The following is a 144179-nucleotide window of genomic DNA, read 5'->3' on the forward strand; positions in this document are numbered from 1 at the left end:
CTGGCACACTCCAGCCCTTTTGTCACTGAGGTCAGTCATCAGGTGCATGGCCTACTCATTTAGTCTTGGTGTACCAGGTGTGAGCAGGTCACCCTAAGTCGGAGGTCCAGAGATGGCTGACATCATGGACAAAAGTTCATCTTCAAGTGACTATCTTTATTAACAAGTTCACTCTTTCATCATCCATGATCAGATAAACTAATTCTCTTTACCAAAGCTTCACTTTGTTAAGGGTGAAGGCTACGATATGTAGGAGTTTGAATGAATCTTCTTGCTGAAATAACACGATAGTCCTGCTTCCCAATTAAAAAAAACCTATTTTTGCTAATTATAGCTTTCGTCACTCATTACCTTTTATATACCAATAACTTATGTTTTATCGTGCTTGAACAATCTTTCATATTTGTTCTGCATTGTACACTTACACTTTATTGAGCTACATCATTTACTCTGCTAATATAAAGTGGTTTGAATTAAATAAAACTTACATGTGTTAAGGATATTCTATACCCTTTACAATTCCACTGTTTTATATTGTTCTAAGTGTCAACAAAAAAAACAAACTATAAACAAGTGTAAGTTACACAACTTTCTCAAAATATATAACAATAGTATTACTTCTGAATTAGTATATTCAATATGAAACAACTTTGATGGTTTAAATGGTCTCAGCAGAAATGATGTTCACAAAAGGTTTCCATTGTAACGTACTAATTTCTTAAGTAAACTCCATACTCTACAGAATTCACCCATGGGTTTGAGATATTTTAACTAAATGTTCATTTTGATGTGAAAATAAATATAGTGGACAGAACATTTATTTGAACAACAAACAGAAAGTGAGTGTGGATGATTGCACACTATAAATATGATGTTAGAAAAACATGTAGGTTCAAGAAATCTTGATAGAAACCTTACAACCTAAGCACTTTCTAAAGGTGGACTTTTTGTAGGCAAACTGGGAGTGGTGGTGTAGTTGAACGAGTGATATATACAGAGAAAGTTTAGTGATATAATAAGGGTCATCCAGTTTTCCAGGAAATGTTTATTTATCTGTGTGCTATTGTAAGCATCTCATTTCTGGTACAATATAGTTAATTGTGACAGTAAGCGTCTCATTTCTGGTACAATATAAATAATGATGACAGTAAGCGTCTCATTTCTGGTACAATATAGTTAATGGTGACAGTAAGCGTCTCATTTCTGGTACAATATAGTTAATGGTGACAGTAAGCATCTCATTTCTGGTACAATATTGTTAATGGTGACAGTAAGCGTCTCATTTCTGGTACAATATAGTTAATGGTGACAGTAAGTGTCTCATTTCTGGTACAATATTGTTAATGGTGACAGTAAGCGTATCATTTCTGGTACAATATAGTTAATGGTGACAGTAAGCGTCTCATTTCTGGTACAATATAGTTAATGGTGACAGTAAGTGTCTCATTTCTGGTACAATATTGTTAATGGTGACAGTAAGCGTCTCATTTCTGGTACAATATAGTTAATGGTGACAGTAAGCGTCTCATTTCTGGTACAATATAGTTAATGGTGACAGTAAGCGTCTCATTTCTGGTACAATATAGTTAATGGTGACAGTAAGCGTCTCATTTCTGGTACAATATAGTTAATGGTGACAGTAAGCGTCTCATTTCTGGTACAATATAGTTAATGGTGACAGTAAGCGTCTCATTTCTGGTACAATATAGTTAATGGTGACAGTAAGCGTCTCATTTCTGGTACAATATAGTTAATGGTGACAGTAAGCGTCTCATTTCTAGTACAATATAGTTAATGCATATGAAAAGGTGTAAGGGATATTTTAATTCAAGTTAAATGGCCAAATATAAGTCTGTTTGTTTTTGAACTTCATGCAAAGCTACTCGACATGACCCTCAGAGTCGAACACCTTAAACCACCTGGCCATGCCGGACCAGAGTAGAAGGGAGATGTTTTTCGTTGTTAAGAGGAGTGTTTTTATGTATGTCCTATATACTGGTTATTGAATGTTTTAAGCTGTATAGTTTTATTGAATGGACGACAATCATTTTTGGGTTGGATGTAATTAATTCTATTTTCTGTAAACAAAGTTATATTGTAGATTTATACAACCTGCACTCAGACAAAGGGTTGTAAGGTTGCTATTTCATTTCTATGCAGACTATAAATCACATTCACTTCTTCCTAACTTGACTCCCAACAGGTCAGCAACAAGTGTACAGCCTTACTTATAAAGCTAAAATTCAGAGTTTGATTCTCAGCAGTGGACATAAACAATACACTAACACAGACTTTCCAATGTGTTTTTAGCATTGTAATTTTCTTAGTTGACAATTATAATATCACAACAGTAAACACGAAGACATTTTCCTAACCCTACTTTTGTCTTGGTCTTCACTTCTTGGTTTAGTATTTTCACATTGTTATTTGCTTCTGCTTCAACTTTTGTACCATTTTCCTTTTTCTACTCACATTCTAGGACTTATCAACTCTTTTCTTATGTTTAACTTTGGTTTTCACACATATGAACTTTTATAATACAATTCACTTCTTCCATTTTCAGGTCATGTCCTATGTTTTTACTATTATGATTCTCTTTTTAATCCACATTTAAGATTTCTATCATATTCTGATTCCTTATGACAATGCTTGTATTTAATATTCATTCTTCTGTCTCGTCATTACAGGTTACTATTCAGTTATTTCACTTATGTCAACTGAACAGTGCCAGAAAATCGTCGATTGGTCGTTTAGTTGAAATTTTAGAAGTGAAAAAAAATCTACCTGGAACTTATTCACATCAAATAATATAAAATAAATGTTTAATTATGTACAATAAACAAAGATGTCAAGTAATGTGAGGTGTCCAACTCAGATATTGTACAACAGCCCTGTAGTCAAGATTAAGTTAGAAAGTTTGATTTTAATTATGAGATCGAAAACCACATTTATGGAACTTGTTTTCTTAATTTACGATAACAAATCTAAAACTATCTGTCCCTAATTATTAACTACTGACCAAACGAGAGGAAACCTTTTAGTAGCTCCATACCACCTACACTAAGGGTTTGACTGTCACATTTATAATGCAAAATAGACTAAAGTGCAAGGGATATTTTGTGAAATCACATGGATTTGATCCTGGCTAACAAGCCACAAAATTCAGAGCTCTACAACAAGATTGACCAATGCCCTCTTTAGTTCAAAGATTCAGACAAAGCTCTTGTGGACACAAGTGTTGCTGACCATCTGTTCTTCACCCTTTCATGGCCAGGTGGTTAAGGCACTAAACTCATAATCTGAGGATTGCAAGTTTGAATCCCTGTCACACGAAACATGTTCGCCCTTTCAGCCATGGAGGCACTAAAATATGATGGTCAATGCCACTGTTCATTGATAAAAGAGTGGCTCAAAAGTAGGTGGTGGGTGGTGATGACTAGCTGCTTTCCACTGCTAAATTAGGGATGACTAGCATAGACATCCCTTGTGTAGCTTTGCATGAAATTCAAACCAAACCAAATCTTCACCATTTCAACAGTTCAAAACCGAGAACAACTAAACCTGAAGACAGAGGTCCCTGACTTGATTCTTCATACTGTGTATTAGATGAAACAATTACTATAATTTCAGTTCTTATAATTAGAGTTAAAAAACAGTATTAGTTTGGTACAAGTAATAATTTACTTGTGATTTACCAGATTATCTGTATTATACATGTTGCAATAATAGTTGAAACTAATAACATCATTAACAAATCGTGGGAGTTTCTCAAAATGACTGAAAGTACAATAGGACAGACTGAAGAGAGTTATCAAAAGTACAAAACAAAGTGCATCAGGTTTTCTCAAAAAAATAAAGTAAAATGGGTGACATTTTCCTGTGTCTTCTTTCAAAATGACTAAAAGTACAATAGAGAAGGTTTTGAAAAGAGACTTTCTTTACATAACTAAAAGTACAATAGAGAAGGTTTTGAAGAGAGACTTTCTTCACATAACTAAAAGTACAACAGAGAAGGTTTTGAACAGAGACTTTCTTCCCATAACTAAAAGTACAATAGAGAAGGTTTTGAAGAGAGACTTTCTTAACATAACTAAAAGTACAATAGAGAAGGTTTTGAACAGAGACTTTCTTAACATAACTAAAAGTACAATAGAGAAGGTTTTGAACAGAGATTTTCTCCACATAACTAAAAGTACAATAGAGAAGGTTTTGAAGAGAGACTTTCTCAACATAACTAAAAGTACAATAGAGAAGGTTTTGAAGAGAGACTTTCTCAACATAACTAAAAGTACAAGAGAGAAGGTTTTGAAGAGAGACTTTCTCAACATAACTAAAAGTACAATAGAGAAGGTTTTGAAGAGAGACTTTCTCAACATAACTAAAAGTACAATAGAGAAGGTTTTGAAGAGAGACTTTCTTAACATAACTAAAAGTACAATAGAGAAGGTTTTGAACAGAGACTTTCTTAACATAACTAAAAGTACAATAGAGAAGGTTTTGAACAGAGACTTTCTTAACATAACTAAAAGTACAATAGAGAAGGTTTTGAAGATAGACTTTCTCAACATAACTAAAAGTACAATAGAGAAGGTTTTGAACAGACTTTCTCAACATAACTAAAAGTACAACAGAGAAGGTTTTGAAGAGAGACTTTCTTAACATAAATAAAAGTACAATAGAGAAGGTTTTGAAGAGAGACTTTCTTCACATAACTAAAAGTACAACAGAGAAGGTTTTGAAGAGAGACTTTCTCAACATAACTAAAAGTACAATAGAGAAGGTTTTGAACAGACTTTCTTAACATAACTAAAAGTACAATAGAGAAGGTTTTGAAGAGAGACTTTCTTCACATAACTAAAAGTACAATAGAGAAGGTTTTGAAAAGAGACTTTCTTAACATAACTGAAAGTACAACAGAGAAGGTTTTGAAGAGAGACTTTCTCAACATAACTAAAAGTACAACAGAGAAGGTTTTGAAGAGAGACTTTCTCAACATAACTAAAAGTACAACAGAGAAGGTTTTGAACAGAGACTTTCTTCACATAACTAAAAGTACAATGGAAAAGGTTTTGAAGAGAGACATTCTTCATATAACTGAAAGTACAACAGAGAAGGTTTTGAACAGACTTTCTTAACATAACTAAAAGTACAATAGAGAAGGTTTTGAAGAGAGACTTTCTTTACATAACTAAAAGTACAATAGAGAAGGTTTTGAAGAGAGACTTTCTCAACAAAACTAAAAGTACAATAGAGAAGGTTTTGAAGAGAGACTTTCTCAACATAACTAAAAGTACAATAGAGAAGGTTTTGAAGAGAGACTTTCTTCACATAACTGAAAGTACAACAGAGAAGGTTTTGAAGAGAGACTTTCTCAACATAACTAAAAGTACAATAGAGAAGGTTTTGAACAGAGACTTTCTCAACATAACTAAAAGTACAATAGAGAAGGTTTTGAAGAGAGACTTTCTTAACATAACTAAAAGTACAATAGAGAAGGTTTTGAACAGAGACTTTCTCAACATAACTAAAAGTACAACAGAGAAGGTTTTGAAGAGAGACTTTCTCAACATAACTAAAAGTACAACAGAGAAGGTTTTGAAGAGAGACTTTCTCAACATAACTAAAAGTACAACAGAGAAGGTTTTGAACAGAGACTTTCTTCACATAACTAAAAGTACAATGGAAAAGGTTTTGAAGAGAGACATTCTTCATATAACTGAAAGTACAACAGAGAAGGTTTTGAACAGACTTTCTTAACATAACTAAAAGTACAATAGAGAAGGTTTTGAAGAGAGACTTTCTTTACATAACTAAAAGTACAATAGAGAAGGTTTTGAAGAGAGACTTTCTCAACAAAACTAAAAGTACAATAGAGAAGGTTTTGAAGAGAGACTTTCTCAACATAACTAAAAGTACAATAGAGAAGGTTTTGAAAGAGACTTTCTTCACATAACTAAAAGTACAACAGAGAAGGTTTTGAAGAGACTTTCTCAACATAACTAAAGTACAATAGAGAAGGTTTTGAACAGAGACTTTCTCAACATAACTAAAAGTACAATAGAGAAGGTTTTGAAGAGAGACTTTCTTAACATAACTAAAAGTACAATAGAGAAGGTTTTGAACAGAGACTTTCTCAACATAACTAAAAGTACAACAGAGAAGGTTTTGAACAGAGACTTTCTCAACATAACTAAAAGTACAACAGAGAAGGTTTTGAAGAGAGACTTTCTCAACATAACTAAAAGTACAATAGAGAAGGTTTTGAAGAGAGACTTTCTCAACATAACTAAAAGTACAATAGAGAAGGTTTTGAACAGAGACTTTCTCAACATAACTAAAAGTACAACAGAGAAGGTTTTGAAGAGAGACTTTCTCAACATAACTAAAAGTACAATAGAGAAGGTTTTGAAGAGAGACTTTCTCAACATAACTAAAAGTACAATAGAGAAGGTTTTGAACAGAGACTTTCTCAACATAAATAAAAGTACAATAGAGAAGGTTTTGAACAGAGACTTTCTCAACATAACTAAAAGTACAATAGAGAAGGTTTTGAAGAGAGACTTTCTTAACATAACTAAAAGTACAATAGAGAAGGTTTTGAAGAGAGACTTTCTCAACATAACTAAAAGTACAACAGAGAAGGTTTTGAAGAGAGACTTTCTTCACATAACTGAAAGTACAACAGAGAAGGTTTTGAACAGACTTTCTTAACATAACTAAAAGTACAATAGAGAAGGTTTTGAAGAGAGACTTTCTTAACATAACTAAAAGTACAACAGAGAAGGTTTTGAAGAGACTTTCTCAACATAACTAAAAGTACAACAGAGAAGATTTTGAAGAGAGACTTTCTCAACATAACTAAAAGTACAACAGAGAAGGTTTTGAAGAGAGACTTTCTTCACATAACTGAAAGTACAACAGAGAAGGTTTTGAACAGACTTTCTTAACATAACTAAAAGTACAATAGAGAAGGTTTTGAAGAGAGACTTTCTCAACATAACTAAAAGTACAACAGAGAAGGTTTTGAAGAGAGACTTTCTTCACATAACTGAAAGTACAACAGAGAAGGTTTTGAACAGACTTTCTTAACATAACTAAAAGTACAATAGAGAAGGTTTTTAAGAGAGACTTTCTCAACATAACTAAAAGTACAATAGAGAAGGTTTGAAGAGAGACTTTCTTCACATAACTGAAAGTACAACAGAGAAGGTTTTGAACAGACTTTCTTAACATAACTAAAAGTACAATAGAGAAGGTTTTGAAGAGAGACTTTTTCAACATAACTAAAAGTACAATAGAGAAGGTTTTGAACAGAGACTTTCTCAACATAACTAAAAGTACAATAGAGAAGGTTTTGAAGAGAGACTTTCTTAACATAACTAAAAGTACAACAGAGAAGGTTTTGAAGAGAGACTTTCTCAACATAACTAAAAGTACAATAGAGAAGGTTTTGAAGAGAGACTTTCTTCACATAACTAAAAGTACAACAGAGAAGGTTTTGAAGAGAGACTTTCTTCACATAACTAAAAGTACAATAGAGAAGGTTTTGAAGAGAGACTTTCTCAACATAACTAAAAGTACAATAGAGAAGGTTTTGAAGAGAGACTTTCTTAACATAACTAAAAGTACAACAGAGAAGGTTTTGAAGAGAGACTTTCTCAACATAACTAAAAGTACAATGGAGGAGGTTTTGAAGAGAGACTTTCTCAACATAACTAAAAGTACAACAGAGAAGGTTTTAAACAGACTTTCTCAACATAACTAAAAGTACAACAGAGAAGGTTTTGAAGAGAGACTTTCTTTACATAACTAAAAGTACAATAGAGAAGGTTTTGAAGAGAGACTTTCTTCACATAACTAAAAGTACAACAGAGAAGGTTTTGAACAGAGACTTTCTTAACATAACTAAAAGTACAATAGAGAAGGTTTTGAAGAGAGACTTTCTTAACATAACTAAAAGTACAATAGAGAAGGTTTTGAACAGAGACTTTCTTAACATAACTAAAAGTACAATAGAGAAGGTTTTGAACAGAGATTTTCTCAACATAACTAAAAGTACAACAGAGAAGGTTTTGAAGAGAGACTTTCTCAACATAACTAAAAGTACAATAGAGAAGGTTTTGAAGAGAGACTTTCTCAACATAACTAAAAGTACAATAGAGAAGGTTTTGAAGAGAGACTTTCTCAACATAACTAAAAGTACAATAGAGAAGGTTTTGAAGAGAGACTTTCTCAACATAACTAAAAGTACAATAGAGAAGGTTTTGAACAGAGATTTTCTCAACATAACTAAAAGTACAACAGAGAAGGTTTTGAAGAGAGACTTTCTCAACATAACTAAAGTACAATAGAGAAGGTTTTGAAGAGAGACTTTCTCAACATAACTACAAAGAAGGTTTTGAAAGAGACAATAACTAAAAGAGAAGGTTTTGAACAGACTTTCTCAACATAACTAAAAGTACAACAGAGAAGGTTTTGAAGAGAGACTTTCTTAACATAACTAAAAGTACAATAGAGAAGGTTTTGAAGAGAGACTTTCTTCACATAACTAAAAGTACAATAGAGAAGGTTTTGAACAGACTTTCTTAACATAACTAAAAGTACAATAGAGAAGGTTTTGAACAGACTTTCTTAACATAACTAAAAGTACAATAGAGAAGGTTTTGAAGAGAGACTTTCTTCACATAACTAAAAGTACAATAGAGAAGGTTTTGAAGAGAGACTTTCTTAACATAACTGAAAGTACAACAGAGAAGGTTTTGAACAGACTTTCTCAACATAACTAAAAGTACAACAGAGAAGGTTTTGAACAGAGACTTTCACAACATAACTAAAAGTACAACAGAGAAGGTTTTGAACAGAGACTTTCTCAACATAACTAAAAGTACAACAGAGAAGGTTTTGAACAGAGACTTTCTTTACATAACTAAAAGTACAATAGAGAAGGTTTTGAACAGACTTTCTCAACATAACTAAAAGTACAACAGAGAAGGTTTTGAAGAGAGACTTTCTCAACATAACTAAAAGTACAACAAAGAAGGTTTTGAACAGAGACTTTCTCAACATAACTAAAAGTACAACAGAGAAGGTTTTGAACAGACTTTCTCAACATAACTGAAAGTACAACAGAGAAGGTTTTGAAGAGAGACTTTCTTCACATACCTAAAAGTACAATAGAGAAGGTTTTGAAGAGAGACTTTCTTCACATAACTAAAAGTACAATAGAGAAGGTTTTGAAGAGAGACTTTCTTAACATAACTGAAAGTACAACAGAGAAGGTTTTGAACAGACTTTCTCAACATAACTAAAAGTACAACAAAGAAGGTTTTGAACAGAGACTTTCTCAACATAACTAAAAGTACAACAGAGAAGGTTTTGAACAGAGACTTTCTCAACATAACTAAAAGTACAACAGAGAAGGTTTTGAACAGAGACTTTCTTTACATAACTAAAAGTACAATAGAGAAGGTTTTGAACAGACTTTCTCAACATAACTAAAAGTACAACAGAGAAGGTTTTGAAGAGAGACTTTCTTAACATAACTAAAAGTACAATAGAGAAAGTTCTGAAGAGAGACTTTCTTAACATAACTGAAAGTACAACAGAGAAGATTTTGAACAGACTTTCTTAACATAACTAAAAGTACAATAGAGAAGGTTTTGAACAGAGACTTTCTCAACATAACTAAAAGTACAATAGAGAAGGTTTTGAAGAGAGACTTTCTCAACATAACTAAAAGTACAACAAAGAAGGTTTTGAAGAGAGACTTTCTTTACATAACTGAAAGTACAACAGAGAAGGTTTTGAAGAGAGACTTTCTCAACATAACTAAAAGTACAATAGAGAAGGTTTTGAAGAGAGACTTTCTCAACATAACTATAAGTACAATAGAGAAGGTTTTGAAGAGACTTTCTTTACATAACTGAAAGTACAACAGAGAAGGTTTTGAACAGAGACTTTCTCAACATAACTAAAAGTACAATAGAGAAGGTTTTGAACAGACTTTCTCAACATAACTAAAAGTACAACAGAGAAGGTTTTGAAGAGAGACTTTCTTAACATAACTAAAAGTACAATAGAGAAGGTTTTGAAGAGAGACTTTCTTCACATAACTAAAAGTACAATAGAGAAGGTTTTGAACAGACTTTCTTAACATAACTAAAAGTACAATAGAGAAGGTTTTGAACAGACTTTCTTAACATAACTAAAAGTACAATAGAGAAGGTTTTGAAGAGAGACTTTCTTCACATAACTAAAAGTACAATAGAGAAGGTTTTGAAGAGAGACTTTCTTAACATAACTAAAAGTACAACAGAGAAGGTTTTGAACAGACTTTCTCAACATAACTAAAAGTACAACAGAGAAGGTTTTGAACAGAGACTTTCACAACATAACTAAAAGTACAACAGAGAAGGTTTTGAACAGAGACTTTCTCAACATAACTAAAAGTACAACAGAGAAGGTTTTGAACAGAGACTTTCTTTACATAACTAAAAGTACAATAGAGAAGGTTTTGAAGAGACTTTCTCAACATAACTAAAAGTACAACAGAGAAGGTTTTGAAGAGAGACTTTCTCAACATAACTAAAAGTACAACAAAGAAGGTTTTGAACAGAGACTTTCTCAACATAACTAAAAGTACAACAGAGAAGGTTTTGAACAGACTTTCTCAACATAACTGAAAGTACAACAGAGAAGGTTTTGAAGAGAGACTTTCTTCACATACCTAAAAGTACAATAGAGAAGGTTTTGAAGAGAGACTTTCTTCACATAACTAAAAGTACAATAGAGAAGGTTTTGAAGAGAGACTTTCTTAACATAACTGAAAGTACAACAGAGAAGGTTTTGAACAGACTTTCTCAACATAACTAAAAGTACAACAGAGAAGGTTTTGAACAGAGACTTTCTCAACATAACTAAAAGTACAACAGAGAAGGTTTTGAACAGAGACTTTCTCAACATAACTAAAAGTACAACAGAGAAGGTTTGAACAGAGACTTTCTTTACATAACTAAAAGTACAATAGAGAAGGTTTTGAACAGACTTTCTCAACATAACTAAAAGTACAACAGAGAAGGTTTTGAAGAGAGACTTTCTTAACATAACTAAAAGTACAATAGAGAAGGTTTTGAAGAGAGACTTTCTTAACATAACTAAAAGTACAACAGAGAAGATTTTGAACAGACTTTCTTAACATAACTAAAAGTACAATAGAGAAGGTTTTGAACAGAGACTTTCTCAACATAACTAAAAGTACAATAGAGAAGGTTTTGAAGAGAGACTTTCTCAACATAACTAAAAGTACAACAAAGAAGGTTTTGAAGAGAGACTTTCTTTACATAACTAAAAGTACAACAGAGAAGGTTTTGAAGAGAGACTTTCTCAACATAACTAAAAGTACAATAGAGAAGGTTTTGAAGAGAGACTTTCTCAACATAACTATAAGTACAATAGAGAAGGTTTTGAAGAGACTTTCTTTACATAACTGAAAGTACAACAGAGAAGGTTTTGAACAGAGACTTTCTCAACATAACTAAAAGTACAATAGAGAAGGTTTTGAAGAGAGACTTTCTCAACATAACTAAAAGTACAATAGAGAAGGTTTTGAAGAGAGACTTTCTCAACATAACTAAAAGTACAACAGAGAAGGTTTTAAAGAGACTTTCTCAACATAACTAAAAGTACAACAGAGAAGGTTTTGAAGAGAGACTTTCTTTACATAACTAAAAGTACAATAGAGAAGGTTTTGAAGAGAGACTTTCTTCACATAACTAAAAGTACAACAGAGAAGGTTTTGAACAGAGACTTTCTTAACATAACTAAAAGTACAATTGAGAAGGTTTTGAAGAGAGACTTTCTTAACATAACTAAAAGTACAATAGAGAAGGTTTTGAACAGAGACTTTCTCAACATAACTAAAAGTACAATAGAGAAGGTTTTGAACAGACTTTCTCAACATAACTAAAAGTACAACAGAGAAGGTTTTGAAGAGAGACTTTCTTAACATAACTAAAAGTACAATAGAGAAGGTTTTGAAGAGAGACTTTCTCAACATAACTAAAAGTACAATAGAGAAGGTTTTGAACAGAGACTTTCTCAACATAACTAAAAGTACAATAGAGAAGGTTTTGAACAGACTTTCTCAACATAACTAAAAGTACAACAGAGAAGGTTTTGAACAGATTTTCTCAACATAACTAAAAGTACAACAGAGAAGGTTTTGAAGAGAGACTTTCTCAACATAACTAAAAGTACAATAGAGAAGGTTTTGAAGAGAGACTTTCTCAACATAACTAAAAGTACAATTAAGAAGGTTTTGAAGAGAGACTTTCTCAACATAACTAAAAGTACAATAGAGAAGGTTTTGAACAGAGATTTTCTCAACATAACTAAAAGTACAACAGAGAAGGTTTTGAAGAGAGACTTTCTCAACATAACTAAAAGTACAATAGAGAAGGTTTTGAAGAGAGACTTTCTTTACATAACTGAAAGTACAACAGAGAAGGTTTTGAAGAGAGACTTTCTCAACATAACTAAAAGTACAACAGAGAAGGTTTTGAAGAGAGACTTTCTTAACATAACTAAAAGTACAATAGAGAAGGTTTTGAAGAGAGACTTTCTTCACATAACTAAAAGTACAATAGAGAAGGTTTTGAACAGACTTTCTTAACATAACTAAAAGTACAATAGAGAAGGTTTTGAACAGACTTTCTTAACATAACTAAAAGTACAATAGAGAAGGTTTTGAAGAGAGACTTTCTTCACATAACTAAAAGTACAATAGAGAAGGTTTTGAAGAGAGACTTTCTTCACATAACTGAAAGTACAACAGAGAAGGTTTTGAACAGACTTTCTCAACATAACTAAAAGTACAACAGAGAAGGTTTTGAACAGAGACTTTCTCAACATAACTAAATGTACAACAGAGAAGGTTTTGAACAGAGACTTTCTCAACATAACTAAAAGTACAACAGAGAAGGTTTTGAACAGACTTTCTTAACATAACTAAAAGTACAATAGAGAAGGTTTTGAACAGAGACTTTCTCAACATAACTAAAAGTACAATAGAGAAGGTTTTGAACAGAGACTTTCTCAACATAACTAAAAGTACAACAAAGGTTTTGAACAGAGACTTTCTCAACATAACTAAAAGTACAACAGAGAAGGTTTTGAACAGACTTTCTCAACATAACTGAAAGTACAACAGAGAAGGTTTTGAAGAGAGACTTTCTCAACATAACTGAAAGTACAATAGAGAAGGTTTTGAAGAGAGACTTTCTCAACATAACTAAAAGTACAACAGAGAAGGTTTTGAACAGAGACTTTCTCAACATAACTAAAAGTACAACAGAGAAGGTTTTGAAGAGAGACTTTCTCAACATAACTAAAAGTACAATAGAGAAGGTTTTGAAGAGAGACTTTCTTTACATAACTGAAAGTACAACAGAGAAGGTTTTGAAGAGAGACTTTCTCAACATAACTAAAAGTACAATAGAGAAGGTTTTGAAGAGAGACTTTCTCAACATAACTATAAGTACAACAGAGAAGGTTTTGAAGAGAGACTTTCTTCACATAACTGAAAGTACAATAGAGAAGGTTTTGAACAGAGACTTTCTCAACATAACTAAAAGTACAATAGAGAAGGTTTTGAAGAGAGACTTTCTCAACATAACTAAAAGTACAACAGAGAAGGTTTTGAAGAGAGACTTTCTCAACATAACTAAAAGTACAACAGAGAAGGTTTTGAACAGAGACTTTCTCAACATAACTAAAAGTACAATAGAGAAGGTTTTGAAGAGAGACTTTCTTCACATAACTAAAAGTACAACAGAGAAGGTTTTGAACAGAGACTTTCTCAACATAACTAAAAGTACAACAGAGAAGGTTTTGAACAGAAACTTTCTCAACATAACTAAAAGTACAATAGAGAAGGTTTTGAAGAGAGACTTTCTTCACATAACTAAAAGTACAACAGAGAAGGTTTTGAAGAGAGACTTTCTTAACATAACTAAAAGTACAATAGAGAAGGTTTTGAACAGAGACTTTCTTAACATAACTAAAAGTACAATAGAGAAGGTTTTGAACAGAGATTTTCTCAACATAACTAAAAGTACAACAGAGAAGGTTTTGAAGAGAGACTTTCTCAACATAACTAAAAGTACAATAGAGAAGGTTTTGAAGAGAGACTTTCTCAACATAACTAAAAGTACAATAGAGAAGGTTTTGAACAGAGACTTTCTCAACATAACTAAAAGTACAATAGAGAAGGTTTTGAAGAGAGACTTTCTCAACATAACTAAAAGTACAATAGAGAAGGTTTTGAACAGAGACTTTCTCAACATAACTAAAAGTACAACAGAGAAGGTTTTGAAGAGAGACTTTCTCAACATAACTAAAAGTACAATAGAGAAGGTTTTGAAGAGAGACTTTCTCAACATAACTAAAAGTACAATAGAGAAGGTTTTGAACAGACTTTCTCAACATAACTAAAAGTACAACAGAGAAGGTTTTGAAGAGAGACTTTCTTAACATAACTAAAAGTACAATAGAGAAGGTTTTGAAGAGAGACTTTCTTCACATAACTAAAAGTACAATAGAGAAGGTTTTGAACAGACTTTCTTAACATAACTAAAAGTACAATAGAGAAGGTTTTGAACAGACTTTCTTAACATAACTAAAAGTACAATAGAGAAGGTTTTGAAGAGAGACTTTCTTCACATAACTAAAAGTACAATAGAGAAGGTTTTGAAGAGAGACTTTCTTAACATAACTGAAAGTACAACAGAGAAGGTTTTGAACAGACTTTCTCAACATAACTAAAAGTACAACAGAGAAGGTTTTGAACAGAGACTTTCTCAACATAACTAAAAGTACAACAGAGAAGGTTTTGAACAGAGACTTTCTCAACATAACTAAAAGTACAACAGAGAAGGTTTTGAACAGAGACTTTCTTTACATAACTAAAAGTACAATAGAGAAGGTTTTGAACAGACTTTCTCAACATAACTAAAAGTACAACAGAGAAGGTTTTGAAGAGAGACTTTCTTAACATAACTAAAAGTACAATAGAGAAAGTTCTGAAGAGAGACTTTCTTAACATAACTGAAAGTACAACAGAGAAGGTTTTGAACAGACTTTCTTAACATAACTAAAAGTACAATAGAGAAGGTTTTGAACAGAGACTTTCTCAACATAACTAAAAGTACAATAGAGAAGGTTTTGAAGAGAGACTTTCTCAACATAACTAAAAGTACAACAAAGAAGGTTTTGAACAGAGACTTTCTCAACATAACTAAAAGTACAACAGAGAAGGTTTTGAACAGACTTTCTCAACATAACTGAAAGTACAACAGAGAAGGTTTTGAAGAGAGACTTTCTTCACATACCTAAAAGTACAATAGAGAAGGTTTTGAAGAGAGACTTTCTTCACATAACTAAAAGTACAATAGAGAAGGTTTTGAAGAGAGACTTTCTTAACATAACTGAAAGTACAACAGAGAAGGTTTTGAACAGACTTTCTCAACATAACTAAAAGTACAACAGAGAAGGTTTTGAACAGAGACTTTCTCAACATAACTAAAAGTACAACAGAGAAGGTTTTGAACAGAGACTTTCTCAACATAACTAAAAGTACAACAGAGAAGGTTTTGAACAGAGACTTTCTTTACATAACTAAAAGTACAATAGAGAAGGTTTTGAACAGACTTTCTCAACATAACTAAAAGTACAACAGAGAAGGTTTTGAAGAGAGACTTTCTTAACATAACTAAAAGTACAATAGAGAAAGTTCTGAAGAGAGACTTTCTTAACATAACTGAAAGTACAACAGAGAAGATTTTGAACAGACTTTCTTAACATAACTAAAAGTACAATAGAGAAGGTTTTGAACAGAGACTTTCTCAACATAACTAAAAGTACAATAGAGAAGGTTTTGAAGAGAGACTTTCTCAACATAACTAAAAGTACAACAAAGAAGGTTTTGAAGAGAGACTTTCTTTACATAACTGAAAGTACAACAGAGAAGGTTTTGAAGAGAGACTTTCTCAACATAACTAAAAGTACAATAGAGAAGGTTTTGAAGAGAGACTTTCTCAACATAACTATAAGTACAATAGAGAAGGTTTTGAAGAGACTTTCTTTACATAACTGAAAGTACAACAGAGAAGGTTTTGAACAGAGACTTTCTCAACATAACTAAAAGTACAATAGAGAAGGTTTTGAAGAGAGACTTTCTCAACATAACTAAAAGTACAATGGAGGAGGTTTTGAAGAGAGACTTTCTCAACATAACTAAAAGTACAACAGAGAAGGTTTTAAACAGACTTTCTCAACATAACTAAAAGTACAACAGAGAAGGTTTTGAAGAGAGACTTTCTTTACATAACTAAAAGTACAATAGAGAAGGTTTTGAAGAGAGACTTTCTTCACATAACTAAAAGTACAACAGAGAAGGTTTTGAACAGAGACTTTCTTAACATAACTAAAAGTACAATTGAGAAGGTTTTGAAGAGAGACTTTCTTAACATAACTAAAAGTACAATAGAGAAGGTTTTGAACAGAGACTTTCTCAACATAACTAAAAGTACAATAGAGAAGGTTTTGAACAGACTTTCTCAACATAACTAAAAGTACAACAGAGAAGGTTTTGAAGAGAGACTTTCTTAACATAACTAAAAGTACAATAGAGAAGGTTTTGAAGAGAGACTTTCTCAACATAACTAAAAGTACAATAGAGAAGGTTTTGAACAGAGACTTTCTCAACATAACTAAAAGTACAATAGAGAAGGTTTTGAACAGACTTTCTCAACATAACTAAAAGTACAACAGAGAAGGTTTTGAACAGAGATTTTCTCAACATAACTAAAAGTACAACAGAGAAGGTTTTGAAGAGAGACTTTCTCAACATAACTAAAAGTACAATAGAGAAGGTTTTGAAGAGAGACTTTCTCAACATAACTAAAAGTACAATAGAGAAGGTTTTGAAGAGAGACTTTCTCAACATAACTAAAAGTACAATAGAGAAGGTTTTGAACAGAGATTTTCTCAACATAACTAAAAGTACAACAGAGAAGGTTTTGAAGAGAGACTTTCTCAACATAACTAAAAGTACAATAGAGAAGGTTTTGAAGAGAGACTTTCTTTACATAACTGAAAGTACAACAGAGAAGGTTTTGAAGAGAGACTTTCTTTACATAACTAAAAGTACAACAGAGAAGGTTTTGAAGAGAGACTTTCTCAACATAACTAAAAGTACAATAGAGAAGGTTTTGAAGAGAGACTTTCTTAACATAACTAAAAGTACAATAGAGAAGGTTTTGAACAGACTTTCTTAACATAACTAAAAGTACAATAGAGAAGGTTTTGAAGAGAGACTTTCTTCACATAACTAAAAGTACAATAGAGAAGGTTTTGAAGAGAGACTTTCTTCACATAACTGAAAGTACAACAGAGAAGGTTTTGAACAGACTTTCTCAACATAACTAAATGTACAACAGAGAAGGTTTTGAACAGAGACTTTCTCAACATAACTAAAAGTACAACAGAGAAGGTTTTGAACAGAGACTTTCTTTACATAACTAAAAGTACAATAGAGAAGGTTTTGAACAGACTTTCTCAACATAACTAAAAGTACAACAGAGAAGGTTTTGAAGAGAGACTTTCTTAACATAACTAAAAGTACAATAGAGAAAGTTCTGAAGAGAGACTTTCTTAACATAACTGAAAGTACAACAGAGAAGGTTTTGAACAGAGACTTTCTCAACATAACTAAAAGTACAATAGAGAAGGTTTTGAACAGAGACTTTCTCAACATAACTAAAAGTACAACAAAGGTTTTGAACAGAGACTTTCTCAACATAACTAAAAGTACAACAGAGAAGGTTTTGAACAGACTTTCTCAACATAACTGAAAGTACAACAGAGAAGGTTTTGAAGAGAGCCTTTCTTCACATACCTAAAAGTACAATAGAGAAGGTTTTGAAGAGAGACTTTCTCAACATAACTGAAAGTACAATAGAGAAGGTTTTGAAGAGAGACTTTCTCAACATAACTAAAAGTACAACAGAGAAGGTTTTGAACAGAGACTTTCTCAACATAACTAAAAGTACAACAGAGAAGGTTTTGAAGAGAGACTTTCTCAACATAACTAAAAGTACAATAGAGAAGGTTTTGAAGAGAGACTTTCTTTACATAACTGAAAGTACAACAGAGAAGGTTTTGAAGAGAGACTTTCTCAACATAACTAAAAGTACAATAGAGAAGGTTTTGAAGAGAGACTTTCTCAACATAACTATAAGTACAATAGAGAAGGTTTTGAAGAGAGACTTTCTTTACATAACTGAAAGTACAACAGAGAAGGTTTTGAACAGAGACTTTCTCAACATAACTAAAAGTACAATAGAGAAGGTTTTGAAGAGAGACTTTCTCAACATAACTAAAAGTACAACAGAGAAGGTTTTGAAGAGAGACTTTCTCAACATAACTAAAAGTACAACAGAGAAGGTTTTGAACAGAGACTTTCTCAACATAACTAAAAGTACAATAGAGAAGGTTTTGAAGAGAGACTTTCTTCACATAACTAAAAGTACAACAGAGAAGGTTTTGAACAGAGACTTTCTCAACATAACTAAAAGTACAATAGAGAAGGTTTTGAACAGAGACTTTCTCAACATAACTAAAAGTACAATAGAGAAGGTTTTGAAGAGAGACTTTCTTAACATAACTAAAAGTACAACAGAGAAGGTTTTGAAGAGAGACTTTCTCAACATAACTAAAAGTACAATAGAGAAGGTTTTGAAGAGAGACTTTCTTCACATAACTAAAAGTACAATAGAGAAGGTTTTGAAGAGAGACTTTCTTCACATAACTAAAAGTACAACAGAGAACGTTTTGAAGAGAGACTTTCTTAACATAACTAAAAGTACAATAGAGAAGGTTGTGAAGAGAGACTTTCTCAACATAACTAAAAGTACAATAGAGAAGGTTTTGAAGAGAGACTTTCTTAACATAACTAAAAGTACAATAGAGAAGGTTTTGAAGAGAGACTTTCTTAACATAACTAAAAGTACAACAGAGAAGGTTTTAAAAAGAGATTTTCTCATTTAAAGTAAAATACTTAACATTTTTAAGTAACAAAAATTTGTATCTGGAATTTTTAAACAACCTACATTAAACATTCCAGGTGAAAATTCTAATAATTTCACACACATCAAGCAAGTCACCTCTAGCATCTTTTAAGAAACTATTACTTTGTGACTGAACATAAATATCTATATAGATAAAAAGTCACAAACAACTTGTATGTTAAAGAACCAAATTCTACTTGACAAATTGACAAGAAACTCATAAATCACTATCAAATACAACTGAAACCACAGTGATTAGAATGCACTGATTCATCAAATGGATTAACCTTACTGTTAATATTAATTTCAGCCTTCATGCTAATAAAATCTCAAATGTGGGACCAGTGTAGAAGGCTTAACTGTCGAAAATCCATACAAGTGAACAATAGAAAACAATCTTTATAAATGTAAAAATGAATAACAGTGATAATACTGAAACCAAATATAATTTGGTGGTCCATCTTTTCCTTTTTTAACTATGTTAATATATCTTAATGGCCTATCTTTTCCTCTTTCCACTCTGTTAATATATGTTAGTAGCCCATCTCTACCTTCTTTCACTATGTTAATATATGTTAGTGGCCCATCTCTACCCTCTTTCACTATGTTAATATATCTTATTGGCCTATCTTTTCCTCTTTCCACTATGTTAATATATGTTAGTGGCCCATCTCTACCTTCTTTCACTATGCTAATATATGTTAGTAGCCCATCTCTATCCTCTTTCACTATGTTAATATATGTTAGTGGCCCATCTCTACCCTCTTTCCACTATGTTAATATATGTTAGTGGCCCATCTCTACCTTCTTTCACTATGTTAATATATGTTAGCGGCCCATCTCTATCCTCTTTCACTATGTTAATATATGTTAGTGGCCCATCTCTACCCTCTTTCCACTATGTTAATATATGTTAGTGGCCCATCTCTACCTTCTTTCACTATGTTAATATATGTTAGTGGCCCATCTCTATCCTCTTTCACTATGTTAATATATGTTAGTGGCCCATCTCTACCCTCTTTCACTATGTTAATATATGTTAGTGGCCCATCTCTACCCTCTTTCACTATGTTAATATATGTTAGTGGCCCATCTCTACCCCTCTTTCACTATGTTAATATATGTTAGTGGCCCATCTCTACCCTCTTTCACTATGTTAATATATGTTAGTGGCCCATCTCTACCCTCTTTCACTATGTTAATATATGTTAGTGGCCCATCTCTATCCTCTTTCACTATGTTAATATATGTTAGTGGCCCATCTCTACCCTCTTTCACTATGTTAATATATGTTAGTGGCCCATCTCTACCCTCTTTCACTATGTTAATATATGTTAGTGGCCCATCTCTACCTTCTTTCACTATGTTAATATATGTTAGTGGCCCATCTCTATCCTCTTTCACTATGTTAATATATGTTAGTGGCCCATCTCTACCCTCTTTCCACTATGTTAATATATGTTAGTGGCCCATCTCTACCTTCTTTCACTATGTTAATATATGTTAGTGGCCCATCTCTATCCTCTTTCACTATGTTAATATATGTTAGTGGCCCATCTCTACCTTCTTTCACTATGTTAATATATGTTAGTGGCCCATCTCTACCCTCTTTCACTATGTTAATATATGTTAGTGGCCCATCTCTACCCTCTTTCACTATGTTAATATATGTTAGTGGCCCATCTCTACCCTCTTTCACTATGTTAATATATGTTAGTGGCCCATCTCTATCCTCTTTCACTATGTTAATATATGTTAGTAGCCCATCTCTACCCTCTTTCACTATGTTAATATATGTTAGTGGCCCATCTCTACCCTCTTTCACTATGTTAATATATGTTAGTGGCCCATCTCTACCCTCTTTCACTATGTTAATATATGTTAGTGGCCCATCTCTATCCTCTTTCACTATGTTAATATATGTTAGTGGCCCATCTCTACCCTCTTTCCACTATGTTAATATATGTTAGTGGCCCATCTCTACCCTCTTTCACTATGTTAATATATGTTAGTAGCCCATCTCTATCCTCTTTCACTATGTTAATATATGTTAGTGGCCCATCTCTACCCTCTTTCCACTATGTTAATATATGTTAGTAGCCCATCTCTACCCTCTTTCACTATGTTAATATATGTTAGTGGCCCATCTCTATCCTCTTTCACTATGTTAATATATGTTAGTAGCCCATCTCTACCCTCTTTCACTATGTTAATATATGTTAGTGGCCCATCTCTATCCTCTTTCACTATGTTAATATATGTTAGTGGCCCATCTCTACCCTCTTTCACTATGTTAATATATGTTAGTGGCTCATCTCTACTCTCTTTCACTATGTTAATATATGTTAGTGGCTCTTTCCAATACATTAACTTATGGAAACATATTTTCTAACTTTCGGCTTAGTTATTACAAGTTCCAGTCTTTCCAAATATTACACTGGATCATTGACAAATTAAAAAACACTACTATTCATAAATAATAAACAACAAAGTTCCATTAAGGAAAGTCCATGTTTATTTCTTTTTCCTTGTGTCTACTACTATTATTTACTGTTTAGTATGAACACTATAGAATTTAAAGTAAGTTTTACCTGATCAAATGAAAATTTTCAAATTGAAATTCACAGAATCAACCATTTCATAAACAAATGACTGAGGGAAATACTAAATCTGAAGATAATACAGTGACTGGTTTTAGGAAATGTTCCGTATTTCACGGAAACTAGATATAAAAAAAAAAACTTTCATAATTGTATAACTGTTTTTAAATTCAATTTGAAAATATACACATTTCAAGCTCACAGCTAACCTAAACAAATGCATTTTATTTCAGCGACTAAGAGAGACTATGAAATCTAACTCATAATTCTCAAGAACTATTTTCCATGCTCGCCACAATACTTCATAACAGTTACATAAACATTTTATTCAAGCCTGCAGATATAAGACTGACTTCAAATATAAAGATTTCATATTTTTTTATTTGTTTTACAAATCCAGATCACTCCACAAATATAAGAAAATTCATTTAGTTAAAGCTACAATTTTTTTTTACATCTTAATAAAACTAAAGGCATTATGATACAGTCACAATGAATTTCAACAAAAACCACTGGTAATAATATACAAACATCAGCACTCACATCGGTAAAGCCAACATTAAGTTTACATATGTATATATGGGTGGGTGGTATGAAAACATCTGCATCTAGTCATTATGCAACTAACAGAGACAAAATTACAAACAACAGAAAACAGAAATACATAAAAATGAGTTTTTATAAATACAAAAGAAAATGAAATTAGCTTTTGAATTTCAAGTCTGTTTTCATTCAAGTAACTCTAAGTTGTAAAAACAAACAAATGGAAAAGATGGTTCATTCTCATATATAGCAACAATGAAAAGATTCTGCAAGTTTATCTTAAAAACAGGACATCTTGTGTTGGAGCTGCATTTAAAACAGTGTCTCAAGTGGAAGTTCTAATGGCAAATTATGCATTTTACATAAAACTAAAAAGGAACTATAACTGAAAAATGAATTCTGTTAACCATTAAAGAAAACTTTTGTGTCATGCTGGATAAATGTGAAATTTTCAATCAGATGGGATACCCACACCCCTTTTTTGTACTAACTAAATACAAATTACACATCTTCAGTTTCCATGTTTAACAAATTTAATTTGTCAGATTTACCATCTTCATCACACCCATATCTATAATTTCTTTTCCCAACAGATCTGAATGTGTTTTCTATAGAAGAAGAATCTTCATTTCCTGCTTCTTCAGCTTCCCCTTCATACTCATTCAAGTGATCCAGACTCACCAGGTGACCTGGATGACGACTACAAGAACCATCATCCTTCCGTCTCTTGTTACACTTTGTACTTGATGGTAACCCCACAACACATTCTGGCATAAGAAATTTTCCAGAAACACTGGAATTATTACACGTTTCCATAGTATCACTGACTGTATCACTCGTAGTGTTAGAATTCCCATAGCATGTGGTTTCATTAACATCATCTTTCTTCTTCAAACTTTTTGGAGGTCTATTGGCGGGCTTTTGAAAAATTATTTTCGCATTTACGTCTGCTACTGGTAATTTTTCGTTTTCTCCTTTGCTTTTTTCTTTTTTTAGTTGTTTTAAGAAGGACAATGCTACTTGTGAATTTGACTCGTCAGACATTTCAAATGATGATACATCAGTTAACGAATACTTAGTCCATTTTTCTGGATGTCTTTTAAAACCTGGCATGGTTTTATTATCAATTTTTCTCTTCTTAGGCGCAAATCCACGTGGTCTTACAAACTTATCATTAGGAGAAAATTCTACGTCTTCTAATGATTCCGGATCTGGTTTTAACCAGTTCCTACATTTACTGCTTTGCATAGTCTCCCATTCTCTGTGTTGTTTTTCTATTGGAGTTAACCCATCAAACACAGAGTTCAGTCTTGAACAGAACGATTCATTATTACCTTTCAATTTGAAGTCTTCACCATCCTGGCTTGAACCTTGTTGATTAGTCATTAGTAAAAGAATTGATAACAGCAATAAATTTACTTCAACGTGTTATTTACGCATAGCCTAAACGTAACGTTACCCATAAATTCAGTTCACTTTACAGGCAGAGGTGTCCTCTTACGGCAATTGCTTCTTTCCATATCAAAATTGTTTTTTTTTAATAAATAAAATTCATAAAATTTTAAAGGGACAAAAAAGAAACTAAATAGCCCATCGAGACTGTACTTTTCAACTCTCAAGTAGAACCACCTCTTACTACTCCTGTATTGAACCAATCTTTTCTTGAGCTCAGTAAATTTTTCTGCCTCTGCCACCCTTGAAGGCAGGTCATTCCGAAAGTCTTTTTTGTTTGTTTGTTTGTTTTGGAATTTCGCACAAAGCTACTCGAGGGCTATCTGTGCTAGCCGTCCCTAATTTAGTAGTGTAAGACTAGAGGGAAGGCAGCTAGTCATCACCACCCACCGCCAACTCTTGGGCGACTCTTTAACCAACGAATAGTGGGATTGACCGTCACATTATACGCCCCCACGGCTGGGAGGACGAGCATGTTTAGCGCGACGCGGGCGCGAACCCGCGACCCTCGGATTACGAGTCACACGCCTTATGCACTTGGCCATGCCAGGCAGCTCCCAAAGTCAACCACCCTGTTTGAAAAGTAATACTGCTTCAACTGCAAACGAGTCTTCCGCTGCCAAAATTTGAATTTATGACACATTGTCATAAACACAGACAAATTTGATGGATCTGTATTACCAATACCATGAATAACCTTAAACACCTCAATAAAATCCTCTCTGATCCTTCTCTTCTCAAGAGAAAGTAAGTTTAAAGATTTTAGTCTCTTTTCGTTAAACAATCCCATCATTGCAGGTAGCATTCTAGTATCTCTCCAACAATTCAATAATCCTCTTGAAGAAGGAAGCCCAAAACTGTACAAAGTACTTTAAATGAGACCTTACAAGGGTTTTGCCAAATTTACACGAATATTTATAACATTGAAACAAAATATATTAAAATAAGCGGTTCAAAAATTTTATAAGTAAAGGTCTTAAATTCCACAGTAATTAATTAAACGGCTTAATATATTTGTAAAAACGGCTGGTTTGGATTGAGAACTTTTTTTATCCCAAACCAGCCGTTTTTACATATATATTTTTCTCTATATGTGGTTTTCTCGTCATCACTGATTAAACGGCTTAATCTTGTAGAACCTTGAATTTGAATAGAAATTTCGTTAAAGAACTTTTTAAACATATTTAATATTCTTAACTAAGAATCTGCCAGCGCTATTTAATTTAATAATTTCTTCTTGGTATACATAAACTGTTAATAAAATAACGTTATTTTTTAGCATTTTGTTTAACAATTCGTGATAAAAGATACTGACTGACTTTTATAAACTGATTTATTGCGCCATTTTACTTACCTCTATAAGATTTATATCGATCTACAGTCGATATATGATATTGAAAATGCATTACGAAAATGTTGATGTGCATTATGATCATGGAGATGTCGTTTTCTAAACATGGAACTTCTGACAGGCAGACAGAATTTTTCAAAGCAAGTTCACTAACCAAAAGGCGTTAAACAACTGGTTAAAGATATCTGTTGCTGATTCACTTATTTAACAAACTCTTGAGTCCGTGATGACGAGAAAACCCACTTGTAGAAAAAAATATATAAGTTAAAACGACTGGTATGAGTTGAGAAAATTTTTATGTAGAGGAGCGAACAACGTTTTGACCTTCTTCGGTCATCGTCAGGTTCACAAAGAAAGAAAGAGGTAACTGATCGATAGCTGACCACATATTTGAAGGGGGTTGTGTAACTGAGTGTAGGAATGTAGAGGGTATGCTTAGATGTTTGATTATATTTATTAATATAGGTATAAAGGTGTTCCTTTGTATTGGTTTATTTTGGGCTTCTTTAGTTTTGCGTTTATGTTTGTTTCTTTATTTAATATTTGGGTGTTTTTCATGGTTATGTTGTGTTTGTTTGATTTGCAGTGTTCGAAAACGTGTGAAGGTGACTTTTTGTGTTCTTTGAATCTGGTTTCCATTTTTCTACTTGTTTCTCGAATATAGAAGTCGTGACAGTTATCACATTGTATTTTATAAATAATGTTGGTGTTGTGTTTGTCAGTGTAGATTTTACATAGTATAAACCTTAGTTTTGTGCCTGATTTTTGAATAAATTTGCTATTAAGTGGAATGTCATATTTTGTTACTAGTTTTTGCAAAATGTTGGTTATTTTTCTGTTGATGTCGGGAATATATGGTATTCAGCAGTATATGGTTTCGTGATTTTTTAATTTGTGGGATATATTTACCTTTGTTAGTTGATTTTGCTTTTTGTGTAGGTGTGTGCGTATAATGTTTTCCATGGTATGTGGAGGAAACTTATTGATGTTGATGAAGTATTATTTTATTTTGTCTGATTCGTCGTTAATTTTATCTAGTGAGCATAATTTTATGGCTGTGTTTATTTGGTTTCTTAGTATGTTGAGTTTTTGTTTTGTTTCATGTGATGAGTCCCGAGGAATGTATAGTCCAGTATGAGTGATTTTTCAGTGGATTTCTGTTTAAAATTGTGTATCGGTTCTTGTAATTTTGATGTTAAGAAATGATATTTGATCGCTTTCTTCTTGTTCACATGTGAAGTTAATGTTGAGATGTATGGAGTTAATGTGATTGAAAAAAATTAAGTATGTGTTCTGTAGATGTGAATCCCGACACGATTACTCGTTAACTAAAAGACTAATTTTTGTCCTAGTATTTGATGAGTAATCAGATAAAATGTACCTCTCTTGACTATAATGACTCTTCAAATATCACAAACCGTTTCTGTGTGTTTTATTCTTCAAGGAAATCGGAAAAGTTGAAGATGTGTTACTTCAAGGAGGTTTTGTTATCGGAGATCGATGTGTTGAAGCCTCTAGCAAACAACATCAAGCAAAAATGAACATTGGAATTTAAATGCATTCACTTCGTGAAACTATTTGACGCGGAAGAAAACTCTGTACAAGTGTGTAAAGTAGGAGAAACTCTGGACCGGAAACCTAATGTGAGATAAGAATATAAGAAAATTAACGAAAACTATAAAGACTAACAGACAAAAACTGATGAATGACATGGACCAGGATGACCTATTGCAACAAGAACAATGTAAACCATAAGTCTCAGCTGCAAACAGAAAGGTGCTTCTATAAGTAGTGCAAAGACCATTAGGATTTGACTGTTTGAAATGTGTCGTATGATGAGAATTCAATTCAACCTTGGAACCCTCGTATGCTACTTTCACTGTCTACGTTGCTGAAAATAAAGTAATGATTTTGGGTACATTTTCATAAGACAGACTATATTCCTTGGCTTACCTGAATGATTATATTACATCACGCAAATATTTAAACGTCCGTGGATACTACCCGTTAATTATCAAGGTAACACGACGATGCAGCCATCCGCTATATTACTTATGATTTGTTTTAAGAGCGTAAGTACAATCCTCATACGTTAATGATTTGAGAATATGTGAGGCGTACTGTTTAAGTAAGGTTAATACGGCTAAAACTCAAACATTATTACCCCAGGAACTGTTAGAATCTATGTCACGACAGTTCAGCTGACGATTAATGCACACAGTTGTCCAACACGCTATAAAAATAGAGTTTCTAATATTTGGCCAGTTAACGTATGAACCCAAACTAAATTAGACGTATATTTCATAGTATACATTGAAATAATATTTGGGTAAAAAAAAGTTCTAGACATTTATAAATGCATGTACATAAAGCTTTTAATTATTGTTATTTAAGTTTGTTTCTTTGAAGTTAAGCACAAAGCTATATAATGGGCTATCTGTGCTGCTTTTTTTTATTATATTAACAAAAATATTTTCTTTTTCTCTGTCATGGTCCTACGGAAGATCTCGGTGGCTAAGCGGTAAGTCTAAAAATTGGGTTTCGATACTCGAGGTGACCAGAGTATAAATAGTTCATTGTGTAGCTTTATATCTCAGGATGGCTGGAATGGGTATTAACACTTTTACTAGGCCCGGCATGCCCAAGCTTGTTAAGGCGTTCAACTCATAATCCGAGGGTCGCGGGTTCGAATCCCGGTCGCACCAAACATTCTCGCCCTCACAGCCGTGGGGGCGTAAAAATGTGAGAGTCAATCCCACTATTCGTTGGTAAAAGAGTAGCCCAAGAGTTGGCGGTGGGTGGTGATGACTAGCTGCCTTCCGTCTAGTCTTACACTGCTAAATTAGGGACGGCTAGCGTAGATAGCCCTCGAGTAGCATTGCGCAAACTTCAAAAACAACAAAACACTTTTACTATTAAAGCAAAAAACAACGTTTCGACCTTCTTAGATCATCTTCAGATTAACAAAAGGTTTTCTTTGCTTTATTAGTAAAGGTGTTAATACCCATACCAGCCATTCAGATATATTTTTATTTCAAGTGGGTTTCTCATAATCACGGATTGTGTAACTTTATGTTTAACAACAATAACAAAATACAGACAAATCTTTATGAGTGAAAAATAATTAAAATCAAAAGGTTAACATTTTGAAATTGATCGATTGATTTTATTTATCTCTTTACATAAGTATCTTGAATTTTAAACATATGTGAAAAATATTATTTTTCTTGTAATTTTAATAACTTTCGATAATTTGGACATTACAACTATCATCTCGTGAGTTTGCCCTCTATGAACGAGATTTGTACATGAGTGCGTAACTGAGACAATGTTCAACTGAAAAAACATTTTTTTAGTTAACGTAAACTACTTTCATTTAAAAAAAAATAGGTAGAAATAATAATTGATCTACTGTTTTCATCTTTTACATAAATTTATTTATTTGTTCATTAGACGTTCGTAATTGACCCGAATATACAATAACTATGAGTGGAGGCGTTTATGGCGGAGGTAAGTGATAGATTTTAAAATCAAAGTAAATAGAAGTACTGGGAGGCCTAACTTTTAAAAGGAAAGTTAAACTAATTAAAAATAACTAAATACTTAAAGTATTTTTAATACTGTTTTTCTGTTATTGTAGGTATATAATCTTTAGCAAAATAAATTGCTTCTTGAATTCAATATTTACTGATGTAATTCAGTAATTTTTAACACTTGTCATTATTAGTTGCTAACACTTAATTAGCGCTAATAATACCAACATTCAGTGTTAGTAACTAATAATGACAAGTGTTAAAAATTACTGAATTACGTCAGTAAATTCAGTCTCCAGATCTAAAGTCTGAAAGTGAGGTACATGACTTCATGAGGCGTGATCCAAGAATATTTTTTTGTATCCCAGTAATTGTTAGCATGTTTCTGTCTCACTCAGATGAATCACTCTTAAACTATTTCACCAATATATTTGTGCCCTTCACACAAAAAAAACAACTCTGTATTCGTTTCTTACTTGATATTGTATAATTCTTCTTATTTGTGACAATGAGATTTGTACGATGCCGAATTGTCTTTGATGTCTTTTCTATTTGAAGACAAGCCATCATATATAGTCATAAGTTTATCACTTCTGTCCACAGATGTACTTCTTTAAGTTCTTTACAGTACTTTCTACAGGATTTTCTTATGACCAACTGGTGTGCCATTGTGCTTGCATCCACACCTGCTACACTTGTAATACTTTGATCATTTTGTTATGATCCACAGTGGTACATCTGCAGACTTAGAACACTGTAAACCAGGTTTTGATGTCTGTGTTGGGCAGAGTGCAGATAGCCCATTGTGTAGTTTTGTGATTACTTTACATTTGCAGGTTAGCTTTGAATCTGACTTTGTTTCATCTAAACAAGAACAAATACTTATAGATTTTTACTTGTTGATTCCACAGTTCCTCAAAGGTTTTAAAAGAAGTTGGGAATGGTGAGTGTGCCACAGTTGATGTATTGTAACTTCCATGACTGTGTCTGAATTAGGGTAAACAAACCCAACTGTAAAAAAAAACAAAAATCATAACTTCTTTGGATGTTATTTATTTTGGACCTCTTAAATTCCTCATAAATTAACTCATTTTTTTTAGGAAAAAAAGACAGTGTTGGGTATAATTTTTAAAAGTATCCTTAGGTTTTGATGATGTTGAATTGGACATTTCATGGTAATACTATGTCAGTACATATGGACTGTTACCTATTTTCCACAAAATTCTTTTTTCATTTATATGGTTTTGAAGTAAATATTTGGACTCTGTTTTGAATCTGTCAGATCAAAATTCTGTCTACCTATTATTAAGTAAGGATATTACCTAAACTGCCTTGTAATCCTCAGTTTTTGGTAGCTAAACCTGCCTTGTAATCCTCAGTTTTTTGGTAGCTAGGGGTATTTTTATTCATTAAAACAAAAATCTATAAGGCAATCTGCTTTATTAATATGACCTACCTCACATAGTACTTGAAGAAACAAATAATTCAATGAAAAACATTACAATTATTACTGTATGTCTGAACAAGTAGGTTGTTGAGTCAGTTATACTGATGAGTGAATGACATTACTTCTTCACAAGAAATGTGAATTTATTTTTGCTTGTAGGGAAAATTGCCTTGCAGAACTAGAAGATTTTCCCAACCAATACATATAATAAGGAATGTTTAAGCTGGATAATTTTTTTTTTAACCCAGTGGGTATTCATTGACCATGTGAATAAACATATAACGTAATTTTAGAGTGAAAGTCATGGAAAGCGTCCAGTGTGTTGGTACATGTTTATCTGCCAGTTGTTTATATCGTGAAAAAGTACCCTCCACTTGCCTTCTATAAAAAAAAAAAATTATTGTACCTGCACAAACTGTCTAATCAAAATATTGCTATTATATTTGTTAAGCCAAAGCTACATAATGGACTGTTTTAAACTTGTGATTAGAAGGAAGTCATCTAAATGGCAGCACCTGCATCTACTGAACCTTTTTAATGAAATACTGACTAGTTGAAGACAGCTGTCTTACAACACTCATCACCAACTTCAAAATCCCCTCTTTTCATCTTGAACTGCTGACTAGGGATGGGTGGTTTGTTTTGGGATAGCTATAATTATTTATAAAGTTCACCAGCAAATACTACCAATCACACAGCTTTATTTCAAATTCAAAAAATGTCTTTTTTCACAAAATTTTAGTTATTGTATTGACATATTCAATACTTTTCCAAGGACCTAATGCCTAATACTAGACAGAAAGCAGTGATAAACCTTGGGAAAATAACAATAATACTTCATGAAACTTCATGTGTAATACTAGAGAAAAAGCAGTAATAGTCCTTGGGAAAGTGACCATAACACTTCATGAAACCTAATACAAGACAAAGTAGTGACAGTCCTTGGGAAAGTGACCATAACACTTCATGAAACCTAATACAAGACAAAGCAGTAATAGTCCTTGGGAAAGTGACCATAACACTTCATGAAACCTAATACAAGACAAAGTAGTGACAGTCCTTGGGAAAGTGACCATAACACTTCATGAAACCTAATACAAGACAAAGTAGCGACAGTCCTTGGGAAAGTGACCATAACACTTCATGAAACCTAATACAAGACAAAGTAGTGACAGTCCTTGGGAAAATAATAACTACTTCATGAAACCTAATGTCTAACACTAGAGAGAAAGCAGTAACAGCTCTTGGAAAAGTAACAACAACACTTCATGAAACCTGTCTAACACTAGACAAAGCAGTGACAGTCCTTGGGAAAGTGACCATAACACTTCATGAAACCTGTCTAACATTAAACAAAGCAGTGACAGTCTTTGGAAAAGTATCAATGATACCTCAAATGACTTTTTGAAAATGTTTGCAAAAATGTAAATTTTTGTGAAAGTTATAATGACTTCATATTTTGGGAAAATTTGCACATGGCTTGGTAGTAAGTGCTGAATTGACCATTAAATTACTATTTACAGTGATAGAATGGAAAATTCTATCTGGTATTTCTGGAAAAACTGGTATTTCCTTTAGATGGTTCCTTGAAACTGATTCCTAGTTAAAAAGATTTTAGAAGCTGTTCTTTAATATTTTATTTTCAAATGTTAATAAATAAAAAATCATTTTTAATGCTGAAGTACAGAGAATAACAGAATTAGGTTTAACTAGTTTGAATTGGATTATTAAAGCTAAGATTTTACACAACAATTATTATATTTAGATGCATTTGAAATTGATGCTTTGAGGTTGTGGAATGATATTGAAAAATATCAAGTGATTCAGTAATGATAATAAATGTGTATGTTTAAAAATATATATCTATATATTCTCAAGGAATTTTGTAAATATTGAATTTTTTCTCTTCCTACATTAGATGAGGTGGGAGCATTGGTGTTTGATGTGGGACACTACTCTTTTAGAGCAGGATACGCAGGAGAAGACTCACCAAAGGTAAGAGAGAATTTAGCTGTAAATGAATGATGAAACTATAAACAATCTCTGGATTCACAACTGTTACATTGTTTTGGTGTTAGAGACAAGTATGTTGAAATATTTCTGGTTTCATATTAATCTTATATCTAAATCTTTTACCAAATAGAAGAGATAGGAGGATTTTATTTCATGTTCTAGTTTTTCTATATTGGTAATTTCAGTTTTTAATTCATAAGAAATTCTAGATTTTGCACTTGGACATTACAAAACTCTTAACCAAATTGCATAGCTTTGAGGAGTCTTGTTTGTAAAAAGTACTAGTTGCATTGTTTTTTTTAATCTAATCCAAAGCATAAGTTTATATTTATTAATCAACTGTAATTTTCTAAATAAAATTATTTGTACTTTTTTCTTGCATGATTTTCCTTTTTTGCTAGTGGCTTTATTACTACAACCCTTTGATGTCAGCATAAAGTGTTTTTAAGCAGTTATTTATGATTTTATAAAAAGGAATGTGACTAGTTGGATGAACTAATGGATAATTTAGAAGACTTGAAACAAACCATAAACTAGATTTATTTTCTAGTTTATATGAGTGTTCTTTTCATTATTGAAAATCTTTGTGTGAAATTATATTGAAAGAAACAAAAACTTCCTTCAGTGAAATGAAATCAAGTAAGCCTAGACAGGCTTAACAAGTTAGATAAAGAAGGTACATGTATTGTGATTCAAGTAAGCCTAGACAGGCTTAACAAGTTAGATAAAGAAGGTACATGTATTGTGATTCAAGTAAGCCTAGACAGGCTTAACAAGTTAGATAAAGAAGGTACATGTATTGTGATTCAAGTAAGCCTAGACAGGCTTAACAAGTTAGATAAAGAAGGTATACGTATTCCGATGGTTTAACTTGATATTCATTGAATAACAGTTTAGTGTATTATTTCAAGCATCACAGATACACAAACTTAAACTAATGACCGACCAGTGTTTCAAGCCAATTGGTGTATGTATTAAACATTCTGTATTGGTTTTTATTTACTACTGTCTGATGTAAGTGAGTCAATTTGATTTTTTTAAACCTTACAGATATTTTGGAGAAATACTTTATGAAAGTTTATATAACAAGTAATAGTAACATTGGCTGTTTGTACTAGAAAATTCTATCAACTTAGAAAGCTGTAAAGTGTTCATTTAATTTGTGTACATTTACTTTGATTATTGAAGTGCAATATCCAATCATCCTTTTCAAGGCCGAAATTCCATCCATGGTGGGAGTGGTTGAAGAACAGCTAGATGCAATGGATGTGGATACAGGATCTCAACTGAGAGACATCACAACACAGAAGAAGTACATGATTGACACTACTAGCATCCACGTAGCAAGAAAAGGGATGGAAATGACCAGTTTCCTTAAGGATGGAATGAGTTTGTATTTTTAAGATAATATACAAGTGTCAGATAGAATTGGCTTATCTTCATCCCTAGCTTGAGAGTAGTAATACAGCTAGTTTTGTATTTTTTGGTATATATTAAATATAAAAGTTGGATTTTGTTCACACTTGCTATTTCTTTAAAGTGATTACATATAGTTTCAGTTTAACACTAGAACTGTCAAACAAAAAAAATATTTAAATGTTAAAAGAGAAATCATCAAATTAATGGCCTTGACAGTTCTGGAGTTAAATGTTGGAAGATATTACTTATGTTGTACTTAACACATTTGCTGCCATGCAGCCCACCAGTGAGTCAGAAATAACTTTTAGTTTTGGACCATATTACATACACACTGATAGTTATGTTTCAACACCAAATTTCTCATGTGACATGAGTTTGGGACATTGTGACTGGCCCTTTGTACCTTTTGAATTCTTAATTTTATATATGTGACAGTGAATATGTTATAATTCTTCAAAACAGTAGGAATATGGTTTGTGTAGAACCAGTTTTCTCTTTAACCCTTTGTTCACAGGTTTGGTTAAACTGAGTGATCCAGTATCTGTAAAGTTGGCCATAACCATTAGTGTACAGAAACGTGTAGTAAATATGTAGATCAGTCTAAATATATGTTATAAAAACATAACTCCTTTCAAACTTGTTTTTACAGTCTGTGTGTAACTATGAATATATGTTATAAAAACCTAACTCCTTTCAAACTTGTTTTTACAGTCTGTGTGTAACTATGAATATATGTTATAAAAACATAACTCCTTTCAAACTTGTTTTTACAGTCTGTGTGTAACTATGAATATATGTTATAAAAACCTAACTCCTTTCAAACTTGTTTTTACAGTCTGTGTATAACTATGAATATATGTTATAAAAACATAACTCCTTTCAAACTTGTTTTTACAGTCTGTGTGTAACTATGAATATATGTTATAAAAACCTAACTCCTTTCAAACTTGTTTTTACAGTCTGTGTGTAACTATGAATATATGTTATAAAAACCTAACTCCTTTCAAACTTGTTTTTACAGTCTGTGTGTAACTATGAATATATGTTATAAAAACCTAACTCCTTTCAAACTTGTTTTTACAGTCTGTGTGTAATTATTTACATTCTGTATACTTCATGCCTGTATCATAACTCTGATGTACTTCATATCTGTAGGTTGTAACTCTGATGTACTTCACATCTGTAGGTTGTAACTCTGATGTACTTCACATCTGTAGGTTGTAACTCTGATGTACTTCATATCTGTAGGTTGTGACTCATACATACTTTATAATTGTAGATGTTAACTCTGATGTACATATCTGTAGATTGTAACTCGTGTATACTTTATATTTATAGGTGTTAATTCTGATGTACTTCATACTGGTAGGTTGTAACTCAATATGCTGTTTACTTCTAATAACCACTGCTATAGAGTACATAGTAAACTAGTCAGATAACATTCATGTTTTGTGAGAATGACTACAAATTTTATTATTTAGTTGAAGACTGGGATATTTTTGAAAAAATGATGGACTATGTGTTCACTAGGCACATCAGATCAGCACCCCATGAACATCCAGTATTGATGTCTGAAGCACCGGTGAGTTGGTTCATTTTAATCACCCTGTGTGTTGTTTGTTTTGTACTCACTACCTTGTTTAATGTAGAGTAACATAAGAGAATGTTTGTTAAGGTTCTTGTTCAAGAACTGAAGCTGTGTATACTTTGTGTTCACCTAACTGAAGCTGTGTGTACTTTGTGTTCACCTAACTGAAGATGTGTATACTTTGTGTTCACCTAACTGAAGCTGTGTATACTTTGTGTTCACCTAACTGAAGCTGTGTATACTTTGTGTTCACCTAACTGAAGCTGTGTATACTTTGTGTTCACCTAACTGAAGCTGTGTATACTTTGTATTCACCTAACTGAAGCTGTGTATACTTTGTGTTCACCTAACTGAAGCTGTGTATACTTTGTGCTCACCTAACTGAAGCTGTGTATACTTTGTGCTCACCTAACTGAAGCTGTGTATACTTTGTGTTCACCTAACTGAAGCTGTGTATACTTTGTGCTCACCTAACTGAAGCTGTGTATACTTTGTATTCACCTGTTACACACTTTTTATTTTCTAGTGGAATGTTCGTGGAAAACGTGAAAGGCTGACAGAGCTCATGTTTGAGAAGTATAATATCCCTGCCTTCTTTCTGGTGAAAAATGCTGTTTTAGCAGCATTTGCTAATGGTCGATCCACAGGTATTATTGTAGACAGTGGTGCTAGCCAGACCTCTGCTGTTCCTGTTCATGATGGCTATGTCCTGACACAAGGTGTGAGATTAGACTATTTACAAGGCCTTAATCTAGTTTTAAAGAAGTGAAAATCTTTTTTTACAGTAATAAGTATGATGTTATATCATGGCATAACAGATTTTTAATCTTGTATTAGTGAAGCTGGTTTAGATTAATTCTATTAGCATAAGTAATGTACTACTTATAGTAGGAATGGGCCAGATGTGCAATATTTATTAAAATATCAGACTTCAGACATCAAGTAATTAAAACTTTATAAGCACTTTACACATGTTGTAGAGTAATAAATAAACCAAGTACAGAGCAACAAGCCATCAAAACACTCAAAATAAAAACAAACATTTCACAAAACCATAATTTTGTCAATTTGACTGAATCACTGATTAATGTTGTAAATATTCATGGTAACGAGAAACCCATTTGAAGTATATATGTATTCTCAAGACTGCTGGTATTGGGTTTTAAAACTTTAATAAAATAAAGTATGGAACAATGTTTCTACCATAGGTCATCTTCAGGTTAACAAAGAAAGTTTGCTACTCATGTGCTTGAATTATGCTACCTTGGCTAAAAGCATTTTTCTTAGTTTTATTTATAATCCTAATAACAATGACCATTCTATAACATTAAAAATGTGCTGCTAATACACTAGTTGCTGCATTCTCTGTGAGTTGCCAAGTATCGTGTGGGTGCATACAGCTGTATCACACCAGTTGCTGCTTTCTCTGTGAGTTGCCAAGTATTGTGTAGGTGCATACAGGTGTATCACACCAGTTGCTGCTTTCTCTGTGAGTTGCCAAGTATCGTGTAGGTGCATACAGCTGTATCACACCAGTTGCTGCTTTCTCTGTGAGTTGTCAAGTATCGTGTGGGTGCATACAGCTGTATCAGCTAAATAAAAAAAACGTAGATTCTCTAGATCTAGGTTTTAATCTTTGAAATTGGAATTTTTCTGTTCTGTACATCTGACTTAAGGGTTCTGCATTGGACAAAGCAATTCTGTTATAATAGTCAGTCCTGAAGCTGGTAGTCTGCTACATGAAAACAAATGCTACAACTGCCAAAGTGTGACATGGTAAAGGCTGAAGTGCTTTGAACTGAAAACAAGAACAATAAGTTGTATAATATACCTTTACTTGGTCTTCATACTAAATGTGACCCAGTTGCAGTTGAAATATTGCAGTTTTTAAAATATGTCTTTCAATTTTTAAAAGTCTTTATTCAAGTAAAGAAAACTTTACTGCAGGAATAGAGATAAGGTTGGAAAGAGTAATGGTGAAAGAAACCTTGCTCAGATGGAAGAAAAACTATAGCAAAGACGTAAGCAAAAGCCAGGAAATACTGAGGTAGCTTTACGAAAAGGTAGTGAAAGGATAGGCCTAGAGCCCAGTCACTGTTGAGACTTAGTACCAAGAAATACTATGAGACAAGAGTAAAATGTTTTTGAATAAAAATTAGCAAGTAGGTATGAGAGCACCAAAAAGTAAACAAACAGGGTAGGAATGGGCAGGATAACATTGCAAAACTTTGTTGTTTTTAACATGATTTAGCCACTGTTCTGCCCATCCCTACTTCATAGTTTACTTTGAACCAATTATAGACTTGAGTTTTATCAGTAGTTAATTCCTTCTAAATACTCAACGTATTTTAAAAATCGGTGGTTTTGATGTTCTTTTTAGCCCATCCCTCACCATTCAGATTTCTATAATGTGTCCCATAAGCAAAGTCTGACTATTGGACTTCTTATTTCACCTCCACCAACAAACATCCCCTTATGATGTTAGGGTCACATAATTTAATTACACATGTATTTTTGCTTGAGCTCACAGTAGATAAATTTAGTTATATACAAGTTACATTTTTAACAATTACCAATTTACAAAAAAACACCTGACTTAGGAATGATGACCACACCGGTTACACTCTGTTAAAATCACCAAGTGTTGTAGTGCTTATGCACTCATTCCCACCTTGTTTTATTAGTTTGTTTATAGATTTCCCATTTCTACTTCTTAACTGTATTATATATTAACAGAGTTTTAACACTTGTCAGTGTTATTACAATGTACTATCACACTCATCCAGTGTCTAATGATTTGTTAGTTAAGGCATCCTACACCATCAGACTTAGATGTTTCTTACTAGAAATGGGCCAGTAAAGATGTGTGTGGTGTAATTAACATCATTCTTATTATGATGTAATATTACGCTCATTGTATGTAATTTAAATTGTTTGTAAATATTTTGTGATGGGATATCACAAAAGAAAATGTTTAATTTCATTTCATGAAACGACTGTTTTAAATGTTACTTCAACATGGAAAACATGACTTTGTTACATTGAAAAATCAGTCAGTTGACAAAGATGTCCCTGACCCACCTTTATAAATATAATTAGAAGTTATTCCATTGTTATGCTGCCACCATATTTTATTTTAAGATCAGAAAGTTTTTTGTTTTTTTTTATTTATTTACATCTCTGGTTTTAAGTAGTAATGTAGACCTAAAACAAACATATTCAGTTGTAATGACTTATTGAATGTCATTCATTTTACACTGCTTAAGGGTGTTGTTAGTTAAGATAAAGTTTAGAAATACTTCACTGTCTTGGAAACATCTGTCTTTTCAATTGTTTATAGAAAGTTCAATACAGTGAAGTATTTATTGTTCTTATTATAATCCCAGATCAAATTAGTTCTTTTAAGACTTGGTTTGTTCCTATTTATAGCGATCGTGAAGTCTCCCTTAGCAGGTGACTTTATTACTATGCAGTGTAAACAGTATTTAGAAGATCAGGAGATTGAAATTATACCAGCTTACATGATAGCTGGAAAGGTTAGTTTGTGAAAATAATTATTGATTAGTAATATTTGGTATTGTACTACTGTTCTTATAGTTTGCTCTAAAATCTTCAAGCATGTTAAACTGTTAAAACTTCAACTCTGTGCACATGTTTGTAAAAAAGTTCAGTTGATTTGATATGAAAGTTTGTTATTGGATAACATTTGAAACCTTAAATGAATTAAACTCAGATTTGTATTGTTGTTGGTTTGAAAGTGCGAAGTTGTGACAACACTTTCATATGGAAGTAGAAATATTACAGTTGTATAACAACAATTTTCAGGAAGCAGTCAAGGAAGGAGAGCCCGCTAAATGGACAAGAAAGGTCAATATACCTGAAGTTACCAAGAGTTGGCACAACTATATGGTGAAGGTAGTACTGAAATATCTAAACAGATAGAGATGGTTACTAATAGTAATGGTAGCTGTTACTTTGAAACTTAATGTCAGGATAAGAGCTACTCTGATAGAGGTGGTTACTACTGGTAATGTTATCTGTTACTTCAAAATTTAATGTCAGGATAACAGCTACTCTGATAGAGATAATTACTACTGGTAATGTTACCCGTTACTGCAAAACTTAATGTCAGGATAAGAGCTACTCTGATAGAAATGGTTACTACTGGTAATGTTACCTGTTACTTTAAAACTTAATGTCAGGATAAGAGCTACTCTGATAGAAATGGTTACTACTGGTAATGTTACCTGTTACTTTAAAACTTAATGTCAGGATAAGAGCTACTCTGATAGAAATGGTTACTACTGGTAATGTTACCTGTTACTTTAAAACTTAATGTCAGGATAAGAGCTACTCTGATAGAAATGGTTACTACTGGTAATGTTACCCGTTACTGTAAAACTTAATGTCAGGATAAGAACTACTCTGATAGAGGTGGTTACTAATAGTAATGTTACCTGTTACTTTAAAACTTAATGTCAGGATAAGAGCTACTCTGATAGAAATGGTTACTACTGGTAATGTTACCCGTTACCTTAAAACTTAATGTCAGGATAAGAGCTACTCTGATAGAGGTGGTTACTACTGGTAATGTTACCCGTTACTTTAAAACTTAATGTCAGGATAAGAGCTATTCTGATAGAAATGGTTACTACTGGTAATGTTACCCGTTACTGTAAAACTTAATGTCAAGATAAGAACTACTCTGATAGAGGTGGTTACTAATAGTAATGTTACCTGTTACTGTAAAACTTAATGTCAGGATAAGAGCTTCTCTGACACAGGTGGATACTACCTGTTGGTACTTGCATAACAATGTCATAACTTTAAGGGTACTTGTATAACAATGATATAACTCTAAAGATATTTGTTCTTAGCAAAAATAATTTATTAAAATTTTATTACATTGTTTGGGAATTATAAATCCTCCTTTAAAGGTATTTTAATTTTTATTTCACCATATTCTTCTGTTGCAGGGAGTAATCCAGGACTTCCAGAGTTCTGTGCTCCAGATTTCTGACTCACCATATGATAAAGAGTAAGTAATTATAACCAATTAAGTAACTTCAGTATTTCACCTGCTTTAGATGTCAACTGAATCGACAGATATAATTTTTCTTTGGGGTGTGTAAGCTAACAGTTATTAGAACAGTTCTATAATAGACAACTTAATTTGTAATATTGTGTGTAAGCTAACGGTTATTGGAATAGCTCTGCAATAGACAATTTGTAATAAAGTGTGTAAACTAACAGTTATTGGAACAATACTACAATAGACAACTTAATTTGTAATAAGGTGTGTAAACTAACAGTTATTGGAATAATACTACAATAGACAACTTAATTTGTAATAAGGTGTGTAAACTAACAGTTATTGGAACAATACTACAATAGACAACTTAATTTGTAATAAGGTGTGTAAACTAACAGTTATTGGAACAATACTACAATAGATAACTTAATTTGTAATAAGGTGTGTAAGCTAACAGTTATTGGAACAAAACTACAATAGATAACTTAATTTGTAATAAGGTGTGTAAGCTAACAGTTATTGGAACAATACTACAGTAGACAACTTAATTTGTAATAAGGTGTGTAAGCTAACAGTTATTGGAACAATACTATAGTAGACAACTTAATTTGTAATAAGGTGTGTAAACTAACAGTTATTGGAACAATACTACAATAGACAACTTAATTTGTAGTAAGGTGTGTAAGCTAACAGTTATTGGAACAATACTACAATAGACAACTTAATTTGTAATAAGGTGTGTAAACTAACAGTTATTGGAACAATACTACAGTAGACAACTTAATTTGTAATAAGGTGCGTAAGCTAACAGTTTTTGGAACAATACTACAATAGACAACTTAATTTGTAAAAAGGTGTGTAGGGTAATATGCATAACAATAATAATAAATGTGTCTTCTGAACTGAGTGTCTGGGTAAAATACACAATTATTATTATTGAACTGAGTGTTTGGGTAATATATGTAATAATAAATGTGACTTCTGAACTTTGTGTCCTCATGGTGTAGATGGCTCTGTGTTGTGACTTCTGAAATCTAAGTCTGATTTTATTCTTACACTTTTCCACAGTACCGTATATCACACATTATTATTATGAAAAATCTAATAGTGATGATGTCAATTTGAAAATGTGGTTCTAGAGTACCAATAAGTCCTTGTGAGTTTTGCTTCGTTTTTATTATTTATATACAGTTGGTGACAAATTCAGTTTGGAAAATAAACTATCAAAGGAACAGTAATAATTATAGAACTAGGAGACACAAAAATAGATTAAGGAAAGGTAGCTGTCTTCTGCTAAATAAGGTGGTTGGCCTATGGAATGGGTTGTCTTCTGATGTTGGAGGCAGTAAGATTGAGTGAGTTTAAAAGAAAGCTTGATAGATATATGAATAAGGGCTAACTCTTAAATTGTTTTTATTTAATAGTTTGGCTTTGAGGATGGGACAACCATGATGGATGGACAGGTCCCTTGTTGCTAAGCTTCATGCAAAATATCTTTAAAACATCAATCAAGTTGAGACCAAGTGGTTATTTAAAATCAAACTTTCTGTCATCAAAATAGAAAATGTAAATCATATGAAAAAAATGTTTTTAATGTTTCTTTGAAACAGTTTCATAAAATTTTATAAATGTCACAGGCTGTAAAATAATATTATAAATTAAAATATATAGATTTTTTTTAAAAACAGAGTCTTCATATTTAGGAATTTGTTATGGTGTTTGATGTCATTCCTTTTGATAAGTGTGTAAGTGGGACAGATTGGGAATACCACATTGTCTCTAAGGTGTTATGGATTAGAGCATGTCGTTTCTGATAAAGAGCTACTGTTTTATGTGGGAAGTTTAAATGCATTCACTGTTTCTAGATTAAGAGACGTTTTCTTGTTGAAAGATTGAATTAACATGACTGATGTAAATGTTACAGTTTTTAATTTCTTGATTGTTAGTGTGCACACTTATAATTAAAGTAATAATTGAAATAGGTGTCCCAGAGGAAATTCCATCGTGTCAGAAACAAATGCTTAGTGGCACCAGATAGTGAATGCTGAAACTTAGTGTGTAAAGAGCTATTTCATGTTTATGAGATGGTAAAATAATGTAATAATCAGTGATGTCGAGAAAACCCACTTGTAGAGAAATATACCTGCAAAAACGGCTCGTTTGGGTCGAGAAAATATTTTACGTAGTAGAGCGAACAACGTTTCGACCTTCTTCGGTCATCGTCAGGTTCACATTCAGCTTTGTGTCAAGTTTCACCTGACGATGACCGATGAAGGTCGAAACGTTGTTCGCTCTTCTACGTAAAATATTTTCAGGTTCACAAAGCTGAATGTGAACCTGATGATGACCCAAGAAGGTCGAAATGTTGTTCGCTCTTCTACACAAAATATTTTCTCAACCCAAACGACCCGTTTTTGCATATAAAATAGTGTAATATTTTATGATGTAAAACACAGAATCTGACTTATAGGTTGCTCTTTGGTGGATGACAGTTAAAGATCTTGTTATTTATAGAATTTGATGAATTTGTGATCAATTTGTTGTCATAAATATTTGTAAAATCAACCTAGGGAACATCACACTGTTTTCTGTTTATTCCATAGCATACCTTTCACAAAGAGGTTCTAGATAGAGATTTTTTCAGGGGAGAGAATTTGATGTTAGTGGTAATTGTCAGTACTATCAGTTTAGTATGGGAATACTGATTATTTGGATATATTTAATTGGATTATATCTGTATTACAGAACTGTAGAGAACATGCCCACTGTTCATTATGAGCTTCCCCATGGATACAATCTAGATTTTTCATCAGAAAGATTCCAGGTTCCAGAAGCTCTTTTTGACCCGTCAAATATCAAAGTAAGTGTTGTTGTGAGTAGAAAATCTCCAGCATAAACATTGATTTACAGTGAAACTAGTGGAATATCTGTTTACACTGAATTGATTTAAAATTGGTTAGACATGTATGATAGTTGAAGACAAGACTTGTTTGTTGTCATTCTGTAAATGCATTGTTATCAGAAAGATGTGCTTGTACTTTATTTCATTACTGTTCAAACCTACAGTGAACACGATCCAGTATGAATTGATGAGAAACAAGTTTTGTGTTGAATGTAACCAAAAGATAGAGTGAACACATTAACCTTGAGGTACTGTATTAATAATAACACATTAACCTTGAGGTACTGTATTAATAATAACACATTAACCTTGAGGTACTGTATTAATAATAACACATTAACCTTGAGGTACTGTATTAATAATAACACATTAACCTTGAGGTACTGTGTTAATAATAACACATTAACCTTGAGGTACTGTGTTAATAATCTCAGCTTGGGCTTGGTCACCTCTTTGTACTCATTTCTTGTTTTGATACTACTTTAAATATAGTGTGTATATCCACAAACCTTTGTAGTTTTTAATATAGTGTGTATATCCACAAACCTTTGTAGTTTTTAATATAGTGTGTATATCCACAAACCTTTGCAGAATTTCGGTAAACATGTACATCTTTCACATATGTTATTGTAAAGTATTTTTAGTAAAATAAAATAAAACTTTTGTGTTATAACATACTGAGTCCTTGTGAAAAGTAGTGTTTATATACATTAAGACTAAAAATACCTTTCTTCTTCTCAAAAATCTCAAATTTTATTTGTGCAGTCTTAAAAACCTTTAGTGATGACTTATACAACTAAAACCAAAATTAAACCTATATAAAGGAACACCATAATACCTACACTAATTAATAACCTAATATCTAACTGTGACACCACCTAAAGTCCTTTACCTGTTTGTACTCTTGTCCCTAAGATGTGACAGTGAATAAAAAACTCTTTCTTTGTCAACCTGAAGAAGGTTGGAACATTATTTTCTGCTTTATTTTGGTAAACGTGTTAATACCCACACCAGCCGATCCGAGATAAAACCTTTTAATTACATTTTAAATGTTTGTTTAAAAAAACTTTATATTTTATCTGTTATTATCTCTAACTATATTCAAGGTTGTTAACTTCAACCATCCAATAAAATAAATCTAAAGTACCCTATTTTTACTTTCTAGAATGACTTCAGATTTTAATATGAAAGTGCTTTTGTCTATACTAGGTAGCTTTGAACTCATAACAGCATACACCTGTTTATACCTAAATTGTTTTAAATGACCTGAAACGATATTTACCTTTTATTTACTTTCATAATATTAAATAATCAATAAACATGAAAACGAATACACATTTCTTATGATGACTTAATCCTATTTTTATATACTAATGATAGTAATGAACTAAATAATTTTAATTTAATCAAATAATTCTCCAAAGAACATAAAATAATAACATGCAAAAAGCATATAATTTCCCCTGGCTACGACAGTTTCTGTGACTTTCAAGCTGTGTGACAAGAGCCATTACAAGTTTATCTAAGGTGGTAATTATCTTTCCATGGAAATGAAGATTGTACTAACAAAGAAATTGACAATTCTTAATCCAGAAAACAACAGTGTAATATCTCATATGATAGGTGAAAACTGTGGCTTTCTATTGGATATACATAATTAATTCAACGTAAGAGAGAACTGTTAGCAAATACTGAAACAGATGGGTGTGGCCACAGGGATATCATTTTCTACTTGATGGCTCTGTAACCAAACAAAATTGAAGGCTATAAAAATTATGATATGTCTGAACAATGACAATTTTATTTAAACTTCCCACATACTGGAGAAATAATGAATAAAATATAGAAGAGGGCATGTCTGGAGAAAAATGTCACATTTCTACACTAGGGGAGTTAAACTTCCCACATACTGGAGAAATGATGAATAAAATATAGAAGAGGGCATGTCTGGAGAAAAATGTCACATTTCTACACTAGGGGAGTTAAACTTCCCACATACTGGAGAAATGATGAATAAAATATAGAAGAGGGCATGTCTGGAGAAAAATGTCACATTTCTACACTAGGGGAGTTAAACTTCCCACATACTGGAGAAATGATGAATAAAATATAGAAGAGGGCATGTCTGGAGAAAAATGTCACATTTCTACACTAGGGGAGTTAAACTTCCCACATACTGGAGAAATGATGAATAAAATATAGAAGAGGGCATGTCTAGAGAAAAATGTCACATTTCTACACTAGGGGAGTTAAACTTCCCACATACTGGAGAAATGATGAATAAAGTAGAGAAGATGGCATGTCTAGAGAAAAATGTCACATTTCTACACTAGGGAAGTTAAACTTCCCACATACTGGAGAAATGATGAATAAAATATAGAAGAGGGCATGTCTAGAGAAAAATATCACATTTCTACACTAGGGAAGTTAAACTTCCCACATACTGGAGAAATGATGAATAAAATATAGAAGAGGGCATGTCTAGAGAAAATGTCACATTTCTACACTAGGGGAGTTAAACTTCCCACATACTGGAGAAATGATGAATAAAATATAGAAGAGGGCATGTCTAGAGAAAATGTCACATTTCTACACTAGGGAGTTAAACTTCCCACATACTGGAGAAATGATGAATAAAGTAGAGAAGATGGCATGTCTAGAGAAAAATGTCACATTTCTACACTAGGGAAGTTAAACTTCCCACATACTGGAGAAATGATGAATAAAATATAGAAGAGGGCATGTCTGGAGAAAAATGTCACATTTCTACACTAGGGGAGTTAAACTTCCCACATACTGGAGAAATGATGAATAAAATATAGAAGAGGGCATGTCTAGAGAAAAATGTCACATTTCTACACTAGGGGAGTTAAACTTCCCACATACTGGAGAAATTATGAATAAAGTAGCGAAGATGGCATGTCTAGAGAAAAATGTCACATTTCTACACTAGGGGAGTTAAACTTCCCACATACTGGAGAAATGATGAATAAAGTAGAGAAGATGGCATGTCTGGAGAAAAATGTCACATTTCTACACTAGGGAGTTAAACTTCCCACATACTGGAGAAATGATGAATAAAATATAGAAGAGGGCATGTCTAGAGAAAATGTCACATTTCTACACTAGGGAGTTAAACTTCCCACATACTGGAGAAATGATGAATAAAGTAGAGAAGATGGCATGTCTAGAGAAAAATGTCACATTTCTACACTAGGGAAGTTAAACTTCCCACATACTGGAGAAATGATGAATAAAATATAGAAGAGGGCATGTCTAGAGAAAAATGTCACATTTTTACACTAGGGGAGTTAAACTTCCCACATACTGGAGAAATGATGAATAAAATATAGAAGAGGGCATGTCTAGAGAAAAATGTCACATTTTTACACTAGGGGAGTTAAACTTCCCGCATACTGGAGAAATGATGAATAAAATATAGAAGAGGGCATGTCTAGAGAAAAATATCACATTTCTACACTAGGGAAGTTAAACTTCCCACATACTGGAGAATTGATGAATAAAGTATAGAAAAGGGCATGTCCAGAGAAAAATGTCACATTTCTACACCAGGGAAGTTAAACTTCCCACATACTGGAGAAATGAATAAAATATATAAGAGGGCATGTCTAGAGAAAAATCTCACATTTCTACACTGGGGGAAATTTAGGATTTTTTAGAAATATTTCTTACAAATTTAACAATGTAAGGTTTATATACTATTAAAATATGTATTATTAGCTATGATTTTATGCTTTTCTAATTGTTATAACATTAAAAATTACTTTAATAAACTTTTAAAACCTTGTGATGTGCAGTAAATGTTGCTGATGTAGATAGGGTTAAACTGGTTACTAACAAACAAACAGATTTTAATGCATTAAATTTAAGGCACTATATATAACACAAAATAAATCGTGTCTTCTCTATACATTGATATGGAACAAAATACAATACCTTTTACATTCTCCTGGATAATAATAAGTTACACACCATTTAAGTTTTTATGTTTCAGGTTATTGAAAGCAAGTTGAAAACAGGTTACCAAGTTGTTCACAGAGTTCTCCTTAAGTGGCTGTTGACTGGGATTACAGATTTTATTACTTTTACCCCCTAATTCTGTTTCTAAAAGATTTAAGCGTCTATAATTAATTTCCAAAATGTTTAGCAGATAGTAAACCTCTGAGTTTTATTGTACTGATGATGGTAGCAGAAAGAAGCCAATAGATTTAATAACAATGTTGATGTAGTACATATTTCAAAAGTCAGAAAATTAATCTTCAAACTTTAATTCTTTCTTTGTATAATAAATCGTCAGTGAGTCAATAAGTATTACAATATGAACTGTATAATAAATCATGAGTGAGTCAGTATAACAATATTTACTGTATTATAAATCATGAGAGAGTCAATAAGTGTTACAATATGAACTGTGTAATAAATCATGAGTGAGTCAATAAGTATTACAATGTGAACTGTATAATAAATCATGAGTGAGTCAATAAGTATTACAATATGAACTGTATAATAAATCATGAATGAGTCAATAAGTATTACAATATGAACTGTATAATAAATCAAGAGTGACTCAATAATTATCACAATGTGAACTGTTGTCCACCCTGTTGCTGATCTTTGTTTTTATATTTTAAGGGTGTTCCAGGAACAACAATGATGGGGGCAGCTCAGGTTGTCACAACTAGTGTAGGAATGTGTGACATTGATGTGCGACCTGTAAGTATTAGTAAACTAGTTAGAACTGATGTAACGTACATCAGTTATTACATAGTAACAAGGAGAAACAGTGATATAAAGCATCTGTAATATGTTGTAAACATGGTAAAATAAGAAAGGGTAGTGATATATAAACAGAGTAATTAGTCTTGTAAACAGCTTTTAAAACTTATGATTGTCTTGTGTACTAGGTAACAGTAAATGTGTAACTTACATTTGTGCTACATACTAGGTAATACTGAATTTGTAACTTACATTTGTGCTACATACTAGGTAATACTGAATTTGTAACTTATTTTTTTATTTTACAGAGCTTGTATGGAAGTGTTATTGTTACAGGAGGTAACTCGCTTCTTACTGGCTTTACCGATAGATTAAATCGAGACTTGTCGGCCAAAACGCCACCTGTAAGTATACAATGAAACTGAAAATTTATTGGTGAACTTGGTTTTCTTATTGGCTGGTAAACATTTTGTAAACTTGGTTTGACTGTCTGTCTCTGTTACTGTTTATTTAAAAATCATAAAATTAATTTTATATACCAGTTATATTGTTATTACTAATATTCTATAAAATATGCTTATTGTTGGTTTTTAACATTTAGATAGTTTCAAACTGAACATGTCATATTTGGACACATTAATGCTTCCACTTTTGTTAAATAGAGCATGAGATTAAAAGTGATCAGTGCCAATGGAACAGCAGAACGAAGATTTGGTGCTTGGATAGGTGGATCTATTCTGGCTTCACTGGTATGTATAAAATAATATTTTATCTCAGACTTACCTTAGCATTACACTAATATATTGAAATTCTCATATAACCTGTTATTCATTTAGACATCTGTGATGGAAGTTTTTACAGTTATAATTTTCTTGTCCAAAATTTCTTAACCTGACAGTCTAGTCCTTATGTAGACTTGAGAGGTTAATTTACATTTAACATTAAAGTCCATTCTGTTTCTATATGTCTATTTGTAATTGAGTTGGTCCATCTTATTGTATTTTTGATAGTACATTTGGACAGATGTGACGTTGTTTTCAGGGTACATTTGAACAGAGTGACGTTGTTTTCAGGGTACATTTGAACATGTGTGACGTTGTTTTCAGGGTGCATTTGAACATGTGTGATGTTTTCAGGGTACATTTGAACAGATGTGACGTTGTTTTCAGGGTACATTTGAACAGAGTGATGTTGTTTTCAGGGTACATTTGAACATGTGTGACGTTTTCAGGGTGCATTTGAACATGTGTGGTATTGTTTTTCAGGGTACTTTTCAACAGATGTGGATCTCCAAACAAGAATATGACGAGGGAGGAAAGTCTCAAGTGGAACGAAAGTGTCCCTGATGAGATTTCTATCATTTAATAAGTGTTCATTGCTGTTTGTGGATCCCATGACTCCTTATGTTGTATTTCTGAGTTATTTTTAATATCTTGAAAGAAGTAGTTAGTCCATCAGTCCAGTGCCTCAGTCTTTTGTAATTTCCTGTAAATAAAAGTCGATGTGTTTCCTTACTTTTTTTGTACAGGAATTCTCTTGTTTAAATTTTACAGGGAAAGTTTTTCTGAGTATTTAAATACTGTTATTAAATGATTAGCCCAAGAAAATAGAATGTAAATACAAATAATCATATTAAACAAATTATGTAGCTGAAATATTCGTCTTTTTTGGCTGGTAAGAAATTAAAACATACATTACATCATTATAACTTGATGTGACTACAGTTTGTTTGAAAGCAAGTGTCCAGTTCAACTTCTGTAAGTGTTAAACTTCACAAAACAAGTTACATTACACACTGTAATTTAGAACTATAGTTTTAATTATTAGATATAATGACCACAGTGAAAATATGTGGAGAGTGAAATGCTAAATTGTGACATCACGTTTTAACATAAATAACGATTATATGAAAACAATAAGATATTACAAAAAGAAATATTAAATAATGAAATTGAAACATAAAACGATTTCAGTGGCTATACGAGAGCAAACAAAGATGAAACCATTTGATGACGTAATTATTGTGAATGTAGTTACATTATGATAATTTTAGTTACAACCTTTATTGCTAGGTGTGTAGACATTCAGGTTAATGTTAGTCTGAATGTTACACACTCTTACATGTACTGCCACCTAGTGGAATAGAGTTCATTCTGCATAATATGGGAGTGGTATTAATAAATATAATTTCACCGAAGCTGCTCTAAACATCTGTTTTCTCCAGTAAATGTAATAGAAATGACTTTTAAGTAATTAAAAATTATGTATATGAATATTTCATATCTCTTAAATAAATTGTACAGTTTTTCTAATCAATGAAGTTTCATTAGGGTTCTTGTGCAATATGTAGTCTCGTATAATTAATTGAGAAAATGTTTCTGTAGTTTAATAATTTTAAGACTGGGTTATGACATACTTGTTAATTCTTTTTGTTTCCAGTTTCCATTCTGTAACTATGGTTATTAATTATGTTTACATCTGTAAACTTTTAAGATCACTCACAAAACAAAAATCTGACATCAGAAAAGTTGTACTTTCGTCACGTGTCACACTAATTATTATCGTATTAAGAATTCTGTGCATTGATCATTCAGAAATCGATTCTAACTTTCAGTTTCTTTCATGATAGTTGTTATCTTAGCAAAAGTTACTTTATGTTAATTCGATAGTGTCAACTTTTGAACTTCAATTAATACAATTTGTTTGTGCCGGTTATTGTTTGACAACATATATACGAGATAATTTCAGAACTGTAAACAAGTGTAGACAGAACAATGCAAACTTCAGCACCTGGAACGAAGAGGGAAAATAGATGACTTTCTTGTCAAATATTCATTACTTTAACGAAAAAAGTACCAATAGTGTCTACAGTACCAACATTGTCTACAGTACATACAGTGTTTACAGTACCAACATTGTCTACAGTACATACAGTGTTTATAGTTCATGCAGTGTCAATCTACAATGTCTACAGTACCTACAGTGTTTACAATTCATGCAGTGTCTACATTACCTACAATGTCTACAGTACATACAGTGTTTACAGTACCAACATTGTCTACAGTACATACAGTGTATATAGTTCATGCAGTGTCAATCTACAATGTCTACAGTGTTTACAATTCATGCAGTGTCTACATTACCTACAATGTTCACAGTACCAACAGTGTTTACAGTACCAACATTGTCTACAGTACATACAGTGTATATAGTTCATGCAGTGTCAATCTACAATGTCTACAGTACATACAGTGTTTACAATTCATGCAGTGTCTACATTACCTACAATGTCTACAGTACATACAGTGTTTACAGTACCAACATTGTCTACAGTACATACAGTGTTTACAGTACCAACATTGTCTACAGTACATACAGTGTATATAGTTCATGCAGTGTCAATCTACAATGTCTACAGTACATACAGTGTTTACAATTCATGCAGTGTCTACATTACCTACAATGTTTACAGTACCAACAGTGTTTATAGTTCGTGCAATGTCTACAGTACCTACAGTGTTTACAGTACCAAGTGTCTACAGTACTAACACTATTTACATTTCATACAGTGTTTACAGTACATACAGCTCTACAGTACCTACACATTTCAATATCTTGAACAGAGACAATGACAAATGACTTATTCAACATTCAATGAAATGAAACAAAGTTAAAATATTATAGTTTTAGTTCTAATATAACTTTAACCCTTTCAGTTGTTTATTAGTTTCATTAATTATTATAATAATAATATCATATTGTGGTTATATTTTAACTTAGGTAAGCCAACTCCTACTTGCTGAGATGCCATATGAGTTATGATTGTTATAATGTCTACAGTGTCTTCAGTCTTGTTTCATTGCCATATGGGTTAAGATTGTAATAATGTCTACAGTGTCTTCAGTTTTGTTTCATTGCCATATGGGTTAAGATTGTTATAATGTCTACAGTATCTTCAGTCTTGTTTCATTGCCATATGGGTTAAGATTGTTATAATGTCTACAGTGTCTTCAGTTTTGTTTCATTGCCATATGGGTTATGATTGGGTTATAATGTCTACAGTGACTTCAGTCTTGTTTCATTACGTTTTTCACGATTCGTATTTTTATTTCTCTTGTTATTCTTATCTTTTCATGAAAACATAAAGCTTCAGTATTTTGTTCAGATGTGAGAAGTATTGAATTATTTGGTAATAACATAAAAAACACAACAGAAGTCAAGGTCAGGATGATGTACAAGTTTCTTGTTTCCTAATTAGTTGATGAAACCAAGGAAGTCACAGTCGTGACTACTACTTGGTTCACTACATAAACTCTGAGTAACAATGGTATGTAAATTAAAACTTGGTACTTGGTTCACTACATAAACTCTGAGTAATTATTCTCAAAGTAATTTAGTATTAAATGTTTCTGATATTGGAGTATTTGTGCATGAAGTTGTTGTAGGTATGTTATAAATGATTGCATGTAGTGAGTTTTGTGTTATTTTTAGTTTCCCTTACACTAATGTTTGTGCTACTGATGTGGGTGTAGCCAGTTACAGGCCATATATATGTTTTGTAAATTTTAATATGTTGTTGGTTATTGATCCACTTATTTATACCAGTTAGACTCCATGCATGGTTTGTTCATTGCTAGGTTTTGGTTCTAATATTGTTTAAGTGGTTTGCGGAACATGAATACAGTTGCCCAAGAAATGTGCACTCTTAGGTTAACGAAATATATATAAATATATAATAATAAATATATATATATAATAAACAATAAAAAAATCAGCACCTAGAGTACCAACTGATGACCTCTAGGTCATTGCTCTTGTGTCACCACAGAGGTCAAAGAGTTATTTTGTAGTTTATATATTGGTCATAAAGCTCTTTATTATTAATTGTATTTCTTCTTCTTCATGTGTCAAATCTGCGGCAGACATCGACGACCATGGCATGAAATACTTCTCTGTTGTCAATTGTAATTGCTGTTGTATAATTTAAGCATCTTCACGTGGAAGTTGTTACATAATTAATGATATGGCTATTTAATAATTTTATTCTCAATTATTTATGAAATAATGGTTAATTAGGATATGAAAAATGACACTTTATTTGAATTTCGCGCAAAGCTACACGATGGCAATCTGCGCTACCAGTCCTTACGTTAGCACTGTAAAGGAAGGGAGCTAGTCTTGGGCTACTCTTTTACCAACGAATAGTAGTATTAACCTTTACTTATAACGCCCCCACGGCTGAAAGGAGGTACGTGTTTGGAGGGATGAGAATTCGAACTCACGACGCTTGGAGTAGAAGTCGAGTGCCTTAACCGCCTAACCATGCCGGGTCGGTTAGTTGGAACTTCCAGTATTAACAGATAAGAATTTAGTTATTTAGAATAATACACACCCATACATACAATAGAAGACAGATGATAGTAATAGCTTAGGAAGTGTTTATTTATTAACTTGGTAGTTGGCGTTAAGCATTATTTCATGGATGAAAATATATCCGCTTGTTTTTGATAAACTTTAGTTCTTTTTGTTGTTATAGTTAAAGAATATGGATTCTTAAACACTTTAGCGATGTCGTGAACACTGATTACAAATAAGGACAACGAGGTCTCGCGATCTAAGACGCATGCGCACTACTGGCTATGTTCTTTCCGTTTCATCGTTTTTTCAATTTTTGTAACACGTGTTCAAAAGTAGTGCTACTATAAATTAATTCAACGTTTATTACTAGTAATATAACTTCAATTCATAGTGCGAAGAAAATAAATTCTGCCTGTGATTTGGGAGTACGTAATTTAGTCGTTGCTACATAATAAGTCTGCTGTTTTAATATAATTTGTTTTTTAAGAAATTATGCCGAACATTTATCGTTTCTTGTTATTGAATTGCGGCGAATATGTGACTACAGAGTTTACTCTGTAGTCTGTAACTTATCTAGTTGAAGATACTGACAATATTATCATTGGTCACATTTGTTAGACGACTTTGTTACAGACAGTTTTCTGTTGAGATAGCTCAGCTCTATGTATAGTATAAGTACACAGCGTTATTTGTACTGTATATTTACAATACTTCAGTAGTTATTGTGCCAGTAGTACTATTACTACAGATTATATTGTAAAAGTGGAAAACCTAACGTTTTAATGTAAGTTGAATTTAAGCCAATAAATTATCTAGTTTGATTAATGTAAATAGTGTAAATATAAATATTTTATGTCAGTCCTATGAAATTTGAATCCAGAGTTAAGCATCAAAAATTGGATATAATTTGATATCTTCCACAATTATCTTATAGATGTTACATTTTTAAAATGTTTTAATGTATCTGCCATATTTTATTACACCAGAAGACCTGTATAAGTAATGAAACGTACTGAAGATGAAATATTCATAATTTGTTTTTTGTTAAATATTTTGATAAAATCAGTAACAGTAATGTGTGGAGAACTACCACACATTATTTGTGTTAAACTTAATTGAATTAACTTCAACTTTGTTTTGTAGATCTGACATTTAGTTTTTTAAATGATATGTTGTTTTTTGTGTAATAAGAGAGTGTCGAAAGAGAGAACATCACTTGTTAACTGTTAAAATGTTTTCATGTTTTATCTTCACTATTGGACAAGAACTTAAATAACATGAATATAACTGCTGGACAATTTAAGTCCATAAAACTATGAGAAGACAACAGATGTTCATATATCAAATTATAGTAGTCTGTTTAGGCCTAGACTCACTGTATCACAGTAATAACATGAGGATTCAGGGTCAAGTCAACATATAGTTATTAGCATTTTGATTAGTTATAGTGGAAAAAAACTAGTAAACTAGTTATCATACATTCTACCATCACCTGATATTTGTATTCATAGAGTGTATGCAAGTATAACACTCAAAGAGTAACGTGACCTTTATATAACAGTTGCATGATGTAGATTTAGCCTTTTCATGGCTCCTTCTCATCTGAAATAAGTTTTGTTCTCAGGAAGTAATGTGTGATTTTAGTCCATAGTTGTAAGGTGTATGAAAATATATTTAGTACTTTATTAAATAATATTCTCTCCTCAAAGGATAATTATTAGAACACGTACAATAAGTAGTGTAATGTAAATGTAATAGTGACCTGTAAGTATGGAATTAGAACATGTACAATAAGTAGTGTAATGTAAGTGTAATACCTGTAAGTATGGAATTAGAACACGTACAATAAGTAGTGTAATGTAAATGTAATACCTGTAAGTATGGAATTAGAACACGTACAATAAGTAGTGTAATGTAAATGTAATAGTGACCTGTAAGTATGGAATTAGAACACGTACAATAAGTAGTGTAATGTAAATGTAATACCTGTAAGTATGGAATTAGAACATGTACAATAAGTAGTGTAATGTAAATGTAATAGTGACCTGTAAGTATGGAATTAGAACACGTACAATAAGTAGTGTAATGTAAATGTAATACCTGTAAGTATGGAATTAGAACATGTACAATAAATAGTGTAATGTAAATGTAATACCTGTAAGTATGGAATTAGAACCGCATTACAATAAGTAGTGTAATGTAAATGTAATAATACCTGTAAGTATGGAATTAGAACACGCATTACAATAAGTAGTGTAATGTAAATGTAATACCTGTAAGTATGGAATTAGAACCGCATTACAATAAGTAGTGTAATGTAAATGTAATAGTGACCTGTAAGTATGGAATTAGAACACGTACAATAAGTAGTGTAATGTAAATGTAATACCTGTAAGTATGGAATTAGAACATGTACAATAAGTAGTGTAATGTAAATGTAATACCTGTAAGTATGGAATTAGAACACGTACAATAAGTAGTGTAATGTAAATGTAATACCTGTAAGTATGGAATTAGAACATGTACAATAAATAGTGTAATGTAATAGTGACCTGTAAGTATGGAATTAGAACACGTACAATAAGTAGTGTAATGTAAATGTAATACCTGTAAGTATGGAATTAGAACATGTACAATAAGTAGTGTAATGTAAATGTAATACCTGTAAGTATGGAATTAGAACATGTACAATAAGTAGTGTAATGTAATAGTGACCTGTAAGTATGGAATTAGAACACGTACAATAAGTAGTGTAATGTAAATGTAATAGTGACCTGTAAGTATGGAATTAGAACACGTACAATAAGTAGTGTAATGTAAATGTAATAGTGACCTGTAAGTATGGAATTAGAACATGTACAATAAATAGTGTAATGTAAATGTAATACCTGTAAGTATGGAATTAGAACATGTACAATAAGTAGTGTAATGTAATAGTGACCTGTAAGTATGGAATTAGAACACGTACAATAAGTAGTGTAATGTAAATGTAATAGTGACCTGTAAGTATGGAATTAGAACACGTACAATAAATAGTGTAATGTAAATGTAATAGTGACCTGTAAGTATGGAATTAGAACACGTATAATAAGTAGTGTAATTTAAATGTAATAGTGACCTGTAAGTATGGAATTAGAACACGTACAATAAATAGTGTAATGTAAATGTAATACCTGTAAGTATGGAATTAGAACACGTACAATAAGTAGTGTAATGTAAATGTAATAGTGACCTGTAAGTATGGAATTAGAACACGTACAATAAGTAGTGTAATGTAAATGTAATAGTGACCTGTAAGTATGTTATCTTTTTTTATGTTTTGAGTTATTTGAAATACACGAGTATGTGTATTGTTGCCCTCTTAATTTGTTGAACTTGGATGACAAGTTTTAATTAATAGTGTAAATATCTGTTGAATTATTGGTAGATTGTGTGAATCCTAGTTTCAAGTAATAATGTGAATATTTGATAAATTATTGGTAGATTGTGTGAATCCTAGTTTCAAGTAATAGTGTCTAAATATCTGTTGAATTATTGGTAGATTATGTGAATCGTAGTTTCAAGTAATAGTGTCTAAATATCTGTTGAATTATTGGTAGATTGTGTGAATCCTAGTTTCAAGTAATAGTGTGAATATTTGATAAATTATTGGTAGATTGTGTGAATCCTAGTTTCAAGTAATAGTGTCTAAATATCTGTTGAATTATTGGTAGATTGTGTGAATCCTAGTTTCAAGTAATAGTGTGAATATTTGATAAATTATTGGTAGATTGTTTGAATCGTGGCTTCATGTAATAGTGTGAATATTTGATAAATTATTGGTAGATTGTTTGAATGGTGGCTTCATGTAATAGTGTGAATATTTGATAAATTATTGGTAGATTGTTTGAATTGTAATTTCATGTAATAGTGTGAATATTTGATAAATTATTGGTAGATTGTTTGAACCTGAATTTCATGTAATTCTATGTAAAACATGATTAATTATTTGTAGGTTGGTTGAGTGTCATGGAACAGCAAGAAATTCGTTACTGCTCTCACTTTCTAGAGAGAAAGAGGAGGTTCTGTAAGATGAAAGCTCTTCCAGGTTTGTTAGTGTGTGGAGAACACTGCCCTCTAGAAGTTGAGGTATTGTGTGTAGATATTTACATGATCATGTTTAGGCTGTTTTTTTAATATCATTAATGTATAAAATTAACTTGTTTCCAACTTAAGTGGCTGAATTAATGTGTAATATGTTATAATGAACTGAACAGAACAAGTAAAGGTATAAGCAAGTGGGAACTCCAATTTAAAGTTAACAAAATAATAATAAAACTTATGGTTAGAATGGATTCAAGCACTTCATATAGAAATCGTAGTTTTATATCAAATCTACTAGAAAAAAATCAAAATTTGAATATCTTGGAAAAATTATATGTGACAGAAATAAGACTTTCCAGCTGAGTAATATTTAACATGTTAACTGCTGTGACCCTTGTTATTGTGTGACATGTTCTAATAAATGTTTTAGTGTAATATCATTGTGTTTTCAATTTACACAATAGCAATAATAACAAATCGGAAATCTGATATTTACATTTCTGCTGCATTTTCAATTCCCATGTGCATCATTACCGTGTAGAAATGAATACCAAATGTGGACAAGTGTGCTCTTCAGTGAATGTGTTGAGAAATTTCTAGACATGTGTGTGAGTTTGTGTGTTGAAAATGACAGTAAAATGTTTTTCATAATTTCCTGCAGGATTCTAATAAAGGAAGAAGGATCCAGTGTCCTCTTGATGGATCGCAGTAAGTTTAATCATGACAACTTTAACGAGGTTATTCACAAATCATGAACAGTAGAAACACTGTATGTTATTGTAATTCAGTTAAAACATTCTTCATCAGTATTACAGTTTTCATAAATGTAACCAAAGTTGTTACTTTATTTTCTGCTACAGTTGAACTCAGGAGTGGTATTTAAGAACTTGGTACGATGTCAAAATTTCATTTTCTTGTTCGTTATGTTAGATTTTTATTCAGTGTCTTAAAGTTTTTCTTCTTTCCTCTTCTTTTCATAAACTTGATGAAATTATTTTCCCATTGTAATTTAGAAATAATGTTTGTAATGTATTTATGTATGGAAATCTATTTTAGAAGGTTGTTATATTAATACTAAAACATTTCCTTCTAACTGAGGAAATAGTGACTCTATCCAACTTAATGACGTTTATTATGTGATTTAAGTTTGGTCATTTGCTCCTAATGGTTGCTATAATTATTCTGTTGATCCAGTTGATTTATTTTGTTTGGTGCTGGTGACCTTAGTAACTCTGTGCCAAAAACTCTAAATCCAATCCAGTCAAAAGGTATACAGAATATAAACTTGATAATATATGTTTGTGTTTAATAAATGTATAATGCATGTTACGGTATTATTCTAGTAGCTGAATATCTGAACGTTTTTTTCTAATAACTACTTATTTTTGTGCAGTACATGTTTTGCAACAAAGTTGGAAAGTCATTTGAAGAAATGTAATGCTAGGAAGAAAGAACTTCCTGTAAGTATAAAAAAGTTCTTTTTATAGTAAGTGTTAAAAGTTATAAAATTTTAATTTGTATGTTGTAGGACTTTAGTAATAACTGCTTGTAAATAGATTATTTTCTACCTATAAATTGTGTAAGGTGATAAGGTTTAAGTCCCAAAGTTTATTATTTAAATTATGGATCTGTAATGTGCTTCTGTTATTCACCTGCATTTAAGTACAGGTAGTTTTTAGAACAGCTTTCTACTAGGATAGGTTTATATATATGTGGAAGTGTTTTCTCTTGGAAAAATAAAGAGTTAGTGGGGATCTGGTTGAAGTGTTTAAGATTGTTAAGGGAGTTGATAGTGTTAATACATTGTTTTGTTTTGTACTTAATGGTGAGAATGTTAGGGCTAGGGGACAAAAATGTAAATTTTGATAGGAGAGGAATCATCTTCAACTAAGATAGTTTTCCTTGATAGATTGTTTAGTCAGAGTATTCATGATGAAACTTTGTATACTTGTGGCTCCACAACAGGCAGTTGTCAACCATTCTACAGAGTTTCAGAAGACAGGTTTAATTTACTGACAAGGTGACTGACCTCTGGAATGACTAATTTCACATGTAGTTATTCAAGGGAGTTTAACAAAAGACACTTGATAAACAGGGCTGGCCTTAGGGAGTTTAACAAAAGACACTTGATAAACAGGGCTGGCCTTAGGGAGGTTAACAAAAGACACTTGATAAACAGGGCTGGCCTTAGGGAGTTTAACAAAAGACACTTGATAAACAGGGCTGGCCTTAGGGAGTTTGGGGCCTGATTCCAAATTCTGAAGAGTAGGTTCTCAGGTTTGGATACTAGAAGAATACAGTTGACTTGGCCACTGAAGACTGGGACCTGAGGTGGCTGCCTCAGTGGCCTTACACTTAGGCCTTCCCTGTTGGTAGTGTTCTGAATGTTTTATTTACATTTTAGAGTTCAGTGTGGTGGATGGAATGGCCTAGATGGGTCAACATATCTCTTGTTGTCCTTTAACATCATCTTGAAGAGTGCAGCAAAACTGTGAAATTGCTCTCAACAAGTAGAAATGTCAGATGAATCTGTTCTTTAATGTGAAAACACTAAAGCAGTCAGTACATCTAAGGGCAAAAAATGTTGTTTTCAAAACATGAGTGCTTATGCTACATAGATAAAAATATGCGCCTAAAAATTATAATTTTCAATTGCTATATAAAATGTCTGTTACATGGTATGTATTTGTTTATTTTTAATGATTCTGAAGGTGTTAAAAGCTCTTTTTAAAATTTTAGGTGTATTGCAGTACAAATGTTAACTCAGGACATGCAAGTGAACTGGTCAATAAGGTAAAAATATTTGTGATCTTTTTGTTTTGGTTTTTAATCATTTTTCACATTTTCTAAGGTTTGAGCAAATTGTGCTTATTTAATTTTTCAAAAATGGTAAAATAGCAACCAAACGTTTTTTACATAACAGTTAGAAATATATAATATAATATAATATATAATCTACCTCTACTTGTTTGGTATAGTGGGAAGAGATTTAAAAAAATATATTGGTGTGCAGATGATACGTTTTTATGAAAGCTTTAATTAAGTTTCTTCATTTTAACAACCTTTCTGAGACTAAAACAGTTCAGTTGATAACTTGAAATAGACATGCTTTTATGTCAGTCTTGGATTATTTCCTGGATCCAGGACGATAATTATGGCTGGCAACCACGAGACCAAGACTTGGAGGTTTTCAGGTCAAGGCAAGGGAACTCCATTTATTTGCTTCATAAGAAAAATCTGAATATATAACAATTTTTGCAGGCATGTAGAAAAAGATTAGTAATAAAGTACAGGCAGCACTTTGTTGTCCAGATGTCCATGAATCCAGTGTGACCTATGTCTGGTGAATTATAATATGGCATGTATGTATTGGTACAAATGAAAGAGTTGTGTTTACTGATAGTGTCCGATATAAGGGATAATTTTTTTTTTTTTTTTTCTAAATACCATGAGCCCGTAGTGGTACTGAAACTGACACACAAGTGAAGTAAAACTACTGAAACTGACACACAAGTGAAGTAAAATTGATAATTAACCTTCGTACAACTTAGTTTTGTGAAAACTATAGTTTCTGTTAAAGTAATATCAATAAACAGTCAAATTATAGAAATTGTTATCAATATGAAGGATGACAAGTGAACAGAATTTGGAACATGGAAGTCCTCAAACCAATGATATCCAAGACTACATCCCTCAAAGTCAAGACGTGAGAAAATGTCTTCGAAGCTGACAACTAATCTCAAACACCCAAGACTGCTTTACACATAAAATATCATTTTTAAACATCATGCCTGAATTGTGATAATAACATAAAATATCATTTTTAAACATCATGCCTGAATTGTGATAATAACATAAAATATCATTTTTAAACATCATGCCTGAATTGTGATAATAATTAATTCAAGAATTTGCTTCTTAGAAAAGATTTTGTTCTAAAATTGGGGTTTTAGCAACAAGAGTATCGTTCTATATTGTTCAAAGTGTTCACACACAAAAAGAGTAAAATCCACATTTCTGAGTCACTTTTTGATTTGAGATTAGCAAGACTAGAAAAAAACAATATTATTCAAATAAATATTAGGAAACACTGGGTCCATATTTCAATCCACATCCATGTTCCAGAATACTGAATACTGTGTGTGTTTAGTTGTGTTAAACAAAGATGAACAATAAACACAGTCTGTATTTCTATCCACATCCATGTTCCAGAATACTGAATGCTGTGTGTGTTTAGTTGTGTTAAACAAAGATGAACAATAGACACAGTTTATGTTTCTAGTTGCACTTTGTTCCAGAATACTGAATGTTGTGTGTGTTTAGTTGTGTTAAACAAAGATGAACAACAGACACAGTTTATATTTCTTGTTGCACTTTGTTCCTGAATACTGAATGTTGTGTGTGTTTAGTTGTGTTAAACAAAGATGAACAACAGACACAGTTTATATTTCTAGTTGCACTTTGTTCCAGAATACTGAATGTTGTGTGTGTTTAGTTGTGTTAAACAAAGATGAACAACAGACACAGTTTATATTTCTAGTTGCACTTTGTTCCAGAATACTGAATGTTGTGCGTGTTTAGTTGTGTTAAACAAAGATGAACAATAGACACAGTTCATATTTCTAGTTGCACTTTGTTCCAGAATACTGAATGCTGTGTGTGTTTAGTTGTGTTAAACAAAGATGAACTATAGACACAGTTTATATTTCTAGTTGCACTTTGTTCCAGAATACTGAATCTTGTGTGTGTTCAGTTGTGTTAAACAAAGATGAACAATAGACACAGTTTATATTTCTAGTTGCACTTTGTTCCAGAATACTGAATGTGGTGTGTGTTTAGTTGTGTTAAACAAAGATGAACAATAAACACAGTTCATATTTCTAGTTGCACTTTGCTCCAGAATACTGAATGCTGTGTGTGTTTAGTTGTGTTAAACAAAGATCAACAATAAACACAGTTCATATTTCTAGTTGCACTTTGTTCCAGAATACTGAATGCTGTGTGTGTTTAGTTGTGTTAAACAAAGATGAACAATAGACACAGTTCATATTTCTAGTTGCACTTTGCTCCAGAATACTGAATGTTGTGTGTGTTTTGTTGTGTTAAACAAAGATGAACAACAGACACAGTTCATATTTCTAGTTGCACTTTGTTCCAGAATACTGAATGCTGTGTGTGTTTAGTTGTGTTAAACAAAGATGAACTATAGACACAGTTTATATTTCTAGTTGCACTTTGTTCCTGAATACTGAATGTTGTGTGTGTTTAGTTGTGTTAAACAAAGATGAACAATAAACACAGTTTATATTTCTAGTTGCACTTTGTTCCAGAATGCTGTGTGTGTTTAATTCTGGTTATTGTTTAGCTTAACAATCTGGATCTGTGGAGTTTATTATCAAAACAAATTTTTTTTCAAGTTGGCGTTATGCGTAAGTGTTATTTTTATACTTGACATACAAGTTGAAGTGTACGTACTTAGGTTTGTAATGTTAATAGTGTGTTTAAGATATCAACAAACTGTAGTTTCTGTGAGGTATGTGAAGTCTGTAGTGTAAATGCGTCGTAGGTTTGTAATGTTAATAGTGTGTTTAAGATATCAACAAACTGTAGTTTCTGTGAGGTATGTGAAGTCTGTAGTAATGCGTACTTAGATTTGTAATGTTAATAGTGTGTTTAAGATATTAACAAACTGTAGTTTCTGTGAGGTATGTGAAGTCTGTAGTGTACGTACTTAGATCTGTAATGTTAATAGTGTGTTTAAGATATTAACAAACTGTAGTTTCTGTGAGGTATGTGAAGTCTGTAGTGTGCGTACTTAGGTTTGTAATGTTAATAGTGTGTTTAAGATATCAACAAACTGTAGTTTCTTTGAGGTATGTGAAGTCTGTAGTGTACGTACTTAGGTCTGTAATGTTAATAGTGTGTTTAAGATATCAACAAACTGTAGTTTCTGTGAGGTATGTGAAGTCTGTAGTGTAATGCATTACTTAGGTTTGTAATGTAAATAGTGTGTTTAAGATATCAACAAACTGTAGTTTCTGTGAGATATGTGAAGTCTGTAGTGTACGTACTTAAGTCTGTAATGTTAATAGTGTGTTTAAGATATCAACAAACTGTAGTTTCTGTGAGGTATGTGAAGTCTGTAGTGTACGTACTTAGGTTTGTAATGTTAATAGTGTGTTTAAGATATCAACAAACTGTAGTTTCTGTGAGGTATGTGAAGTCTGTAGTGTACGTACGTAGGTCTGTAATGTTAATAGTGTGTTTAAGATATTAACAAACTGTAGTTTCTGTGAGGTATGTGAAGTCTGTAGTGTACGTACTTAGGTACGTATCAACAAACTGTAGTTTCTGTGAGGTATGTGAAGTCTGTAGTGTACGTACTTAGGTACGTAACATTAAACTGTAGTTTCTGTGAGGTATGTGAAGTCTGTAGTGTACGTACTTAGGTACGTATCAACAAACTGTAGTTTGTGTGAGGTATGTGAAGTCTGTGGTGTACGTACTTAGGTCTGTAATGTTAATAGTGTGTTTAAGATATCAACAAACTGTAGTTTCTGTGAGGTATGTGAAGTTTGTAGTGTTCGTACTTAGGTTTGTAATGTTAATAGTGTGTTTAAGATATTAACAAACTGTAGTTTCTGTGAGGTATGTGAAGTCTGTAGTGTACGTACTTAGGTCTGTAATGTTAATAGTGTGTTTAAGATATTAACAAATTGTAGTTTCTGTGAGGTATGTGAAGTCTGTAGTGTACGTACTTAGGTCTGTAATGTTAATAGTGTGTTTAATATATCAACAAACTAGTTTCTGTGAGGTATGTGAAGTCTGTATTGTGCGTACTTAGGTTTGTAATGTTAATAGTGTGTTTAAGATATCAACAAACTGTAGTTTCTGTGAGGTATGTGAAGTCTGTAGTGTACGTACTTAGGTTTGTAATGTTATTAGTGTGTTTTAGATATTAACAAACTGTAGTTTCTGTGAGGTATGTGAAGACTGTAGTGTACGTACTTAGGTCTGTAATGTTAATAGTGTGTTTAAGATATCAACAAACTGTAGTTTCTGTGAGGTATGTGAAGTCTGTAGTGTACGTACTTAGGTTTGTAATGTTAATAGTGTGTTTAAGATATGAACAAACTGTAGTTTCTGTGAGGTATGTGAAGTCTGTAGTGAACGTACTTAGGTTTGTAATGTTAATAGTGTGTTTAAGATATCAACAAACTAGTTTTTGTGAGGTATGTGAAGTCTGTAGTGTACGTACTTAGGTTTGTAATGTTAATAGTGTGTTTAAGATATCAACAAACTGTAGTTTCTGTGAGGTATGTGAAGTCTGTAGTGTACGTACTTAGGTATGTAATGTTAATAGTGTGTTTAAGATATCAACAAACTGTAGTTTCTGTGAGGTTTGTGAAGTCTGTAGTGTACGTACTTAGGTTTGTAATGTTAATAGTGTGTTTAAGATATCAACAAACTGTAGTTTCTGTGAGGTATGTGAAGTCTGTAGTGTAATTACTTAGGTCTGTAATGTTAATAGTGTGTTTAAGATATCAACAAACTGTAGTTTCTGTGAGGTATGTGAAGTCTGTAGTGTACGTACTTAGGTTTGTAATGTTAATAGGGTGTTTAAGATATCAACAAACTGTAGTTTCTGTGAGGTATGTGAAGACTGTAGTGTACGTACTTAGGTCTGTAATGTTAATAGTGTGTTTAAGATATCAACAAACTGTAGTTTCTGTGAGGTATGTGAAGTCTGTAGTGTACGTACTTAGGTCTGTAATGTTAATAGTGTGTTTAAGATATCAACAAACTGTAGTTTCTGTGAGGTATGTGAAGTCTGTAGTGTACGTACTTAGGTCTGTAATGTTAATAGTGTGTTTAAGATATCAACAAACTGTAGTTTCTGTGAGGTAGTATAAAAAACAACTGGCTACCACCACAACATTTTCTTGATTGACTTAGAGATATAAATATTATTTAAAATTTCTAGAGAATTTTACTTCTTCAAATGTTTATTATTTGAGAAAAGAGATGTTCTGTTCACCGAACTGGGATGATGATGTCATAGGTCATGATATTTAAGGTAAAAAAGGTTAAATTGTGTTTTCTTTTTATTCTGGAAAAAGATATCTTGTTGTTTGGTTTGAGTGATGAAGTGATTTCCCGAATTATAGCTGACCAGCATAATATTGATGTCTGTTTGAGAAAAGTATACCTAGATGTGAGATTGTTGTAAATACATTGAAAAGTAAGTTATGTCATGAAACTATAAAACATTGTATGTCATTATGATATGTGCATTGTGTTAGTGATATTATTATGTGATGTATTTGTGATGTATTGTGTAGTATATGTATGATGTTAGAAAGTTAAAAATACAATAAAATGTTTAATCTCACAAGAAACCTCTGTGAGATGTCTGATTACAGTATTCTAAATTGTAGTAACAGAATAGTGTGTCTATGGAACTAATCACTTATATAAAACATAATGAAGTAGTGTCTTTGTAGGACTAATCAGTTGTACAAAACATAATGGAGTATTGTGCTTTCAGGACTAATCGGTTTTACAAAACATAATGGTGTCGTGTATCTTTAGGACTAATCAGTTGTACTAAACATAATGAAGTAGCATGTCTGTAGGACTAATCAGTTGTACTAAAGATAATGAAGTAGAATGTCTGTAGGACTAATCAGTTGTACTAAAGATAATGAAGTAGCATGTCTGTAGGACTAATCAGTTGTACTAAACATAATGAAGTAGTGTGCTTTCAGGACTAATCGGTTTTACAAAACATAATGGTGTCGTGTATCTTTAGGACTAATCAGTTGTACTAAACATAATGAAGTAGCATGTCTGTAGGACTAATCAGTTGTACTAAACATAATGAAGTAGCATGTCTGTAGGACTAATCAGTTGTACTAAACATAATGAAGTAGTGTGTCTGTAAGACTAATCAGTTGTACTAAACATAATGAAGTAGTGTGTCTGTAAGACTAATCAGTTGTACTAAACATAATGAAGTAGTGTGTCTGTAAGACTAATCAGTTGTACTAAACATAATGAAGTAGTGTCTGTAAGACTAATCAGTTGTACTAAACATTATGAAGTAGTGTGTTTGTAAGACTAATCAGTTGTACTAAACATAATGAAGTAGTGTGTCTGTAGGACTAATCAGTTGTACTAAACATAATGAAGTAGCATGTCTGTAGGACTAATCAGTTGTACTAAACATAATGAAGTAGTGTGTCTGTAAGACTAATCAGTTGTACTAAACATAATGAAGTAGCATGTCTGTAGGACTAATCAGTTGTACTAAACATAATGAAGTAGTGTGTCTGTAAGACTAATCAGTTGTACTAAACATAATAAAGTAGTGTGTCTGTAAGACTAATCAGTTGTACTAAACATAATGAAGTAGTGTCTGTAGGACTAATCAGTTGTACTAAACATAATGAAGTAGTGTGTCTGTAGGACTAATCAGTTGTACTAAACATAATGAAGTAGCATGTCTGTAGGACTAATCAGTTGTACTAAACATAATGAAGTAGCGTGTCTGTAAGACTAATCAGTTGTACTAAACATAATGAAGTAGTGTGTCTGTAAGACTAATTAGTTGTACTAAACATAATGAAGTAGTGTCTGTAGGACTAATCAGTTGTACTAAACATAATGAAGTAGCATGTCTGTAGGACTAAACATTTGTACTAAACATAATGAAGTAGTGTCTGTAAGACTAATCAGTTGTACTAAACATAATGAAGTAGCATGTCTGTAAGACTAATCAGTTGTACTAAACATAATGAAGTAGCATGTCTGTAAGACTAATCAGTTGTACTAAACATAATGAAGTAGTGTCTGTAAGACTAATCAGTTGTACTAAACATAATGAAGTAGCATGTCTGTAGGACTAATCAGTTGTACTAAACATAATGAAGTAGCATGTCTGTAGGATTAATCAGTTGTACTAAACATAATGAAGTAGTGTGTCTGTAAGACTAATCAGTTGTACTAAACATAATGAAGTAGCGTGTCTGTAGGACTAATCAGTTGTACTAAACATAATGAAGTAGCGTGTCTGTAGGACTAATCAGTTGTACTAAACATAATGAAGTAGCGTGTCTGTAGGACTAATCAGTTGTACTAAACATAATGAAGTAGTGTGTCTGTAGGACTAATTAGTTGTACTAAACATAATGAAGTAGTGTGTCTGTAAGACTAATCAGTTGTACTAAACATAATGAAGTAGTGTGTCTGTAAGACTAATCAGTTGTACTAAACATAATGAAGTAGTGTGTCTGTAGGACTAATCAGTTGTACTAAACATAATGAAGTAGTGTGTCTGTAAGACTAATCAGTTGTACTAAACATAATGAAGTAGCGTGTCTGTAGGACTAATCAGTTGTACTAAACATAATGAAGTAGTGTCTGTAAGACTAATCAGTTGTACTAAACATAATGAAGTAGCATGTCTGTAAGACTAATCAGTTGTACTAAACATAATGAAGTAGTGTCTGTAAGACTAATCAGTTGTACTAAACATAATGAAGTAGCATGTCTGTAGGACTAATCAGTTGTACTAAACATAATGAAGTAGCATGTCTGTAGGACTAATCAGTTGTACTAAACATAATGAAGTAGTGCGTCTGTAGGACTAATCATTTGTACTAAACATAATGAAGTAGCGTGTCTGTAGGACTAATCAGTTGTACTAAACATAATGAAGTAGTGTCTGTAAGACTAATCAGTTGTACTAAACAATGAAGTAGCGTGTCTGTAGGACTAATCAGTTGTACTAAACATAATGAAGTAGCGTGTCTGTAGGACTAATCAGTTGTACTAAACATAATGAAGTAGTGTGTCTGTAAGACTAATCAGTTGTACTAAACATAATGAAGTAGTGTGTCTGCAGGACTAATCAGTTGTACTAAACATAATGAAGTAGTGTGTCTGTAAGACTAATCAGTTGTACTAAACATAATGAAGTAGTGTGTCTGTAAGACTAATCAGTTGTACTAAACATAATGAAGTAGTGTGTCTGTAAGACTAATCAGTTGTACTAAACATAATGAAGTAGTGTGTCTGCAGGACTAATCAGTTGTACTAAACATAATGAAGTAGTGTGTCTGTAAGACTAATCAGTTGTACTAAACATAATGAAGTAGTGTGTCTGTAAGACTAATCAGTTGTACTAAACATAATGAAGTAGTGTGTCTGTAAGACTAATCAGTTGTACTAAACATAATGAAGTAGTGTGTCTGCAGGACTAATCAGTTGTACTAAACATAATGAAGTAGTGTGTCTGTAAGACTAATCAGTTGTACTAAACATAATGAAGTAGTGTGTCTGTAAGACTAATCAGTTGTACTAAACATAATGAAGTAGTGTGTCTGTAGGACTAATCAGTTGTACTAAACATAATGAAGTAGTGTGTCTGTAGGACTAATCAGTTGTACTAAACATAATGAAGTAGTGTGTCTGTAAGACTAATCAGTTGTACTAAACATAATGAAGTAGTGTGTCTGTAAGACTAATCAGTTGTACTAAACATAATGAAGTAGTGTGTCTGTAGGACTAATCAGTTGTACTAAACATAATGAAGTAGTGTGTCTGTAGGACTAAACATTTGTACTAAACATAATGAAGTAGCATGTCTGTAGGACTAATCAGTTGTACTAAATATTATGAAGTAGTGTGTCTGTAGAACTAATCAGTTGTACTAAACATAATAAAGTAGTGTCTGTGGGACTAATCAGTTGTACAAAATGTAATGAAGTAGCATGTCTGTAGGACTAGTCATTTGTACTAAACATAATGAAGTAGCATGTCTGTAGGACTAATGATATGTACAAAACATAATGAAGTAGCATGTCTGTAGGACTAATCAGTTGTACTAAACATAATGAAGTAGTGTCTGTAGGACTAATCAGTTGTACTAAACATAATGAAGTAGCATGTCTGTAGGACTAATCAGTTGTACTAAACATAATGAAGTAGTGTCTGTAGGACTAATCAATTGTACAAAATGTAATGAAGTAGCATGTCTGTAGGACTAGTCATTTGTACTAAACATAATGAAGTAGTGTGTCTGTAGGACTAATGATATGTACAAAACATAATGAAGTAGTGTGTCTGTAAGACTAATCAGTTGTACCAAACATAATGAAGTAGTGTGTCTGTAGGACTAATCAATTGTACAAAATGTAATGAAGTAGTGTGTCTGTAGGACTAATGATATGTACAAAACATAATGAAGTAGCGTGTGTGTAGGACTAATGATATGTACTAAACATAATGAAGTAGTGTGTCTGTAGGACTAATGATGTGTACAAAACATAATGAAGTAGTGTGTCTGTAAGACTAATCAGTTGTACAAAACATAATGAAGTAGCATGTCTGTAAGACTAATCAGTTGTACTAAACATAATGAAGTAGTGTGTCTGTAAGACTAATCAGTTGTACTAAACATAATGAAGTAGCATGTCTGTAAGACTAATCAGTTGTACTAAACATAATGAAGTAGTGTGTCTGTAAGACTAATCAGTTGTACAAAACATAATGAAGTAGTGTGTCTGTAGGACTAAACATTTGTACTAAACATAATGAAGTAGCATGTCTGTAGGACTAATCAGTTGTACAAAACATAATGAAGTAGTGTGTCTGTAGGACTAATCAGTTGTACTAAACATAATGAAGTAGCATGTCTGTAGGACTAATCAGTTGTACTAAACATAATGAAGTAGTGTGTCTGTAAGACTAATCAGTTGTACTAAACATAATGAAGTAGTGTGTCTGTAGGACTAATCAGTTGTACTAAACATAATGAAGTAGTGTGTCTGTAGGACTAATCAGTTGTACAAAACATAATGGAGTAGTGTGTCTGTAAGACTAATCAGTTGTACTAAACATAATGAAGTAGCATGTCTGTAGGACTAATCAGTTGTACTAAACATAATGAAGTAGTGTGTCTGTAGGACTAATGATTTGTACTAAACATAATTTAGTTGTGAATCTGAGTTTTTTAAAAGAAGTTTAAAACAAGGAAATTATTTTAAAATTTACTGTTTTTTTAATCACAGTGTTGGGTAGTTTTAGGTGCTATATGTGAAGATACATGAAAACTCAAGTTTGATTTCCAAACACACAACCTAAGAATGAAATTAATTTTAGTTGACAAAAGATTCTAGTTGATGGTTTGAATATATTTACCTGTAAGATATTCAGCTGTTTCTACAAAGTAAGTTAATCACAGTTTATAGTGTGATACTAAAGTAGTTGAGAATATTCATAGAATTGTGCATTAAATTTGAAAAGCCAACATATTTATGGTGTATTTACAAATTTATAGATCTCTTGTTTTATGTAGGTGACAATTGCATCAGTTTCTGATGAAGAACTGATAGGACTATTAGAGAGAATAAGGTCTTCCTACAATGGTAAAATCATCTATCTCCAAATTTGATGTAAAAATGGAAAAATAATGATAAAAATGACTGAAATATATAAATATTTTAAATAAGTATATAATAGTAGTTTCTTTTACCATCTTTCTTATGGTTTTGAAAACTGACAGACCTGATTTTCAGCTCTTTTCTGAAAATAGTTACTCAGTACTATGAGTTTGTGTGTTCAACTAACGTCATTGTTTAGAAATGTTTACCTGATTGTTTATTCTATAAACCTTAAATATAAATACATACGCCTACATAACAAGAACACAAGGCTTCGATGGGTTTATTGTCTTGAAACCTTTGCATGTTTGATAGTAATTGCTGTGCACTGAATCTGAAAATAACCATTTTTATTCATCACATACAGATTTTTCACAAAATGTATGTACTTTTACATAAGTGAAATTGGGTCAAATTTTGTTATACTTTACATGTTGATAACCACAGGCTGTAGATTTCTTATACCAATAGTGGCATGAGTCTTATCAACTGTTTGAAAACCCAAACTTAACAAGCATAATAATAAAAATGTTCCTTGTAGTAAATGAAATAATAATTTCATCGAAGTAAGAGTGTTTTTTCTTCATGGTTTTTTAAAAAAAGTTTTATATGATAGAAAGAAAACGAATATTATTTTTCAAATTTGTGTAATTAAATTATTGAAATTGGTTGTTAAAACCAAAACATTTTTTTATAAAGTTTAAATTTGTGCAGGCCTGTGTTACTGTTTTAAAATTTATTAGAAGATTTACTTTAAAATAAGAATACCAAATTAACCTAACTGTTTACCTTTTAAACTGTGAAATAAATAGAAAAAAAATTAAAACAGTTAGTACCAGCTAATACAAAACAAGATACATTCTTTGTACCTATTGGCTTTCAGTTTTTCTAATTTGTTTTAAATTGATTCAATTTTTATTTCAGCCAATATTATTTGAACCATAATTTTATTATGCAATAGTTTAAGATTTTTTTTTTACCTGATAATTTGTAGTATGTATATGTAGTTATAAGAATATTTAATTTAAATTAATATTTAAATATTCATATTAATTCATGGTATAAAGCTGTGAGTAATATTAAATGTGTGATTTGTTACTTTATTCAAATGATTACAAGGCATTACTGTTTTAATTAATTCTTTATACATATGATCTGGGTGGTTAGAAAGCTAGTTTTGATATCTGATACACTGTAGAACAATCCATGTAGTGTGTAGGTGAAAAACTTTGTGAATGTACATAAGGGATCATGGTAAATGCATTCCACTGTGGTAAGTCATCATAACAGGAGAAGACCACTGGTAACATTAGTAAGTACAAGAGAGATGGGTTTAATTAGTGGAATTGTCACCTAGTGTTACTTTTAGAAACTACTAGAATGCATTTTACAGGTTACAAAATATTTGACTTGTATGTTTCACAATCTTGTCTAATGACATTGTAACCACTTTATATATGTATATATCCTCCAGTTTAATCAAAGCAGTTTAATGTGACTGAACAAGTATAGAAATCTTAGGCCTAAAGTGTTGTTAAACATTTTTGGATCACAATGAAATATGTTTCTGTATAAGAAATACTTAAGATAATGTACTTTGTATTTCTTAGTACAGTAAATACAAGTATAGCCGTCAGACTTATATAGAAGTATCATACGATCTGTAATTAACTTGATGGACTTTGTACATTGCATGTCCATCTGTTGAAACAGAGCTGGTGCCTCTGCCACAAAGTTGGTCGAAAGAAAGTGCAGTTTTTAAACAAGAACTCTTAAAACCAGAATACGGCCAAATGGCCCTAAAACACTTAAAACAACAAGCTGCTATTATGGGGCTGTTGGAGTCTTGTGGACTAGTCGAAAACAACACGTGTTTTGTGGAATTTGGTGCAGGAAGAGGTAAAGACAAGCTTTGTTACATTAAATATTTTATTCTAGTTTTGAGGGGCACAGCTGTTATATTACACATGATTGTACGAGTTTTATTGAGTTATATAGGAATAATTCTAAAATATAGACTTCTAAAACGTAGCATGCTTTTGATGTTGAACAAGATGTATATTTTAAACATCAAATTACACAAATTAACTGAATAAAAATTAAACGTTTTTATACCTTGTATCAATTGTACAACAAGTTCGTAAAGAGGAATCTGTGAACTTTTATTTCTTACATTAAAACTGTATTTAATTATGTGCTAGAGCAAACAGTTTATTTACTTTTATTGATTGCTGTCTGTTGTTAGGACAGCTGAGTTACTGGGCTGTTCAGGCAGTTCCAGACAAATCAACTTGCAGCTTCGTGTTAATTGATAAGGGTTCCCAACGACATAAGGTAAGAAGAATTAGGTTATGTATTTCTATCCTTGAAATTATTTACTTGTATATAAATACATACTTTACACTAAAATACAATGTTAGCCCAGAACTTTTCTTTCCACAAAATTTATATGTTGTTTGTAATTTAATGTTTCTTTTCCAATGTTCCATTTCAGAAACCAAGATAAATTCTCATCTGTTTTAGTACCAGTGCGAATGTGTTTTTGTACTACGAATAGTGAAAATAGTTTAGAGTGAGAATGTTTAGAAAAGCATTATTTTTGCTTGCTAGTGCAAGTACTTATTTTAATAGTCTTATATGATATTGTTAATTCATAACTTTTTAAAGTTTAATTTTTATGTGAGTGTTAAACTAATGGAGACTTAGTTTGTGATAATCAGAGGAGAATGGGTTCTATCCCAGATCTGAGTTATTTCATTTCAGTTAGGAGTTCTAGTCCAGGCCTAAGTTAGTTTATTTCTGTTATGGGTTGTATCCCAGATGTGTGTTAGTTTATTTCATTTGGGAGTTCTAGTCCAGGCCTAAGTTAGTTTATTTCTGTTATGGGTTGTATCCCAGATGTATGTTAGTTTATTTCAGTTGGGAGTTCTAGTCCAGTCCTAAGTTAGTTTATTTCAGTTTGGAGTTCTAGTCTAGGCCTAAGTTAGTTTTTTTCTGGTAGGGGTTGTATCCCAGACATGTGTTAGTTTATTTCAGTTTGGAGTTCTAGTCTAGGCCTAAGTTAGTTTTTTTTCTGGTAGGGGTTGTATCCCAGACATGTGTTAGTTTATTTCAGTTTGGAGTTCTAGTCCAGGCTTAAGTTAGTTTATTTCTGTTATGGGTTGTATCCCAGATGTGTGTTAGTTTATTTCACTTAGGAGTTCTAGTCCAGGCCTAAGTTAGTTTATTTCTGTTATGGGTTGTATCCCAGACATGTGTTAGTTTATTTCAGTTTGGAGTTCTAGTCCAGGCTTAAGTTAGTTTATTTCTGTTATGGGTTGTATCCCAGATGTGTGTTAGTTTATTTCACTTAGGAGTTCTAGTCCAGGCCTAAGTTAGTTTATTTCTGTTATGGGTTGTATCCCAGACATGTGTTAGTTTATTTCAGTTTGGAGTTCTAGTCCAGGCTTAAGTTAGTTTATTTCTGTTATGGGTTGTATCCCAGATGTGTGTTAGTTTATTTCACTTAGGAGTTCTAGTCCAGGCCTAAGTTAGTTTATTTCTGTTATGGGTTGTATCCCAGATGTGTGTTAGTTTATTTCATTTGGGAGTTCTAGTCCAGGCCTAAGTTAGTTTATTTCTGTTATGGGTTGTATCCCAGATGTATGTTAGTTTATTTCAGTTTGGAGTTCTAGTCTAGGCCTAAGTTAGTTTTTTTTCTGGTAGGGGTTGTATCCCAGACATGTGTTAGTTTATTTCAGTTTGGAGTTCTAGTCCAGGCTTAAGTTAGTTTATTTCTGTTATGGGTTGTATCCCAGATGTGTGTTAGTTTATTTCACTTAGGAGTTCTAGTCCAGGCCTAAGTTAGTTTATTTCTGTTATGGGTTGTATCCCAGATGTATGTTAGTTTATTTCAGTTTGGAGTTCTAGTCTAGGCCTAAGTTAGTTTATTTCTGTTATGGGTTGTATCCCAGACATGTGTTAGTTTATTTCAGTTTGGAGTTCTAGTCCAGGCTTAAGTTAGTTTATTTCTGTTATGGGTTGTATCCCAGATGTGTGTTAGTTTATTTCAGGTGGGGGTTTTAGTTCACATCAGAACTATTTTGATTTAATGGGTGTTTTAGCTAAGGGGAGGACTACTCTGGTTCTCAGGGTAGTGGTTCTTTCTATTTGATTTGATTACACTTTTGTTTATGTAATAATTGTAACTCTTGCATATAGACTGATCAAGTGGTTTAGCAATTCTTACAGTTTTTATACTCTTGTTACTAATGTTAGCTTGTGATTGGAACAAGTTACTTATTGACAATAAAATTAGTAACAAGTATAGGTAAGTAAATAAACAAAAATAAATTGTTCTTCTGGTTTTATTAGATACATTATTTCATCAGTTGGGGTCATTATAAATGACATTTTCAACTGTAAACATTATTATATCATATGGTGTGGCTAGCTTAGGAGATCTAAATTGAGCCTAAATAAATATATTAAGCATAAAAAATACACAAATTGTGTATAATAAAAGTGTAATAATAAACATTAAGGGTAATAAAATTAGATATCTTAATCTTAAACATTACTGTTAATAAAAGTGACATTAAAGAAAAAATACAGCTTAACTTACTTTGTGGAACATGCACTAGCTTTTGGTTTCAAGTATTGTCGCAGATGTAATGTTTGTTGAATAACATTAGTATAATCGTGCATTAGCAGAACTGTACACAAACCTCCCTGAAATCATATCATAACCATGAATTTAGGTTTAAATAAAAGTATTTAAAGTATATAATGTTATAAAGTCATACAGTGGCAATTTCACATGTGCTTCTAATGTTGACTTAGTAGCTACTAATTTTTTGTAAGATTTTTGTATTCAAACCTACCTTGTTCCTCTATTGTTTGACATATCTACATCATCATTGCTTGTTTCTTACTCATTCCATTCTTCTTTTAAACAAGCAATATTAATGAATGGCAGTTCCTATGAAGACATCAATTTTAACCTAGTGGATTGAATAATCTCCAAACACTGTATTACTTCTGAATTTGTCAAGTTAAGATGTAAAATTATGGTGCATGAGTCATCTAAGTAGCTTCAACTATAGGAGAGCTAACCCTACTAATGTCACAATTAGAATGATCAGCAGAACATGTGGCTGTTAGGCTACTCACCAGTTCTTTACTGTAGCAATGTGTTTTAGACAAAATGAAGGTCTTAATAGCTTTTGGAAACCTCAAAAACCAAAATTAAGTTTTTATAGAAGTTTCTTAGATTATTATCAGAATGATTTCAGAAGATGATGATAAATGTGTAATATGCATTAACTATTTCTTCCTCACCTATCTCTACATCCTAAACATTATTACAATACTTGTATTCATAATAATTACCATTATAAAATAACAATAACTGTATCCATAATAATTACCATTATAAAATAACAATAACTGTATCCATAATAATTACCATTATTAAATAACAATAACTGTATCCATAATGATTACCATTATTAAATAACAATAACTGTATCCATAATAATTACCATTATTAAATAACAATAACTGTATCCATAATGATTACCATTATAAAATAACAATACATGTATCCATAATAATTACCATTATAAAATAACAATAACTGTATCCATAATAATTACCATTATAAAATAACAATAATTGTATCCATAATAATTACCATTATTAAATAACAATAACTGTATCCATAATAATTACCATTATAAAATAACAATAACTGTATCCATAATGATTACCATTATTAAATAACAACTGTATCCATAATGATTACCATTATTAAATAACAGTAACTGTATCCATAATGATTACCATTATAAAATAATCCTACTTGTATCCCTGACTTGAATTTTATAAAATAAGTATCAACTGACCATCAGTGTTATTTGATACACAAATGACCACCGCTGGATTTCCATGCCATAAATTCTATCTTGTTACAATAGTTATTCCAGCTTAAGAAATTATCAGAAAAGATTGTTAACATGTTTTGACTATCTTCACAACTTACACAAATTGTATATTAATGTCACAAGTTTAAAATAAGTAAACCAATGAGCTGTCACTTCTCCATCAGAGTTGTTTGCAATTCCTCAACACAGCCTGGAGGTTAATCATGTGTTGCTAAGCAACTTCTTAGAGCATCTTGGGTTTTCACAGGTTCTAGTCCAGTGAGCGTGCTTGCCATTGCTTTCAGCTATTACTTTATTCTTCCAGGAAGTGATAATCAGAGTTTACCATCTTTGAAGAGGAAGCTTTGATGACAGCATATGTATAGGTAAACACTAATGGTTGTTAAATAGTTTCCTTATGTGCTAGTACCACATGTGTAATTAAAAGGCATTGGACCCTGGTCTCAGTCACTCTCCAGGTGTATACTGTGCCAACACAAATTTTGTATATTATTTATTCTTCAGGAAAGAAGGGCACACAGTGATCTTATGAAGCATCACAAGACTATTGGTTGATTGATAGACCCCTGGTTTCTTTGTATTGTTGTACATTTGGAGAAGACAAGCTATGTTTCAGTTAAGACAGTTTTATTTTGTTGTTAGGGTGACTCGGTTACCATTGCCAATAATTAAGGCCAATATTTCAGAAGTTTAAGAGGGGGTTAATGATTTTCTTAAAAGTAAAAGTTGGAGTGCATCGAGAGTGTTGAAGTAACAAATAATAATTTGTTCATGTCATGTTATACATTGTAAAGCACAATCCATCTGTGATGTTCTCTCACGTATCATTTTACTATTCTACATATCAACTAGCTGTGACTGAACCACACCACTGTCCATCTGGTGTAAGGGCCAGTTTTTACAAAAATGAATGTTAATCAGTTGAGAAGCTGAGTTTTGAGTCCATATTATCAAGTCTCGGTCATCTTGTAGGGCTGGTGAAAGTAGGCTTTGTGTCCAGTCTCTGGTCTCTAAACATCCTGCTGACTTTATAGAAATTTTGTTTCAGTGTTTGTCATTTTTCATCATCATCTAATCAACTCATCAGTATCAACGTCTTAATTAGTCACATCTGTTCACCCGCACTGCTGCTGTTCATGTTGGTAATTAATATTACACTGTGTTTTCTTCACTAATCAAGTCACTTCACTGGTTAATAACTGATATTACACAGTGTTTCCTTCACTAATAAAGTTACTTGACTGTTCATATTGGTAACTGATATTACATCATGTTTCCTTCACTAATAAAGTCACTTGACTGTTCATATTGGTAACTGATATTACACCGTGTTTCCTTCACTAATAATGTCATTTGACTGTTCATATTGGTAACTAATATTACACCATATTTCCTTCATTAATAAAGTTACTTGACTGTTCATATTGGTAACTAATAATTACACTGTTTCCTTCACTAACAAAGTCACTTGACTGTTCATATTGGTAACTAATATTACATTGTGTTTCCTTCACTAACAAAGTCACTTGACTCTTCATATTGATAACTGATATAACACAGTGTTTCCTTAACTAATAAAGTCATTTCACTGGTTAGTAACTGATATTACACAGTGTTTCCATCACAAATAATGCCACTTGACTGTTGATATTGGTAACTGATATAACACCATGTTTCCTTTACCAATATAGTCACTTGACTGTTCATATTGGAAACTAATATTACACCATGTTTCCTTTACCAATATAGTCACTTGACTGTTCATATTGGTAACTGATATTACATCATGTTTCCTTTACTAATAAAGCCACTTGACTGTTCATATTGGAAACTAATATTACACCATGTTTCCTTTACTAATAAAGTCACTTGACTGTTCATATTGGTAACTGATATTACACCATGTTTCCTTTACTAATAAAGTCACTTGACTGTTCATATTGGAAACTAATATTACACCATGTTTCCTTTACTAATAAAGTCACTTGACTGTTCATATTGGTAACTAATATTATACTATGTTTCCTTTCCTAATATAGTCACTTGACTGTTCAGATTGGTAACTGATATTACACACTGTTTCCTTCACTAATAAAGTAACTTGACAAGTCCAACTGTTTTACATGAAAATGAACTCACAGGGATTCTGACATGAGTAAGTTATCTGTAGGTATGTCTTGCTAGAATATGTTTCTTTACTTCTTTGAAAAATGTAATTTCATTATTTCACATATTAACTCTACAAGTGAACTTGGAGGTTTTCTAAAAATTTGCCTCCGGCAGATATAATGCTGTTAAGGAAATATCATAGTTTGTTTTTTGTATTAAGATAAAATACTTTTTTAAAGAGGGTTATGAATTTGTAATATAATATGAGGTTGCTATTCAACTTAAGCGATATGCATTTTGTGATAATAATTCAAATGTTTTTAGATGTAAATTCTACATATAATTAAATTTTCAAATGTGACAGGTTCTAGTAATGTCAACCAAGAGTTTGCCACTTAATGAATTTAATGTTTTATAAATCATTTGGATGTATACCTGAACAGGAAACAAATTATACTTTTTTTTATTTTAATTGATAAATAATCTACCAAATATGTTTTATTTTTTGTCTATAATTTGTGTTTAATGTAATATTGTGGTAAAAATGTGTTTTCCACCAGTTTGAAAACAGACTGAAAGGTGAAAATGAACCTAGGATTGAGAGAATTAGAATCGACATTCAAGACCTTGTATTAGGTACGCAGTTCTAATTATTTATTTGTTCTAAACATAAAGCTGCATGACAAAGAAATTCATACTTCTGTCTCAGATACTTTGTTTTCAATTAGTTTTTTTTTATAAAATACAATTTTTATTTCCAGGTAAAGTTCCCTGGGTAGCTAATCATGAGGGAAGAATTGTTGGAATAAGTAAACATCTATGTGGAGCTGCTACAGGTGAAACAATATTACGTTAAGTGTTGGTTTTATAATGATAGGTTTATGTAATGTGTTCTTAACACTGTTTACAGATAATGTTCAGTGACATTGTTTACATAGAATGTTCTTGTTCAGTAACATTGACATTGTTTACAGAGAATGTTCTTGTTCAGTAACATTGACATTGTTTACAGAGAATGTTCTTGTTCGGTGACATTGACATTGTTTACCGAGAATGTTCTTCTTCAGTAACATTGACATTGTTTACTGAGAATGTTCTTCTTCAGTAACATTAACATTGTTTACAGAGAATGTTCTTCTTCAGTAACATTGACATTGTTTACTGAGAATGTTCTTCTTCAGTAACATTGACATTGTTTACTGAGAATGTTCTTGTTCAGTAACATTGACATTGTTTACAGTGAATGTTCTTGTTCAGTAACATTGACATTGTTTACTGAGAATGTTCTTGTTCAGTAACATTGACATTGTTTACTGAGAATGTTCTTGTTCAGTAACATTGACATTGTTTACTGAGAATGTTCTTGTTCAGTAACATTGACATTGTTTACTGAGAATGTTCTTGTTCAGTAACATTGACATTGTTTACTGAGAATGTTCTTGTTCAGTAACATTGACATTGTTTACTGAGAATGTTCTTGTTCAGTAACATTGACATTGTTTACAGAGAATGTTCTTGTTCAGTAACATTGACATTGTTTACAGAGAATGTTCTTGTTCAGTAACATTGACATTGTTTACAGAGAATGTTCTTGTTCAGTAACATTGACATTGTTTACTGAGAATGTTCTTGTTCAGTAACATTGACATTGTTTACAGAGAATGTTCTTGTTCAGTAACATTGACATTGTTTACTGAGAATGTTCTTGTTCAGTAACATTGACATTGTTTACTGAGAATGTTCTTGTTCAGTAACATTGACATTGTTTACTGAGAATGTTCTTGTTCAGTAACATTGACATTGTTTACTGAGAATGTTCTTGTTCAGTAACATTGACATTGTTTACAGAGAATGTTCTTGTTCAGTAACATTGACATTGTTTACTGAGAATGTTCAGCAATATCGATACTTTTATTTGTAAAGTATTATGTGTGAGACGGAAGATAAAACAATCATAATTAAGGTTGTAAGTGAATTTTACATGATATGTGCTATGTTCTGTCACTTCTACTACAAGATATACATATCATCTGACAGTGATATGATATATTACTAAATTAATGTTTGTTATGAATAAAGGAGACATTTGTTGATATAACTGTATTGTTACATATAACTTATCCTAAGTCACCAAGTATATTAAAAAATGTGGCAACTATTCTGAAATTGCTTGTTTTTCACTACAAAGGTTGTCTGTCTGTTGTGCCCATAAGTATCAAAATGTGGTTTCTAACCTTACAAACCTTCAGGCTTAGCTACTGGGGAACTTTCAGATTTAGAGAAAGCTATGTGTGGTAGAAATGAAGTCACCTATTTTGTTACAAAGATGATATTGACGGAGAATACTGTGGTATGAGGAAGTAGTGTTTACAGAGCCTGCCACAGACAAGAGTAGCCAGAATGGACGAATCTTTTGACTGGCGTTATCACAAGACATCATTCTTCCATCTGGTTATGTGCATGACATCATCTACAGTACAAAGGTTAGCTTATCTCGGACAACACACGAACTGATTGCCGATGCAATAGCTTCTGTTATGTCTCACAGGCTGGCCAACATGTGGATGATAGCAAATGCCAACTGTATCTTGAGGACCATAAAGATAAAGAAAAAGAACTGTTAGGTGTGCTCTTTATGTACCACAAACCATAAGTTTGCTCACATTATTGTCTTGTTGTAGTCAAACGCATCATTTTTGGACATCGTGGGTAATAAGTAATTCTCATTTTTACTTCAAGAGGGTTTCATGTTATCAAGAATGTGTTGATATTGTGTTCTTTCAGATCTTTCTCTACGTTGCCTTGTTGAAAACTGTTTTGATCAGAAGAATGGAAGTTTGAAACAATGGTATGAAAAGTTTTTATTCAGAGATTATACGATGTAACTCCCTGACTTCTTTCCACACCTTTCCTGTATCAAAACGTAATTTTGACCTATGCTTGTGAAGTATCAATGACCTAATACCTATTAATAAAATGTGAAATAGTTGAATAGTATTTATATGTTTTGTCCTAAAGACAAGACAAGCTGTAAGTTAAAGTTTCTTTAAATGTTCTTACAGAGTTTCAGTAGGATCATTTTGTGCTGTTTTTAGATTATTGATAGAATGAAGTTCATCCATTTATTTATGACAGTGTGAACCAGTAACTGCTTTTTGATTATTTTTTTTTTTAAATAATTATTATGGTATAAATAACATTGTAGTTGTGACTAATACATTTTGACTTTTAATACATGGGAGAATCATGTTCACTTTGATAGATTGTTTAGGCAGAGTATTCGTGAAGAAACTTTGTAGAATGGACGGCAACTGCCTGTTATGGAGACACAAGTTTAGAGGCTGATGTTTTGAAAGTCTTCCACCTTTCGTTTTCAGGAAGACTTTCGAAACATTGCCATCTACATTGTGTCTCCACAACAGGCAGTTCCCGTCCATTCTACAAAGTTTCCACCATGTTCACTGTTGTCAAAAGGAATATTTAACAGACAAGTTTCTTGGTGTGAAATATTTATTAATGCAATATTATCTGATGTGTATACCTGCACAAAGCTTTCAACTGCTAACCCTACAAACTATTACAGCACACTTAGCAACAGATTAGGCCAAGTCTCTCTTAACTACTGTAATGAGATCCCACTTTAATTATTAAAAGTGTTCCTATTTGATGACTACTGGTGATTTATTTTTTGGTGGATTAAAAGTAGTTTAAGAATAAACCATGATTTATAGACCCTTGTTTTTCGACTGACATATCCTTAATTTCCTAAATAATTAGAGAACTTTATATCTTCTCTTGCATTATATCAGTTGTCAACCATTTAGTAATGCTCAGTTATTAATGGAGACTTGAATTTTAGTTCCCACCCCCTAGAATCAATCTACTGGGTGGCCCGTAAGTCCTTACCCATCCACATTGTGTCTAAACAACATTATAATACTAATGATGAGTTAAAGGCAGCTGTTACCACAGCATTTGGAACAGTAACCCCTGCTATGTTGAGGAAAATGTCTCACAGAACATGGAGTCGCATAATATTATGCAGCGAGAATGAGGAACAGCACACAGATACACTGGATACATAAGATATATGGATGGGTAGTGACTTACGGGCCACCCTGTACATTATTAAAATTAATCCTGTTGCTGGTCTTGCTGGTTATTTTGGTTTCTTTGACATATATATTCTGAATACTGTGTTTCTATAGTTCTTTTGAAACTTCTGGTGGTGTTAATTGAAACAATTAATTAAACTTTATTCTAGTGTCGAAGGACTTGTTCTGGCTCCCTGCTGTCACCATCGTTGTTCGTGGCAAAGCTATGTTGGTCAGTTGTTCCTTAAGTCGCATTCTTTCACACCACGAGACTTCCAACTCATGTGTGGTATTGCAAGTTGGGCAACTTGTGGTTCTTCACTACAAGGCAAGTTAATTATTTATACAAAGCTATCAGTTTTCTGTGACTGTACATTTTTCTCATTCAAGAAAACTGTATTGTTGATAACATATTTGTAATATCTGTATTTTGTTTATCAACATTGAAAGCAAATTTAAAGGAATTTATTTGCTTCATAAAATTCTGTTTTTTGAATAGCTTCTTTTGCCATAGTTAGATATAAAAAATTGTCTACTTCATGAAATGTAATGTGTTTCAGTTAAAATGTTTTTCCTTGAATCTGCTTTTTACATTAAACCACTTTGGCTATTTTTAAACCAAGTTTTAATAGTTTTTTATTGTCTGTTATTAATTAAAATGTTCTAATAATATTCAACTTTTTTCAGCACATTATTATCAAATAATTACAGAGATTCCAACCATTATGATTTTAGCGTAATCATTACGATTTTGGTGTATACATTACAAGCATACGCTCATACAGACAAATATTACGACTTGTTGCAACTCCTAAATTATTATATGTTATATTGGCCTATACAATAAAGTGATAAATTGTTCCCCCAGGGCTTGAAAGGGGTGAAAAGAAAATTTCTAGTGAGATACAAATAAATTTTGATAATAAATAAAAGACATAGTCCAAATGGCTACTTGTGATAATCATGTTTGTGCTTGAAATAATAAAAAATATTTGTATCTCCAACATCTACCAATAGTTTGAGTGCAGTGCTTCTCCTACTGGGTACGTGGGGGAATCCACAGTTATGTCATCAGTGCTTGTCAGCCAATCAGCGCTCGCGTAGATGGGTATTTCTTGTTTTCACAAGATGGAAAAAAAAAAAAGAGGCCTCGTTCATCAGATTGTCTTGTTTCTGGCAAATCTAAAAGGACTAAAACTGTGAATCAAAAATTTAGGAAAGAGTATAGTGCAAAATATCCGGTCATTGCATCAAAAGACAGTGACAGTCATGTGTTTTGTACAGTTTGTCACATCGATTTTTCTGTGGCGCATGACAGGATAAACGATTGTTACAGACATACAAAATCAGCATCTCACCAACAAAAGGCTGAGGTGAAGACAAAAGTGATGCAGATAACAACATTTATGAGTAAGAATTCAGAATATGAAACCATAAATGCAGAAGTGATGTTCACGCAATTTGTCATTGCTCATAATTTACCCCTAGCTGTAGCTGATTATGCAGGACATCTATTCAGAAAAATGTTCCCAGACTCTGATATAGTGAAAACATATTGCTGTGCTAGAACCAAAATTACAGCCATTGTACAAATGTTGGGTTGTGAAGATGACAAATGATTTCAAGCATACTTACTAACAGTGTTTACAGTTTAGCCACAGAGGGATCCACAGACATGGATGACTCAAAACTGTATCCAGTGGTTGTACAATATCTGTACGGGCTCTGTCTACAAATCATTATGCTCAGTCATTTGAAATAGTTGGCATCTCTGTAATTATCATCATATGTTCATATAATTGTTATATTCAGTATGAATTTCATCAGACATTTAGTGTATCGTGTGTAAGTTTTCTAGTTCATTCATGTCTTATATAAGTTCATATTTAAATGAATACCACTTATCCCTAATTGTGTTATACAGTTTGTGTAAGTAAATACCTTATCTTCTGTAGATGTCATAATTAATAGTTTTCCTTAATTTTAGTTAGTCGTAATAAAGGCTGCATGGAACATGCCAGACAAACAGAAAACAATGTTGAAAACCACCAGCAGAACAACAGGTAAATGTTCTGATAATATTTTCCTTTAGTACTTCTTGTATTGGAATTTAGGAAAGATTCATATCTTTGATGTTTTTGTGTGAGTTTATTATTGAATATCAAACATTTAGCTTATTAATGCAAACAATGAAAGAACTCGGAATAAAGCTGGTTATTACAGTTGCTTCTTAGTGAAGTCAGGAAACAAGTATAAATGTTTAAGTGGTCACAGATTATGTTGAAAATTTCATTCTGTTTTTCACACATAGTTTTATAAAATGCAGAATGTAAAATGAAATACTGTGAAGGTGAGTAATTTATAATTTTTAGTTTACATATTTCCTTAGGAAACCAATTTTGCTCCTATTAAAAATTTTCTTTCTGTGTGGTTCTAGATACATAAGACTTGACTTGAGTCCAAGCTACAGGGAAGAGGTGGGTCACCAGTGTAAGAGAATAATAGATTTTGGACGACTGTGTTATTTGAAGGAACATAACTTCTGTGTTGATATGGTGCAGTACGTGGAACCTTCTGTGTCACTGGAGAATATTGCTCTCGTGGCAAGGAAAGACAAACAGCAACTTCTAAGTTCTTGACAAGGTTGTTTTATAACAAACATTATATAACGTGCACAGTTTTTTAATAAACCCTTATTTTTTATTGTCTGGTGGGTTTGGTGTTTCGAGTAGCTGAGACACTGAATTTTTACTTCAACATCATGGAAATAGTATATACTTAAAACCACTGTATAATATCAGACACAGTGCTCACTGAAGAAATCTATTGTTAGAATTGCATTTTGTGTCTCTTTGGTGATTTGATAAAACTGCCATTGATTACTTGTCCAAGTTTGTTGCACTTGGCTCTAACCTGCACTGTGCAAGCATCTTTTGTGCACAAGGTACAGTAATTTACTTTCAGACAAGTACATGCTTCACATGGGTTCTACAGAATTGTTTGGGTATTTTTCTCTTCACATCATTCCATAATCAGTTGTCAAAACACCACACCTGGGCTCCATTCTCACAACCGAGACATTCGAGTAACCACCAAGGTGGACTTCATTGGTGTGGATATTTTAGCTTAGTTAACTTGCATCCAGCCACGTGCTATGGAACAGGAAACCTCACTGTTACTCTCCCATTGGACAGATGGTTCTTTTTCTTCATACCTATGGGATGAGTGCAACTGAGATACCATGAACATTGATTCATTGGCTTCTCCAGTTTTCTAACTCAGGACCATACTTCTATCTTTCGGGATGTTAAGCTGGGATATTACTAAGATATGGGTTCCTGTACCAACAGTCAGGAATTACAAAATCTGTGAATATTTTGGTTATTGTATGTACCTTTTGACTACAACTGTTCGTGTCCTGATTCTTATGTGTCATGTATAACTGCCTTTTGTCTATGACTGTTCGTGCCCTGATTCTTATGTGTCATGTATAAGTGCCTTTTGTCTATGACTGTTCGTGTCCTGATTCTTATGTGTCATGTATAACTGCCTTTTGTCTACCACTGTTCGTGTCATGTATAACTGCCTTTTGTCTACCACTGTTCGTGTCCTGATTCTTATGTGTCATGTATAACTGCCTTTTGTCTACAACTGTTCGTGTCCTGATTCTTATGTGTCATGTATAACTGCCTTTTGTCTACAACTGTTCATGTCCTGATTCTTATGTGTCATGTATAACTGCCTTTTGTCTATGACTGTTCGTGTCCTGATTCTTATGTGTCATGTATAACTGCCTTTTGTCTACCACTGTTCGTGTCCCGATTCTTATGTGTCATGTGTAACCTGTATCTGAATGTTTATTTTTTCATTGCTGCTACACATTCAGGCATAGTTAGTTTCAGATGTTAGTTGTTACCGTACACACGTGTCAGATGTTAGTTGTTCTTAGCGTACACAAGTGTCAAATGTTAGTTATTCTTACCGTACACAAGTGTCAGATGTTAGTTGTTGTTACCGTACACAAGTTTCAGATGTTAGTTGTTACCATACACAAGTTTCAGATGTTAGTTGTTGTTACCGTACACACGTGTCAGATGTTAGTTGTTGTTACCGTACACACGTGTCAGATGTTAGTTGTTGTTACCGTACACACGTGTCAGATGTTAGTTGTTGTTACCGTACACACGTGTCAGATGTTAGTTGTTGTTACCGTACGCACGTGTCAGATGTTAGTTGTTGTTACCGTACGCACGTGTCAGATGTTAGTTGTTGTTACCGTACGCACGTGTCAGATGTTAGTTGTTGTTACCGTACGCACGTGTCAGATGTTAGTTGTTGTTACCGTACACAAGTTTCAGATGTTAGTTGTTGTTACCGTACACAAGTTTCAGATGTTAGTTGTTGTTTACACACGTGTCAAATGTTAGTTGTTGTTACCGTACACACGTGTCAAATGTTAGTTGTTGTTACCGTACACACGTGTCAAATGCTAGTTGTTGGTACCGTACTCGCGTGTCAAATGTTAGTTGTTGGTACCGTACTCGCGTGTCAAATGTTAGTTGTTGGTACCGTACACGCGTGTCAAATGTTAGTTGTTGTTACCGTACACAAGTGTCAAATGTTACTTGTTGTTACCATTGTTCAACAAATGATTTTTATATATTTATTCAAACTGCTAAAGGATTGCAGTTCATGTTCTTGAGATGTCTACAAATTTATAAATCTTTACATAAATAAATAATATTTTAAATTGACGTCTATGACAAAATCTACTCTTTAATTAGTTCTTTCATTCAATAAATGTAATTTATTTAAACCTTATTTCCACCCAAAGATGGTAAAGTGAACAGAATATAAAATTAAAATAAGAAATGGTATAAAGTAGAAATTACGATCAGTAATAAAAACTGCAATGTCCAGATAAGACTGTTTGTTTCAACCAAAGACATGTCGGTTCATCTGATGTCAAATGTGGGGATTTAATCCAAGATTTTAGCGTTGTAAGACTAAACAAACGGTTGACCTAACCAGGAACGCAGGTTAAAGCATTCCAAACGTTTTATTCAATATTACGTACATATATTTTTTATATAAATGTAATCGTGTAGTTTCAACATGTTTAAATTTTACAAAACAATTGTTATTCTTAATGCACGTGACGGTTGGACAGAAACACATGGTGGGGTGAGGGAATAGCTAGGACTGAAAGAAAGCTCAAACTCTGCAAATTTGGTAGAAACTTCAGGTCATAGGGCAATCGTTGTCACGATGTCTCATTTGACAAAATCACACTACCCAACAGAACAGATTGTAGGTTTTTAATTTCTGGTGACACTTTAGAATAAAAAGAACATACGATGTTTCCAAACCAATGTTGACAATTGACATAACCAAAGTCAACGACACGCCATTTGGTCAGTTTATTTAGCGTATTCAAGAAATTTATATGGATATGGCGAAGTACAAGAAACGTAGATAAGGTCGCCGATACATGTCTACTGTTTATTTCTTTATATATCACATTTATGTTCCAACAGACGGGGAACTGAACCACTTATTGTGACTTAACATTCTTGTTTCACCAACTGATGTAACTAGAGTTAAAAACATATACAGGCAGATTAAATAATATATTTGATTTAAACATCTGAGAATCATTCACAGGACGTTGTGAAAGTGATGTTAACGTCGCCCTTGTTAAACCCACATGAAATAAATACTGTCAATCATAGATAAATATACACCACTTACTGTCAATCATAGATAAATATACACCACTAACTGTCAAACCAAGATAAATATACACTACTAACTGTCAAACCACGATAAATACACACCACTAACTATCAGACCAAGATAAATATACACCACTAACTGTCAATCATAGATAAATATACACCAATTACTGTCAATCATAGATAAATATACACCACTTACTGTCAATCATAGATAAATATACACCAATTACTGTCAATCATAGATAAATATACACCAATTACTGTCAATCATAGATAAATATACACCAATTACTGTCAATCATAGATAAATATACACCACTTACTGTCAATCATAGATAAATATACACCACATACTGTCAATCATAGATAAATATACACCAATTACTGTCAATCATAGATAAATATACACCAATTACTGTCAATCATAGATAAATATACACCAATTACTGTCAATCATAGATAAATATACACCACTTACTGTCAATCATAGATAAATATACACCAATTACTGTCAATCATAGATAAATGTACACCACATACTGTCAATCATATATAAATGTACACCACTTACTGTCAATCATAGATAAATATACACCACTTACTGTCAATCATAGATAAATATACACCACTTACTGTCAATCATAGATAAATATACACCACTTACTGTCAATCATAGATAAATATACACCACTTACTGTCAATCATAGATAAATATACACCAATTACTGTCAATCATAGATAAATATACACCACTTACTGTCAATCATAGATAAATATACACCACTTACTGTCAATCATAGATAAATATACACCAATTACTGTCAATCATAGATAAATATACACCACTTACTGTCAATCATAGATAAATATACACCACTTACTGTCAATCATAGATAAATATACACCACTTACTGTCAATCATAGATAAATATACACCACTTACTGTCAATCATAGATAAATATACACCAATTACTGTCAATCATAGATAAATATACACCACTTACTGTCAATCATAGATAAATATACACCACTTACTGTCAATCATAGATAAATATACACCAATTACTGTCAATCATAGATAAATATACACCACTTACTGTCAATCATAGATAAATATACACCACTTACTGTCAATCATAGATAAATATACACCACTTACTGTCAATCATAGATAAATATACACCACTTACTGTCAATCATAGATAAATATACACCACTTACTGTCAATCATAGATAAATATACACCACTTACTGTCAATCATAGATAAATATACACCACTTACTGTCAATCATAGATAAATATACACCACTTACTGTCAATCATAGATAAATATACACCACTTACTGTCAATCATAGATAAATATACACCACTTACTGTCAATCATAGATAAATATACACCACTTACTGTCAATCATAGATAAATATACACCACTTACTGTCAATCATAGATAAATATACACCACTTACTGTCAATCATAGATAAATATACACCACTTACTGTCAATCATAGATAAATATACACCAATTGCTGTCAATCATAGATAAATGTACACCACATACTGTCAATCATATATAAATGTACACCAATTACTGTCAATCATATATAAATGTACACCACTCACTGTCAATCATATATAAATATACACCACTTACTGTCAATCATAGATAAATATACACCACTTACTGTCAATCATAGATAAATATACACCACTTACTGTCAATCATAGATAAATATACACCACTTACTGTCAATCATAGATAAATATACACCACTTACTGTCAATCATAGATAAATATACACCACATACTGTCAATCATAGATAAATATACACCACTAACTGTCAAACCAAGATAAATATACACTACTAACTGTCAAACCACGATAAATACACACCACTAACTGTCAGACCAAGATAAATATACACCACTAACTGTGAGACCAAGATAAATATACACCACTAACTGTCAAACCAAGATAAATATACACCTCTAACTGAGAAACCACGATAAATATACACCACCAAATGTCAAATCAAGATAAATATACACCACTAACTGTCAAACCAAGATAAATATACACCACTTACTGTTAATCATATATAAATATACACCACTTACTGTCAAATCAAGATAAATATACACCACTAACTGTCAAACCAAGATAAATATACACCACTTACTGTTAATCATATATAAATATACACCACTTACTGTCAAACCAAGATAAATATACACCACTAACTGTCAAACCAAGATAAATATACACCACTTACTGTAAGTTCGAGGTAAAATTTATATACATTACTTAATAGCAATCATAGATAAATATACAGCACTGATTGCCAATCCCAAATAAAATAAATATACAGGGTGTCCCAAAATAACGTTTACACTCTTTGGATCATTATAACTTGCCTTGTTTATTGATTTTAACAATGAAACAAGTTACATATGATAGCCAAATGATTTATTTAAAGATTTCATACTGAAATCAAGAGAAAAATAACAAATAAAATTCTTTCCAAGGAAAACTCACCTTGGTTGAAATTGTAAAATGTCACAATTTGCTTGCTTCACTTCAGGTGTTTAAACTGAAATCCGTTCTGCTCCAGACACATCTCATAACGGGAAGAAATGGAAGTACACACATCAAACACCATCTCATCTGGTATTAAAGCACACTGTTCTTCAATTACAACTCTCAATTTATCAATTGTTGCCCTTTTTGTGCTGTAAACTTTGTCTTTTAGAAACCCCACAAAAAGAAATCCATGGGTGTCAAATCTGGTGACCTAGCAGGAAATTCTACACTTTCTCTTCGTCCAATCCATCTGTCTGGCATAGATGCATCCAGATAAGCTCTCACGTCGCGATGGAAGTGGGGAGGAGCGCCATCTTCTGGAAGAAACACTTCTTTTCCAAATTGTTCTTGGATGCGTGGCATGGCAAACTCTTGTAGCATGTTGAGATAATTCAGTCCTAATGCTGTGTTAATTGCTTGTGTTTCAACTTGTGTCATAAAAATATTGGCTAGAACTGGTGATACTGGGTTGCCCATGCTTAGGCCGTTTGTTTGTATATAGTTTTGGTTGTTGAACATGAAGTTTGTCTTTATCGTGGTGAATTCTATGAGGGTTGCTAACTGGTTACTGGGAATTTCTATAGTTGGGTTAGGGTCTCGGATATAGAGTTCTAAGGCTATCTTGCAGGCTTCAGTGGTTGGAACTTCTGTAAAGAGGGATATAACATCGAAACTGGCCATTAAGGCTTTATGATTAAGTTGATTTAGATTAGACTTGAAATTAAAAGAGTCTTTGATAAATGAGCTGGCTGATGTTACATATTTGGAGAATGCCCATGCTATGTATTTACCAAGGTTGTAATTAAACGATTCATATGTGGACATTATTGGTCGTAATGGACAATCTGGTTTATGAGGTTTGGGGATGCCGTATATTTGTGGTGTGCGTGAGTCGGTTTTACGTAGGTAGGAATAAAGTGTTTGTGAAATTGTGTTGGCTTTTTTCATTTGTAGTAGTAATTTGTTCAGTTGCGTCTCGTGTGTCTTTGTTGGATTTGTGTGTATAGGTTTAAATTTGTTCGTGTCTGATAGGATGTTATTCATTTTTTGGATGTATTCATTCGTGTTCATTATGACTATAGCGTTACCTTTATCTGCTTTTAGATGACACGGTTGCGGGATTCAAATCTACAGAACACATACTTAATAATTCAGTCCTGTTACGGTGTCTTGGAAAAAGAATGGTCCGATGAGTCCCCTAGCGGACAGACCACACCACACAGTCACTCCAGACAAATTCAAGTGATGTTCCTCTGTAACATGTGGATTTTCTGTTGCCCAGTAGGTGCAGTTGTGTCGATTTATTGAGCCATTCAGCTTAAACGTTGCTTCGTCACTCCAAACAATTTTGAGTGGAAATTCATCATCGTCTGCACATCTAGCAAGATACCATTCACAGAACTCAACCCTTCGATCAGGGTCATCTTCATTCAGAGCGTGAACAAGTGATGGGATGAAACTTTTGAATTGGGAACGCTTCAAAATGCGATGAACGCTGGATTTAGGGATACCTGTTTCACGAGACAGTTGGCACACTGATTTTCTTGGAGAATTCAGAACATTATCAATGACCTCTTGCTCTTTTGTTGAGCTTGTTGATGATCTTTTTCGACCGGAGCGACCCTTTCTCATATTGTGGAGAGTTCCGTGTTCATCAAACTTGGCGATGATGCGTGAAATGCTGGGGCGAGATGGCACATCCATATGGAACTTTCTAGTAAAATGTCTTTGCACTTCAGCTTTGTTTTCGACTTTCCAAAAAGTTTTGAGAATGAATATTTTGTGCTCGATTTTAAGCTGATTATCCGCCATCCTTGGACACAAGTCAAATATGAAACAAAAGAAACGGTTTATTAGCTATACACAATCAAAGAGTGTAAACGTTATTTTGGGACACCCTGTAACTTACTGTCAAACCTAGACAACATAAATATACACCACTTACTGTCTATCCCAAGTAAAATAAATATATACTACTTATTATCAATAGCAAATAAACAAATATACACTGCTGGCCAAAATCTTAAGTTCAATGAACATAAAGAAAAAATATGCATTTTGCGTTGTTAGACTCAACCACTTATTTGAGTAGAGCTTCGAAAGATGAAAATAAGAAAAGGGAAAATAAAAATAAAAAAACATTTTAGAATTTAATAGGGAAAATGTGAACACTATGAAATTAGCCTAAATACTAGCTGGTCAAAAGTTTAAGACCATACTGAAACGAAGCGTTAATCTGTAAACACGTGATGAAATTTAGTCATTTGTGTTAAGCATTAGCGTTGCCAACATCTCCTGTGTTACATTGGGTAAAAATATGACAAAGGCTAAAAAGTTGACAAAGTTTGAACGTGGCAGAATTGTCGAGCTGCAAAAGCAAGGTCTCTCTCAACGTGTCATCACTGGTGAGATTGGGCATAGTAAAACTGCAGTTGCAAATTTCTTAAAAGACCCTGAGGGATACGAAACAAGAATTTCAAGTGGTCGACACAAGAAAATTTCGCCGGCGTTGAGCAGGAGGATTCGACAGGTTGTCCGGCAAGACACCAGTCGATCGTCGAACCAGATTAAGGCTCTTACGGACGCAGAATGCAACTCAAGAACAATAAGACGGCATCTACGAGAGAATGACTTTAAAAACCGTAAACGTCTTCAAAGGCTACGCCTCTTTCCACACCATGAAACAGCTCGATCAAACTTTGCTGAAAAGCACCGAACATGGGACGTAGAAAAGTAGAAGAAGGTTTTGTTCTCTGATGAGAAAAAAATTAACCTGGATGGTCCAGATGGCTTCCTACGTTACTGGCACGATAAGAATATCCCACCGGAGACATTTTCTACACGACACAGTGGAGGAGGTTCCATCATGATCTGTGGTGCTTTCTCCTACCACGGAACAGTGGAGTTTCAGGTTATACAGGGACATCAAACAGCAGCTGGCTACATTGGCATGTTGGAGAGAGCATCCTTATTGACTGAAAGCCTTCGCTTGTGTGGAAATGACTGGATCTTTCAGCAGGACAACGCTGCAATCCACAATGCCCGCAGGACAATGGACTTTTTCATGGCAAATAAAGTGATTCTTTTGGACCATCCAGCATGTTTGCCCGAACTGAACCCCACTGAAAATGTTTCGGGCTGGATGGCAAGGGAAGTCTATAGAAATGGATGTCAATTCCAAACAGTGCATGATCTTCGAGAAGCCATCTTCACCACTTGGAATGACATTCCAGCCAGCCTTCTGCAAACGCTTATATCGACCATGCCAAAGCGAATGTTTGAAGTTATTCGCAATGACGGCCGTGCAACTCACTACTGAGACCTCTTGTTGGGCATTTCATACCCTGTTTAGGACTTTTTTTTGGTATGGTTTTAAACTTTTGACCAGCTAGTATTTAGACTAATTCCATAGTGTTCACATTTTCCCTATTAAATGCTAAAAAAGTTATTATTTTTATTTTTCCTTTTCTTATTTTCATCTTTCGAAGCTCTACTCAAATAAGTGGTTGACTCTGACAATAACAACGCAAAATGCATATTTTTTTCTTTATGTTCATTGGCCTTAAGATTTTGGCCAGCGGTGTATACACCACTTACTGTCAAACGTAGACAAAACAAATATACACTACTTACTTTCAATCCCAGATAAAAAAAAATATACACCATTTACTGTCAAACCTATACAAAATAAATGTACATTATTTATTCTCAATACGAAATAAAATAAATGTGCACCACTTACTGTCAAACCTAGATAAAATAAATGTACACAATTTATTGTCAAACCTACATAAAATAAATGTACACCACTTATTGTCAGACCTATCTAAATATACACTTCTTACTGTTAAACCCAAATAAATGAATACACCACTTAGTGTGAAACCCAGATAAAATACATATACACCACTTTTTGTCAAACTTGGATAAAATAAATATACATAACTTATTGTCAAACCTACATAAAATAAATATACATAACTTACCGTCAATTTTGTTGGTTTTTTTTAATTTCGCACAAAGCTACAAGAGAGCTATCTGCACCAGCCGTCCCTAATTTAGCAGTGTAAGACTAGAGGGAAGGCAGCTAGTCATCACCACCCACCGCAAACTCTTGGGCTACTTTTTTACCAACGAATAGTGGGATTGACCGTCACGTTATGACGCACCCACGTCTGAAAGGGCGAGCATGTTTTGGAGCGACCGGGATTTAAATGCCTTAACCCACCTGGCCGTGCCAGGCCGTTACTGTCAAACATAGATAGAATAAATATAAATCATTTATTGTGAAGCCTAGATAAATACACACCACTTACTTTCAAACCCAGATAATATAAATATACATCACTTACTTTCAAACTCTGATAATATAAATATACATCACTTACTTTCAAACTCTGATAATATAAATATACATCACTTACTTTCAAACTCTGATAATATAAATATACATCACTTACTTTCAAACTCTGATAATATAAATATACATCACTTACTTTCAAACCCAGATAATATAAATATACATCACTTACTTTCAAACTCTGATAATATAAATATACATCACCTACTGTCAAACCCAGATAATATAAATATACATCACTTGCTTTCAAACTCTGATAATATAAATATACATCACCTACTGTCAAACCCAGATAATATAAATATACATCACTTACTTTCAAACCCAGATAATATAAATATACATCACTTACTTTCAAACTCAGATAAAATAAGTACACACCAATTCCCAGATAAAATATACTTGTTATGAAACCTATGTAAATATACATCACTTAATGACAACTCTAGGGCTCGGCATGGCCAAGTGGGTTAAGGCGTTCGACTTATAATCCGAGGGTCGCGGGTTCGAAACCTCGTCGCACCAAACATGTTCGCCCTTTCAGCCGTGGTGGCGTTATATGTTACGATCAATCCTACTGTTCGTTGGTAAAAGAGTACCCCAAAAGTTGGCGGTGAGTGGTGATGACTAGCTGCCTTCCCTCTAGTCTTACACTGCTAAATTAGGAACGGCTAGTGCAGATAGCCCTCGTGTAGCTTTATGCGAAATTCAAAAAACAAACATTAAACTAATAATATTAAATATAATTTTCAGAAAAATAGTTCATTCCTGATGTTATCAGTATTAAAATAGTAACATTAAATACAATTATTTTTAAAAAAAGCACGTGGGAGTTTTTTTTTTGGAATTTCGCACAAAGCTACTCGAGGGCTATCCGTCCCTAATTTAGCAGTGTAAGACTAGGGGGAAGGCAGCTAGTCATCACCACTCACCTCTAACTCTTGGGCTACTCTTTTACCAACGAAAGGTGGGATTGACCGAAACATAATAACACCCCTACGACTGAAAGGGCGAGCATGTTTGGTGCGACGGGGATTCGAACGCCTTAACGCGCTAGGCCATGCCAGGCCCACGTGGGAGTAATAATTTGTCAAGTAATTGTTATTTTAATCTAAAGCCATAGGGTGTCTGCAGTCTATACACTACCGGGAATCGAATACTGGTGAATTTTTAGTTCGGTATGTTTTTTGGTTCTGGGGTAAACTGTGTGATCGTTGTATTTAAGATATATATGTGTAAAATCTTCGGTCATCGAATCGTGGTTCGCTCCTCTACGTAAAATAGTTTCTCAACCCAAACGATCCGTTTTTACATATGAATTTCTCTACAAGTGGGTTTCTCGACATCACTGATGATCATTGTATTGTTTGTGTTTTCTTATAGCAAAGCCACATCGGGCTATCACTGAGCCCACCGAGGGGAATCGAACCCCTAATTTTAGCGTTGTAAATCCCAAGACATACCGTTGTACCAGCGAGGGGTTGTATTGTTTAATTACTGTGTTCAAACGACACCTGAGGAACACCGAATAACCGAGGTCAAGTTTGTAAAAGGCGAAACATAACCAGTTGTAACCCACATACATCGACTTTTCAAACATATCTCTCAGGCAATTATATGGTCAAGGACTAGCCTGGCCGGCTCGTGATTAATTTTGAACATATAAAGCGCAAAAATGTGTCAGTTGCTGTAGGGGTGGTAGGATTATGAAGATAGGGGTTTGGCATTTTATGACGTAAAGCAACTTGGCTGTCTGATAAACCAATGAGCTGTCAGAATTTCTCGTGACTACGTTATGTGTAATTTGTAACGTTAAATGTTCCATTTGTTTTGGAATTTCGCACAAAGCTACTCGAGGGCTATCTGTGCTAGCCGTTCCTAATTTAGCAGTGTAAGACTATAGGGAAGGCAGCTAGTCATCACCACCCACCGCCAACTCTTGGGCTACTCTTTTACCAACGAATAGTGGGATTGACCGTCACATTATACACCCCCACGGCTGGGAGGGCGAGCATGTTTAGCGCGACGCGGGCGCGAACCCGCGACCCTTGGATTACGAGTCGCACGCCTTACGCGCTAGGCCATGCCAGGCCCCTAAATGTTCCAATCTTTCAAACAAGTAACCTGTCTAAGGTACACACAGCAATAAACAAAAAGTAACCTAAGCACCAAACCAGTAAGCAAAAAATAGCCTGTGTAAGGTGCCAAACAAATAAACAAAGAGCAACCTGTCTAAGGTGCCAAACCAATAACCATTTCTTTCGAGTCTACGTACATACACCTACATGGGCCACACTAAAGTATGCAGTGTGAGCATCTCTTGTGGTGCATGCGCGTCTTTTAGTCTCGTATCAGTCACCGATAGATTGACTTAAATTTTATATTTAAACATAAAAACACTGAAAGTTGGTAACCATACAAGTGTTGTGATGCAAATCTTCCCTTGTTGTTGTTCCTGTTCTCTGCTTTACCTATAAGCATGAATTTAAATATCACAACCCAAGCCGGTTTGCCCATTTCTGCATAAAGCTGTCATTCATAAGACGTTAATTATATTCAAGGTTACTCTTTACTAACTTAATATGTTTAGTTTTTAGTTATCAACAGTCTTTATGTTGTTATCTTAATGACAAAAATCAAGTTTATGTTAAACACTTGTCGACGACTCTGTCTCTGTAGTGCACCTGACAACCTTGTAACAATATTATTTCGTAGCACGTGGCAAATTCGCTGTAGTCAAAACGTGAAAAAAACATTAGTAAATTAGTAAGAACTCTAAAATACGTACAATATTCAACATGTAGAAAATCGCAAAGAAAAGTTTTATGAACGAAACCACAATAGATAGAATATCCTGTTATTACCTCATCTCCTACGTGTCTTATCGTTCGGCCAACAGTCAGAAACTAGTTTCTCATTGCTAGATGCACGTGAGCTCGTGTCAATTATGAAACTACAAGGGAAATCCCCGGGGTAACCTCACTATTCTTTACATATAAGGTAAAATCCCGCAAGAGTCCACTCTGAGGGCTCGCAGACTTGTGTTGTTTGTTTGAAGTCTAATTCAATTTGTTATTACATTTTACTGCAGGTACTGTAACCCTAACTCTATAGTAAGCTGTCAACTAGACTTCAGTCAGCTCAAGAGAAGCATATCGACACAGCTATCTTGGTAAGTTAACGATAAAACACTGCTGGCTAGGTAAGTTAACGTTAAACCACAGCTGGCTAGGTAAGTTAACGTTAAACCACAGCTATCTAGATAGGTTAATGTTAAAACGCAGCTAAGTAAGTTGATGATAAACGCACTAAACATGATGCTCGCCCTTTCAGCCGTCTGGGCGTTATAATGTTATGATCAATCCTACTATTCTTTGGTAAAAGAGTAGCCCAAGAGTTGACGGTGGGTGGTGATGACTATCTGCCTTCCCTTTAAGTCTTACACTGCTAAATTAGGGACAGCTAGCACAGATAGCCCTCGTGTAGCTTGCGCAAAATTAAAAATCAAACAATACTCTAAAGAAGGATTCTAATAACTCGAGAGCTTCTAAACAAGGAAATAATATCCTCAGAAGTGAAGTGATACCCTCTTAAAGAACTTAATTCATTCTTAATCATGATCTAACAATACAATATCATTAATAATGAGTTTTATTTATTGGCTTCCAACTTGATGGTTTACTCTAAAATTCTAGGTTCGATCCCGCAATGAGCACAGCTAATTGTGAATAGGTGTGAGATTAGCAGCCGAGAAGCAAGTAGGAAGGTTTTTAACGTGAAAGTGATTACATAAACTTGTCAATAAATAGAAAACATGTAGACTTGGCCTGACTTCAGTCTGTTTGTTAGATTTTGTGATGAAACGTCATTATGACGTAGCGTAGATGATAATACGTGTTCAATGTTATCTTGATTAAAATACATTAACACTTTGTTAAGTGAAACAAACAAGTAATTAATAATGTAACTTGCATGTTCTGTATTCTAAGAAACATGCTGGAATGCCAAGAAAAAAAGACATAAAAAAAAACTCGAAATGTTGTTCCTGAGATCTCTGGACTTAATCTGACTCGTGGTAACGAAATGTATCCAGTATCTAAAGTAGGTTAGTTAATGTTTTCAACCACCAAATTTCACCCTCTACAAACATTTGTTTGTCTAAGCTACACAAGGGCTATGAGCGTATAGCTGTCTATAATACTGAACTGATAGGTAGCACCCATCGCGAGCTCTGGAGCTACTTTAGTCTGACCAATGCTACTGTTACTTTTATAACGCATCCATGCCTCTTAACTATGAACTGAGTTTATAATACTAAAATTCGTGGTCGCCCATGCAGCTTTGCGATCAACAACGAACTAACAATACAAAGATAACTTTTTAATTTACACACATTCATTCATAGGTTATTATATCTTTCAATGATTTTCATTCTTACCTGCAATGATATAAAGAGTGAATAACAGTTCTACTGGATTCTATTTTTATACAAAGACCTTATGAGGTTTTCTTATGCCAGCTCATCAGGTAAAGTGTTGGTTGTCTACTGGTATGTACTTTTTGAACCTATAGCTAACCCCTGAATGTTTTAGAAGTTCTATGTGTTGAACCTATATCTAACCTCTGTATGTTCCAGAAGTTACAAGTGTTGAACCTACATCTAACCTCTGTAACTTTCAGAAGTTCATGACCTCATTATTATCAACGCTGCTTGCAACTTTCTATTTAGTTAGCGAGGTGAGTCCAATTTATAAACTTCAATAGTTCTCTCTTATTTACAGATATTTGAAGTGTGGCCAGTAATTATATTTGTTTTATTATAACTGTGATTGCTTTCATGGCTTTATGGTAGTGAACCTCATTATAATATCTGAGGAATATTTACTATTTTGTACGAAAATAACTCAGCATATTACCGATAGAGGGCGATATCAATATCCAATGAAAGATGTACAGCATCCATATTCGTACTAGTTTTTGTAAACAAACGCCACAATGCTGTGTGAACAGTGGGGAATTGAAGCTCGGATTTTTGCTAAGTAAGCTCAGAGACTTAACGCTATCTGGGTCCTTTTCAAGGAAGAACAAATAAATACTTGCTAACTTAACTTATAATATTATAAGACTTAACGTTATCTGGGTCCTTATCAAGGAAGAACAAATAAACACTTGCTAACTTAACTTATAATATTATAAAAAATTCCTAAATTCGCAGCAGTGTCAAAAAAACACATGTAGGATCACAAAAAGACATAATATCATTTTATTTCTAATCAACATTATTAATTACTATATACTTCCCCTCCATCCCCCAATGGCACATCGTTATGTCTGTGGGCTGAGTACACGTGACCCTTTGTGTTGCTTTGTACTTAACTTCATTTACAATCCTATATATTTTGTCCGGTAGTAATTTTTCATGTTTTCCACACATTTTATTCCTTAGGAAAACGTCAACATGGACGCTGTACTGTTGTGGACCATTCTTGTCTCTGTACTGGCCTTCTGCGATTTGGTTGTGTCGCAAGAAGAAACAGATGTGGTCAAAGTTAACAATCAGTTTGCGTTTACTCTCTTGAAGTCACTGGATAAGAGAGATAATTTTTTTATTTCACCTTGGAGTTTATCCGTGTCTTTGGGTATGGCTTATCTGGGTGCTTCTGGTGGTACTGCTCGAGAAATGGAAGATGTCTTAGGATATCGCTCTCTGGGGATCCAAGGTGAGTCTCTTCATAATGGTTTCAAAGAGGAACAGAACAAAATCAACTCTATCAAGGAACAGTACCAACTCAGTAGTGTGAACGCTGTGCTCCTGCACAAAGGATACACAATTTCTAAATCTTACTCAGATGGATTAGAAGTCTATTACAAGTCCTCCTTAAAAGAGGTTGACTTTACAGATCCAGACTCGGTTCTGCAGTGGGCTAACGCATGGGGCTATTGGGCTTCTCGGAGTAGTATCCAAAATCTCATGACAGAGTTACCGTCGAAGACCACCAAGCTATTATTGTTAAACGGTGTTTATTTCAAGGGGAAGTGGCTCAATCAGTTTGACCCTAAAAACACTCAAGAAGGAAGTTTTACCACCGAAGACGGCGAGGAAGTAGTGGTTCCCATTATGTACCAGACGTTCAATATTTCCTACGTTGAGTATCCTAAGCTTGATACCTATGCTGTAAACTTACCTTATAAAGATAAAGAACTGAGTATGATAGTGCTTCTACCGTCAATGACCAGCGACCTGAAAACTGTGGAAAAGGGACTTACGACAGCCATACTGGATGACATCTTAGCCCATATGACATCTCAGCAAGTAAAAGTTGGCTTACCTAAATTTGAATTAAAATATAACCACAATATGAAAGAAGCTCTGAAGGGTATTGGAATGCGGTCAGCGTTTAAAGAGAATAGGGCTGATTTTTCTGGAATCACAGGAAAACGTGACCTCTACATTGAAGAGGTTGTTCACCAAGCTGTGATTCAAGTAAGCGAAGAGGGCACAGTGGCCGCAGCCAACTCAGTTGTCCAAATCGGAAATAGACGAAAGCCTTTAGAGTTAATTATCAACCGACCTTTCATCTTCTTTATCCGGGACAACCGGAGCGGAATTATTCTTTTTATGGGCCGAGTTGTGATGTTGTAGTGTTATAAGGCAGCCACCAGTATGTGTTGTAGTGTTTTAAAACAGATACCAGTATATGTTGTAGTGTTATAAGGCAGCCACCAGTATGTGTTGTAGTGTTTTAAAACAGGCACCAGTATATGTTGTAGTGTTATAAGGCAGCCACCAGTATGTGTTGTAGTGTTTTAAAACAGGCACCAGTATATGTTGTAGTGTTATAAGACAGACACTAGTATACGTTGTAGTGTAAGAAATCAGACACTTGTATATGTTTTAGTATTATAAGACAGACACTACTATATATTGTGGTTTTACAAAAGAGACACTGCTATATATTGTAGTTATAAGACAGACAGTTGTATATGTTGTAGTGTTATAAGACAGACAAAAGTATATGTTGTAGTGTTATAAGACAGACACTAGTATACGTTGTAGTGTAAGAAATCAGACACTTGTATACGTTTTAGTATTATAAGACAGACACTACTATATATTGTGGTTTTATAAAAGAGACACTGCTATATATTGTAGTTATAAGACAGACAGTTGTATATGTTATAGTGTTATAAGACAGACAAAAGTATATGTTGTAGTGTCATAAGGCAGGCACCAGTATATCTTATAGTGTTATATAACAGATACCAGTATGTGTTGTAGTGTTATGAAATACACTAGTATATGTTATAGTGTTATAAGACAAACAGTATATGTTGTAGTGTTATAAGACAGACACCAGTATATGTTGTAGTGTTATAAGACAAACAGTATATGTTGTAGTGTTATAAGACAAACAGTATATATTATAGTATTAAATGATACGACTAGTTCATGTCGTACTTTGTTTGTACTAGATTCTGTTGACATCTTTTGTTGTGATGTCATTTCACAGAATGTTCTTTAGAACAAGTAATAAAATAACTCAGTTTCAAATATTATTTAAATTTAAGTTGTATTTTTTTATTTTATATCGTTTCGCTTCAGACGAACATCATAATACATTCGACTGAATGTTTATGTTTAAGTGTTATGTAAATATATTTTACAAAAACCGCCAAGTTACGTTTAAAACAATCAACATTAGCTGTATCCACACACGTCAGTTAACCACCCAGTGGAACTATAACATGTCCCACAAATTATAACAGCCACATGTCCCTTAAGGTCAAATGTGTTGTTAGGTAAACGTATATTGATAATACTTTCAAGTCCACTTTGTTGGTAAACAACTATTGAAAACAACACATATTCAACAATACAACCTGTGTATTTCATACAATCAACATGTTTAAATAATCCAGGTGTTTTTCAGAGGATTCGTTGTTGATGTGAAATGAAACCAATAAGAATTATTAATTTACACTATTATGGGACATTTACCCTTTGTGTTTTATTGATGCTTAGAACAATACAACACAAAGACGCAAATGACAAATATTATAACAAATATATTTTTTAAAGATAAAGATTTAATACGATTTAAAATCATTTTATTTTGTATAAAGCTGGTAATCGTGTTAAATACAGTAGGTATGAAATATTATACAATCACACAAGACATATTATGTAATAACGTAGAGTAGTGACTACAGTATATAGTTTACACAGAGTAAATTAAAAAGAAAATCGATATAACATAGAATCAAAACCCTAACAACACATCTAACCAGCTTTCAGAAACTATATTTGGAAGAATATATTAAAAAAAAAAATTCAAGTACAAAGTTATTAGCGCATCCGTTAACATTATTAGGAATGAACGTTTAAAAAGTAAATATAAATTAAAGAGGCGAATCATTTTTAATTATCAAACTGTCAATAACTATCGGTTAAAATAATTAATATTTTACATATTTACCACTATCAACTCTCATTTCCAAACTGAAACGTAGTTTTAGATGTCTCTCTCACATTTTCGTCCAATGATTAAATTTTCTTTATCAAGGAAAACAATTTGTTATTTTTTTAGTTATAATGCACCAAATTTAAACGATGTAATAATTAGTAATCATTCCTTTTATATTTTAGCATGTTATTATGGTTTTACTTTCATTGCATTTTATTTCTTGTTGTATGGCATTAATATTATTATTACAAGGAAACGAAAGTGTCTTTCTCAATGTTAATTGTATTTAAATAGGCTTAGTGTTAAAGCTTTGGAGGCGTATAGAATATTACCGTTACAATATTAGTATTAGAATGTTTAGCGAAAAAAATTTTTTTATAAATTCAATCAGATTTCTTTAAAATAAAACGCATACTTCTGAGCGAATATTTCATTACATTTACTGTTATTTTTTAAGATAAGTGCCACGATAAAAACAATCTTATATGTACGATTATAATACTCATATATCTAGTTCGTCTCTGAGTAACAGAAGCACCAATCGTCTTACAGCTGCGAAACTCTCCCCATAAATAGCACAGCACCGGTTTCTGAATGTCGGATGAAGAATAAAAACGGATGGTTTGCCATAAATCTTGGTGTTGCACTTCGCCAACCACCACCAACACCGCTTGCAGCACTAGCTACGGTGCCTTCTTCATCAACTTCAATAGAAGTCTTGTGGACAACAGTAGTGACGTAGAGACCAGTATCCTCAGTAATTCCATTCAGATTAGCGTTGAAGCCGAAGAGACTTTTCATTCCCATATCCGACAAACCTTCCTTTAAGACTTCTTCATATTCTTCCTCAAGTTTAAACTTAGGAATAAACACTTTGACCCTTCTTTTACGAAGAGTTGAATGAATCAAGCTGATAGAGGCAGGAGACAACGCTTGTTCCAGTTCTGGTAATCCGTTTGGACTAACTGGCAACAACAATAACATAGTTACATTTCTTCCTTGGTAAGGCATCTCTAATGCCAAACAATTCAAACTTTCAACGTAGCCAAACGGAAGTCTCGATTCCATCATCATCATAACGGTGTCTGTCGAAACACTTCCGTTGTTGTAGAATTTCATAATTGTGGATTGTTTTGGATCAAACGTAGTTTCCCAGAAACCTTTGAAATAAACTGCATTCAGAAAAAACAGCAGGGTGTTACTGTCAGGTGGTTCTTTCAAGATATTCTGTATATTATTCTGAGTTTTTTGAGCAGTCCAGGTATTGATAGCTTGCTGGACAATGGTTGTTTGAGATTGAAAGTCTACTTCTCGCACCTCTGCCCCAAAATCTGTTTCAATTTTTTGCCTAAAGTCCTCCTGAACCTCAAATGAACGCTGTATCAAAAGTGCATTTGCTGTGTCCAAGGTATAACCAATGGTGTTGCTGGTGAGAGTGTTTATTGCTTGTTGGAAACCGAGCCGGACGTCGTCACGGGTCAACCCAAAAAAGCCGTAGTTAAGGACAGAGTGCATCTCACGTTCTGTTACTCCGCGGGATCCCAGGTACACCATGGCCATGGCGCAGGACAGACTGTATGGAGAAATTAGTACATTACCACTTCCCTTCAGGGTGTTGTAGAGATCGAAACCAAAATAGTTGCTAGCGTTTGTAATTCTTGTCACTGCACTTAACTGCTGTTGGTCGACATCAGATAAATGAAGAATTTCATCCAGTAAATAATTACACAGAGACAATTGCGGTAGGAAGATGAGTTGCAGTGAAGACAAGGTAAAAATTAAAGTCTTCATTTTCTTTTCGACCTGACAACAAAACAATGTATTTCACAACATTAACATCGAGACTTTATGATATTTGAAGAAATAGTAACAGAGAAATATATATTTAACACAAATTAAAATAAGTCTTATGAGAAAGAAGACTACTCTAAAACACCAAGGAAAGCTGCACGTTCTCCAAGTCTCGAACTTGTTTATATTATAGAGTTTGGCTCGGCATGGCCAAGCGTGTTAAGGCGTGCGACTCGTAATCTGAGGGTCGCGGGTTCGCATCCCGGGCGTGCCAAACATACTTGCCCTTTCAGCCGTGGGGGCATTATAATGTGACGGTCAATCCCACTATTCGTTGGTAAAAGAGTAGCGCAAGAGTTGGCGGTGGGTGGTGATGACTGGCTGCCTTCCCTCTAGTCTTACACTACTGAATTAGGGACGGCTAGCACAGAGCCCTCGAGTAGCTTTGTGCGAAATTAAAAAAACAAATAACAATTATAGAGTTTAATATTATTTGGAATTCCAACCACTAACTTTTCAAGGTAAATGTATGATAATCTTAAAACACCCATCGAACAATCTGCTGCCCGAGTGACAGTAATTATATCGATTGAAGAGTTAAATATACAAATAGGCCTAATACTAATTTCTTCAAAAAAGTTGTTTTGATTTTAATAACAGATTTTCCGTTACTCAGTTACGCACATTTCGAAAATAATATCCTTTTTTTTTCTATCATGTATTTTTTTTTTTTTTACAAATTTGGGGGGAGGACTCTGACTTAGCTCACGTCATTGTTTTATTTACCCTCTGATGGATACTTTGAAAGACCAAAATCTCTCACAAAATCATTAAGTTCACCTTGCATGAAACGTTATGGTTTATCAGATATCTTAAGTTGAAACAATCTTATATCGAACAATCTCAATCATCATTTATATTGACATCAGATGAAACTGTATTAAGAGTCTCTGGTGGAGTAGGTACACGTACATCAGGTCCATAAGCACCAAGTCTTATAACATACTGATGTAGTAGGTACACGTACATCAGGTCCATAAGCACCAAGTCTTATAACATATTGATGTAGTAGGTACACGTACATCAGGTCCATAAGCACCAAGTCTTATAACATATTGATGTAGTATGTACATCAAGTCCATAAGCACCAAGTCTTATAACATATTGATGTAGTAGGTAGAGGTACAGCAGGTCCATAAGCAGCAAGTCTTATAACATATTGATGTAGTAGGTGCAGGTACATCAGGTCCATAAGCACCAAGTCTTATAACATATTGATGAAGTAGGTACACGTACATCAGGTCCATAAGCACCAAGTCTTATAACATACTGATGTAGTAGGTGCAGGTACCTTTTTATTTTCAATGTTGTAGCCTTGCACGTTACAAGATTAAAAAAGTAGCAGTCATCTCCATGTCTTCTAGACTCACAACAAACAATGGAATTTCAAATGTTTTTTTTTCTTACCTCTAATCAATTGTCTCAACTCTTCGTTACAAACAGTGATAATGTTGTTTGAAGCCCATGATTTGTCCTAGTCCACAAGTTTTATTACAAGATGCGTGTAACACTTTTTTATGAATTATGTAATATTTTACCTTTGTTTCTTTACAACAAATATAACTGAACGAGTCTGGATCATTTACACAACCTCTAATTGCCATAGCGATGAATAAATATTGTTGAAAAAAAAAAGTCAATATGCACGCACGAACAAACACTATCTAGAAATGACACGTAATGTGACCTGTTAACCGTTTATATACTAGTGGTATGTTTCTCATTGGTTCTACAACGATTCTTACTTCTAGAGAAATCTGTAGCCAGTGGTTGTCAACATTTAAGCACAACAAAATGTGACTCGGTTTTAATGAAACTAATTCATTTATGTAGAAATGCAATGTGACGTTTCGTGAACAATTTGCACGTGCTGAAGAAAAATGGATGTCAGCAGTAATTACTGCAGAACATGTAAATTTTTGAAGACAATAAAAACATCGCAGGCACGTGTTCCCTCTCTCCACACTTCTTACAATTCCTAGGGCAGCTTTTTATTTGCACTTTATAGGATCCTAATTAGTGACCTCTCGCTTGGACATTGGCTGGACACAAACCTCTCAGGTTTACCTTTGACTATATCGTTTCGTGAGAGATAACTTTGATACTTTGAGGTAATACGGTGGTCGGATGTTATTATAAAAATATATTGTTGAACCCATCATTTTCCAACTTTTAAGTTTCACTTCTTTAGTCCCAGTTTGTGAAACCATGTTGAGGTAAATGTCTTAAGTGTATATTAATATATCAAATACAGTATTCCCAATTAAATATTAACTTTACTCACAGAAAGTATACTAAACATTCCAATACATCTTGAGAAGAAAAAATATTGTTTATCGTTGTTCATCTCAACCTAGTTGAAGGTTGTTTTATTGACTGTACGAAGTGGAAGACAGTATTATAATACAGTATTGACTGTACGAAGTGGAAGACAGTATTATAATACAGTATTGACTGTATGAAGCGGAAGACAGTATTATAATACAGTATTCGTCGTGATAAAATAATACTCTTGTTTTCAGTATCGTATACAGAGGGCAGGCTACGGAACATCGTATTTTAACAATAGCAACCCAACCCAACTAAGACATAAGCTTCATATGTAGTCACATACATCTTTAAATGCAAATGACGCCACAACTGTACCCAATCAAAACTGTTTTTGTCCTCATTTGATCGGCCAAGTTAAAGATGCTTACCTGTATAGTATACAATAATCGCATTTCATTTAATATGCACATGATGGACAGAACACTTATATTTGTTGCTTGGCGTGTGGTGTTTTAATGTGAAGTGTGAAAACTGGAATATATTTGCTGCGGTCTGTATAATTACTAGCAACGCCCACTTTTGTTCAATTCAGTGAGAAGGTAAAACCATATGTGTCTTGACGATCAATCACTCGCTGTCGTTTAAATTTTAACATTTTCTCCTTGATTTCACTCTCTCTTGTCTTGAGCTTGGGTTACAGCAACAGAAAACTGTTGTTATGTACCAGCAGAGAGCCAAAGTTAATCGTTCAAGAACATTTTATAAAAACAATAACAAAAGATTCTAACAGTTTGAGTTCATCTACAAACTACTTACTGTGAGTCATTGGTACTTTAAAATAATGTGAACCTACACATTTCTTCATGTTCTTTGTGAATGAGGAAGAATCCGAAATAAAATCCATGTTTTTATGAATATTTGTTTGATGGCGCTCATACATTTATTTTCATTCTATAGAGTAATTTGAGAGTACTTTGAACAAAGATCGTCTCAAACCTGGATAAACAAAGTCTTTTAGCAATAGCCAATAGCTATTAATGACAGCTTTCCACCATTTGCACCATGGTTACCCGCACGAGACAGGTTTCAAAAAACTTTCCAGCCATTGTTAAACTAACAAGTGTGCATGGCCAGTACTAACAATTAATTAAAATCCAATTATTATTGTTTTATAAGTAAAGAAATAGGCAAAACGTTCGTGTCTTTATTTTAGCGAATCGAGTGTACATCACGGATTCCACTCTCACACAAACTCTTGGTATTTACACAAGACAAGCCAGTTTATTTTGTGCAATATAATATATTGTATTCGTTATTAGTTTGGCAATGACTCAAGAAAACTCTAACCTTCAACCATCTTCTATGAGTAAAGTATTATGTGGTTAATGTTCCACAGTCATTATATTTGGAAAATATCCTTTTATAGAGACTTCAGTGAGAAATACATGTCATTTTAACAGCTAAATTTAACTTCATGCAACAGATGATTCATTACCTCTAATCACCCATCCTCGTTACACGTGTATAAATAGTTATCACTTAATATAAAAGGTGTTTATAACCTTCTACTTCTAACTGTACATGTCTAGAGAGTTAACACTTGTGTTATGATAGGTGTTTATAACCTTCTACTTCTAACTGTATATATCTACCAAGTTAACACTTGTTATGGTAAGTGTTTATAACCTTCTACTTCTAACTGTACATGTCTAGAGAGTTAACACTTGTGTTATGGTAGGTGTTTATAACCTTCTACTTCTAACTGTATATATCTACCAAGTTAACATTTGTTATCATAGGTGTTTATAACCTTCTACTTCTAACTGTACATGTCTAGAGAGTTAACACTTGTGTTATCGTAGGTGTTTATAACCTTCTACTTCTAACTGGATATATCTACCAAGTTAACATTTGTTATCATAGGTGTTTATAACCTTCTACTTCTAACTGTATATATCTACCAAGTTAACATTTGTTATCATAGGTGATTATAACCTTCTACTTCTAACTGTACATGTCTAGAGAGTTAACACTTGTGTTATGGTAGGTGTTTATGACCTTCTACTTCTAACTGTATATATCTACCAAGTTAACATTTGTTATCATAGGTGTTTATAACCTTATTCTTCTAACTGTACATGTCTAGAGAGTTAACACTTGTGTTATGGTAGGTGTTTATAACCTTCTACTTCTAACTGTATATATCTACCAAGTTAACATTTGTTATCATAGGTGTTTATAACCTTCTACTTCTAACTGTACATGTCTAGAGAGTTAACACTTGTGTTATGGTAGGTGTTTATAACCTTCTACTTCTAACTGTATATATCTACCAAGTTAACATTTGTTATCATAGGTGTTTATAACCTTATTCTTCTAACTGTACATGTCTAGAGAGTTAACACTTGTGTTATGATAGGTGTTTATAACCTTCTACTTCTAACTGTATATATCTACCAAGTTAACATTTGTTATCATAGGTGTTTATAACCTTCTACTTCTAACTGTACATGTCTAGAGATTTAACACTTGTGTTATGGTAGGTGTTTATGACCTTCTACTTCTAACTGTATATATCTACCAAGTGAATATTTGTTATCATAGGTGTTTATAACCTTATTCTTCTAACTGTACATGTCTAGAGAGTTAACACTTGTGTTATGATAGGTGTTTATAACCTTCTACTTCTAACTGTATGTATCTACCAAGTTAACATTTGTTATCATAGGTGTTTATAACCTTCTACTTCTAACTGTACATGTCTAGAGAGTTAACACTTGTGTTATGGTAGGTGTTTATAACCTTCTACTTCTAACTGTATGTATCTACCAAGTTAACATTTGTTATCATAGGTGTTTATAACCTTCTACTTCTAACTGTACATGTCTAGAGAGTTAACACTTGTGTTATGGTAGGTGTCTATAACCTTCTACTTCTAACTGTACATGTCTAGAGAGTTAACACTTGTGTTATGGTAGGTGTCTATAACCTTCTACTTCTAACTGTATATATCCACCAAGTTAACATTTGTTATCATAGGTGTTTATAACCTTCTACTTCTAACTGTACATGTCTAGAGAGTTAACACTTGTGTTATGGTAGGTGTTTATAACCTTCTACTTCTAACTGTACATGTCTAGAGAGTTAACACTTGTGTTATGGTAGGTGTTTATAACCTTCTACTTCTAACTGTACATGTCTAGAGAGTTAACACTTGTGTTATGATAGGTGTCTATAACCTTCTACTTCTAACTGTACATGTCTAGAGAGTTAACACTTGTGTTATGATAGGTGTCTATAACCTTCTACTTCTAACTGTATATATCTACCAAGTTAACATTTGTTATCATAGGTGTTTATAACCATCTACTTCTAACTGTACATGTCTAGAGAGTTAGCACTTGTGTTATGGTAGGTGTTTATAACCTTCTACTTCTAACTGTATATATCTACCAAGTTAACATTTGTTATCATAGGTGTTTATAACCTTCTACTTCTAACTGTACATGTTTAGAGAGTTAACACTTGTGTTATGGTAGGTGTTTATAACCTTCTACTTCTAACTGTATATATCTACCAAGTTAACATTTGTTATCATAGGTGTTTATAACCTTCGACTTCTAACTGTACATGTCTAGAGAGTTAACACTTGTGTTATGGTAGGTGTCTATAACCTTCTACTTCTAACTGTATATATCTACCAAGTTAACATTTGTTATCATAGGTGTTTATAACCTTCTACTTCTAACTGTACATGTCTAGAGAGTTAACACTTGTGTTATGGTAGGTGTTTATAACCTTCTACTTCTAACTGTACATGTCTAGAGAGTTAACACTTGTGTTATGATAGGTGTCTATAACCTTCTACTTCTAACTGTATATATCTACCAAGTTAACATTTGTTATCATAGGTGTTTATAACCATCTACTTCTAACTGTACATGTCTAGAGAGTTAACACTTGTGTTATGATAGGTGTCTATAACTTTCTACTTCTAACTGTATATATCTACCAAGTTAACATTTGTTATCATAGGTGTTTATAACCTTCTACTTCTAACTGTATATATATCTACCAAGTTAACATTTGTTATCATAGGTGTTTATAACCTTCTACTTCTAACTGCACATGTCTAGAGAGTTAACACTTGTGTTATGGTAGGTGTTTATAACCTTCTACTTCTAACTGTATATATCTACCAAGTTAACATTTGTTATCATAGGTGTTTATAACCTTCTACTTCTAACTGCACATGTCTAGAGAGTTAACACTTGTGTTATGGTAGGTGTTTATAACTTTCTAATTCTAACTGTATATATCTACCAAGTTAACATTTGTTATCATAGGTGTTTATAACCTTCTACTTCTAACTGTACATGTCTAGAGAGTTAACACTTGTGTTATGGTAGGTGTCTATAACCTTCTACTTCTAACTGTATATATCTACCAAGTTAACATTTGTTATCATAGGTGTTTATAACCTTCTACTTCTAACTGTACATATCTAGAGAGTTAACACTTGTGTTATGATAGGTGTCTATAACCTTCTACTTCTAACTGTATATATCTACCAAGTTAACATTTGTTATCATAGGTGTTTATAACCTTCTACTTCTAACTGTACATGTCTAGAGAGTTAACACTTGTGTTATGGTAGGTGTTTATAACCTTCTACTTCTAACTGTATATATCTACCAAGTTAACATTTGTTATCATAGGTGTTTATAACCATCTACTTCTAACTGTACATGTCTAGAGAGTTAACACTTGTGTTATGATAGGTGTCTATAACCTTCTACTTCTAACTGTATATATCTACCAAGTTAACATTTGTTATCATAGGTGTTTATAACCATCTACTTCTAACTGTACATGTCTAGAGAGTTAACACTTGTGTTATGATAGGTGTCTATAACCTTCTACTTCTAACTGTATATATCTACCAAGTTAACATTTGTTATCATAGGTGTTTATAATCTTCTACTTCTAACTGTACATGTCTAGAGAGTTAACACTTGTGTTATGGTAGGTGTTTATAACCTTCTACTTCTAACTGTATATATCTACCAAGTTAACATTTGTTATCATAGGTGTTTATAACCATCTACTTCTAACTGTACATGTCTAGAGAGTTAACACTTGTGTTATGATAGGTGTCTATAACCTTCTACTTCTAACTGTATATATCTACCAAGTTAACATTTGTTATCATAGGTGTTTATAATCTTCTACTTCTAACTGTACATGTCTAGAGAGTTAACACTTGTGTTATGGTAGGTGTTTATAACCTTCTACTTCTAACTGTATATATCTACCAAGTTAACATTTGTTATCATAGGTGTTTATAACCATCTACTTCTAACTGTACATGTCTAGAGAGTTAACACTTGTGTTATGATAGGTGTCTATAACCTTCTACTTCTAACTGTATATATCTACCAAGTTAACATTTGTTATCATAGGTGTTTATAACCTTCTACTTCTAACTGTACATGTCTAGAGAGTTAACACTTGTGTTATGGTAGGTGTCTATAACCTTCTACTTCTAACTGTATATATCTACCAAGTTAACATTTGTTATCATAGGTGTTTATAACCTTCTACTTCTAACTGTACATGTCTAGAGATTTAACACTTGTGTTATGGTAGGTGTTTATAACCTTCTACTTCTAACTGCACATATCTACCAAGTTAACATTTGTTATGGTAAGTGTTTATAACCTCTCACTTCCTGTATACAAAATCAACGGTTGTTGTGAGAGAATTTTGGCGAATCCCGCATGTTACTTCATTAGAAATCGGGTTCAATACCTGTGGCGGCCAGAGTACAGATAACCGTTGTTTTTAATAACAAACAAATGTTCCCACAAATTACAAACATTATTTTTGTTACGTACGGTGTCTCTCAAATTCTTTATTACAGAAAATTTCTTATAGATGTATGAACCTAAAATCGTAGAAAGACTCGTAATTAATGCTACTAAAAACAGTCAAAGTTGTATTAAAACTAAAAGTATACGTTTTAAACTTTGTTTTATACAATTGAACCTTGAATAAGTTACTCACCTGTGTCTTGGACAAGATGTTAAAACGACGTTTTTATTCTCAACTGTTGATTAAACGTTTTTTGGAAAAACTGTTCACCCTTACATTGCACGAGCGCGCGCGCGTTCTTTTTATTCAAAACCTCACTCAATCATATTGCAAACACTCTCGATTTGTGTCTTGTTGTCACTTTTTCAGGCCGATTCTTGATTGGTTACTCCAATGACGTTATTTACGTAAATTCAGTATCCTGTCTAGAGAAAGTGTCTTTACTGTGCTAAGTCTACCAATATTTCCTCCCCTTACTTTCCTTTAAGAATTAATTAGCACTTCCTGCCATTATGAAGGAAAAAAGAATTTAAAGTTGCTTAGTTATTTTCAGGAAATCCTGCATTCTATCGGGTCAGGCAGACACCCAAGTCTTTCCGTTCCTGGCGGTTATAATATTTTATTAAGCACAAAGTTACACTAAGGGCTATCTGTGTTCTGCCCCGCCACGAGTATCGAAACCTGGATTCTGGCAGTATAAGTCCGTAGACACGCCGCTGTGTCACTGAAGGGGAGGTATTTCCTGAATAAAAATAATGAAAAAGTAAAACAATACACGTTTATCGTTTATGTATTTTGTTTCCTAATTATTCATTACAAAGAACGCTAGTCATGGAACAACACACGTTTATCGTTTATGTATTTTGTTTCTTAATTATTCATTACAAAGAACGCTAGTCATGGAACAACACACGTTTATCGTTTATGTATTTTGTTTCTTAATTATTCATTACAAAGAACGCTAGTCATAGAACAATACACGTTTATCGTTTATGTATTTTGTTTCTTAATTATTCATTACAAAGAACGCTAGTCATAGAACAATACACGTTTATCGTTTATGTATTTTGTTTCCTAATTATTCATTACAAAGAACGCTAGTCATAGAACAATACACGTTTATCGTTTATGTATTTTGTTTCTTAATTATTCATTACAAAGAACGCTAGTCATAGAACAACACACGTTTATCGTTTATGTATTTTGTTTCCTAATTATTCATTACAAAGAACGCTAGTCATGGAACAACACACGTTTATCGTTAATGTATTTTGTTTCCTAATTATTCATTACAAAGAACGCTAGTCATAGAACAATACACGTTTATAGCTTATGTATTTTGTTTTCTAATTATTCATTACAAAGAACGCTAGTCAATATTCTGTTTCGCAACTTCTGTTTTTATTCGTTACGAGTTTTAAAAAAAGAAAACTTCGAGTATAAAAAAAAGTATTCAACTACAATATACAATACTTACAGTTGAAGAAATATCCATCTCAACAGATTAGGGTTAACCGTTAAGCCTAACATTTTCTATAAAGATCACGAATGTTTGTTTTTCTTTTGAATATTCTTTCATTATTTAAACAGCAACCATTAAATTATCTTTACTATTCTAATCTCTTCTCTCTCATTATTCAGCCCAAATGACGAATTCTGGTATTATGTAAAAGGCTTAAGGAGCAGTAATTTGTGTGAGACAGAAATTATAACTCAAATACAGATACCTCAGAATTTAAGTCTCTATAGACAAATTATGAATAATGTGGGGAAAAAAAAACAGTCCGTAGTTACAGAATTAGGCCTACTGACATTCTCAAAATGGCTAGTATGGGTATTGACACTTTAATTAAAATAAAGTACAGAACAACGTTTCGACTGTCTTAGACCATCTTCAGGTTAACAAAGAAGATGACCTACGAAGGTTGAAATGTAATAAAGAATTCCACGTGTGAACATCATTTACAAAAAAGTTTCACTCCTATTTTTATTTGATGACGAGTAGCTCAAAAGTTGACGATAGGTGTTGTTAACTGGTTGCCTTCCTTCTAGTCTATCATATTCAGTTAGGACCATTTGGTCTAGATAACCATCAACTAGCTTTACGTGCAATTCAAATAAAGAAATCACCAAGTTTATTATAACTTTAGAAAGCTCGTGCGAAGCTTATTTGAAACCTTTTATATGAATACTTCTATGAAATGTACAAACGGGATTTTATCTAAATAGATAAAAACACATGTCGTAGGTATTTAAGTGGTTAATATACATATTTGGTTATTTTGAATTTCGCGCAAAGCTACACTGTCCCTAATTCAGTAGAGACAGACTATAGAGGAGGCATCTGGCCAACACCACCTATGGTCAGTTATTGTATTATTAAAATATATGTTACATGTTCCATTTTCACCAGAGGTGAAACTAAAAACAAAACCTGTGACGTAGAGAACTGATGTATTATTTGATTGGTCGTAGCTTCTCCTGTGGACTGCAGTCCTGTCTATTCAGGCTTATCAACCGAGTGGGTTTGGCTGTTACATATAACGTCCCCTCGGTTGAAAGGGAAAGCACTTTCGGTAACGGGGGTTCGAACCCGTTTCCTAGCCCCAAGTAATTTCTTATAATTAGTGAATAATTATACTTTGCTTTCAATTGATAATTAATAACCCTTTAAGAACTGGTACCAGTCAGAGCACAGGTAACCCGTTGTGTAGCTTTGTGCTCGATTATAAACACATTTATGTAATTAAACTTTGATTTTCAACTGTGTGAGCTACGTTTTTTTTTACATCTTGGAATGTTTATTAAACTGGCGGAATGCTCGTGCGACTATTATGCATTATTTAGTTGTATAGCAATTATTTTTGATTTGTGTTTAAAATGTTTTCCTGTATTGAAGAAAAATGACAAGATACTCAAAAATATTTTTCGTACTCTATACCAAAATTGAGTTGGTCTTGTAATTTCAGTATTATTTAGTTAAATGAGGGATAATGTTCAGCGCCACATTTACCGTATACGTACCTCTCAGTGTTCGAATTCAGAAAAAAAAATTAAATCGAATTAGGTGCCGTCTATTGATAAAAATATAAACTAAACGTTCATATAATCCAGAAAAATCTATTTTTTCCCCGTTTATTGCTTACCACATATTAAAATAATCTCTCTCTCTTATGTTTGTGTCAAGTTTCAATTCCAAAATCCTTTGTAACTGTAACACGAACCTATTTGTCGCTAGTCATATTTTGTTTAACCAGTTTTTAATGATAATACAATCAGTGTTCGATTCCAGTGATAGACAGAACACAGAAATCCTATTGTGTAGCTTTATCCCAGAAAGAAATAAGAAACAAAATAAGTGATAAAATTGACCTAATGGTTAGGTTTGAATTTCACACAAAGCTACACGAGGGCTATCTGTGCTAGCCGTCCCTAATTTAGCAGTGTAAGACTAGAGGGAACGCAGTTATTCATCACCACCCACTCTTCAGCTACTCTTTTTCCAACGAATAGTGGGATCGACCATAACATTATAAAGCCCTAACAGCTGAAAAGACGAGTATGTTTGGTGTAACAGGGATTCGAACCCGCGACCCTCAGATTACAAATTAGCCCAAAACATTAATGTTCGACTTTCAAAGCCTACCACTTAATTTATTTGTTGTCAATTCCATACAATGAGCTATGTGTTCTGTGCTCAGTAGGGGTATGTAAATCCTATTGTTTGTGATCAGCCATCAGAACTACCGTCGAACTACTTAATGATGAATCAAAAGCCGACCACACAGATAAACATTTTATTGATGACGTAAGAGGTAATTTTTCATAGCTTACCTTACGCTGGATAGAAACAAAGATGTGAAATTAGTCACGTTGTCAAACCTACAGAACATTAGTGTAATAATGAAAGTTAAGCAGTGTTACACTGGAGTAGTCCTAGACAGAAGACAATTTGTTAACTCGGCCCATGAACATAACCAGCCCTGTTCGTCTGTCCCTGATAAAGAACAGAAACGGACGATCAGCCCTAACTGTCTTTAAAGCCCGGACAACAGCTGCAGACACTGCGGCAGCTTCAGTCCCTTCTTCATTCACTTCCAGAGCAGCTTTGTGGTAAATGTCGGTTACTTTCAATCCTTCATCACTGATTCCCGAGTAGTCTAACGAAATAAGCCCGCCAAGACCAACTGCGTTCAGCGCCCTCTTGATTATTTGTTCTTTATATTCCAAAGTTAACCTGAAACGCGGCAGCGAGAGGTGAACGTTACTTTTCTTCAACTCTCCGGCGAGACGGTCAAGCAGTTCAGGAGTTAGTTGTCTCTCCACAGAGGAAAGATCAACATTCTTCTCCGGAAGTATTAGTAACATGCTGGTGTTATTTCTGTCGTAAAGCACATCCACCACTTGAGCTTCGAGTTCGGAACTAAAACCGTACAAAAAAACATTTTTCTGCGTCATCAAGGGAACAGTGACTTTCTTTCCGTTTTGGTTAGTAAATGTGGCGGGATTTGTGTCGGTCACGTTGAATTTGGAGGCCCAGTTTTCTTTAAAATAAATAGCGTTTAACACCACCAATATTGCTCCAGATAAATCACTGTCCTTAAATAGTTCAGGAATTTTGTTTCTCGTCTTTTGACTAACCCACTGATTAATGTAATTTGTAGTTTCGACTAATTTGCCACCGAAGTCCACTTCTTCTGATTTTCCACCATAATAGAGGTCAAGATTTCTCTTATATGATTCACGAATGTCCAGTCCCTTTTGTGTAAACAGAGCGTTGGCTATGTCAATACTGTTGTCAGCCAGAAACACGGCTAACTCTTTAAACGTTTCGTGAATATCCCTTCCTCCAAAATTGGTCCCTTCGAATCCAAGTTTCTTCGCAATGATCTGAGATTCAGGACCTCTGGAACCCAAATACAACATTCCAAAAAGAGTTGACAAGCTCAACGGAGAGAAGAACACATTTTCACTTCCTGCAATTTCTGGGTACAGTTGAAAACCAATCTTATTAACTATCTTGGCAAGGTTAGAGAACCCGATATCGGGTTGACCCTCTTCCCATGAACAATCAATGAAAAATGCAAAAGATACGAATAAGGCACTCAAGTATCTGGAATAAATGGAAAAAAAATGTTACCAACACTGTAAATGTCTTGGTTGATATTGGATAACTTACACACGATGTATATTTCAATAACATAGATAAAAAAAAACACTTTTGGTTAAAGAAAAGAAACAAAATATTACAAGTAAGAAATTCCAAAGTGTACAAACAAAAGTGTCATCAGTGTAGAATTACAATTAACTTTCACAGAGGATTCTGTAACCGACACCTGGATTCTGTAACCGACATCTTAAAGAAATGGTCGATTAAAGACGTGTACAACAAACAGCGATACTAATCAAAATAAATATAGAACATGATATTATGTGTATTAATGTTGGTGTAGAACTATCCTGAACTGTACTGTATCTATGTATAGTCTGTTAGTCTTACTATAGTAATATCACCTACTAATGATATTATATTTATTAATGTTGGTATAGAACTATCCTGAACTGTACTGTATCTATGTACAGTCTGTTTGTCTTACTATAGTAATATCACCTACTAATGATATTATATTTATTAATGTTGGTATAGAACTATCCTGAACTGTACTGTATCTATGTACAGTCTGTTTGTCTTACTATAGTAATATCACCTACTAATGATATTACATTTATTAATGTTGGTATAGAACTATCCTGAACTGTACTGTATCTATGTATAGTCTGTTTGTCTTACTATAGTAATATCACCTACTAATGATATTACATTTATTAATCTTGGTATAGAACTATCCTGAACTGTACTGTATCTATGTACAGTCTGTTTGTCTTACTATAGTAATATCACCTACTAATGATATTACATTTATTAATGTTGGTATAGAACTATCCTGAACTGTACTGTATCTATGTACAGTCTGTTTGTCTTACTATAGTAATATACTAAGGATATTATATTTATTAATGTTGGTATAGAACTACCCTGAACTGTACTGTATCTATGTACAGAATGTTGGTCTTACTACAGTAATATCACCTACTAATGATATTATATTTATTAATGTTGGTATAGAACTTTCCCGAACTGCACTGTATCTGTGTACAGTCTGTTTGTCTTACTATAGTAATATCACACACCAAGGATATTATATTTATTAATGTTGGTATAGAACTATCCTGAACTGTACTGTATCTATGTACAGTCTGTTAGTCTTACTATAGTAATATCACCTACTAATGATATTATATTTATTAATGTTGGTATAGAACTATCCAGAACTGTACTGTATCTATGTACAGTCTGTTAGTCTTACTATAGTAATATCACCTACTAATGATATTATATTTATTAATGTTGGTATAGAACTATCCTGAACTGTACTGTATCTATGTACAGTCTGTTAGTCTTACTATAGTAATATCACCTACTAATGATATTATATTTATTAATGTTGGTATAGAACTATCCTGAACTGTACTGTATCTATGTACAGTCTGTTGGTCTTACTATAGTAATATCACCTACTAATGATATTATATTTATTAATGTTGGTATAGAACTATCCTGAACTGTATTGTATCTATGTATAGTCTGTTAGTCTTACTATAGTAATATCTATAGTAAGATATCTATGTACAGTCTGTTAGTCTTACTATAGTGATATCATCTACTAATGATATTATGTGTATTAATGTTGGTATAGAACTATCCTGAACTGTATTGTATCTATGCACAGTCTGTTAGTCTTACTATAGTAATATCACCTACTAATGATATTATATTTATTAATGTTGGTTTAGAACTATCCTGAACTGTGTTGTATCTATGTACAGTCTGTTGGTCTTACTATAGTAATATCACCTACTAATGATATTATATTTATTAATGTTGGTATAAAACTATCCTGAACTGTATCTATGTACAGTCTGTTGGTCTTACTATAGTAATATCACCTACTAATGATATTATATTTATTAATGTTGGTATAGAACTATCCTGAACTGTATTGTATCTATGTACAGTCTGTTGGTCTTACTATAGTAATATCACCTACTAATGATATTATATTTATTAATGTTGGTATAGAACTATCCTGAACTGTACTGTATCTATGTACAGTCTGTTAGTCTTACTATAGTAATATCACCTACTAATGATATTATATTTATTAATGTTGGTATAGAACTATCCTGAACTGTACTGTATCTATGTACAGTCTGTTAGTCTTACTATAGTAATATCACCTACTAATGATATTATATTTATTAATGTTGGTATAGAACTATCCTGAACTGTACTGTATCTATGTACAGTCTGTTAGTCTTACTATAGTAATATCACCTACTAATGATATTATATTTATTAATGTTGGTATAGAACTATCCTGAACTGTACTGTATCTATGTACAGTCTGTTGGTCTTACTATAGTAATATCACCTACTAATGATATTATATTTATTAATGTTGGTATAGAACTATCCTGAACTGTATTGTATCTATGTATAGTCTGTTAGTCTTACTATAGTAATATCTATAGTAAGATATCTATGTACAGTCTGTTAGTCTTACTATAGTGATATCATCTACTAATGATATTATGTGTATTAATGTTGGTATAGAACTATCCTGAACTGTATTGTATCTATGCACAGTCTGTTAGTCTTACTATAGTAATATCACCTACTAATGATATTATATTTATTAATGTTGGTTTAGAACTATCCTGAACTGTGTTGTATCTATGTACAGTCTGTTGGTCTTACTATAGTAATATCACCTACTAATGATATTATATTTATTAATGTTGGTATAAAACTATCCTGAACTGTATCTATGTACAGTCTGTTGGTCTTACTATAGTAATATCACCTACTAATGATATTATATTTATTAATGTTGGTATAGAACTATCCTGAACTGTATTGTATCTATGTACAGTCTGTTGGTCTTACTATAGTAATATCACCTACTAATGATATTATATTTATTAATGTTGGTATAAAACAATCCTGAACTGTATCTATGTACAGTCTGTTAGTCTTACTATAGTAATATCACCTACTAATGATATTATATTTATTAATGTTGGTTTAGAACTATCCTGAACTGTGTTGTATCTATGTACAGTCTGTTGGTCTTACTATAGTAATATCACCTACTAATGATATTACATTTATTAATGTTGGTATAGAACTATCCTGAACTGTACTGTATCTATGTACAGTCTGTTTGTCTTACTATAGTAATATACTAAGGATATTATATTTATTAATGTTGGTATAAAACTATCCTGAACTGTATCTATGTACAGTCTGTTAGTCTTACTATAGTAATATCACCTACTAATGATATTATATTTATTAATGTTGGTATAGAACTATCCTGAACTGTACTGTATCTATGTACAGTCTGTTTGTCTTACTATAGTAATATCACCTACTAATGATATTATATTTATTAATGTTAGTATAGAACTATCCTGAACTGTACTGTATCTATGTACAGTCTGTTAGTCTTACTATAGTAATATCACCTACTAATGATATTATATTTATTAATGTTGGTTTAGAACTATCCTGAACTGTGTTGTATCTATGTACAGTCTGTTGGTCTTACTATAGTAATATCACCTACTAATGATATTATATTTATTAATGTTGGTATAAAACTATCCTGAACTGTATCTATGTACAGTCTGTTGGTCTTACTATAGTAATATCACCTACTAATGATATTATATTTATTAATGTTGGTATAAAACTATCCTGAACTGTATTTATGTACAGTCTGTTAGTCTTACTATAGTAATATCCCCTACTAATGATATTATATTTATTAATGTTGGTATAGAACTATCCTGAACTGTACTGTATCTGTGTACAGTCTGTTTTTCTTACTATAGTAATATCACCTACTAATGATATTATATTTATTAATGTTGGTATAGAACTATCCTGAACTGTACTGTATCTATGTACAGTCTGTTTGTCTTACTATAGTAATATCACCTACTAATGATATTACATTTATTAATGTTGGTATAGAACTATCCTGAACTGTACTGTATCTATGTATAGTCTGTTTGTCTTACTATAGTAATATCACCTACTAATGATATTATATTTATTAATGTTGGTATAGAACTATCCTGAACTGTACTGTATCTATGTACAGTCTGTTTGTCTTACTATAGTAATATCACCTACTAATGATATTACATTTATTAATGTTGGTATAGAACTATCCTGAACTGTACTGTATCTATGTATAGTCTGTTTGTCTTACTATAGTAATATCACCTACTAATGATATTATATTTATTAATCTTGGTATAGAACTATCCTGAACTGTACTGTATCTATGTACAGTCTGTTTGTCTTACTATAGTAATATCACCTACTAATGATATTACATTTATTAATGTTGGTATAGAACTATCCTGAACTGTACTGTATCTATGTACAGTCTGTTTGTCTTACTATAGTAATATACTAAGGATATTATATTTATTAATGTTGGTATAGAACTACCCTGAACTGTACTGTATCTATGTACAGAATGTTGGTCTTACTACAGTAATATCACCTACTAATGATATTATATTTATTAATGTTGGTATAGAACTTTCCCGAACTGCACTGTATCTGTGTACAGTCTGTTTGTCTTACTATAGTAATATCACCCACCAAGGATATTATATTTATTAATGTTGGTATAGAACTATCCTGAACTGTACTGTATCTATGTACAGTCTGTTAGTCTTACTATAGTAATATCACCTACTAATGATATTATATTTATTAATGTTGGTATAGAACTATCCAGAACTGTACTGTATCTATGTACAGTCTGTTAGTCTTACTATAGTAATATCACCTACTAATGATATTATATTTATTAATGTTGGTATAGAACTATCCTGAACTGTACTGTATCTATGTACAGTCTGTTAGTCTTACTATAGTAATATCACCTACTAATGATATTATATTTATTAATGTTGGTATAGAACTATCCTGAACTGTACTGTATCTATGTACAGTGTGTTGGTCTTACTATAGTAATATCACCTACTAATGATATTATATTTATTAATGTTGGTATAGAACTATCCTGAACTGTATTGTATCTATGTATAGTCTGTTAGTCTTACTATAGTAATATCTATAGTAAGATATCTATGTACAGTCTGTTAGTCTTACTATAGTGATATCATCTACTAATGATATTATGTGTATTAATGTTGGTATAGAACTATCCTGAACTGTATTGTATCTATGCACAGTCTGTTAGTCTTACTATAGTAATATCACCTACTAATGATATTATATTTATTAATGTTGGTTTAGAACTATCCTGAACTGTGTTGTATCTATGTACAGTCTGTTGGTCTTACTATAGTAATATCACCTACTAATGATATTATATTTATTAATGTTGGTATAAAACTATCCTGAACTGTATCTATGTACAGTCTGTTGGTCTTACTATAGTAATATCACCTACTAATGATATTATATTTATTAATGTTGGTATAGAACTATCCTGAACTGTATTGTATCTATGTACAGTCTGTTGGTCTTACTATAGTAATATCACCTACTAATGATATTATATTTATTAATGTTGGTATAGAACTATCCTGAACTGTACTGTATCTATGTACAGTCTGTTAGTCTTACTATAGTAATATCACCTACTAATGATATTATATTTATTAATGTTGGTATAAAACTATCCTGAACTGTATCTATGTACAGTCTGTTGGTCTTACTATAGTAATATCACCTACTAATGATATTATATTTATTAATGTTGGTATAGAACTATCCTGAACTGTATTGTATCTATGTACAGTCTGTTGGTCTTACTATAGTAATATCACCTACTAATGATATTATATTTATTAATGTTGGTATAAAACTATCCTGAACTGTATCTATGTACAGTCGGTTAGTCTTACTATAGTAATATCACCTACTAATGATATTATATTTATTAATGTTGGTATAGAACTATCCTGAACTGTACTGTATCTATGTACAGTCTGTTTGTCTTACTATAGTAATATCACCTACTAATGATATTATATTTATTAATGTTAGTATAGAACTATCCTGAACTGTACTGTATCTATGTACAGTCTGTTAGTCTTACTATAGTAATATCACCTACTAATGATATTATATTTATTAATGTTGGTATAGAACTATCCTGAACTGTACTGTATCTATGTACAGTCTGTTAGTCTTACTATAGTAATATCACCTACTAATGATATTATATTTATTAATGTTGGTATAGAACTATCCTGAACTGTACTGTATCTATGTACAGTCTGTTAGTCTTACTATAGTAATATCACCTACTAATGATATTATATTTATTAATGTTGGTATAGAACTATCCTGAACTGTACTGTATCTATGTACAGTCTGTTAGTCTTACTATAGTAATATCACCTACTAATGATATTATATTTATTAATGTTGGTATAGAACTATCCTGAACTGTACTGTATCTATGTACAGTCTGTTGGTCTTACTATAGTAATATCACCTACTAATGATATTATATTTATTAATGTTGGTATAGAACTATCCTGAACTGTATTGTATCTATGTATAGTCTGTTAGTCTTACTATAGTAATATCTATAGTAAGATATCTATGTACAGTCTGTTAGTCTTACTATAGTGATATCATCTACTAATGATATTATGTGTATTAATGTTGGTATAGAACTATCCTGAACTGTATTGTATCTATGCACAGTCTGTTAGTCTTACTATAGTAATATCACCTACTAATGATATTATATTTATTAATGTTGGTTTAGAACTATCCTGAACTGTGTTGTATCTATGTACAGTCTGTTGGTCTTACTATAGTAATATCACCTACTAATGATATTATATTTATTAATGTTGGTATAAAACTATCCTGAACTGTATCTATGTACAGTCTGTTGGTCTTACTATAGTAATATCACCTACTAATGATATTATATTTATTAATGTTGGTATAGAACTATCCTGAACTGTATTGTATCTATGTACAGTCTGTTGGTCTTACTATAGTAATATCACCTACTAATGATATTATATTTATTAATGTTGGTATAAAACTATCCTGAACTGTATCTATGTACAGTCTGTTAGTCTTACTATAGTAATATCACCTACTAATGATATTATATTTATTAATGTTGGTTTAGAACTATCCTGAACTGTGTTGTATCTATGTACAGTCTGTTGGTCTTACTATAGTAATATCACCTACTAATGATATTACATTTATTAATGTTGGTATAGAACTATCCTGAACTGTACTGTATCTATGTACAGTCTGTTTGTCTTACTATAGTAATATACTAAGGATATTATATTTATTAATGTTGGTATAAAACTATCCTGAACTGTATCTATGTACAGTCTGTTAGTCTTACTATAGTAATATCACCTACTAATGATATTATATTTATTAATGTTGGTATAGAACTATCCTGAACTGTACTGTATCTATGTACAGTCTGTTTGTCTTACTATAGTAATATCACCTACTAATGATATTATATTTATTAATGTTAGTATAGAACTATCCTGAACTGTACTGTATCTATGTACAGTCTGTTAGTCTTACTATAGTAATATCACCTACTAATGATATTATATTTATTAATGTTGGTTTAGAACTATCCTGAACTGTGTTGTATCTATGTACAGTCTGTTGGTCTTACTATAGTAATATCACCTACTAATGATATTATATTTATTAATGTTGGTATAAAACTATCCTGAACTGTATCTATGTACAGTCTGTTGGTCTTACTATAGTAATATCACCTACTAATGATATTATATTTATTAATGTTGGTATAAAACTATCCTGAACTGTATTTATGTACAGTCTGTTAGTCTTACTATAGTAATATCCCCTACTAATGATATTATATTTATTAATGTTGGTATAGAACTATCCTGAACTGTACTGTATCTGTGTACAGTCTGTTTTCTTACTATAGTAATATCACCTACTAATGATATTATATTTATTAATGTTGGTATAGAACTATCCTGAACTGTACTGTATCTATGTACAGTCTGTTTGTCTTACTATAGTAATATCACCTACTAATGATATTACATTTATTAATGTTGGTATAGAACTATCCTGAACTGTACTGTATCTATGTATAGTCTGTTTGTCTTACTATAGTAATATCACCTACTAATGATATTATATTTATTAATGTTGGTATAGAACTATCCTGAACTGTACTGTATCTATGTACAGTCTGTTTGTCTTACTATAGTAATATCACCTACTAATGATATTACATTTATTAATGTTGGTATAGAACTATCCTGAACTGTACTGTATCTATGTATAGTCTGTTTGTCTTACTATAGTAATATCACCTACTAATGATATTATATTTATTAATCTTGGTATAGAACTATCCTGAACTGTACTGTATCTATGTACAGTCTGTTTGTCTTACTATAGTAATATCACCTACTAATGATATTACATTTATTAATGTTGGTATAGAACTATCCTGAACTGTACTGTATCTATGTACAGTCTGTTTGTCTTACTATAGTAATATACTAAGGATATTATATTTATTAATGTTGGTATAGAACTACCCTGAACTGTACTGTATCTATGTACAGAATGTTGGTCTTACTACAGTAATATCACCTACTAATGATATTATATTTATTAATGTTGGTATAGAACTTTCCCGAACTGCACTGTATCTGTGTACAGTCTGTTTGTCTTACTATAGTAATATCACCCACCAAGGATATTATATTTATTAATGTTGGTATAGAACTATCCTGAACTGTACTGTATCTATGTACAGTCTGTTAGTCTTACTATAGTAATATCACCTACTAATGATATTATATTTATTAATGTTGGTATAGAACTATCCAGAACTGTACTGTATCTATGTACAGTCTGTTAGTCTTACTATAGTAATATCACCTACTAATGATATTATATTTATTAATGTTGGTATAGAACTATCCTGAACTGTACTGTATCTATGTACAGTCTGTTAGTCTTACTATAGTAATATCACCTACTAATGATATTATATTTATTAATGTTGGTATAGAACTATCCTGAACTGTACTGTATCTATGTACAGTGTGTTGGTCTTACTATAGTAATATCACCTACTAATGATATTATATTTATTAATGTTGGTATAGAACTATCCTGAACTGTATTGTATCTATGTATAGTCTGTTAGTCTTACTATAGTAATATCTATAGTAAGATATCTATGTACAGTCTGTTAGTCTTACTATAGTGATATCATCTACTAATGATATTATGTGTATTAATGTTGGTATAGAACTATCCTGAACTGTATTGTATCTATGCACAGTCTGTTAGTCTTACTATAGTAATATCACCTACTAATGATATTATATTTATTAATGTTGGTTTAGAACTATCCTGAACTGTGTTGTATCTATGTACAGTCTGTTGGTCTTACTATAGTAATATCACCTACTAATGATATTATATTTATTAATGTTGGTATAAAACTATCCTGAACTGTATCTATGTACAGTCTGTTGGTCTTACTATAGTAATATCACCTACTAATGATATTATATTTATTAATGTTGGTATAGAACTATCCTGAACTGTATTGTATCTATGTACAGTCTGTTGGTCTTACTATAGTAATATCACCTACTAATGATATTATATTTATTAATGTTGGTATAGAACTATCCTGAACTGTACTGTATCTATGTACAGTCTGTTAGTCTTACTATAGTAATATCACCTACTAATGATATTATATTTATTAATGTTGGTATAAAACTATCCTGAACTGTATCTATGTACAGTCTGTTGGTCTTACTATAGTAATATCACCTACTAATGATATTATATTTATTAATGTTGGTATAGAACTATCCTGAACTGTATTGTATCTATGTACAGTCTGTTGGTCTTACTATAGTAATATCACCTACTAATGATATTATATTTATTAATGTTGGTATAAAACTATCCTGAACTGTATCTATGTACAGTCGGTTAGTCTTACTATAGTAATATCACCTACTAATGATATTATATTTATTAATGTTGGTATAGAACTATCCTGAACTGTACTGTATCTATGTACAGTCTGTTTGTCTTACTATAGTAATATCACCTACTAATGATATTATATTTATTAATGTTAGTATAGAACTATCCTGAACTGTACTGTATCTATGTACAGTCTGTTAAGTCTTACTATAGTAATATCACCTACTAATGATATTATATTTATTAATGTTGGTTTAGAACTATCCTGAACTGTGTTGTATCTATGTACAGTCTGTTGGTCTTACTATAGTAATATCACCTACTAATGATATTACATTTATTAATGTTGGTATAGAACTATCCTGAACTGTACTGTATCTATGTACAGTCTGTTTGTCTTACTATAGTAATATACTAAGGATATTATATTTATTAATGTTGGTATAAAACTATCCTGAACTGTATCTATGTACAGTCTGTTAGTCTTACTATAGTAATATCACCTACTAATGATATTATATTTATTAATGTTGGTATAGAACTATCCTGAACTGTATTGTATCTATGTACAGTCTGTTTGTCTTACTATAGTAATATCACCTACTAATGATATTATATTTATTAATGTTAGTATAGAACTATCCTGAACTGTACTGTATCTATGTACAGTCTGTTAGTCTTACTATAGTAATATCACCTACTAATGATATTATATTTATTAATGTTGGTTTAGAACTATCCTGAACTGTGTTGTATCTATGTACAGTCTGTTGGTCTTACTATAGTAATATCACCTACTAATGATATTATATTTATTAATGTTGGTATAAAACTATCCTGAACTGTATCTATGTACAGTCTGTTGGTCTTACTATAGTAATATCACCTACTAATGATATTATATTTATTAATGTTGGTATAAAACTATCCTGAACTGTATTTATGTACAGTCTGTTAGTCTTACTATAGTAATATCCCCTACTAATGATATTATATTTATTAATGTTGGTATAGAACTATCCTGAACTGTACTGTATCTGTGTACAGTCTGTTTTTCTTACTATAGTAGTATCACCTACTAATGATATTATATTTATTAATGTTGGTATAGAACTATCCTGAACTGTACTGTATCTATGTACAGTCTGTTTGTCTTACTATAGTAATATCACCTACTAATGATATTACATTTATTAATGTTGGTATAGAACTATCCTGAACTGTACTGTATCTATGTATAGTCTGTTTGTCTTACTATAGTAATATCACCTACTAATGATATTATATTTATTAATGTTGGTATAGAACTATCCTGAACTGTACTGTATCTATGTACAGTCTGTTTGTCTTACTATAGTAATATCACCTACTAATGATATTACATTTATTAATGTTGGTATAGAACTATCCTGAACTGTACTGTATCTATGTACAGTCTGTTTGTCTTACTATAGTAATATACTAAGGATATTATATTTATTAATGTTGGTATAGAACTATCCTGAACTGTACTGTATCTATGTACAGAATGTTGGTCTTACTATAGTAATATCACCTACTAATGATATTATATTTATTAATGTTGGTATAAAACTTTCCTGAACTGCACTGTATCTGTGTACAGTCTGTTTGTCTTACTATAGTAATATCACCTACCAAGGATATTATATTTATTAATGTTGGTATAGAACTATCCTGAACTGTACTGTATCTATGTACAGTCTGTTAGTCTTACTATAGTAATATCACCTACTAATGATATTATATTTATTAATGTTGGTATAGAACTATCCTGAACTGTACTGTATCTATGTACAGTCTGTTAGTCTTACTATAGTAATATCACCTACTAATGATATTATATTTATTAATGTTGGTATAGAACTATCCTGAACTGTACTGTATCTATGTACAGTCTGTTGGTCTTACTATAGTAATATCACCTACTAATGATATTATATTTATTAATGTTGGTATAGAACTATCCTGAACTGTATTGTATCTATGTATAGTCTGTTAGTCTTACTATAGTAATATCTATAGTAAGATATCTATGTACAGTCTGTTAGTCTTACTATAGTGATATCATCTACTAATGATATTATGTGTATTAATGTTGGTATAGAACTATCCTGAACTGTATTGTATCTATGTACAGTCTGTTAGTCTTACTATAGTAATATCACCTACTAATGATATTATATTTATTAATGTTGGTTTAGAACTATCCTGAACTGTGTTGTATCTATGTACAGTCTGTTGGTCTTACTATAGTAATATCACCTACTAATGATATTACATTTATTAATGTTGGTATAGAACTTTCCTGAACTGCACTGTATCTGTGTACAGTCTGTTTGTCTTACTATAGTAATATCACCTACCAAGGATATTATATTTATTAATGTTGGTATAGAACTATCCTGAACTGTACTGTATCTATGTACAGTCTGTTAGTCTTACTATAGTAATATCACCTACTAATGATATTATATTTATTAATGTTGGTATAGAACTATCCTGAACTGTACTGTATCTATGTACAGTCTGTTGGTCTTACTATAGTAATATCACCTACTAATGATATTATATTTATTAATGTTGGTATAGAACTATCCTGAACTGTATTGTATCTATGTATAGTGTGTTAGTCTTACTATAGTAATATCTATAGTAAGATATCTATGTACAGTCTGTTAGTCTTACTATAGTGATATCATCTACTAATGATATTATGTGTATTAATGTTGGTATAGAACTATCCTGAACTGTATTGTATCTATGTACAGTCTGTTAGTCTTACTATAGTAATATCACCTACTAATGATATTATATTTATTAATGTTGGTTTAGAACTATCCTGAACTGTGTTGTATCTATGTACAGTCTGTTGGTCTTACTATAGTAATATCACCTACTAATGATATTATATTTATTAATGTTGGTATAAAACTATCCTGAACTGTATCTATGTACAGTCTGTTGGTCTTACTATAGTAATATCACCTACTAATGATATTATATTTATTAATGTTGGTATAGAAACTATCCTGAACTGTACTGTATCTATGTACAGTCTGTTAGTCTTACTATAGTAATATCACCTACTAATGATATTATATTTATAAATGTTAGTATAGAACTATCCTGAACTGTACTGTATCTATGTACAGTCTGTTAGTCTTACTATAGTAATATCACCTACTAATGATATTATATTTATTAATGTTGGTATAGAACTATCCTGAACTGTACTGTATCTATGTACAGTCTGTTAGTCTTACTATAGCAATATCACCTACTAATGATATTATATTTATTAATGTTGGTATAGAACTATCCTGAACTGTACTGTATCTATGTATAGTCTGTTGGTCTTACTATAGTAATATCACCTACTAATGATATTATATTTATTAATGTTGGTATAGAACTATCCTGAACTGTATTGTATCTATGTACAGTCTGTTAGTCTTACTATAGTAATATCACCTACTAATGATATTATATTTATTAGTGTTGGTATAGAACTATCCTGAACTGTATTGTATCTATGTACAGTCTGTTGGTCTTACTATAGTAATATCACCTACTAATGATATTATATTTATTAATGTTGGTATAAAACTATCCTGAACTGTATCTATGTACAGTCTGTTAGTCTTACTATAGTAATATCACCTACTAATGATATTATATTTATTAATGTTGGTATAGAACTATCCTGAACTGTATCTATGTGCAGTCTGTTAGTCTTACTATATCACTTACTCATGATATTTTCTGGGCTACCAAAAGTTTGTAGAAGTGTAGTTATCAGTAGATTTAGTTAAAAATGTAAATAGAAATACAATGCATATTTGTAATAAATAAATACAGATTTTTGAGCTATATTTTCAATATCTTTAATTTATATGTTGGGTAGATGACGGATCCTAAATTACCTAGAGGTCATTTCAAGAGAGTGTCTGGAAATAAGGTTACAGATATAACACTAGAGTTGATGTGTAATACAGTGAGTCAGTTTTAATCTTAGTAAAATATTTAGTTTAAGTGTACACGTAAGTTTTTACGATGATCATGGTATTTCCGTTTGAACATCATTAAGAGAGAATGACATAATACTTTCGTTATGTGTACTAGACTATGAATTATTTACACCAAATAATTTAAAAAACCAGCAGAAAAATTTAAAAACATTACAATACAGGCTAAACATAATAACTACAATATTATTTCAGTGTAAGTAAGCCTTTCTTAAACATCCAGTTTGATAAATGTTTTATTAAACCGGTACAAGCCTTACCTGAAGTACATAGTCGTAGTCATGGTTACGATTAGTTCAAACAATGTATGTTGATCCTTTAAGTACTTTCATGGTGAATTTTTTTGACGCGTGTCAGTATCAAAGTTTCACAATGATAAAAACCTTGTCCCTGTCTGGCGAGTTTTCAGCGTGTTTGTCTGACTAGTTGATACAAAAGAAATGGTGTAATGACTTATTGGGAAAGCTTCAATATAATTCGGGTTGTTGCAAGAACGATAATTTCGTAATGGTTAATAAGAAACTGTAATTCAGTTAGAAAAACAATGTATTTGGAAAAACAGCAACAGAAAATACATACACACATTCTCTAGAATAAATTAAACTAAGTTTAAAGATGATTTATAGTTAACCCTATTTTAGATTTAAAAGTATAGAACGGGGCTGGAAAAGACCCCAAACCCCAAATATATTCGAACTACTGATTATTCATCTTCAGAAGCAAAACTTCTGTGAAAGAATCCTCATTGACTCAGACGTAACTTCTGATATAATAATGTATCTTAACTAAACATATTTCTTATTAATGACAACCAAATTTTCGTTACGCAGTTTCCACATAGAGTCCACCAAGAATTTTAAAATTACCAGTTAAAGAACTTAACATCAGCATTCAACCTTGGTAAACCTGAAACACTAGGTTATGATCAAACATATTAGCCATGAAACACTAGGTTATGATCAAATCTATTAGCCATGAAACACTAGGTTATGATCAAACCTATTAGCCATGAAACACTAGGTTATGATCAAACCTATTAGCCATAAAACACTAGGTTATGATCAAACCTATTAGCCATGAAACACTAGGTTATGATCAAACCTATTAGCCATAAAACACTAGGTTATTATCAAACCTATTAGCCATTAAACACTAGGTTATGATCAAACATATTAGATATGAAACACTAGGTTATGATCAAACATATTAGCCATGAAACAGTAGGTTATTATCAAACCTATTAGCCATTAAACACTAGGTTATGATCAAACATATTAGATATGAAACACTAGGTTATGATCAAACATATTAGCCATGAAACAGTAGATTATGATAAAACCTATTAGCCACGAAACAATAGGTTATGATTAAACCTATTAGCTATTAAACAGTAGGTTATGGTCAAACCTATTAGCCATAAAACACTAGGTTATGATTAAACCTATTAGCCAAGAAACAGTAGGTTATGATCAAACCTATTAGCTATGAAACACTAGGTTATGATCAAACCTATTAGCCATGAAACACGAAGTTATGATTAAACCTATTAGCCATGAAACACTAGGTTATGATTAAACCATTTGGCCTTGAAACACTAGGTTATGATCACACCTATTAGCCACGAAACAATAGGTTATGATTAAACCTATTAGCTATTAAACAGTAGGTTATGGTCAAACCTATTAGCCATAAAACACTAGGTTATGATTAAACCTATTAGCCAAGAAACAGTAGGTTATGGTCAAACCTATTAGCCATGAAACACTAGGTTATGCTCAAACCTATTAGCCATGAAACACTAGGTTATGATCAAACCTATTAGCCATGAAACAGTAGATTATGATAAAACCTATTAGCCACGAAACAATAGGTTATGATTAAACCTATTAGCCATGAAACACTAGGTTATGATCAAACCTATTAGCCATGAAACAATAGGTTACGATTAAACCTATTAGCTATTAAACAGTAGGTTATGGTCAAACCTATTAGCCATAAACCACTAGGTTATGATTAAACCTATTAGCCAAGAAACAGTAGGTTATGATCAAACCTATTAGCCATGAAACACTAGGTTATGATCAAATCTATTAGCCATGAAACACTAGGTTATGATCAAACCTATTAGCCATGAAACACTAGGTTATGATCAAACCTATTAGCCATAAAACACTAGGTTATGATCAAACCTATTAGCCATGAAACACTAGGTTATGATCAAACCTATTAGCCATAAAACACTAGGTTATTATCAAACCTATTAGCCATGAAACACTAGGTTATGATCAAACATATTAGATATGAAACACTAGGTTATGATCAAACATATTAGCCATGAAACAGTAGATTATGATAAAACCTATTAGCCACGAAACAATAGGTTATGATTAAACCTATTAGCTATTAAACAGTAGGTTATGGTCAAACCTATTAGCCATAAAACACTAGGTTATGATTAAACCTATTAGCCAAGAAACAGTAGGTTATGATCAAACCTATTAGCTATGAAACACTAGGTTATGATCAAACCTATTAGCCATGAAACACGAAGTTATGATTAAACCTATTAGCCATGAAACACTAGGTTATGATTAAACCATTTGGCCTTGAAACACTAGGTTATGATTAAACCTATTAGCTATTAAACAGTAGGTTATGGTCAAACCTATTAGCCATAAAACACTAGGTTATGATTAAACCTATTAGCCAAGAAACAGTAGGTTATGGTCAAACCTATTAGCCATGAAACACTAGGTTATGCTCAAACCTATTAGCCATGAAACACTAGGTTATGATCAAACCTATTAGCCATGAAACAGTAGATTATGATAAAACCTATTAGCCACGAAACAATAGGTTATGATTAAACCTATTAGCTATTAAACAGTAGGTTATGGTCAAACCTATTAGCCATAAAACACTAGGTCATGATTAAACCTATTAGCCAAGAAACAGTAGGTTATGGTCAAACCTATTTGCCATGAAACACTAGGTTATGATCAAACCTATTAGCCATGAAACACTAGGTTATGATCAAACCTATTAGCCATGAAACAATAGGTTACGATTAAACCTATTAGCTATTAAACAGTAGGTTATGGTCAAACCTATTAGCCATAAACCACTAGGTTATGATTAAACCTATTAGCCAAGAAACAGTAGGTTATGATCAAACCTATTAGCTATGAAACAGTAGGTTATGATTAAACCATTTGGCCTTGAAACACTAGGTTATGATCAAACCTATTAGCCATGAAACAGTAGATTATGATAAAACCTATTAGCCACGAAACAATAGGTTATGATTAAACCTATTAGCTATTAAACAGTAGGTTATGGTCAAACCTATTAGCCATAAAACACTAGGTTATGATTAAATCTATTAGCCAAGAAACAGTAGGTTATGATCAAACCTATTAGCTATGAAACACTAAGTTATGATCAAACCTATTAGCTATTAAACAGTAGGTTATGGTCAAACCTATTAGCCATAAAACACTAGGTTATGATTAAACCTATTAGCCAAGAAACAGTAGGTTATGATTAAATCTATTAGCCAAGAAACAGTAGGTTATGGTCAAACTTATTAGCCATGAAACAGTAGATTATGATAAAACCTATTAGCCACGAAACAATAGGTTATGATTAAACCTATTAGCTATTAAACAGTAGGTTACGGTCAAACCTATTAGCCATGAAACACTAGGTTATGATCAAACCTATCAGCCATGAAACACTAGGTTATGATTAAACATATTAGCCATGAAACACTAGGTTATGATCAAACCTATTAGCCATGAAACAGTAGATTATGATAAAACCTATTAGCTATTAAACAGTAGGTTATGGTCAAATCTATTAGCCATAAAACACTAGGTTATGATTAAATCTATTAGCCAAGAAACAGTAGGTTATGGTCAAACTTATTAGCCATGAAACAGTAGATTATGATAAAACCTATTAGCCACGAAACAATAGGTTATGATTAAACCTATTAGCTATTAAACAGTAGGTTACGGTCAAACCTATTAGCCATGAAACACTAGGTTATGATCAAACCTATCAGCCATGAAACACTAGGTTATGATTAAACATATTAGCCATGAAACACTAGGTTATGATCAAACCTATTAGCCATGAAACACTAGGTTATGATTAAACCTATTAGCCATGAAACACTAGGTTATGATCAAACCTATTAGCCATGAAACAGTAGGTTATGATTAAACCTATTATCCACCAAACAATAGGTTATGATTAAACCTATTAGCTATTAAACAGTAGGTTATGGTCAAACCTATTAGCCATAAAACACTAGGTTATGATTAAACCTATTAGCCAAGAAACAGTAGGTTATGGTCAAACCTATTAGCCATGAAACACTAGGTTATGATCAAACCTATTAGCCATGAAACACTAGGTTATGATCAAACCTATTAGCCATGAAACAGTAGATTATGATAAAACCTATTAGCCACGAAACAATAGGTTATGATTAAACCTATTAGCTATTAAACAGTAGGTTATGGTCAAACCTATTAGCCATAAAACACTAGGTTATGATTAAACCTATTAGCCAAGAAACAGTAGGTTATGATCAAACCTATTAGCTATGAAACACTAGGTTATGATCAAACCTATTAGCCATGAAACACTAGGTTATGATCAAACCTATTAGCCATGAAACAGTAGATTATGATAAAACCTATTAGCCACGAAACAATAGGTTATGATTAAACCTATTAGCTATTAAACAGTAGGTTATGGTCAAACCTATTAGCCATAAAACACTAGGTTATGATTAAACCTATTAGCCAAGAAACAGTAGGTTACGGTCAAACCTATTAGCCATGAAACACTAGGTTATGATCAAACCTATCAGCCATGAAACACTAGGTTATGATTAAACCTATTAGCCATGAAACACTAGGTTATGATCAAACCTATGACCATGAAATGCTGGACTATGATCAAACGTATTAGCCATGAAACAGTAGGTTATGATTAAACCTATTAGCCACCAAACAATAGGTTATGATTAAACCTATTAGCTATTAAACAGTAGGTTATGGTCAAACCTATTAGCCATAAAACACTAGGTTATGATTAAACCTATTAGCCATGAAACACTAGGTTACGGTCAAACCTATTAGCCATGAAACACTAGGTTATGATCAAACCTATTAGCCATGAAACACTAGGTTATGATTAAACCTATTAGCCATGAAACACTAGGTTATGATTAAACCTATGACCATGAAATGCTGGACTATGATCAAACCTATTAGCCATGAAACAGTAGGTTATGATTAAACCTATTAGCCATGAAACAATAGGTTATGATCAAACCTATGACCATGAAATGCTGGACTATGATAAAGTTTATTTACACTTGAAATATTGACTACAATAACTATTCATAAGGCTAAAGGTAGGACAACTAATGACCCCTGACCACCGCTAACTTGGGCTACTCTATAATCGTCACACCATTACGCTCCCACGGCTGAAAAAGGTGAGCATATTTGGTGGGATGGGAGATTCAAACCGACGATCCTGAGTTTGCGAATCAAGCGCCATATCTCCAATTTATGCTAAGCCTAGGTCTAGTATTACTAGCTCTGATGAAACTGTAATGCTAAAAGATTGGGTGAAATAAAAAGTTTAATTTCAGTATTATCTGGAGAGTAAAGACCATTTGTAAAAAGTGCATTTCACAAATGTCTGAATTATTTCTGTATGGTGAAAAGAGGAACAAAACGTTCAAAGTAAATAAAGTTATACGTCATTGTTGTGTTGTGCACCAATGGGTTAAGGTTTAAAATTGGAACTTTCCTTTGAAAGAACGTGATTGGGTAAGTTCTGACTCTTTAAGATGAAAGAAATCGCTTAAATACTGAAAAGGTGTTTGTTTCTTTTACGGATGTTCAGTGTTAGAGATGTTACAGAAAAATGTATCTTTCACCTCCCCCCAGCTTCAGTGTTATAGATGTTACAGAAAAATGCATCTTTTACCTTCCCCGAACTTCAGTGTTACAGAAAAATGTATCATTCACCTCCCCCCAACTTCAGTGTTACAGGTGTTACAGAAAAATGTATCATTCACCTCCCCCCAACTTCAGTGTTACAGATGTTACAGAAAAATGTACCTTTCACCTCCCCCCAACTTCAGTGTGTTCATCCAATAAACCACCGCTGAAAACTAATTTAATCAAAAGACTACAAGAAGTAATTAAAAATTCCTTCAGGTTTCAGGGATCGTTATGTAAGAACAGACAGATTTTGCAGGTATCGTAGCCAGCTGATTTGTATGGTGCAGTTAGTTGTGGAATTCTGTACAACGAATTTATTTTATGGTGATTCCACTCTTAACTTATCTTTGTCATATCAATTACAGAACTACCACGTCTTCATTTTTAACGATTAGTTTCAATTTTCTGAATTCAATAACTATAAAAACTTCCTTAAACTTTAAAAGATTTTTTCTTTGAAAATAAATTAAATGGAGATAAATTAAAAAACAAAACATTATTTTTAACAAGTGTTATGAAACTTTCTAGATTTAACAAGTGTTATGAAACTTTCTAGATTTACCAAGTGTTATGAATCTTTCTAGATTTAACAAGTGTTATGAAACTTTCTGGATTTAACAAGTGTTATGAAACTTTCTAGATTTAACAAGTGTTATGAAACTTTCTAGATTTAACATGTGTTATGAAACTTTTAGATTTAACAAGTGTTATGAAACGTTCTAGATTTACCAAGTGTTATGAATCTTTCTAGATTTAACAAGTGTTATGAAACATTCTAGATTTAACAAGTGTTTTGAAACTTTCTAGATTTACCAAGTGTTATGAAACTTTCTAGATTTACCAAGTGTTATGAATCTTTCTAGATTTAACAAGTGTTATGAAACTTTCTAGATTTACCAAGTGTTTTGAATCTTTCTAGATTTAACAAGTGTTATGAATCTTTCTAGATTTACCAAGTGTTACGAATCTTTCTAGATTTACCAAGTGTTACGAATCTTTCTAGATTTAACAAGTGTTACAAAACTTTCTAAATTTAACAAGTGTTACGAAACTTTCTAAATTTAACAAGTGTTACGAAACTTTCTAAATTTAACAAGTGTTACGAAACTTTCTAGATTTACCAAGTGTTATGAAACTTTCTAGATTTACCAAGTGTTATGAAACTTTCTAGATTTACCAAGTGTTATGAAACTTTCTAGATTTACCAAGTGTTATGAAACTTTCTAGATTTACCAAGTGTTATGAAACTTTCTAGATTTACCAAGTGTTATGAAACTTTCTAGATTTACCAAGTGTTATGAATCTTTCTAGATTTACCAAGTGTTATGAATCTTTCTAGATTTAACAAGTGTTATGAAACTTTCTAGATTTACCAAGTGTTATGAATCTTTCTAGATTTAACAAGTGTTATGAAACTTTCTAGATTTACCAAGTGTTATGAATCTTTCTAGATTTAACAAGTGTTATGAAACAAAACTACAGATGAAATCTTATTTACTATTTCATACTATAATATAAAACGATTGTAGAACAGGGGTAACAAGTTACACATTACTGTGTAATATTTAATAATAGAAATCTCCACAGTAAAGGTTACTGTGTAATATTTAATAATAGAAATCTCCACAGTAAAGGTTACTGTGTAATATTTAATAATAGAAATCTCCACAGTAAAGGTTACTGTGTAATATTTAATAATAGAAATCTCCACAGTAAAGGTTACTGTGTAATATTTAATAATAGAAATCTCCACAGTAAAGGATACTGTGTAATATTTAATAATAGAAAACTCCACAGTAAAGGCTACTGTGTAATATTTAATAATAGAAACCTCCACAGTAAAGGTTACTGTGTAATATTTAATAATAGAAACCTCCACAGTAAATGTTACTGTGTAATATTTAATAATAGAAACCTCCACAGTAAAGGTTAGTGTATAATATTTAATAATAGAAAACTCCAAAGGTTACTGTGTAATATTTAATAATAGAAAACTCCACAGTAAAGGTTACTGTGTAATATTTAATAATAGAAAACTCCACAGTAAAGGTTACTGTGTAATATTTAATAATAGAAACCTCCACAGTGAAGGTTACTGTGTAATATTTAATAATAGAAAACTCCACAGTAAAGGTTACTGTGTAATATTTAATAATAGAAAACTCCACAACGAAGGTTACTGTATAATATTTAATAATAGAAACCTCCACATTAAAGGTTACTGTATAATATTTAATAATAGAAAACTCCACAGTAAGGGTTACTGTGTAATATTTAATAATAGAAACCTCCACAGTGAAGGTTACTGTGTAATATTTAATAATAGAAAATTCCACAGTAAAGGTTACTGTGTAATATTTAATAATAGAAACCTCCACAGTAAAGGTTACTGTATATTTTTAATAATAGAAAACTCCACAGTAAAGGTTACTGTGTAATATTTAATAATAGAAAACTCCTCAGTAAAGGTTACTGTATAATATTTAATAATAGAAACCTCCACAGTAAAGGTTATTGTGTAATATTTAATAATAGAAACCTCCACAGTAAAGGTTATTGTGTAATATTTAATAATAGAAACCTCCACAGTAAAGGTTATTGTGTAATATTTAATAATAGAAACCTCCACAGTAAAGGTTATTGTGTAATATTTAAAAATAGAAACCTCCACAGTAAAGGTTATTGTGTAATATTTAAAAATAGAAACCTCCACAGTAAAGGTTATTGTGTAACATTTAATAATAGAAACCTCCACAATAAAGGTTACTGTGTAATATTTAATAATAGAAACCTCCACAGTAAAGGTTACAGTGTAATATTTAATAATAGAAACCTCCACAGTAAAGGTTACTGTATATTTTTTAATAATAGAAAACTCCACAGTGAAGGTTACTGTGTAATATTTAATAATAGAAACCTCCATAGTAAAGGTTATTGTGTAATATTTAATAATAGAAACCTCCACAATAAAGGTTACTGTCTAATATTTAATAATAGAAACCTCCATAGTAAAGGTTACTGTGTAATATTTAATTATAGAAACCTCCACAGTAAAGGTTACTGTATAATATTTAATAATAGAAACCTCCACAGTAAAGGTTATTGTGTAATATTTAATAATAGAAACCTCCACAGTGAAGGTTACTGTGTAATATTTAATAATAGAAAACTCCACAGTAAAGGTTACTGTGTAATATTTAATAATAGAAAACTCCACAACGAAGGTTACTGTATAATATTTAATAATAAAAACCTCAACAGTAAAGGTTATTGTATAATATTTAATAATAGAAAACTCCACAGTGAAGGATACTGTGTAATATATAATAATAGAAACCTCCACAGTGAAGGTTACTGTGTAATATTTAATAATAGAAAACTCCACAGTATAGGTTACTGTGTAATATTTAATTATAGAAAACTCCTCAGTAAAGGTTACTGTGTAATATTTAATAATAGAAAACTCCACAGTAAAGGTTACTGTGTAATATTTAATAATACAAACCTCCACAGTGAAGGTTACTGTGTAATATTTAATAATAGAAACCTCCACAGTAAAGGTTACTGTATAATATTTAATAATAGAAAACTCCACAGTAAAGGTTACTGTATAATATTTAATAATAGAAACCTCCACAGTAAAGGTTATTGTGTAATATTTAATAATAGAAAACTCCACAGTAAAGGTTACTGTGTAATATTTAATAATAGAAAACTCCACAGTGAAGGTTACTGTGCAATATTTAATAATAGAAAACTCCACAGTATAGGTTACTGTATTATATTTAATAATAGAAACCTCCACAGTAAAGGTTACTGTGTAATATTTAATAATAGAAAACTCCACAGTAAAGGTTATTGTGTAATATTTAATAATAGAAACCTCCACAGTAAAGGTTACTGTGTAATATTTAATAATAGAAACCTCCACAGTGAAGGTTACTGTGTAATATTTAATAATAGAAACCTCCACAGTAAAGGTTACTGTGTAATATTTAATAATAGAAAACTCCTCAGTAAAGGTTACTGTGTAATATTTAATAATAGAAAACTCCTCAGTAAAGGTTACTGTGTAATATTTAATAATAGAAAACTCCACAGTAAAGGTTACTGTGTAATATTTAATAATAGAAAACTCCACAGTGAAGGTTACTGTGTAATATTTAATAATAGAAACCTCCACAGTGAAGGTTACTGTGTAATATTTAATAATAGAAACCTCCACAGTGAAGGTTACTGTGTAATATTTAATAATAAAAACCTCCACAGTGAAGGTTACTGTGTAATATTTAATAATAGAAACCTCCACAGTAAAGGTTACTGTGTAATATTTAATAATAGAAAACTCCACAGTAAAGGTTACTGTGTAATATTTAATAATAGAAACCTCCACAGTGAAGGTTACTGTGTAATATTTAATAATAGAAACCTCCACAGTGAAGGTTACTGTGTAATATTTAATAATAGAAACCTGCACAGTAAAAGTTACTGTGTAATATTTAATAATAGAAAACTCCACAGTAAAGGTTACTGTATAATATTTAATAATAGAAAACTCCACAGTGAAGGTTACTGTGTAATATTTAATAATAGAAAACTCCACAGTAAAGGCTACTGTGTAATATTTAATAATAGAGAACTCCACAGTGAAGGTTACTGTTTAATATTTAATAATAGAGAACTCCACAGTGAAGGTTACTGTGTAATATTTAATAATAGAAACCTCCACAGTAAAGATTACTGTGTAATATTTAATAATAGAAAACTCCACAGTGAAGGTTACTGTGTAATATTTAATAATAGAAAACTCCACAGTAAAGGTTACTGTGTAATATTCAATAATAGAAACCTCCACAGTAAAGGTTACTGTGTAATATTTAATAATAGAAACCTCCAGAGTAAAAGTTACTGTGTAATATTTAATAATAGAAACCTCCAGAGTAAAGTTACTGTGTAATATTTAATAATAGAAACCTCCAGAGTAAAAGTTACTGTGTAATATTTAATAATAGAAAACTCCACAGTGAAGGTTACTGTTTAATATTTAATAATAGAAAACTCCACAGTAAAGGCTACT

At 32.3% G+C, this 144179-nt stretch overlaps 5 protein-coding genes, 1 long non-coding RNA gene and 1 pseudogene across 9 annotated transcripts; 3 read left to right on the forward strand and 4 right to left on the reverse strand.

The window, feature by feature from the left end:
- The first annotated feature begins 28353 nt into the window (after positions 1–28353).
- LOC143231926 (actin-like protein 6B) lies at positions 28354–49396 on the forward strand. The gene is made up of 13 exons (XM_076466785.1): positions 28354–28580; positions 31969–32045; positions 33278–33452; positions 34964–35064; positions 35597–35789; positions 38500–38606; positions 38896–38985; positions 40047–40108; positions 42848–42962; positions 47658–47738; positions 48050–48145; positions 48404–48490; positions 49007–49396. Exons 1-13 carry the CDS (start codon positions 28556–28558, stop codon positions 49085–49087), a joined length of 1290 nt encoding a protein of 429 aa, XP_076322900.1. The 5' UTR covers positions 28354–28555; the 3' UTR covers positions 49088–49396.
- A 3520-nt stretch (positions 49397–52916) lies between these two features.
- LOC143233835 (tRNA:m(4)X modification enzyme TRM13 homolog) lies at positions 52917–85462 on the forward strand. The gene is made up of 13 exons (XM_076470596.1): positions 52917–53070; positions 57094–57227; positions 57844–57890; positions 58576–58642; positions 59922–59975; positions 70543–70612; positions 72341–72526; positions 72873–72961; positions 79221–79296; positions 79422–79496; positions 81445–81508; positions 82925–83170; positions 85192–85462. Exons 1-13 carry the CDS (start codon positions 53064–53066, stop codon positions 85391–85393), a joined length of 1317 nt encoding a protein of 438 aa, XP_076326711.1. The 5' UTR covers positions 52917–53063; the 3' UTR covers positions 85394–85462.
- Positions 85463–88057: 2595 nt separating this feature from the next.
- Positions 88058–91480, reverse strand: LOC143231957 (uncharacterized). Its single transcript, XR_013017312.1, has 2 exons — positions 91032–91480; positions 88058–88348 (listed from the first exon to the last, which is right to left on the reverse strand). It is a non-coding gene; the product is annotated as an uncharacterized LOC143231957 (long non-coding RNA).
- Positions 91481–92219: 739 nt separating this feature from the next.
- LOC143233841 (uncharacterized) lies at positions 92220–98427 on the reverse strand. The gene is made up of 2 exons (XM_076470609.1): positions 98301–98427; positions 92220–92889 (listed from the first exon to the last, which is right to left on the reverse strand). The coding sequence occupies exons 1-2, from the start codon at positions 98303–98305 to the stop codon at positions 92220–92222; spliced, it is 675 nt and encodes a 224-aa protein (XP_076326724.1). The 5' UTR covers positions 98306–98427.
- A 19-nt stretch (positions 98428–98446) lies between these two features.
- LOC143231933 (intracellular coagulation inhibitor 1-like) lies at positions 98447–102993 on the forward strand. Of its 3 annotated transcripts, none has more exons than XM_076466799.1 (3): positions 98447–98608; positions 100073–100173; positions 100883–102993. In XM_076466799.1, the coding sequence occupies exons 2-3, from the start codon at positions 100123–100125 to the stop codon at positions 102077–102079; spliced, it is 1248 nt and encodes a 415-aa protein (XP_076322914.1). In that variant the 5' UTR covers positions 98447–98608; positions 100073–100122; the 3' UTR covers positions 102080–102993. The 3 variants fall into 3 exon arrangements, with proteins under 3 accessions (XP_076322914.1, XP_076322934.1, XP_076322924.1); XM_076466809.1 differs by having other exon boundaries at positions 98464–98608; positions 100029–100173; XM_076466819.1 differs by lacking the exon at positions 100073–100173.
- Positions 102994–103407: 414 nt separating this feature from the next.
- LOC143231941 (intracellular coagulation inhibitor 3 pseudogene) lies at positions 103408–114634 on the reverse strand (annotated as a pseudogene). The gene is made up of 2 exons (XR_013017296.1): positions 114090–114634; positions 103408–105704 (listed from the first exon to the last, which is right to left on the reverse strand). The product of XR_013017296.1 is annotated as an intracellular coagulation inhibitor 3 pseudogene (transcript).
- Positions 114635–117680: 3046 nt separating this feature from the next.
- Positions 117681–133512, reverse strand: LOC143231948 (intracellular coagulation inhibitor 1-like). The gene is made up of 2 exons (XM_076466839.1): positions 133331–133512; positions 117681–119010 (listed from the first exon to the last, which is right to left on the reverse strand). The coding sequence occupies exons 1-2, from the start codon at positions 133351–133353 to the stop codon at positions 117834–117836; spliced, it is 1200 nt and encodes a 399-aa protein (XP_076322954.1). The 5' UTR covers positions 133354–133512; the 3' UTR covers positions 117681–117833.
- Positions 133513–144179: the final 10667 nt, after the last annotated feature.

This window comes from Tachypleus tridentatus, chromosome 1, assembly GCF_004210375.1.
Source record: "Tachypleus tridentatus isolate NWPU-2018 chromosome 1, ASM421037v1, whole genome shotgun sequence".
NCBI lineage: Eukaryota > Metazoa > Arthropoda > Merostomata > Xiphosura > Limulidae > Tachypleus > Tachypleus tridentatus.

Coding starts and splice junctions, on each gene's coding strand:
- LOC143231926 (XM_076466785.1), top strand. CDS start 28,556: ATGAGTGGAGGCGTTTATGGCGGAG. Junction 42,963..47,657: donor TTGACCCGTCAAATATCAAA/GTAAGTGTTGTT, acceptor TTATATTTTAAG/GGTGTTCCAGGAACAACAAT. Junction 47,739..48,049: donor GTGACATTGATGTGCGACCT/GTAAGTATTAGT, acceptor TTTATTTTACAG/AGCTTGTATGGAAGTGTTAT.
- LOC143233835 (XM_076470596.1), top strand. Junction 57,891..58,575: donor TGTCCTCTTGATGGATCGCA/GTAAGTTTAATC, acceptor ATTTTTGTGCAG/TACATGTTTTGCAACAAAGT. Junction 72,962..79,220: donor AGGGTTCCCAACGACATAAG/GTAAGAAGAATT, acceptor GTTTTCCACCAG/TTTGAAAACAGACTGAAAGG.
- LOC143231933 (XM_076466799.1), top strand. CDS start 100,123: ATGACCTCATTATTATCAACGCTGCTTGCAACTTTCTATTTAGTTAGC. Junction 100,174..100,882: donor CTTTCTATTTAGTTAGCGAG/GTGAGTCCAATT, acceptor TTTATTCCTTAG/GAAAACGTCAACATGGACGC.
- LOC143231948 (XM_076466839.1), bottom strand. CDS start 133,353: ATGACTACGACTATGTACTTCAG. Junction 119,011..133,330: donor ACTACGACTATGTACTTCAG/GTAAGGCTTGTA, acceptor CATTTATTCCAG/ATACTTGAGTGCCTTATTCG.